Source organism: Colossoma macropomum, unplaced genomic scaffold, assembly GCF_904425465.1.
Source record: "Colossoma macropomum unplaced genomic scaffold, Colossoma_macropomum, whole genome shotgun sequence".
Lineage (NCBI taxonomy): Eukaryota > Metazoa > Chordata > Actinopteri > Characiformes > Serrasalmidae > Colossoma > Colossoma macropomum.
Genome location: NW_023495386.1, coordinates 1,134,046 through 1,268,264, shown reverse-complemented (window position 1 = coordinate 1,268,264; position 134,219 = coordinate 1,134,046). Strand labels below are relative to the sequence as shown.

Genomic DNA, 134,219 nt, shown 5'->3' with positions numbered 1-134,219 from the left:
CGCTACTCCCACAGTCCGCCGCTCGAGCAGTTCCGTTTATGCGCCGCGCAACGAGAGGCGAGCACGAGCAACAGTGTACAGCTTTAATACAGCTAAACTGCGCTCAGCGAGAGCGGCGATCTACAGCATGCGCTCTCTCTCTCTCTCTCTCTCTCTCTGTTTACCTGGATCTTCTCTCGCCTTTCCTGTTTGATTTCTCTTTCGTTGTTCTTCCCTCCCTTCTTTCCTCTTTCACTTCCTTCTCTCTCTTATTCCTTTTTTCCTTCACTTTCTTTATGTCTTTCTGTCTATTTCTGTTCCCTTCTCATTTCCCTCTCTCTCCCTGTATCTCCTTCTCTCTTACCCTCCCTTCTTTTCCTCTCTTCTTCTCCCTTTCTCCCTCCCATCTATTTCTGTTTACCTGCATCTTCTTTTGCTTTCCCTTTTTGATCTCTCTCTCTTCTTTCTCTGTACTTTCCTGTTTCTCACTCTTTCCTTCCCTCTTTTTTATCCCACGTTTTCTTCTCCCTCCTTTTCGTTCTGTTTCTGTTTCTCCCTTCTTTCTCTTTCTGTCTTTATCTCCTTCTCTCTTCTCATCCCTACTTTTCTCTGCTGTCTTTCCCTCTCTCCCTTCCATCTTTCTCTCTCCCTTCCTCTCCCTCCTGTCTTTCCCTCTTTCCTCATCTTTCTCACTCTCCTCTTCCACATCTTACCTTCACTTCTTTCTGTTTATCTGCTATGTCCTATCTCTATCTCTCTCTCCTTTTCTATCTATCACTTTTTTACTCCTCTCTATCTCTCTCTCCTTCTCTCTTTCTCTTTCTGCTTCCATTCTTTTTCTTTTTCTCCCATCCTTTCTTCTTTCTCATTCTTTTTCTTGCTCCATTCATATCTCTCTCTTCTTTCTCCCTTCCTTCGACCCCTGCTCTTTCTTCTCCCTCTCTTGCCCTTTTTATCTGCCTTTCCTTCCCATCTCTCTCCATCTTAGTCTCTCCCTTTCTCTCTCCATTCTCCCTCTCTTCTTTACCTCTCTGCCTTCCTATTTCTCCCTCTCTCTCCCCATCTCTCCTTCTTTATTGCCCTTAGTTTTCTTTTCTCCCCTTCTTCCTCTTCTTCTCCCTCCCTCTTTTCTCTGCTGTCTTCTCCTAAACCTTTTCTTCTTTTCTCTTTCTCCTTTCTGTATCCTTTCTTTCTTTCCCTCTCCTTCTTGTTCTTTTCTCTCACTGTCTGTCCCTTCATTTTTTCTCTTTGATGTGTATGCCAATCTTCTTTTTCTTTCTCTTTCCTCTCCCTCCCTTCCCTCTTCTCTCTCCCACCCTTCTTCTTTCTTCTTCACTCTCTCCCCCTCCCTTCCTACCTTTCTCTATCTCCATGTCTCTCTTCCCATTCTGCCTTCTTTCTTTCTTTATCACTCTCTCTTTCCCTTCCTATTTCTTTCTCCTTCTCTCTCTCTCTCTCTCTCTCTCTCTCTCTCTCTCTGTCATTATCTCCCTTTATGTCTACATATCTCTATGGCCCTCCCTTCTTTCTCTCTCTCTTTCCTTTCCTTTCTCTCTCCATTTGCCTCCTCCCAGCAGCTCAGGTAAAAGCTTTCAGGTCATTAAGTCATTAAGTCAGCCTCGTTTCTGGTCGTCATGCTGTGACGTGAGGATCTGCTGTTTAATTCAACTGATCTCCATCTGACTGACGTCACATAGCTGAACATCGTCTACCACACCATCTCGATAAACAGAAGTTCTTCAAAGAAAACGTCAAAAATGTCCTGAAGTGCTGGACCACCTCCTGTGCAGTGGGTTATGGTGGGCCCACTTTTGCTAGAAGTTAACAAGATATACATGCTGTTTACAAGGAACACTGAAAGGAAACAAAAGCCTTGAGTTTGCAGACTCACCCAGTAATAGCATATCGTTCACTTTCATTGTTGCATGTGGCCCAAATCTGGTGTTTCATCATGTAATCGCTGTATCTGCATGTTTCTCCTCCTGCAGTGTGTTATTACAGTGCCTACTTCCTTTACTCTCTCTCTCTCTCTCTCTCTCTCTCTCTCTCTCTCTCTCGCTCTCTCTCTCTCTCTCTCCCTGTCTTTCCATCCCTGTTCTGATCCTCCTCCACGCCAGCATGTGTGTATCTGTGTGTGTGCGTCTGTAGGGAATAGCAGAGAGCCTACAGGCGGACTGCCCTGCTACTCTCACAGACTGACTGGCTACAAAGAGAGAGAGAGAGAGAGAGAGAGAGAGAGAGAGAGAGATTTCATCAATATTTGATGGGATTTACACACTGCTGAAGTGTAACATGTCTTTTGTTGCATATCTCACACATCAAAGCAGGACTATCCTAGCAAATAAACTCATACCTGCACAAAAAAACCCTTCCCACAGGAACACTTCACTGCTCAAATGTTTCTATTTGATGGCTCAGGAGACAATTTCTTTAGGAGAAATAGCATTAGACAAAAAAAATTTAAATGAGAGTGATGAGAGTTCAGTTGTAGATAAAGATGAGTGTTATTATCTCTACAAATCTATCACAACATGAGACTTTATTGAGATCTCCATTAAAAAAGAAGACACACGCGATTGCTGAGGTCTTTTGCTCAGTAGAAACATCTGAGCAGCTGGAGACTTAAGCAAAAGCCCTTTTGCAGATCTCATTGTTGTCTAGGAGATATGAAAGACTCAACACTCAGCTAACAGACACCTGTGTTGGCTGACATCACACTGAGAGATGCGGAGAGGGAGGGTCAGGCAAACCCAGAGAGAGTGAGGCAAGAATTTCTCTCTTGGTCTCCCAGCTACAGCTGGCTGTGCAATCCCCAGGGATCGACCTCACAATTTCCCAATGATAGAGCAAATGATTAGATGCTCGAGAGCCATGAATTTGACTCTGATTTTTAGAGAATGATTCAGTGCATCATAACATCTTAAACCTCAAAATCATTTAACAAGAACTCACAGTGTCATTGTGAGGCACTGCTCTTATTAGGCAGCAAAAACTGTTGGATTGCTAATGGAACCCCCTTGTGGAGAATTTTTAGCCTGCTAAACATGAGTGAGTGAGTATAAGGTGCTTTGTATGTAAAAAAATACAGTGAATAAATAAATGTGCCTATACTTCTAAAGGATTTGAGGCAGAATAGACAATAAATTCAATACACCACTTTTTTTTTGCACTTTTGCATCTATTTCTGCATCTGCTGGTATGAACAGAGCATACAGCATCTCAGTTCACTTCTGATCTGCATCTTATGGTCAATATAGACATTAACCTCTTAAAAGCCTTATTATTCTGTAACTACAAGGACTTCGATGCAATCTAGATGAGCTACTCTTATGTTGTAGTGTGTAATAAAACTTGGTGGGCCCTGGCCATGTAAGGGCTTAAACCTTTGCTTTTTGGAGGGGTGTTATACATTTGAACAGTATTTTGGTCAAAAACGTCTTATTAAATATTATCATAATCTATTGTAACACTGATGCAGTTGAATCAATGCCTTCCAATCAATGCATTATGATGCATCAGTGCATTTTCACACCTCTAGTATGTATGTATGCGTGGGGGGGGGGTGGCAGTCTCTACAGTGTATCTCACTGTGCTCCAGATGGGTGTGGCTCTAAAACAAGGCTAGCTGAGGTCACAGACAAACTACAAGCACTGTGCACCTCTCTCTTGCTCTCAAAGAAGAAAAAGGAGATAAACTCTCTGCTACAACTGAGGGCACATTTAATGTCTATAGGACAGATCTTGGAGGCATTTTCATATATATATGTGGAAATGTGATTCCAATTATACAATGAGCTAGCACCGTAAAATGTTAAAAATATCAACTATATTACTCATCATGTTACCTAGTACAGCTAACACTGTGGACTTTTACATATCTCACCCCTCTTCAGGAAATCATCATGTTTTTTGGTAAAATGTGATGTAGTAAAACAAGTACAGCTTATATATTAATTATATATTGCTATTTCAACAAAACAACAAAACCTTGTATCTATGGAACAAGAGAATAGATACGAGAAATAGATATTTCCTTATCTCTTTACAAGAGAAGGAAATAATGTTTTTAACTTTAATGTAAGTTTATGTAGCAAGATTTATGTCAGTAAGGATAATTTCTAATGATCCATTTATCATATGGGGCAAAATAAATAAGTAAGTAAATAAATAAATAAATAAATAAATAAATAAATAAAACTGGAATTCAAGAATTTGTTAAAGGTACATTGAACATGGAACTCCTAACAACCAAGCAAGACCTGGTAGACCCCCAAAATCGACAACCATGAGATAAGCAGTATTTAATGCTTTCATCCAGATTGCATCTTAAGCCTAGACAAAACATTTTCAATGATGAGTCACCACTGGCACTGCAATTTAGTCCCAGACTAGGCATAATCCATGTCGAGAAAACTGGCCCCTTTAAAAGATACAGAGAAAATGGGACCCCTCAAAACTGTGCAAGACCTGGTAGACTACCAAAACTGTCACCCTCAGATAAACAGTACTTAAAGCTTTCATCTTGCTTCAGATCTGAAAACATCCACAGGTGTTTCTGTCCATCCTTCCACTGTGAGAAGACACCTGAAAACACTATGAGTCTAAAAGGAATGTGTAGCTGTCAAGACTGAGAAAAGGAAATAGACAAAAAAAGAAGAAGAACATTCGCAAATCAAACAAACTAGCTGCTGGTGTTCCTGGAACAATGGACAGACCACTGCAGAGTCCAGACCTTAACATCACTGAATGTGTTTGGGATCCCTTGGATCATGAGAAGTAGAAAATAGAAACCAACCTCTAAGACTGAACTTTGGAGGTGTGGAAAAATATCCTTGCTGATTTCTTTGAAAAACCGAAAGCGAGTCTCCTGAAAAGAACAAAAAACTGGAACAAAGCCAAAGGGTAGACACTCCAAATACCAAAAATAATGATTTCATATTTAGTTGATGATATTTAGTTGATTACTTCTATGTAATTTTATGTGAAATGTATGTGTATGTGTTTTTGCTTTTCCTGATGCTAAAAAAACTTGTACTTAATGGCTTTTTCAATGTGATATTAAACGAAGGGTGGTCTCTGACTTTTTAACAGAACTATATATTGATGAAAAAAGCATGAAAGATAGATTTGGAACATTTATAGACTGACTGAAATGCAGAAACTGGAGGTAGTTGTGTGTGTTTGTTGTGTCTTTGTGGGGGTAGCTGGTATTAATCCCGCCCTCTGGAGCAATAGGGCGTTGGCACAGTGCAGGGCAGGGATCCCCAGGCTGGATACACAGTGTACTGAAGCATGAGGCTTAAACACACACATACACACACACACACACACACACACACACACACACACTGATCCTCAGGATGGGCCAGGACACACTGCTGCATGAGGAAGAGGCAGGGCAGACTGAAGACATAATAGAACAAGAAAAGACAAATAGACACATAAAAATAGAGCAACATCAAAACTGTCCAGAGCCTTAAGGTTAGGTACGATTAATAGACCAAAACAAAAGATTTTTCATCTTGCAGTTATGAGACAGAAGGAGGGTTAAAGAGAGACAGACAGAGAGAGAGAGAGAGAAAGAGAGAGAGAGGAAGAAAGATTAGTGATGGAGAAAGAGAGAGAAGCTTTGTCAGGATGAGGGAGTGTAAATAATTCAGGCTGTCTGACTGCTCAGTGACATGGCCATGTTTTATTCATCCTTTCTTCATCTCAGACAAAGAAAAGTACTGAAATCCACTTCTCCCAGTGTGAAGAAGCACAAGAGGTCAATCCACTTGTGCATGTACCGATGTGAACAGACCCTACAGGATCTCAATCCACTTCTGATCTGCATCTCATGCTGAGAGGAGTTAAAAAGACTTCTAGAGTCTGTTTAGACATTGCATCCAGCGTGCATTTTCAGTGATCTGATTACGTTCGGATTTTACTTGACTGCATGAAAAGCCAAGCGTAAACACCTCCAAGACCCACTGGTCCTTATTTAGCAAAGTTGCGTATGGTCAAATCTAAACGTAAAATGGGTGCATGAAAATTTCACCAGCAGTTTTGTTATTCATCAATTTCATCTTTAGTGTATCTGTACAATCAAACTCTGGTAGAAGTACATAATATTTGACCAGCCTGAAAAGGGCCTGAATTGCAATTAAATAATAAAAATTATTATCAATATCTTCTGCAGTGACAGTAAAAATACAATAATAATATGAACAACTTTGCACACAATGATTCTTGTACTTAAGTGCATGCACTTCTTTTTTATGTGCACACTGATATAAACAAATGCTGCGACTGTATGTTCCTATATGTTGTTTTATACTACCGATACTGTAACTATCTACCTTCCTAGAACACAAAACGTAGCTAGTACAGTAGAAGCTCATGCTCATGTCCATGTAAGTTAAATGTAAATAAAGTACTCATGTGGTGGTGCTTATTTTCACGCACTGTAGCTGATTCATATCAGTTGCACCCGAATCACTTTGTTTTGTCTTTGTATGACAGTTTCCTGAATCAGACGCAAAGTAGTTCGAACATCATTCAGGACAGTCAAATCTGTGCTCTGGATCTACCCACATCCAGAGGCAGTCAGAGATGGATCTTGACCACATTTAGTACAAGTGTAAATGGAATGCATTTTCTGTGTCTGTATACAATTATGTGAATGGAAATGTGGTGAAAAAGATAAACAAGATGGGAGGCTGGAGTTCCTCAAACCAAGAGCTTTCTCTGGGCTGATGAAAGCGTCCAAGCCAAGCATGTCAACTTATATTGTAATGGGTAAAAAAAAAGAAACAAAGGTAAAACAGAAACAACACGTCTTGATGTGCTTTTTATGCAGGGAAAAGAAAATTGGAACTCATGCCGTCAAACTGGGGACACGTTTCAGTGAAAAGTGTAAATGGACTCTAGTCAAAATATATCCAGATACGATCCAGACACAAGACACGTTAATGCAAGGTGTAAACAGGCTCCTAGTCTACCAGTGTGGACAGGGGAGTATTTCACAAAGCAGGATTTCTCAGTTTAGCTAGATAACTTAAGCCCAAAGTCTGAGCTGAGGGATTGGACAGTCGTCATCGTTGGGCTTAAGTTATCTGACTAACTGAGAAATCCTGCTTGTGAAATACCCCTCAGGAATTTACTGGGATCAAAAACTGGTCCTGGACCATTGCCCAGACTGGTCCGGCCCTATCAGCCAGACACCAACCATCCTGGTACCCTCTTTAGTGTACATTCACTGGTCGCTTTATTAAGATTGGAATAAATCAGCCATCTCATCTCGTTAGTAGGCTGTTTAGCACATAAGGTTAGCTGTGTGTTCTTACTAATATTATTATTATTAAGTACCATCAAGGTGACTTTGACTCCAGGTGATCATATAAATAGTGTTTCTCTAGAATATCTTGTCTTCTTTTTGAGTTGACAGGCTGCTTAATGACTTGTTTATGATTCTTCTGTCTCTATCCATCTTGCTTCTGGTCCATCCTCTTCCTCTTTTACCTCCAACGGTTCCAAGCATAATTGTCTTTTCAATTAACTGGCTCTATTCATAATATGCACAAAATAAGAACCAAGCTTCAGTTTGGCTATCTGGGCTTTGAGTGAGAGGTGAGCCTTAATTTGGTCAAGAATCTATTTGCTTTCTTTGCCCTCCAAGCTTCTCTCTAAAGCCTTGGCCAAAAGAAATTTAATAGTATCAATATTTTTCCTGTTCAGCTTCTTTCTTGTCCTGCTAAAGAATCACAAAAAAGACCACAGCCTGGACAAGTCTGATCTTTGTAGAGACACATCCTTACATCTTTTAAAGGTCCTTCATCGTTGTTCTACCGAGTACCAATCTGGATAGTATTTCCTGAGGGCTGGATTCGTCATTGTTAATAATTTATTCAAATAGGCAAAAGCTGTCCACCACCTGCATCTTCACCATCAATGTTGCTTTGCTTTCTTCATATTGTGTTGAAGTCTTCCTAACCTGCTCCCCAGGGCCCCTCAGATGATCTACATTTTTCCCCTTTTACCTCTGTGTTGTGAGTTGGGCAGCAGAAAAAGTGCTGTCTAAGGGGGCCCTAAGGACCAGGTTTGCAACCAGTGCCCTAACTGGTTAAGTAAACAAAGATTTGTTAGCTCGTAAGTCATCTATATTCCTAAACCATCAACTCAGATTTTAATGTTATCAGTGTGGCTACTAAGAAATGCTAATACTTTCTTGGTTTGTGTGCCAAAAAGTGAATAAACATATAAAAAAATATAATATTAACTGCAGACATAGCGCAAATAAGACTTACAATAACAGCACTGTGCAGGCAATATTCTACATTCTGTACTACAGGGAGGAAAAGCAAAGGGAGGAAATGATCTGTAGTGCCTGGGCAACTTTACTGACACAACCAGCAAAGGTGTAGCTTATCCCTAGGGTCTTTAGAAGCTGTATTAACAAGACATGTACCACAATGCTCAAGACAGGTATACATTTATGCATCCACTCAAGAACAGAATAGAAGCCTAAATTTATTAGCAAGGAAGACAATGACATAGCAAACAGAGAGTTTGGACAGTATTTTTTAGTAATTTGTTTTATTTATTTGTTTTCTTTTGACAGAGGGAGCAGCAATTATACATTCCACATTCACCATTCAACAAGACCTCTGTTTGTTATTTCTTTCATAAGCAAAAGGAATGAAGCCATCATTTAGGCTAAATATACAGTTCGAAACTTTTCCCCTCATAAGTAAATACCTTGCTGAAAAAGAGGAAAGGAATGACCAAAACACTGAAGTGTAACACATCATAAGAAACAATAAAAATGATTTCTCACATTTGACAAACGGGCAACTGAAAGACAGTAAAGGAGAAAAAATATAGTATCTAACCCTTTTCACCCCATAATCTTACCATTAATCATTTTCCACCATATCTCTCACTTACCCCAAATTCCATTAATATCAGAGCAACACCATTTGTAGCCTCTAACCACTATACAGTGTTTGTCCTTTGTACTGTGCAAAAGTCACAGACCACCCCTTATTTATTTAATTTTCAGTCACTATGGCCATTAAGTACAAGATATTCATTTTTGCATGAGATATTTCTGATATTTCTGAGGAGATCAGATATTAAGATAATACACATGGCTAAAGGGGGAAGTCAAAGGGACTTAATGAGTGAAAAAAAAAAGTCTCAGAAAATGAATTTTTAAAAAAATATTTGGCCAGTTTCCCAGACCCTGATTAAACCTAAGCCTAGACCAAAAAAGAATTCGCAATGATGAGTCACCATTGGCACTGCAATTTAGTTCATGACTAGGCATAATCTGTGTTGAGGAAACTGACCCCTTTAAAAGATACAAAGAAAATGGGTCCCCTCACAGCTGTGCAAGACCTGATAGACCACCAAAACTGTGAGCATCAGATAAACAGTACTTTCATCTTTGAGAGAGAGGAGAAAATCAAGCTCCACTTTTGCTTCAGATCTGAGAAAATCCATTATTTCTGTCCATCCTTCCACTGTGAGAAGACGAAAAAAAAGAACAAAAAAGACAAAAAAGAAGAACATCTGCAAATCAAACAAAGAAGCTGCTGGTGTTCTCAGAACAATGAACTGACTACACCAGTGGTTGAGTCCAGAAGTCAACATCACTGAATGTGTTTGGGATTACTTTGACTGTGTGAAGCAGTAAATGCAACCAACTTCCAAAGAGTGAATTTCGGAGGTCTGGAAAAACATGACCTGCAGATTTATTTGAAAAACTGAAAGCAAATCTCCCAAAAAGGGAAGCTGTAATAAAGGCAAACAATGGACACAGTAAATACTGAAAAATGTCCCTGGGGGAGTCACTGGGGCCTCTTTCTGTTAAAATATTTGTTTTCTGCTTTTTTTCTCCAACACTGAAAAATGAATAACCTGCACTTAATATCTGTTTTGACTGAAAATTGTTTTTTGACTTTTGAACAGTACTGCAAAAAATGCTGAAAAAAACACTATTGTGGCTTGAATATGTGACAGGAAGCAGAAGGATGTGTGTGTATCCATGAGTGTGACATAAGACCTCGATGAATCAGCCTAGGTGTGTAAAGAAGATGGATGCAATGATGAAACTGCCTCATCAGAGTCAGGGGGACCAAGAGTCACTCGCATCCATTATCTATTACCTACATCCACACGCACACACACACACACACACACATAGAGTAGAAGAGAGAATTTGCTTTAATAACACTCAGCCTACATGCTAATTCACAAACAAATTTACAGTCCCAGTTTTCACTGCTCTAACACACCTGACTCACTTGGTTCAGGAGATAGATGAGGGGTGTTAGATTAAGGGAAAATGAATATGTGCAATGGGAACTGGGATTTAGAACCTCTGTCCTATTTTTGCAAAAGGACCAATATATTGTCAGCTGACCTTTCCAGGATCCACCCACACTTGCAGCAAGATTGGACAAGCATTACAGACCATTTACAAAAGTCCCATTCAACCTAATGAGAAACTGCAGCATTTAGAGTACATTTAGAATTGATATTTTAAATGATATTTAGTATGTATGTGTGTTGAAGGTGTTCATTGTCATGTAAATACACTTTTTAGGGCTAAATATCCAATTATGCTAAGCAGAAAGGCAGAGTTCAGCAAATGTAGCTTTGTAAGGTTTCTAGCTGATAGATAGATAGGTAGGTAGATAGATAGATGGATAGATAGATAGATAGATAGATAGATAGACAGACAGACAGACAGACCATGGTAACAGCCCCCAGTTTAATACATTGTTTATTTTTTTGTTTATCTCATGTAAACCATAGCAAGACACTAGTAGTCCCTCACATTAACACTACTGGACTTTGGAACATGGGTGATGTGATATCCTACATATTTATTTAAATGCTAGCACTTCAATCACAAGGATTGATTATTATCTTAGAGGATTTACTGTATTTCAAAAAATAACCTGATAATCTTCCTCGCTTAGGGTGCTGGAAAAGGCTGTCCAGGCTTATTCAACTCTCTTGAAGGTTAAATGTAAACACTATAATCCCAAAGATTAATATCTTAGAGGTTTTGCATATTACTTCAAAGTATAATCTTGTTACGGCTGCCATTAGTAGATCAATTAGTAAACTTTGTGGCCAAATTCAAGATGACAATATAATACAACCACAAATTTACTGAATTATATTATTTTATTTGACACAGATTAAGCTTCAACTTCAACTGTGTTTGCTTCTGTGTCCACTTTGGTATTAGAGGCTGTTGCCAAGAAAAAAAAAAGTGTATAAACACTTTGTGGAAATAAATACATAAATAAAAGGTCAAACACAGTAAATGCTTCACGGAGAAACTCTAATTTACCCAATCTAGAAGTCTATGCAATTTCTGCTATTTTTAGCTGTTTTAGCCTTATAGATCCATTGTAGATCTAAAAAGCTAAGACACTAAACATATCTAACAGACTATGTTTAGAGAAAAAAATTCTTAGCAGCTTAACTTTCTGCTTAGCCTACCAAAAATATCTATCCAAACAGGTGATGTTACATAAAATTTGAAACAGACATTTTTGCCAGCATTTGCTCAGCAGTAAAGAGTGAACACAAAAGAACACATTTGTGGGTGGATAGGTCAATACCTATTACAATACCCATCTTTGTGATACTGTTATTACAGAATCCTGCAATATACAAATGATCAATCACTAAGTTTTTTATTGCGTGATGTGAGAATATTGACTAACTTCAGACATTCCAGATGAGAGTTCTGTGGGTGTATTGATCAATCAAATCCATATGTCCATATCATGTATTCCAAAACATGCACAGCTGTACGTGGAAACTCTCACCTTTTATTTGTGTCAGATGAGTGGGGGCACTTCTGGGTCATCCACAAACTCCTTGGAAACGGGCTTCTCTTGGGCTCCACAAGCTTGTAGTCCCCAGGAGAACGGCAGGGGTCCCTGGGCAGTGTAGTTTTCTTTAGGGACAATGTTGGCCAGGTCTACAGTAGAGATTTTGCTGGGGTCGACCTCTAATCTCTCACAACCAGTCATCACCCTGCAGGGAGCAAGAGAGATAAAAGAGAGGGGGGTGTTGAGGAAGTCCGGTGAAGGGAAGACACTGAAGTGACCTTGACTTTTTGTTGTCTCTATCAGTTATTATTCATGGGTATTTCTGGGTAAATGTATTTCTTTATTTTAACGTCCCATATAAAGTGCTGGTCCTCAACCCAAATGTATCCAATCAGCCAAGACATGTTGGGCATCAAAATTTTGTTTTGCCCTGGAGCTGAGAGTAATGTAGCTAAAAACTACTTCACCAATCACCACTTGCCTTAAAGTTGCCAATGAGTAGTTAAGGAATTTCTTGCTTATTTGGTTTCTGAGACTGTATGACATAATGACATTATAAAAATGGACAAAAGTATGTTGTGTAGCTAACAACAGTAGAAGCAGCTATTTTAAAGCCTGAATTTTGTCCATACTTTTGACAGTTTTTATAAATAACAGAATGTGATACAGCATAACTGTGAATGTAATTGTACAAACCAGGTCCTCAAAAAGTTGGGACAAATGCCAATAAAACCAGAAAGCATTGATAAGTAAAATTCATTTGACCTGTATTAAATTTAAAAGAGTACAAAACCACAACATTTGTTTTGACCTTATGAACTTCATAGTTGTTGTAAAAATATGCTAATTTCAAACTCCTTTACAAAAAGATTGGGCAGGACTGAAGACACAAACTGATTGCATTTTGAAAGCAGAATGTCCTTGCCATTCTTCAGTTACACAAGTCTTCGGCTGTGCAACCGTACAGGGCCTTTAATGTCGTATTTTAATAATGCAACGTATTTTAATAATGTAACACACACTTCAATTACAGACAGTTTTCGACTGCAGGTAGGCCATCTAGCACCCACAATCTGACTACAAAGCCATGCTGTTGTAACACTTGGCTTGGCGTTGTCAGGTTTAAACATGCATGCACATCCCTGAAAAAGACATTCTCTAGAAGGCAGCATATGTTGCTCCAAAATCTCAAACAATTAGAAAAGTTTACATTTATTATTTTGTCACAAATTGTTGTATGAGCGTTCAGCTTGCTTTCATGTAACCCTTTCCTTAAAAAATGTGTTATTTAAATGGTTAATTCCTGTTGGATTACTTATTATGACCACAGCACATTTCTCCATTGAAAAAACAAAGGCCTTCTCACCATATCCAAAAAATGCAATTTGCAGGGTATATATATCAGCTTCATTTTTCAGTTTCAGTATGTCACAAATAAGCTTGCACCTGTTCCAAACAAATCCTACAGAACATTTCTGTGCTAACTTCGTAGCTAACTTAATTTTGAGACTTTCAGACTGCAGCTAACAGTTAGCAAAAACAGATAAAAGATAGTATTTAAAATTGTGATTGTGTCAGATCTAATAAAAATGATGGTGTAGAACTGTCCTTAGCATGCTACAGCCACAAACACCAAAGCACAGGTTTGCTCCCCTGACACTGAAGTTTAGAGAAAAAAAAATCAAAACTGAGTGACGTTGAATGGTTGGGTACTGAAGTGACACAAAGACAGAATCTAACCCGTTCTGTGGTGTGATGAGGAGTTATTAGCCTGCTAAGCAAGCGCGAGTATAATCAGCTTAACTGTGCTCTCCATAACACTGTTCAACATTTAGCAATTGTTATTCAGTTTATGGTTTAACATTTATTGGATGATAAATTAAAAGTCCCGCTAGCTAATTTTCTGACTATTAATCACAATGGGATTAATTATAATTACTTATCTTTGTTTTTGTTCTGCACCATCTCATGTATTCAGCCTGGTCAGACATAGACGGCTGTATTCGCCTGCAGGGTGTTGGCGGAAAAGAAGGAAGGGGTGGGGTTTGGAAACTGAAAGGGGAGTTAATAAGTTGCATGATGGTACATTTTCATAGTTCTTTGCATTCTGAGTGCATTTAGTTTTAGGGATGATCCTAGGACATTTTAGTACTTCCTGGGCATAACAATAAATCTAACAATTTATTATTCAGCATGTCTGCCCTGCGATGGACTGGTGACCTGTCCGGGGTGTATCCTGCCTTCCACCCAATGACTGCTGGGATAGGCTCCAGCTCCCCCCGCCACCCAGAAGGATAAGTGGCCTAGAAGATGTGTGTGTATTATTCAGCATTGATTTTTTATGGTTTAAATTGACTTTAGGAGTATTTTAAAGCTTATTGTAATGTCAAACACCTATTAATCCCATGATGCAGTGATTTTTACAGCATGTCTACTTACTTTACAAAAAGTGCATTGTTCCTCGATTTGATTTCACAATTCATTAAAATAATGCTGCATTTGAAATACTTTTCTACTGCATACGTGTGCTGTGTATATTCTGCTTGATTGTGGTTAGCATCCTTTTAGTAGCCTTTTTAAAAGTCAACGTACAAAATCAGTACTCAGTAATCAGTTCTTTAATTTGAAGAGGTTGTGTTGGTTAGTAATGCTGGCCAGTGCAATCCAAATACACAAATGAGTCTGGTATTGGTAGTCACTTTGATGACACTGCACAGTGCTCAGGGGATGTGAAAACCTCTGAGATTTATATCTCGCAGCAAAGGCAGTCTTAAGCTATGCATACAGTGTCAGAAACAAAGAGTGCAATTAGATGCATGCCAATAATAAAGTCACTATCGGATTTTGGCAGTTATCTGATCATTAAAGTGATCATGTAAATAGCATGCTCTGATTTGTCAGATCAGATTAAGCCTTTATAGGATTTCAAGAAATGTGATAAAGAGACTTGGGGCTTAGCTCAGTAATCAGGTTTTTCAAATCATGTCTATCCTAACTCTGACTTCTTTTGTTTTTCTACAGCAGTGCACAAACAGAACCAGAAAGTGAGCTGCCCCTGAAACAGTAAACGCTTATTTTGACGTTACAACAGCAAAATGGCGAAAATGATTGCAATTTGAAGCCACATAAACTCCAAAATAAATATTTACCAGTAAAAGGACTTTGCGATAAATACAAAACTACAGCAAGATGTTTGAAATTAGCGTCATGTGCTGCACTTCTTGGGGGAGTTTATTGGCAAGATGCTATGCAACAGAATTCTTTTACAATGGGCATTGTCAAAAAGCTGCTTTACAGAAATCCCAAATGAGCAAGACAAGGGCTACAGTGGCAAGGAAAAAGTCTCTAAAAGCAAGAGGAAGAAACCTTGCAAGGACCTAAGACTCCAAAGGGAAACTAATTCCCCTTTGGTCGACACCCTATTAGCAAAAGAATAGCACAACAAGAACAATATAAATAAAGAATCAAGATCTGACAATAAATGTACAATACTGAATGTGGAATAAAGAAATGAGCCTGTCATTATAAAGAACTATGCTAAGCATAGCGGGAGAGGTGCAGGTTGTACTTCAAAAAAAACCTCACTATTGAGCGACTAGCAGAAGATGTTAAAACTGTTCTATCTGGCCTTTCTGTATTTTCCTGTTTCTATCTGGAAGGCTTTCTCTCCCTCCCTCCCTCTCTCTCTCTCTCTCTCTCCCTCTCTCTCTCTCTCTCTCTCTCTCTCTCTCTCTCTCTCCCCCTCTCTCTCTCTCTCTCTCTCTCTCTCTCTCTAAAAAAGTGTCTCTGTTGCAGGGTCACTGTCTCTCTCTGGCTGCAGGCTTTTAAAATAAATCAACAGGAATCGAATTAGACCTGCTGCTGGACCCTGATTGGCTGCCACATCACTGATTACAGCCAGTGACATTCTACTTCCTGAGCCAGTATAGCACTCACAAACACATGCACTTAATTAACTTCACTAAGAAAGCAGCACTTGCTCCTTATTACTGTCAGATCACACAGAAAGCTACACAGATACAGTTTGTGTGTTTGTAAAATCCCCCACACCTAGCAGAGGTCAGGTCGTAGGTGCATGTAGTTGCAAGAAAATTCCCTTCACATTTTATTAACACTGTATTAGCATTTTTATTGCATTGCCTTTATTGCATGTGTGCTGTGCGTGAGGATTACGGCCCTCCCTCTCTGAGATAATAAAGCCTGCTGAAGGACTCACGGACATACGCACACATGCTCACACACGCAAACGCAGAGGGTCTGATCTGTTAAAGGAGAATTCCACTGATTTTTTAAAATATCTGCATAATTCATTTACTGAGATGTAAGCAAAGTCATTCAATGTGGTTTGAAGCTTAGTGACTTTCTTTACAGTGGTGGTGATGGGAACCAGGGGTGGCGATGTCTACAACACAAATACAGTCATTTTATTCACTATCCAAAACAACACGTCTTCTCAGTTTTCATATGTAATGTTGGTCATGACAAACTATTGATAAATCTGAATAAAATCATTTTTCTTTGTGTACTGGCCTGCATGTATCTCTTCTCCATGAAAGTATTTCACAAATATGTTTTAGGCCAATTTGTTTCTCAAAACTACTATAAAACAATGTCTCAGGCATCAGGCAGTATATTCATAGCCATGTCATATAATAACCTTCTGTGAGAGAGCATTTAGAGGAATTAAACGTCTGGTTCCCATCACCACCATTGTGAACCAGTAAGTTTCTCCAGACCTCAGCATTTGACATCAAACCACTTTGATTGACTTTGTTTACATCTTAAAATTTTAATTATACAGACATTTCCCCTTTAAGACTTTTGCATTAGTTTCAGCCACAAATCAGACACATTCTGCCTGCATGTTATGTACGAAACTGGAGCTTTAAACATGCAGTTTCTGGGCTGTGTGCATGGAAAAACACACAACGTGCTTATCTCCCTCATGCATATGCGGGGGTAGGGGGGGGTGCAAACATGGTAGGATCACACAAAAAGAGGGTGGAGATATTATACATGCAGCTGATTACATATACCGCTTGATTTACAAAAGTTGGTAAAAAGTTACATTAAGGTCTCCAAAGACGATTAGATGAAGGCATGAGCTACAAACACGTGGTGAAAGAATGTTACCATTAGAACAACTGTGATTAAATTCACAGGATCAGATGTACATATGTGAGAAGATGCAGCACAAAATGTGCCATAATGTGTGTTGACAAAGTATATTTCACAAAGTATATTATACACACCCCTGTAAAATGTTTTGAGGGAAAAAACTCCATTTATTAAAACTAGGGTTGCACCGATACCGCTTTTTCCCTTCTGATTCCGATACTGATACCTGGTCCTTAAGTATCGACAGATACCAATGCTAACTGTAACCTAAGAAAACCTATTTTTGTTTATTTATTTTTTTTATATAATTACTATGCACTGTTATATAATTAGTAATAGCAACATTAACAACTGAAGAAAATGCAAAATATTTTTATTGAGCAAAATTAAAAACTAGACAATTAAGAACTAAACAATAATATAAACAAACCTGTGGTCTGTATGTGTAAGCATGCAGCAGCTTCTCTGGCTCAGCAAAAACACTGCTGAATGTTGTTTCACACCTGAATTTCCCAAGCGATTTGCCTCATACGTGCGTCCCATACACTCACACTTATCTACAGGTACCAGACTCTGCTGAAGTTTAATAAACAACACAGTCACTCACACTGTCAGTAGCAGCTGTTTTCAGTGTATTTTTCAAACTGCCATTATGAGTTAGCACGGTCATATTTGGGGAAACAAATTGAGCCTTGATGTTGAGGGGGGGAAGTAGGTAATGTATCATTTTATTCCTACAGTTAAGATGGGCCGCTAGCTATTGCGCTCTCATAAACAAAGTTAGTCGTTGATGGCATGACCCTGCAACAGGTGGCTAAAGCAGGTAGAAAGCAGCAACGGTGTAATAAACCTTCATGACAAGCACCGTTAACAAAAATTTAGAAAAGCTCACCTACTTGCTGGCAGTGGCTGGGGACTGATAACTCTGGCACTATGGCATATCCGCTATTACCTGCACCAAATTTAGACCCAGCCAACTCAAATCGAACAGAAGAAAATGGCAGAAAACTAATTTTAAAAAATCTCTCAACAGAGAAGACAGAAAGCGTTCCTTCTCTGCCAGTCTATAAGCTGTAGAGAATAACTAGAAAAAAATGATGAACATGAGTAGACAGGGGCTTTAAAGCTGCTACGTTTTGTCCCGGGTTTGTTCACTGCTCCATAATTCCACTGCTTCTTTTAAACCCTGCGGATCACTAACAGTTAGTGGGCGTGGCATATATTGCATAGTTTGCATAATAAGCTACAGTCTTAGTAAATCAAACGTTTTGCCATTTTAGATAGACATGAGAAATAAATGTGCAAGACCTAAGGTGAGTTTGGGTAGTTGTTTTTGTGAATGTTATTGTCTCTTTGAAAAGGAACATAATGTCAGCGAGAGCTTTGGGAACAGCTTTTTCTGAGAGGACACAGCTGTAACTGGTTGGCTTAAAGATTAGAACGACTCGAGTTAAAATTGGCAGTATGTGCGCAAAATCAAAGACTGGATAAATTAAATACTGATAGACTAATATTATATTTGACTGTTAGGGCTTTTATGTTTTCTGCTTTGTCCCCAGACACTGCAAAATGATAAACTTGTACTTAATTGCCATTTTGCCTGGAAATGAAATAAACGAAAGGGAGATCTCTGAGTTTTGTGCAGTATTGTACATCTGGCACAGAATGGAACGAAACCACAACAAAATCGAAAGGAAAGCAGAGCATTGCTGAGTCATTCCAGCCCTAATTAGATGAAGAGGCGTAAATAAATTAAGTTAGAACAGCTCAAATTACCCAAGGCAATTAGTTTCTTTTAAACGTTTGCATAAACTCACATTTACCATGTTTTATAGTGTACACACACAAATGGCCTTTCTCTGCCTCTCTCTCTCTCTCACTCATGCACACACAGCCTAGTATATTCCAGTGCTGGAGTGAAGGTGACCGGTCTAGACCTCCCACAGTGAACCACTGAGCAGAGAGGCTGAGGGAGAATGAGAGAAGCAAGCGGATGTGCAAGACAGAAAGAGAGCAGAGACAGCAAAAGTAGAGAGAAAGGCACAGCAAAGAGGAAAAAGACTGTGAAAGCAAAAGAAAAAAAGAAAAGGAGTGTGAAAGAGGGTTTGTGTTATATAAAGAGAGGATCAGATGTGTAGCTGTGACTCAGTAGCACTCTTCATATTTCCTATGTGTGGTGGGGGTGGTGGATGAGGCAGAGCATGTACAGCACAAACACAACAGTGCATTTTAATCTCACTGACATAAAACACTGTTTATGACTGAGCTTCAGTTCACTTATACATTCCGGTAATATCACTGAAAGGCCAGGGAGGCTTTATTAGGATCAAAGGGCTTATGAACAATATAAAACTCCTACACCTCAGTGTCACTGCTGGACTGGGAACAGTCCACCATCCAAAAATATTCAGCCAACAGCATTCTGTGGGCACCGTCCTGTGACCACTGATGAAGGACTAGAGGATAACCAACACAAACTGACAAATGAACTATTGTCTCTGACTTTACATTTTACAAGCTGGACCAAAAAGGTGAGTGTGCCTCATAGAGAGGACTGTGAACTGACACGGTGTTTAAAAACTCCAGCTGCATTGCTGTGTCTAATCCACTCGCACCAGTGCGACACGCACTAACACTCTACCACCATGTCAGTGTCACTGCAGTGCTGAGAATGTTAGTGACCCTTAGTGACCCTAGTCAAACCCTTTCTGCCTCTCACACACTACACCACCAACTTCCGCAGATCTACCAAAACCCCAAGAAGCGGAGTGGGATCAGCAGGAGTTTTTGTACTTGGAGCTTTGTCTGCGTGTGTATGTGGAAGGAAGTTGCAGAGGCCGTAGTGGTTTTTATTTATTTATTTATTTATTTATTATATTTTGTTATTCACTGTTCATTTTCAGTGCAGACTGTCTCACACATGCACATATGCCCTCAAATAGACCACTGTGCACCTGTGAATAACATTATTTATTCAATATTAGTTAGTATATTTGGTGTCATCGCACCATGAACATTTTGATAATTTAAGGGACACTGATTTTATAAGGCGAAATGTCTTACATTTGCATCATGGCAACATGTGCATGTGCATATATAAGAAGTGAGAAAGGGTATACAGCAGGTGGTAAAATGTCTGTGGGGGTATGGAGCTGTAAACAGTTTAAGAACCACTGGTGTAAGCTATAAACTGGATCCTCTGACTAAATTTTTTCTCTCACAAAGGGTCAGGTTTTTGTGGACAGACAGATCGATTCAGCCACAAAGATTAGCACACAAGCATTCAAACATCTCAACAATAAAGATTATTGATATTTTTGTTTATTCCCACATTTCTATCATTTCAGGATAAGCATTCAACGTATTGTCTGTCTATAAAGTCATAATGGGGCACAGGAATAAGGTGGATAATGAAGTGTACAGAGCCTGTGTATGGGGAGCCAAGCCACTTCCTACTTCCCCATTATATCAAAAACATGCCTGCAAAACACCAGAGGGCACCTGCAAGGGAGTCCTCAATGAATAGGGGTGAAAGGAGCTTAACAGCTAAAAATGAAAAGTAAAATACTTTCTAATCACTGGCCCAGGACACTCCTTTAATTTAAAAAAGCAGACAGATGTATTTCACTGAAAAAGCAAATAAAACTTGGCGCTAGGATGCTAGCATTACTGCTACTGACTGCTGACTGGATGGCGAGCGGAGTAGCTCACTGGCTAAGTGAAGTGGTTTGCGCTCGCTGACGACGCATGTACATGGATGTACTTTATGCTGTTCTGTGTTCAGGAAAATAATGCATTTTTAAAAATTAAATATTAATTATATATATTAATATTAATATATATATAATAATATTAATATTAAATATTAAGCAAATAAGAAATGGTTGCTTACTTGGGCTTTTCCTCTGCATTCTTGTTGCTCTTCTTAACATGGGATGGTTTCAGGACTGCCTTCTTTACTTTTATCTCTCCATGTGCCTAAGCAAACACAAATCAATATGCACAGTTATACATGATTGCACCCCATGGTCATGCTCCCACAAGCCTGTCCAAATGCTGCTTTCAAGTGGTCTTGATTATACCAGAAAAACACCTATACACCCTTCGAAATGGGATGAGTGCTTCTTGTACATAGGCTACATTTGGGCAGCTCCCAAAGTATATAGATAGCCGTATAAAAAAAAAGTATATTTTGTCCCATTTTTTTCAATTTCCAAAATAACTGCTATGAATAAACAAGGGTACACTTCGTGTCACGAGGTGCGATATCTGCAGCTTGTGTTTCAACATCACTGTGGTTCAATGCTGCACATTCACTTTATTTATCTATTTATTATCTATTTATTTATTTATTTATTTATTTATTATTTTTTAGAAGAATGTAATATAAGACAAAGAGAACAGGAGGCCATACAGAGAATGCACAAAATACAGGATTTTTTTTTTGTAGAGAGCAGAATTCATGGTTCCATCAATTATGGCAAGTCACCCAAGCCCTGAAGCACCAAAGCATTCCCGCACCATCACACTACCACCACCACGTTCAACTGCTGGTATGATGGTCTTGTTGTGTAATGCTGTGCCCCTTCCCTAGAGAGGTCCACTTTCAATTCATCAGTCCATCGAACATTATTCCAAAAGGCTTGGGGTCATCATGGGCAAATGTGAGACAAGCTTTTACGTTCCTTGTGGTTAGTAATGTTTTCCGGTTTGCAACTATCCCACTGATATCATTTTCGCCCAGTCTCTTTTTAATGGTGGAATTTATGAATGCTGATCTTATCTGAGGCGAGCAAGGCCTCCAGTACCTTCGATGTTCATCTGGTTCTTTTGTGATTTCCTGGATAAGCCATCATTGGCCACATCCGGGAGATTCACCACTGTTCTATGTTTTCCCCATTCGTAAATAATGGCTTTTATTGTGGTGTCAGAGCCTTAGATATGTCTTTATAATCCTTTCCCGTGAGACCTTTTAGTCTACTTTACATTGCTGAAAAGGTTCTGTTTAAGTGAGTTTAGATTCAACAGTGCTGACAGTAAGCAAGCCAGGGTGTGTCTAGTGTAATTGATCCCATTATCAACTAAACGTAGTTAACTTGTTGATCAGGAGGGGAAAATACTTTTTCACTGTACATGTTTTATTTTAATACCCAATTAGTTAAAGGAACACTGAGATGAGTTTGGATGTCCATTCTATATTAGTATACCCCTCCCCCTCTGATATCCCCCGGGTTTATTTCAAAAACACTCGGGAAGATAAGGTTGGTACTAAATCTAAATTTTGGCACCGTGGAGCTTTAAAGATGAACCTATCATCCACTTCTTATGACGGGCCCCTGATAATATGACAGGGTCCTTCTGCTGGAGCAGCAAGATACAAGCTTGACTCTGCATGTCTGCAGCCAGACGCTATCAACCAGTTAAACTAGGATAACAGAGGCCAGCTGAATTAATAACTGACAACTACCATTTCCCAAACTTCATAGTATTTGTTTACATTCCAAATGAATGCGACAAAGTTCTTCCTTGGAGAAAACAAAACAAACAGTAAAGGCAAAAGTTTTACATGCTCACTAAAGTAAGGATGGTCTGATGATGCTTGCTTCATAAACCTTCACTGTGCTCACATCTGATCTTCTACTCTTTACTCATCAGCAACTAATCAATAGGTATACCAAGTTGTATATAACAGAGGTAACTGAGGCCTACTGTAATTGTGCTGCAAAAATCAGGCTTACTATAGCTGTCAATAATAAGAGTACTGATATCACAGTGTACTTTGCATAATTTAGCAGGCTCTAATCACAGAGTAGTTGTGTGCATACTGTACATGTAATTATGGTGCAGTAGGTATTTCTTTGGGATGGGTGGCAAGTGGTTTTGTGTCATAATGCTTCATATGTGGTTTGGTTAAGGTATATTTTAATATATTTTATGTTTGAATGGCGTATTTTTCTTAGCTCGACAATGGTACAATGTACAGTAGTGTAGTTTATTTACTGAAGGTTCAGTTTAATGGCAGCTGCGTACAGTGTGTTCAAGTTACGGGGTATTCACATGTAGTTCTTACTGTGAACACTGAAATAGTATCTAGTGAAGTGTATTAATATGCAGTTTTACAGCAGTACCTACTTAGGTCAGGTCATTAAATTTATTTATAAAGCACATTTAAATCACCACAAGTTTGCCAAATTGCACAATAATTCAAATACAATCTAATAATATAAAGATAGGTAAATAGGTAGATATATAGATTGTTGCAGTTTTACAGTTAAAGTGTATTCAGTTGTAGATTTATAGTACAATGTTAAAATGTATTAAATTGTAGGTTTATAGTTCCTTGTTAAGGTGTATTTGGGTGTAAGTCTACAGATAAGATGTATTCAGTTGTAGATTTACAGTGCCGTGTTAAGGTGTATTTAGGTGTACCTTTACAGCAGTACCTTGGGCATAGTGAGAAGCAGATGGCCGGTGGTTTGAGATCTCTGTGCTGTACTGCTGTCAGGCTTCACCTCAGCAGGCAAAACCAACTGGAACACCTGAAAACACACCCACACATTTTTGCACATAGTTTGCAAAGACAAGAGCATCACAGCCACATAAATACTGAAAGTACAGATAAACGCAAAAAATTCAACAGAACTCTTTTACAAGAACTGCATAAGCCATTTTAATAGACCTATCTTCTCCTGCATCGCCTGACAACCTGAGAGTAAGCACCCACAATTCAGCTCCACACTGCACACTGAACTCTCCGCTGGGACTGTGCAATTTATAATACTATGACTATTTTGTTTCTTTGTCTATTTTTAAATATATAAAATGTTGGGAGTTGACACTGTGTGTTAAATCTGATGGATCTCATTACGCTACAGTCGGGCTGGGCGATAAAACAATAACGATAATTGTCACAATATAACATCCAAGATAGAACTATAAGAAAGGTTTGATTAATTTTTGATATAAAACACCATTCTCACACTTCCATGTTCTAGCAACAGCCCTGGTGGCGTTTTCTACTGCAAGGAAAGTAACATTACTCAGTTTTTCGACATGACTGGAGGGGTCAAGGAGTGAAATGAGTCGGCAAATACACTTTAGCAACGTCTGAAACGGAGTTATGTATTCCCGTCTCCTGTGACCAACTGTGAGTGACGAGATAAGTGGCGTAACTATACTGTCCCAGAGAGAACTCACCTCTTTCCTAACATCCTAAAAATCACGCCCGCTCCTCACAACTACAGCGCTGTTTCAGCGCTTAGTCATATTTTAGTATTAGTGCATTCCCAAGCAACGAAAGAAAACAAAAAGAACAAAAAGAAGTGAGTTTATGCATGATTTAAACGAAAGTAAACTGAGGATGCCTTATTTGTGTCATTGGAGAGTGGGAGAACGCTAGCTTCCCAGGCTAGCTGTTTTTTGCAGCTGTGTAACTTAAAGCAGCACTCTGTCACTCACATAGCATCGCAAATTCATGTCACTGTAGATCAAACAAGACAAAAAAGTGCTGATTTCAGTTTAAGCGTACCTAAAAGGAGGACTCTGGTGCGAGAGAATCACACTGCAGTTTACGCTTTTACATAGCGAGTGTCAGATATATTGCGGTCCACCCCTGTAACTACTATGATAGAATAGAGACATCTAGATGTCTGCTAGCTGGTGTTTGAATACTGTGATATGCTCTGACATGGATGTGGTAGAAGCGATGGCAGTAAGGCGGCGTGCTCCATCACTGACCTACCGAGCCAGCGAATTTTTGCTGTTCATATTAAGCTGACGTTGTTGAGAAATTAAACAGTTTAGCACTTGTAACCAGATAGCCTAGCACTTGTCACCAGACAGCTAAAATAATCTGTTTTCTTTCTTAAATTATAACTATTACAAAAATTGTTGCTAGTTGGGTTGGAGCAAGAATGTGGACCCTCTGCAAGTCCCTCACGACCAGTCTGAGAATCACCGGGTTAAGGTGTATTTTATGTTTAAATGGTGAATTATTTTTTCAGTTGAAAGTGGTACAGTGAATGTGTGTGGTCTATTACTGAAAGTATAGTTTTACTTGTAAATAAAATGCATATTTACAGGGGAATTCCACTGATTTTTCAAAATTTCTGCAAATCATTAAAGGGGATCAGTCACACTGTGAAATAGTCTTGGTCGATTCTCCGGCCCTCTAAATAAACATTCAGAGCAAAAAACTGACATTTTGCAATGTAGAGTTATTGAACGGTTTTATTCCAGATGCTAAAAAGTTCGTGAGTTTTGCAATGCTACTTTTGGAGCTCTATTTTCTGTGAATTTTTAGAGCTGTATTTTCTGTGAAATTAGTAAACTTAATTTTAAAAAAAATTAATTTAGAAAATCAGTCAATATGCCAAAATGAGTTGTTGAACATACAGGAATAAAAGTCGGTGTTTATCACACAACACAGAAGGACTGTGGAAGAGGTGAAGTGAGTGGCTGCTATAAATAACCCAAACTCCGACAAGAACACATCACTACACGCAATGAGAATGAGCGTGTTCAACAGTTCAAGATTTCAGAAGATTTTAAGAAGGATTTGATGTTTGGACTTTTTGAACATCAAATCCAGACTGGAGCTCAATCCTTTTGTGAACCTCACCAAAAGGGAAAAACAGAGCTGAGGGAGGCTGCCTGTTAGTAACTAATGACTGAGTAAGCAATGCTGACAAATAAGCTCTAGCTATTAGAAAAAGGCTCATTTGATAACATTACAACGTTTGTCTCACATTACAATGTTTGTCTCATTTCATTCACAAGCTAATCTCATAGACCCATGTGTGTTTTCCTCTTGTGCTTTAGCCAGGCTCATCGTTTGCTGTTTGTGATGTCGTCTCTCTGCTGTTACGTCTATTATATGGTTTCATGGTTGTTTCAGAATTAAATTTTTCATACTACCAACTCTGAAAATGCAAACATGTCACTAGACTCTGTCATGTAGAAAATATATAGTCTGCTCCATCAAACTATAGTGGCTAGTTCTGTATTCCTTGTTGGTATGCTGTTTCTGTTGTGGACAGGAGTAAGGCAAGTCACTGTTTCTGTTTTTGGTGTATGTGTGAGAGAGTGAGGGGAGAGGAAGTTAGTGGATGGTTGTTGAGATTTAGAAGGGGTTGCACTAGTGAATGGGACAGACCATGCATATCATGCTTTGCGGTGTTCTCTCTCTGTTTGAAACATGCCCAAAGGTGTCACAAGTAGTTTTTCCCTCGCTTTGCTCTCTGAAATGGCTTTTGACTTCAAAAGTTTTTTTCAAACGTTTGGCATGATGCAGCACCTTCTGGTACCAGAAAATATCCATAAGTAACTCTTCCTCTTTTAACACATAAACAAAGTAATCCAGAGTGGTTTGATGTGAAAATGCACCGTTTTAAAGAAACTTACCAAGTCAGCACTGATCGCAATGGTGGTGATAGGAACTAGAAGTCCAAAGCATTTAATGTCTAAAAGCTCCCTCACAGAAAGTTATTAAATAAACTATGTTTTATGATAGTGTCAAGAGGTTTTGCCTAAAAACATATTTTTTAAAGACATTCATGGCAAAGAGGCACATGCTTTGTAAGGCAAAATAGTGCCCAAACAAAATGTATTTTTTTTTAGATTTACCACTAGTTTACCATTAACAACATTACACATAAAATTTAAAAGAGGTTCATTGGTTGTTTTGGATGGTAAATAAAATAGTCATTATTTGCTTTGATTACATTGTGATCTCTGGTTCCTATCAAAACCACTATAAAAATCTGACACAGTAAATCTCTCCACTTTGTTTACATCTCATGGTTGAATTATGCAAAAATGTTGAGTCAGTGGAACATGTACAACCCCATTTCCAAAAAAGTTGGGACACTGCAAAAAGTAAATGATGTGCAAATCATTTAAACCCTATATTTAATTGAAACTAGTACAAAGACAACATATCAAATGTTGAAAATGTACTGTTTTTTGAAAAATATATGTCCATTTTGAATTGGATGCCAACAACACGTTCCAAAAAAGTAGGGACGGGGCAGTATAAGGCTGGTAAAGTTGTGTAATGCTAAAACCACCTAGTGGTTGATTGACAACAGGTCGGTAACAAGATTGGGTATAAAAAGAGCCTCCCAGAGAGGCTGAGTCTTTCAGACGTAAAGATGAGTAGAGGTTCACAACTCACAACAATTCAAGAATAACGTTTCTCAATGTAAAATAGCAGAGAACTTATGCTTTTCATCATCTACAGTACATAATAACATTAAAAGATTCAGAGAATCTGGAGAATTATCTGTATGCGAATGACAAGGCCAAAAACCAGGGTTTGCTGGCCATGATCTTTGGGCCCCTGCAGACGGCACTGCATTAAAAACAGATATGATTCTGTAGTGGAACTCACTACACGGGCTCAGTAACACTTCTGAAAACCACTGTCTGTGAAAACAGTTTGTCGCTGCAACCACAAATGCAAGTTAAAAACCAAAAACGCAAAGAAGGAACTGTAGATAAACAGGATCCAGAAATACTGCCACCTTCACTCGGCCTGAGCTCATTTAAAATGGACTGAAGTGAAGTGGAAAAGTGTCCCGTGGTCCAACAAATCAACATTTGAAATTCTTTTTGGAAATTATGGACACTGTATCCTCCGGGCTAAAGACTCAGCTTGTTATCAGTGCACAGTTTAAAAGCCAGTATTCTGGATGGTCCAGGGGAGCATTAGTGCACATGGCATGGGTGACGTGCACATCTGTGAAGGCACTATTAATGCTGAACGATATATACATGTTTTGGCCACATATGCTGCCATCCAGGCGACGTCTTTTTCAGGGAAGGCTTTGCTTATTTCAGTAAGACAATGTCAAACCACATTCTGCATGTATTACAACAGGACTGCCTGCAGTCCAGGCCTGTCACCACTGAAAATATTTGGTGCATTATGAAATGAAAAATAGGATAAAGACGACCCCGAACTGATGAGCAGCTAAAATCCTATATCAAGCAAGAACGGGAAAACATTTCACTTTCAAAACTACAGCAGTTGGTCTCCTCAGTTCTCAAACGCTTACAGAGTTTGTTAAAAGAAGAGGTGATGAAACACAGTGGTAAACATGCCCCTGTCCCAACTTGAAATGTGTTGCTGGCATCAAATTCAAAATGCGCATATATTTTTCAAAAAACAATAAAATTTCCCAGTTTCATTTGATATTGTCTTTGTAGTATTTTCCTTTAAAAATATGGTTTCCATGATTTGATTATCATTGCATCCTATTTTTATTTACATTCTGCACAGCATCCCAAATTTTTTGGAAATGGGTTTGTAAATAAATTAATATGCGAATAAAGTGTGTATCTAGATCTGAATTCTAACAGACTGAAAGACTGGGGGAAGGCATGCAGATGCAAAATGTAAATGGTTGGGGGATGGGGCAAGACCTCTATACTGCAAACACAAATTGTCACAAATGAGCAGAACATAAATCGTCTGCCCTTAGTTCAGGAAAATATAGATTTTTGGATTTTTTCCCATTTGTATGAGTTCACACACAGGTCAGAGACTTGGTGCTACCTAATCTGCACAGGCCTAGCTCATACCTTTCTGCAATCTTGCTGAAATTACAACACCCATGTGGATTGTTCAGGTGTGTGTGTAGCATTTTAATAGACCTTGAACTCTGAACTGTCGCTGTAAAGGTGATCTATACACACGTTTGCTCAGACACACTCTCGCACACACACACACACACACACACAGGTTTAAAGTGGAATTCAAACTCATGTCACTTGAGCAGTGATATACAACACAATCAATCACACTGTCCAATCAGAGTTAACCAAATACAGCCCACATCCATAAATACTGAGACCTCCACACAGCTCTGGCTGTTACTCACAGTAGCGTAGGTCTGATTTGGTTATTTGCGAGGGAAGGAAAAATGCAAAGGTCGAGCATGTGTGGATTTACAGCAGAGTAATCAGCTTTAAAGACCAAACCACCTGCAGCAGCAGCACTCATTAAACTAATCAGAGAAAGAAAGAGAGGGAGAGGAAAGCGAGGGAGAGTATCAGAGATTGAGGGAAGGAGAGAAAAATAAATGGAGAAATGGGGGAGGAAACATGATAGAGCTGTGCAGAAACACTGAGCTTGTGTATGTGAGTATGAAAGTGCATCAATGAATGAATATATATGTATCTGTATGTAGGAGAAATAATTATGGAGGGATTTAGCACCTTTCTTTTCACAGTCACTCTAACGTATGTAGGTTGAACATCCACATCTAGAAGGGATGTGTCCAAATGCCTACAGTCACAAAAAACAAAACACTACATGTTACAACATACATAAACACAAAGACATGGCCAATATGACAATGTAATTGGATATTGACAATAATTAACAAGTAACCCAATTCCAAACCTTTGCAGGTATTAACACCCAAGTTGAAAAAGAATAGCATTAGACACCTTAACAAATAATATAAAATAATATTTACAATATTGGGCAAAAGTCAGAGACCCATGATTTACTAAATTACCCTAATTTACTAATTTACTAAATGACCCTTGATGTACTAAATTCTCCTAATTTTCTCTGTATCTTTTAATAAGCACACAAGACCTCAGATCTGAAAAAATACACAGGTGTTTCTGACTATCCTTGTACTGTGAGAAGACAACTATGCTATGGGCGTGAAAGGATGTGTAGCTGTTAAGAAGCTGTTACTGACAAAAAGAAACTGAGCAAAGAAGCTGCTTGTGTTCAGAATAATGGACTAACTACTCCAGAGTCTATTCACAGACAACATCAGTGAATGTGTTTGGGGTTACTTGGATCGTGAGAAGCAGAAAATGCACCAACAACTGAGACTGAACTTTGGAGATGTGGAAAAAATATTCATGCAAACAGGGGTGGGCTATATGGCAAAAATCACAATACTTGAAGACATTTTCACAGCATATGACATGTATCACAATATTTAGTTTTTCTGAGGTTTGATAAACTGGAATAGAAAAAAAACAGAACCAGTACTGCCACATTTAAAAATACAGAGAAAAACTATGAATACAGTGATTTTTTTTCAATGTTTCACATGCTCCAATGAACTAAACAAAATTAAACAGGACTTATTATACTCTCTTTGTGATAAAACATGCAGTCAGTGTTGCTTAACTACTGATGATATGCATGATGCATTGTGGCATAATGTACGACGATAGCGATAAAATATCATCATATTGCCCACCCCTACTTTTGCAGAGCAAAGTCTGCAAAAAAGAATTAATGACCTTTTTAACTGCAAAGTAAATAAATGAAGGGTGGTCTCTGACATTTGTACAATAACGAACACTAGAGGGATTAATAAGCCATTAGGCTATGCTACAGCAAATCTTTGTCCCTGCTACAGTATTCTTAGGGAAAGTGTCCCAGTTTTTTGGCAGGGTTGTAAGTTTAAGAAAATATAATGATTTCCCACTGCTGCGTACAGGTACCTCATTGTTGCTGTCAAAAATACTGATTTTTTGATACATATTGTTTCTGGAAATTTGAATCAATACCAATACGCTGCCATAAAATATTCATGAGCATCACTGCTAGCTTGACACTAACATAACACATAAATTACATGGGATGCAAGCAGAAATTAGCATTATCATAGTGAAAATGTTTCATCATTAAATATTGCTATGTAATGCTATATTGTGGTTGGCATGTGCTTTTATTTTCAAGACTGAATTTGATTCTCATTGTAGTAAAATTGTAAAGTTCATGTTGCTCGGCAACCAGCCATTGAATACTACACAGTGCTGAATATTAATACTTTTCAAAGCAGTGTATCAAATTTCAATATAGTTCACAACACTACACCTCATGTACCTTTTAAAACCATTGAAAGAGAGAAAACCCCACACCAGCAGAATCTCATGACGGTGTGTGTGTTTACAGTTACAAATACTAACAAAAAATACTACAGTAGTACTTTTTGTATACTACAAATACAACAAATAAATAATTTAATGTGTGACTTTCATTTACTCAGTAAAAAAGGCATGAAGGCTAAAGATAGCAAAGATGGTAGGCCTAATGATTCTGGGGCTCTAGGCCTGGATGCACATTTTTATATTATTATTTGAGGTGATGGCCTCCTGAGTGGCACAACATTCTACACTGCAAATAATGATATATATATATATATATATATATATATATATATATATATATATATGTGTGTGTGTGTGTGTGTGTGTGTGTGAAATAATCTTCTATGTGTGTGTACCTGTACACATGCAAGTCCAGAAGCACACAGTTGTTGTCTTCATCATCAGTGAGGTTAAAGTCCAGTCTGAAATGACAATATTTTAATGTAGTAATAATAATAACAACTCCATTTATAGAGCATTGTTTCATACTGAGTGCTTAACAGACGTGATAAAGTTTAACTGTAGCAGAAAACATTAAAGTTGAGTTTGATTTTCTTCTGTTATTGTTATTATTGTACAGCAAGAGATGTGATTTCTGAGTGTTTCTGTACAGTAGAGTACAGTGTGTGTGTGTGTGTGTGTATGCGTGTGTGTGTGTGTGTATACATACTTGGCCTCATTAACGTTCAAAACTTTTCCCTCAGCAGTGATCAGAGTTCTGGGGGCCTTAGCTTTGCCCTTCGGCTCTCTACAAAACACCACAGGTTAGAACTGAGTGAGAGTGTATATGTGGGTGCAGCCATCTGCTAACGTGTGTAACAAGGGTTTAAAGCAGGGGTCACCAATCTTATCCATAAAAGGTTAACGTTCCTGTAGATTTTCATTCCGATTAAGTAGAAGCACACCTGATTTTACTTGTTTAATCAGCTGGTCACATTCTTCAAACAATATGAATATCAACAGTAATATGAGTATGACTGCTCCTGTTTGGTTGGAAAGGCACATCAGCCCCTTGCGGATAAGAGTGGTGTTCCATGCTTTCAACAGACAATCTGCTGTATCAGAAAAAAAGTGCTTCACCATGTGACCTGAAGCATCATTGCTAAATTACAGTATGTAGCAGCAGGTTCTAAACAGCCGGACAATTTTATCATCACAATGTCAACAATTTTTACCAATGATATCACTTTTGCCTTTAGATAAGGAGTGTCCAGTCTCAAAGGGCCAGTATGGCTGCAGGTTTTCAACTGTCTGCATTGTAGGAAACTATTCAATGCCACCATGTGGCCAAATAAAAAAAATGCAATCTTTCATTTTTATTCTTTATTTCATTTTAGGCTTACAGGTAATAAACCATTTTAATATCTCCCATCTATTTAAAGAAGATTTATCAGCAATTTTGAAAGTGAAAATTACCCAACCCCAGCAGCATTCTCAGTCTTCCACAGAATACTCATTTACACAAATATACACGAATACCATGACATTTGTGTGTCTGAGTTACTGTTGGGTTTGTTGGGTCATTTATTCTTGTCCCACACATTTATGTGTGTGTGTGTGTATGTGTGTGTGTAATGCAGTGTCAGAGCAATAGTACACAAGTGTAATTACCCCTCCCCGCTGAAGAATTTGAGGTCATGAGGACGCTGCAAAGGTTGCTCTTAATTAACCATTCCCCTTAATTAAAGCTGGCTCTGTGTTAGCCTTGTTAGAGGCCCTGCTAGTACAGAGGGAATGATCACCCTGAGATTAATAAGGTGAATGTGGAGCAGCAGTGGCTATGGGGTTAAAATGTGAACACTGCAGAAGACAGCCTCTTCTTCTACTGCTGTGCAAAAGTCAGAGACCACCCTTAATTTATTAAATGTCCAGTCAACACAGCAATTAAGTACAAGTTATTCATTTTTCAGGAGATTACATACAAGATAATTCACTTCTATAGGGAAAGGGAAAGTAAGTAAAAGAGAAGAAAATAAGTAAAAACTGGAGTTCAAAAAAATATGACAAGATACAGAGAAAATGGGACTCCTCACAACCATGCAAGACCTGGTAGACCAAAACTGTCCCCATCAGGTAAACAGTACTTAATGCTTTCATCTTTGAGAGATGAATCTTACAACTGTGAGAAGACAGCTTAGCACTACAGGTTTGAAAAAATGTCAAGAAGCTAAGAAAAAGGAATAGACAAAAATATCTCCACTAAAAAACTGAAACTGGACATCTGCGGTGTGGAGGAAGGTTTTATGGACTGAAGATAAAGCAGCTGGTGTTCCCAGAAAAAATAACTGGCCACTGGATTGTAGAAAAGGCAAAGAGCGGAGTCAAGGCTTCTGTGTAATTTTCTGTGAAATATATGTTTTCTGCTTTTTTCCTGACATCGAAAAATGAATAACTTGTATTTTATGGGCGTTTAACCCCTTAAATAGCCAGGGCCTGTCAGTGGGCCCGAAGTTTTATTACACACATAACCTAAGAATACCTTGCATTGAAGTCCCTGTAGTTACTGAATAATAAGCCTTAGTATGTAATAAGCCTAGGATTTTTTTACTGTTCCTGTACACAAGAAACACCTTTTAATTAAATTTATTGTCTGAGATACATTTACTGGTGATATCTCCTTTAATGATTAAAATCTGCCACCAGGGTGCTTGTCATGTGCTCATAATAATAATAATAATAATAATAATAGCCTTACTTATAAAGTTAATATTATTGTTACACATATAAATGCAGGCAAAATTCCTTATACCGCTTCACAATATTTACTTCTTTACTTACTTCAGAACTACACCACTCTTTCTCTCCAAAAGTGTGCCCACCCTCACCACCACCCCATTCCAAAGATTGGTGTACCTCTGTCTCTCTTTTGCTCTCTTCTTTTCCTCTAGATAGTGATGTGCCTCCAGTCTTGACTCTGGAGTAAAGGCACAAGGTTTTTCCCAGAATTCCCTCTCCTGTTCTTCTGAATGTGAGTTTAAGGCTAGGTTTTGGTCTTGTTCTGGCGAGTACTCAGACTCAGCAGTAGAATCTTGGTACCTGTTCTCCATGGCTTCGTCTGAGCTGAAACACAAATATTTGAGAATTCAACTCACAAACATGGCTGTTAAAGGCAAAGACTTGAAATAAATATTTCTGCTATCTGAAAGTTTCTGTCCACCAGGAGGTGCAATTGTCCTGCATGCCTGTTTTTCTAAACTATGGGGCAGACTGACTAAAGAGATGCTACTTACTGACAGCCTACTGCCAGTTTAGTACAATATCTACTAATAAATTCCATGTAAATGAACAAAGATGCAACTTTGTAATTCACATACGACCATTTAACAATATAAACCCATGTTTGGCTCACAAGCTTTTTTCAGGAAAGCCAGGTTTCCACCAGGGAGGAACTTTTTTTAATCTTCCTTTGTTTCAGGTCCAAACTGTGACTAAGCTGAAATACTGATTTATCTTCTCATTACTTTGACTTAAGCACTATTGAGATGGGATTACTTTTTGCATGGTGAGGTGTGATAACGTAATTTTACCACAGGACATCATGCCAAATTTAGCTGTCATTTTGTTAATCCAAACCATCTGAATGCACTGTGTAACTAGCATTTTCATGTGCTTGGGAATTCACAGCCAACAGTCAACATCACCAAACAAAATCAAATGTTTTCTCTGTAATTTTTCTGTGTTTTAATATCCTGAGTTGTACACTTGAGGTAGAACAGTACATATTGACTTTAACTTTAGCCACAGAGAACACAAGTAAATGCTTCTTTGAGAGCATTTATACTTAAGCAACACCTTTTGCACATGCTATAATTGCATTTTTACTGACATGCTAAGAATGTCACAGCACACATAAAGTAACACAAAGTAACAAAGTAACCAGTAGCTTTAGTAATGCAGAGACTGCACAGCCAAAAGAATTTTAATGTGCACTTTTAATAATTATTTTGAAAAGAAAACTATCAAAGCATTATTTAAGAAAAAACTACTCTTAAGAAAATCCGATGAGCGTGAAAGAAACCTAAAGTATTCAAACATAGCAGTTTAAAACATCTATATTTTTTTTATAAAAAATAATATGTCATAGCAGACAATGTTTTTTCTATCAGAAATAAATAAATATATTTCAAAACTCTCCCTTTTCTCTGTCTCTAAGACAAACACAAAAAATGAGATAAGTTTTTTACAGGCAGTAAACAGCACACAGTCAGTATTAATGTAAGTCTTGCTAAATTGGAGTAGATAATGGGAGAAAGTCCTATAAATGCATATCCAATGAGGCAAAAGAGCAGTGACTTACCCTTTTATCTTATTATGGGTGCTAAATAGTTGTTGCCCTTGTTCAGAAAATCACAATAGTTACTTTTTACTGCTGAAATAGGATTAGTGCAAAACGCTGGTAAATCTGCCCCTATATTTGTGACAAAAGTAGTTTTCTCATCTGTTGAGTTATGCATTGCATCATACTCACAAGTTGCTACTGAGCTCTTTATGATCTAGATCCTGGGGGTTGCTGTGTGTGGTCTTTTTTTGCTCTTTCTTCTTCTGCTTTTCTCTCTTTTCCAAATACTCAGTCTCCTGTTGCAAGACACGCCTCCTCAGGCCATCCAGGTCCTGCAGTGCCCGTATCCGTTCCGCTCGCCCTATTGCTGTGCCGTCCAACCACTGGAAAGCACAACAGAACACAATGCAGCCAAAAAACACCACAGTGAGACCTTCAATATCTAATGGTGTGCTCATCAACTCTTAAAAGTCAGAAAATTGTCATGGGTCCAAATTGTACCTACTAGTTGTCGTGTTCGGGTAGTCTTCAGCAAATGGTAAATTTATCATGTGAACAATGTATATATTCTCTGAGAGTGACCAGTATTACCTTGGTCTGCTCAGTTGGAATGTACTGGCTGGTGACACGTCAAAACTCAGGTAACATGAAACTTAACAAAGTTTACCAGAGTAATTTCAGCATTTTCTTGTAAACTTGGACATTATGGACCATTTGAAGTTCCAACCAGAAGATTCAGTCATAAATTGCCAAAAACACAGCCCCTTTAGATACATACTGTATGTACTTTTCTACATTTATGGCCAGAAGCAAGGTCTGTATGTCTAACAGCCATACACAGAGCTGGTTTACACCTTGCATTAACATGTGTTGCATCTGTATAAGCTTCCATTCAATTTACTCTTTTTACTAAAATGTGTTACTAGTGTGACTAGATGAGATCTGATTTTACACACCTTCCAAATTAACCCTCTGGGGTCCACGCAGTCACCGGTGTGTCAAATTAAATTTTTCCATATATGTTTCTGTATCTTTGTGATAATACTGCACAAAAATACAGTTCAAACATGTCCTGACTCTGTAGAATCTGCCCTTAAGTCGATTTTATAGCGAGATCATACTCACATCCGGAGTTATAAGGCTATGAAGAGGGTTTGAGATAAACATCATCTGCCTTTCACTGTGTCTAATTAGTGGATTTGTGTGTCCATCTACACTCTGTGTGAAACTGACCAATGCAACATTCAGGAAATCAAGGCTGTCAGTCGGAAACCTTTCATTCTTCATTAAGTCGACATTGGAGACACTGACATCTGTGAAATGGCGTGCAAAGAGTTTACAGCTGCTGCAACGATTTTGGAAAGTAGCAACAAACACAACAGAGCAATTCGATACGAAACATATGGGTATTATGTTACATGCAAGTGCCATTATAGGAGAATTTAAGAAGATATGCCAAAATCGAGAAAATGCCCTTAGACCCCAGAGGGTTAACTGATCAGCTGAATCAGTTGTAGTAGAGCAGAGAATCCCTGCTGGAATATAAAGAAACCTCCCCCTTCTCTACCTAGCTGTGTGTGTCCCTGCAATACCTGTAGCTGAGGCAGACAGGCCAGCACATACTGCCTGTAACCTTGGAACTCAGTGCAGGGGTTCCCCACCAGGTAGAGCTCCCGCAGATGCACGTTATGTTTCAGGGACTCCACGCTACTCAGCAGACCCACAAAGTTCACTGTAAGGTCCAGCTTCTTCAGACTTTCACAGCCTATATATGCATATATAGACGCAAAAACAAATATGACGAATACAGTTCTGTGAACATGACATGAACCTTGCTACAGAAAATTTACATAACCAAGCCATAAACATGTCACAGAAGATATCATACGCTGTCATTTTATCATTGTGACTAATCATCATGACTGATGTCATGACAGCTTATGTCATGCTAATTTTGTTATGAAACATCACATATTACAATAAAACTGTCATTACAATTGTTAATATTGGTAGCATGACACTGCTATATTATTGGACATAAGCTGACATGACAACATGTTACAGCATATGACATCTGCCATGGCACATTTACGCCATGGTTATGTCAATGTGATGTTGCATGGTGCAAGAAAAGTGTTACATTAAAGTCACCTGAGAAAATCATATTTGAAAACCTATTTATCTGATCAGTGAGAGTTTATTTGTTCAGAAATACCAATAAAAAAATCGTTTGCATTTATTAAACTTTATATGGTGTTTTTACAAACCAAAACACACTTATTGCCTAGATAAGCTGTTTTAAATAAGGTGCCTAAGACTTTTGCACAGTACTGTATGTCAGTCTGAAATGTTTATGGGTCAAGTGCACTGGTGATGAAAGTTAATAAATCCATGCAACTTTGTTCTTCAAACTAACTTTCAAGATATCAACTAGCTTTTTTTCAGAATAGGACATTCTTTCTACTTTTTACTATACTTTATTTGTTTATTTGCATCTGTTCTAATGATGTATGGTGTTTTGACAAGCAAAAGCGGCCAAGATTAATTGCTTTAAACAATGTGCTTAGGTGCCTAAGACTGTACATGGTGCACAGTACTCCATATATGCCATACATACTGACTTTTTGTGCACATGTTCAACCAGAACCTGAATCTAAGCCATTCCGCAGACATTAGTCATAGCCTATGGTAAGTCACATAAAAAAGAGTGTAAAATGGACTAGAGGATTTTACCTTCCAAATTCTCAATCACTTCAATGTTATTCAGGGCCAGATTCAGATACTCCAGCTTCTTCAGTCTTCCAACATTCTCTAGAGAAACATAAAATGCCATCAGATTAAACAGTTACCACATGTTCACCACACTATATCATGGCAATATGAAGTGCTTCAATTAACTGTGTAAACCCATGAAATGTGTTCGTGTGTTACATTATGGTCATGATAGCTTTATGCTTGATTAATGAGCAGACTTTGATTCCATACCTATTTTAGGGATGAGGTTGTTTTGTAAGTAGAGGATTTTCAGATCTCTGCACCACTTGTCAAGGAGCTCTATTCGCTCAATATCCTGCTGATGCAGTGACACCTCCTCCAGAGAGAAGATCTCACAGTTGTTGTGCTCAGCGCGACGCCGGATAAGATCCTCAGTGACTGAAAAAGAATTTTGGTTTTGCAGACAAGGTTGGAAAATACAACCCCATTTCCAAAAAAAAAACTGGAACACTGTGCAGAATGTAAATAAAAACAGAATGTAATGAAATGCAAAATGAATAGAATGCAAATCATGTAAATCATATTTTTAATGTATATGCCCATGTTGAATTTGACAACAACATGTTCCAAAAAAGTTGGAACGGGGGCATGTTTACTACTGTGTTTCATCACCTCTTCTTTTAACAACACACTGTAAGCGTTTGGGAACTGAGGAGATCGACTGCTGTAGTTTTGAAAGTGAAATGTTTTCCCATTCTTGTTTGACATAGGATTTCAACTGTTCAACAGTTAAGAGTTCCCTTTGTCATATTTTTCATTTCATAATAGGCCAAATGTTTTCAGTGGTGACAGGTCTGGACTGCAGGCAGGCCAGTTTAGCACCCAGACTCTTTTAATACAGAGCCATGCTGTCGTAATACATGCATGTGGTTTGGCATTGTCTTGCTGAAATAAGCAAGGCCTTCCCTGAAAAAGACGTCGTCTGGATGGCAGCATATGTGGCCAAAACATGTATTTATCATTCAGCATTAATGGTGCCTTCACAGATGTGCCAGTCACCCATGCCATGTGCACTAATGCACACCATAAGCCATTATGAATATAGGCTTTTGAACTGTGCGCTAATAACAAACTGAGTGGTCTTTAGCCCAGAGGACACAGTGTCCATGATTTCCAAAAAGAATTTAAAATGTTGATTTGTTGGACAACAGAACACTTTTCCACTTCCCCTCTGTCCGTTTTAAATGAGCTCTGCCCAGACGAGGTGGCAGCATTTCTGGATCCTGTTTATATATGGTTTCTTACTTGCATTTTAGAGTTTTAACTTGCATTTGTGGTTGCAGTGATGAGCTGTGTTCACAGACAGTGGTTTTCAGAAGTGTTTCTGAGCTCATGCAGTGATTTCCACTACAGAATCATGTCTGTTTTTAATGCAGGGCCTGAGGGCCACATGCTGTTTTTCAGCCTTGTCCCTTGCATACAGAGATTTCTCCAGATTCTCTGAGTTTTTATGTACTGTAGATTATGAAAAGCAAAAGTTCTTTGCAGTTTTATGTTGAGAAATGTTATTCTTGAATTGTTGCACAATTTGATCGTGCAGTCTTTCAAAGAGTGGTAAAACCCTCCTCATCTTTACTTCTGAATACCCAGTACCCAATCACGTTACTGACCAGGGCAACTGTAACCACAGTTCAAGTGGTTCTAAATTGGACATCAGCTGGATGTTCAAGTTCTTTGTTTTTTTATTAACAAAACATTCAAAAATGACCAAAGCAACATTTTCTCAATCAGACAATACAGTATATTTCAATATGTATTTTGAAAACGTTCTTTCATCAACAACATCTGAGAACAGTCTGCAAACGCAGATCAGCAGAACTCCACTCGTTAAAGCAGTAGTGTTGCAATAGATTTTCATTCCAACAAAGCTCTCAATCAACTGTTTTAATTTAAGTGAAAGAACAAGTAGAATCAGATGTACTCCTGTTGGATTGAAATGAAAACCTGCAGCCGCACCAGCCTCTGTGGATGAAACCCTCCTGCTCTAAAGGATGGTCAGAGAAATGTGCTAAATTTGTTAACCTATCATTCTTCATTATTAGATATACAAACATAAAATCACTTGTAGTAAAGTATGCCTCCTCCTAAGCAGCTACAACTTTTGTTATATTTCCCAAATGTATATTAGTTGAATTTCATTTTTCATTAATAAGTTGTGATTAAGTTGCATTTTTATGATAAATATATAACTACCGTAAAAAAACATAAAATATGCACGAAAAACATATATAAAAAAGTAAAGAGAGGGGGGGTTCTTTATGCTTACTATAACTTTTCTTCTCCAATATTTCATGCAATTTTAGCTATCCTGTCATTAACTTTTCGCGAATTTATCTAGGACCTAAGCAATACTGTGGACTGTATTGCACCTACATAATAGCTAGCTATGTGGCTACGTTTGATCAGTACACAGTCATAGGTGACGACATCGACCTGAGCAAAACTCTTTACGAACTTAGAACCATGTTTCCTCCGCACTTTTTGCCTCGAATGCTTTATTTCTGCAAACACAAACAAATGTCAATTTTGAACTTGGCTGACTGAATAAACCTCTAATAGCTAAATTTCCCTGTGAGCTAACTAACAATGCGCTGTCAACAACTCCGCTACTGTTAGCTAGGTTAACAAGTTAACAGTTAAGCTACCTAACCTAGCCTACTTAGCCACTTCTGCTTGCCAACCAACCAGTTAGCTAACGTTACCAGCAAAGTAGACTTGTCAATAATTTAGCAAACAACGGAAGTCTGAAGGTGTCTGTTATTACAGGCAATATATAGCTAGTAATTCAGACATGCTGAAATGTTTGATAACTTTCGTTACATTATCAGTGTAATAGACACGAAAACACACTTACTGCGGACCATGCTTGAGTTTGAGTTTGTTAGGGTCACTATGGCAACCGCCAGAGCGGAAGACTGCATTTAACCTGTTGGAGACTACAGGGAACCATACAGTCGGTTACAGATACAGATAAACACTGCTAACCTCCGAAAGGACAAAGCACTGACAGAAGAGCTCGCAGAAAGAAAGGACAGATTAAATTGTCTTGTATTTTTTTTTATTAAGCACAAAACACAATGGTTAAATGTTCTGGACGGCAACAGCAGTTGTAATAGCTGCGGATGGCCACATGAGGGCAACATATTTACATATTTTCAAATTGCTCCAGTTTCAAAGGTAGTTTTTACTGTTTTGTTGTGTGTGTGTTAGTACCGTGTGTAGGTCCTCCTATACTCTTTTATTCAACCCCCACTACAATTTGAGTGGTTTTCATGAATAATACTCCCTTCTAGAGAAATTTCAGACTTGTTAGATTTGTTATCACAGTGGTGGTGACAGAGACCAGATATCAGCATTTAATGCCTCTGGTTACCTATCACTGAACTACTAGAAAGAATGGTTGTAGATATACTGCTTGATACCTGAAACATTGTTTTATGATAGTCCTGAACAAGCCTAGAATCAAGACTAGATGCTCAAAGCTCTCTTATTCCTGCTCTAATGAAGCAATTAAACACACCTGAGTGATTACAAACATCTGTGAAGCCCTATGTCCCAGACATTATGTTGCCTTGAAATGTAAACCTATATATGTAGGTATATATGAATGCATGTATGTATAAAAGGTGCTGTAACATGGTAAAGCTAAAATGTATTTAAAAAATTATAATATTAAATATTATAAAATCATAATATTATGAGAATGTGCACTTTAACCACATGTGAATGGTTTAAGTACACATTTTAAACCATGAAGTATAGATGCAAATGAAAAAATTATGGCTTTGACCCAAACATTATAACCTTTAAAAAACCAATGGCTGTAATGTTAACATTTAACACTTTCAAAAAACACCCAAAATATGCAACAGTATGATGCTATTATTAAAAGTCAAAGAAATGAAAATACATAAATAAATGAATGCTTGAGATAGGGGACTGAGGCCTGAGACTCTGCAGGAATAAACAGGCAATAACATGAAAAAATACCCAAACATTTTTATTTTGCGTACTGGCCTATCCACACCTATCAACCCTTTAGAATAAGGCTGATACTGAGCTCAGGAGCAGCAAGCAGCAGCAGCCTGAGAAGTAACACAATCCCAATATAAACCAGCCCTCCCTCCCCTTTTCTCTCCCCAGACACAGGGTGAGGATTTGGCTGTAAACAGTGCAGACAGCAGGAGTGCACCCTGCACTTTTCATCTGCCTGACACACAACACAATGGACAATGACACTTACAGTAAGGGTGTGTCTGTGTACAACTGCTCATATTTATTAAGCTTTATTCTTCTTTCCTTACTTGTGTCTCGCCTTTTCTCGTTCTCTTACTATTACTACTACTATTGCTACTAGATAGTCTCCTTTTCCCACTAACAGGGATAAAGCAGAATAAATAGAGCCAGATGAGGATAGGGACACACACACACACACACCCAGGAGGAAGGTCATTTGTCAAACAGAATCAAGCTGTACATTTGAGAAAAAAATAGCATATACAGGCAGTGTTATATACTGTATGTCATGGCTATATATAGATCATACATATATAAGCTATACGTTTGTGGGTAATATGTCCTTATTTTTAACATTCACGTACAAATTAACTAGTTGCATTGACGTCATGTTGACCTTGACAAGTTCTTTATTTAATTTCAATTTCTGATGAAAAAATACACCCATATGGTGTGTATCACCTAGCTCTTTACGATAATATATGCATAGATCGCCTGTAACGTGTTACTAACTAATAAACAAATAGCCTGCAGCACGTCCCCGTTGATCCTAGCATTATGACTTCAATTGGTCCAATTTTGTCTACAGAAGACGTGATCTGTAAGCCTATTGGCCATTGGAGCTGTCAGTCAGTCTAACGTCATTTTTCCCACCCGTTTTCCGACCCACCGCAGATCCTTCGACCTGATTAGCTGGAAGATTCAGGCTCTGAGGCTCACAAGCAGTCCGTCCAATCCCAGTTACAAACTACTAACCAATCAAGGGGGGCAGAAGGCGGGGTTTGTCGGAATACGGGTGAGGGAGAGAAACAACTGTAATAAAAAGCGGTCCGAATTCTTGTCCTTTTCGAACAGCCAGCAATAATCGCTGTCGTGTTGAGCAGTCCGTATCAGGAACAACACCTCGTGTGGGAGAAAGCTTCGCCTGAACGATGCCGGACTCGAAAAAATTCTTCGAGAATCTTTCCGGAGCAGGAAAGTCTATCGGCGTGCTGACGAGCGGCGGAGATGCTCAAGGTGAGCGGCTATAACCGGATTAGCCTGCACACACCGGCCGCTCGTTTCCAGTAGAGGAATGCGAGGAGTCCAAGATTGACCTAAATATAATTTTCTCTCCAATGCTGTGCTGAACTCTCATGAAAAGCTAAGGTGCAACAGATGTCCCTTCATTTGTCCAGATGTGCTGCCAGCCAACACTTCACTTAAACTAATTAGGCACAGCTTCAGTGACGCTACGTTATGTACTAATGGCTATTACTCTCCATTCTGTTTGATAAATTACTATATATCTCCATTCTACCTACTTCTACGCACTGGTTTTCAGTGGTTCTTTAATAAAGGCAATGGTTCTATTTAGAACCATAAGTTGAATGATGCAGAATGTGTTGTATATGGTTCTATATAACCTTTTTAAAAATGGTCCTGTATAGCACCAAAAAGAGTTCTTGCTACAAGCTTGACATCGTAACACTAGCAGAACACCATCAGTCTGAAGAACCATTTCACCATGTAAAGAACCATTTAAGCTTAAAATGGCTCTCTATAGAATGGGTCTAAATAGAACCATTGCCCTTTTTAAAGAATCCTTGAAGAACCATCTTTTGTAAGTGTGTACCTGAGAAATTGGTCTTATTCTTAATTCTGATTAATTCTGATTTTTTTACTTAATAAATAGTTTTTTCTTTCCATTCCAGTTGTAGAAATGAGTTTATATTCTGTGTAAAGAGTTTTTTTTGTCTGCAGTCCTGCTAATAGTAAATGTGAAGTATAGTCTAATGTTTGCTGTTTCCAGAATCAGTTTGCTGAACTGAGTATAAAGAATGAAAATTAGATTAGTAAAATGCATGTGATGTATTTATGAAATACGAAGGGATGATTGAAATGAATGTCACAGTCATTCTGTCAGAACGGCAGTCCAGTCTGTTTTTCAGAGAGTTTGTGATGCAGCTGTTAGTGCGGAAGCCCCCAGAGAATTTGTGCCGCCGGGTAAAGCGCGCGTGCGCGTTGAGCAGGCAGTGCGAGTACGTGAGGAGAGTCAAGTAGCAGTGCTGTATCCTGCCACGCCACATTGCGTCACTACAGCGCTCAGCTCAGCATCACTACATTGGTCAGCTCAGCATCACCATAGAGGTTAGCTCAGCATCACCACAGAGGTTAGCTCAGCATCACCATGGCAGTTAGCTCTGCATCATTACATCTGTCCATTCAATTTCACTACAGTGTTCAGCTCTGTATCACTACATCAGTCAGTTCAGCATCATAATAGCAATCAGCTCCACATCACTACAGCAGTCAGCTCAGAATCACTATAGCAGATAGCTCTGCATCATTACATTGGTCTGCTTCATATCAGATTAAAAGTCAGTTTGGTATCACTAGCTGTCAGTTCAGCGTCACTGCAATAGTCAACTCAGCTTCACTACAGCAGTCGGTTCAGCATCACTACAGCAGTCAGCCCTGCATCACTACAGCAGTCGGTTCAGCATCACTACAGCAGTCAGCTCTGTTTCACTACAGCAGTCGGTTCAGCATCACTACAGCAGTCAGTTCAGCATCACTACAGCAGTCGGTTCAGCATCACTACGGCAGTCAGTTCTGCTTCACTACGGCAGTCAGTTCTGCTTCACTTCAGCAGTCGGTTCAGCATCACTACAGCAGTCGGTTCAGCATCATTACGGCAGTCAGCTCTGTTTCACTACAGCAGTCGGTTCAGCATCACTACGGCAGTCAGCTCTGCTTCACTACAGCAGTCGGCCCCGCATCTCTACAGCAGTCAGCCCTGCTTCACTACAGTAGTCAGCCCTGCATCACTACAGCAGTCGATTCAGCATCAGTACGGCAGTCAGCTCTGCTTCATTACAGCAATCAGCCCCGCATCACTACAGCTGGCGGTTCAGCATCAGTACGGCAGTCAGCTCTGCTTCACTACAGCAGTCAGTTCAGCATCACTACGGCAGTCAGCTCTGCTTCATTACAGCAATCAGCCCCGCATCACTACAGCTGGCGGTTCAGCATCACTACAGCAGTCAGCTCTGCTTCACTACAGCAGTCAGCCCGCATCACTGCAGCAGTCGGTCCTGCATCACTATAGCAGTTGGTTCAGCATCACTGCAGCAGTCAGTTCTGCTTCACTACAGCAGTCGGTTCAGCATCATTACGGCAGTCAGCTCTGCTTCACTACAGTAGTCGGTTCAGCATCATTACGGCAGTCAGCTCTGCTTCACTACAGTAGTCGGTTCAGCATCACTACAGCAGCCGGTTCAGCATCAGTACGGCAGTCAGCTCTGTTTCACTACAGCAGTCGGTTTAGCCTCACTACAGCAGCCGGTTCAGCATCAGTACGGCAGTCAGCTCTGTTTCACTACAGCAGTCGGTTCAGCATCACTACAGCAGCCAGTTCAGCATCAGTATGGCAGTCAGTTCTGCTTCACTACAGCAGTCAGATCCGCTTCACTACAGCCGTCAGTTCTGCTTCACTACAGCAGTCATTTCAGCATCAGTATGGCAGTCAGCTCTGCTTCACTGCAGCAGTCGCTTCAGCATCACTATGGCAGTCAGCTCTGCTTCACTACAGCAGTCAGCCCACATCACTGCAGCAGTCAGTCCCGCATCACTATAGCAGTCATCCCCGCATCACTACAACTGTCAGTCCCACATCACTACAGCTGCTTATCACTACAGCGGTCATTCCTGCATCACTACAGCATCGGTTCAGCATCATTACGGCAGTCAGCTCTGCTTCACTACAGTAGTCGGTTCAGCATCATTACGGCAGTCAGCTCTGCTTCACTACAGTAGTCGGTTCAGCATCACTACAGCAGCCGGTTCAGCATCAGTACGGCAGTCAGCTCTGTTTCACTACAGCAGTCAGTTCAGCATCACTACAGCAGCCGGTTCAGCATCAGTATGGCAGTCAGTTCTGCTTCACTACAGCAGTCAGTTCAGCATCACTACAGCAGTCGCTTCAGCATCACTACGGCAGTCAGCTCTGCTTCACTACAGCAGTCAGCCCACATCACTGCAGCAGTCAGTCCCGCATCACTATAGCAGTCAGCCCCGCATCACTACAACTGTCAGTCCCACATCACTACAGCTGCTTATCACGACAGTGGTCATTCCTGCATCACTACGGCAGTCAGCCCCGCTTCACTAAAGCAGTCAGCACTGCTTCACTAGAGCAGTCAGCCCTGCTTCACTATAGCAGTCAGCCCCGCTTCACTACAGCAGTCAGCCCCACTTCACTACAGCAGCCAGCCCCACTTCACTACAGCTGTCATCCATGCATCACTACAGCTGTCAGCACCACTTCACTTCAGCAGTCAGCCCTGCATCACCATAGCTGTCATCCCTGCATCACTACAGCAGTCAGTCCCGCATCACTACAGAAATCAGCCCCACATCACTACAGCAGTCAGCCCTGCATCACTACAGCTGTCATCCCTGCATCACTACAACATTCAGCCACGCATTTCTACAGCAGTCGGTTCAGCATCACTACGGCAGTCGGTTCAGCATCACTACAGCAGTCGGTCCAGCATCACTGCAGCAGTCAGCTCTGCTTCACTGCAGCAGTCGGTTCCACATCACTACAGCAGTCAGTTCTGCTTCACTACAGCAGTTGGTTCAGCATCACTACGGCAGTCATTTCTGCTTCACTACAGCAGTCGGTTCAGCATCACTACAGCAGTCAGTTCTGCTTCACTACAGCAGTTGGTTCAGCATCACTACGGCAGTCAGTTCTGCTTCACTACAGCAGTCGGTTCAGCATCATTACGGCAGTCACCTGTGCTTCACTACAGCAGTCAGCCCCGCATCACTACAGCAGTCAGTTCAGCATCACTACAGCAGTCAGCTCTGCTTCACTACAGCTGTCAGCCCTGCTTCACTACAGCAGTCAGATCCGCTTCACTACAGCCGTCAGTTCTGCTTCACTACGGCAGTCAGTTCAGCATCAGTATGGCAGTCAGCTCTGCTTCACTGCAGCAGTCGCTTCAGCATCACTATGGCAGTCAGCTCTGCTTCACTACAGCAGTCAGCCCACATCACTGCAGCAGTCAGTCCCGCATCACTATAGCAGTCAGCCCCGCATCACTACAACTGTCAGTCCCACATCACTACAGCTGCTTATCACTACAGCGGTCATTCCTGCATCACTACAGCAGTCAGCCCCGCTTCACCAAAGCAGTCAGGCCCACTTCACTACAGCAGTCAGCCCGCATCACTACAGCAGTCAGTTCTGCTTCACTAGAGCCGTCAGCCCTGCTTCACTACAGCAGTCAGCCCCACTTCACTACAGCAGCCAGCCCCACTTCACTACAGCTGTCATCCATGCATCACTACAGCAGTCAACACCACTTCACTACAGCAGTCAGTCCCGCATCACTACAGAAATCAGCCCCGCATCACTACAGCAGCCAGCCCTGCATCACTACAGCAGTCAGCCCTGCATCACTACAGCTGTCATCCCTGCATCACTACAACTTTCAGCCATGCATCACTACAGCAGTCATCCATGCATCACTACAGCTGTCAGCCCCGCATCACTACAGCAATCAGCCCCGCATCACTACAGCAGTCATCACTGCATCACTACAGCAGTCATCACTGCATCACTACAACAGTCAGGCCCACATCACTAGAGCGGTCTGCCCTGCATTACTAAAAAAACATCTTAAGACTTGACTCAATCTCAATTGTTTCAACCAGAATTAAATCAATAAACCTGTATTTTATGTGATAATAACATTGACTAATATGTCTGTTTACAGTGAGAGATTGTTAAAAAATAAAAGTGTTTATATATTATATAATATATTATTTCCAATGAAAACATATTTCAACAGCCAACATAACTTGGCTTTGTCTCTTTTTCTCAAGTGTTGAAAACCATATTTATCTGACTGAAACGCAATTTTTTTAGATCACTTCATTGAAAGTAGTTGACTTCCATTCGTATACTACAAAAAAATCACTGTTTTTAAATAATCACTAAAAAAAACAACAGTAAGTAAAAAAGTAATGTGGACATAGCAGTCCATATTACTGTAATGTAAAATATGAATACTTCATGAATGTTGTTTTCTTCTTTAGTTTTACACTAGAGCTATGAGGCTATCGTAGCTAAAAAGTAAATTCTTACTGAAAGTGATTTTACACATACAAGACATGTCAATGCTATATTATCCTTAATACCACCTTTACTAGAGAAATAAAAATGTTTTCCATTGTATATCAGTTCCTATTCTTTTAAAAGCATTTTGTCACATTTTAAAGAGTCCATGACCTACATTTTTTCTTTTTTGCATTTTATTTTTCTCTCTTTTTTGTGGTTTTATATAGGGCTGGGTAATATTTATGTATATATAATTATCGCAATGATGTCATAATACAATACAATATACTTTTCTGAACACACCTTGTATATTGTACTTGTAGAACACTGACCAACTACGTGTTTCATTATAAAGAGAGCAAATTTAGTCCTGTTTAACTGGATTTAGTGCAACACAGTATCCCAAATATTGAACAAAAATCATTATATTCACAGTTTTTGATATTATTTTTTAAAATGTAGCACTACATTTTAGGTTCTTTTTTTCTCTGTTCCAACTGATCAGATGTCTGAAAAAATAAATATTATGACATATCATGTATCATGAAAACTTCTTAAAGTATTGCAATATTGTATTTTTACCATATCGCCCGCCTCTAGTTTTATGTACTAAAAACAGTCAAAATTAATTTTTACATGACCATTTTCCAAATTCTCTCTTTGTCCCTGTTTTTATTCCTGTGCCTATACATCTGTTACATGTAAATGAGCCCTATTCTGCTTGGCTGCCCTGTATTGTGCCTCATTCAAGAAGCAGTCTGGGATGAAACACACCTTATCACTTCATTGTGAATGGGTGGAGCTAAACTTTTGTAGATTGAGCAGGCAGATACATGTAAAAGTATTGGCCACAGAAACAATAAATTCAACTTAGGCTGTTTATGCAATTCAGCTTCTACATATTAACCATATAGACTGGGGAGTAAACGGTATGTTTCGAAACTTTAGCAGTGTTTACGGTGCTGTGAAAAGTATTTGCCCCTTATCCAATTTCTTCTATTTTTGCTAATTTGTCACATTTAAATGTTTCAGATCATCCAAATAATTTTAATGTAAGATAAAGACAACACCAGTAAACAAAAAGTGTAGCTTATAAATGATCATTACTTTTATTGAACATAAACATTCATTCAAATATTCTTTTGAGCCATTCAGAGGCATGCTTCGGATCATTGTCCTGCTGCATAACCCAACTGCGCTTGAGCTTTAGGTGATGGGCAGACATTTTCCTTCAGAATTTTCTAATAGAGAGCAGATTTCATGGTTCCATCAATTATGACAAGTCATCCAGGTCCTGCAGAAGCAAAGCAGCCCCAGATCATCACACTACCACCACCATGTTTACTGTTGGTATGATGTTCTTAGGTGGAAAGCTGTGTTAGCTTTATGCCACACGTAACGGCACCCATGTCGTTCAAAAAGTTCCACCTTTGACTCCACAGAATATTATCCCAAAAGTCTTGGGGGTCATCTAGATGTTTTTTGACAAATGTGAGGTGAGCCTTCATGTTCTTTTTGGTCAAAAGTGGTTTGCGCCCTGCAACTCTCCCGTGGATGCCATTTTTACCTAGTGTCTTTATTATTGCAGAATCGTTTACATTGACGTTAACTGAGGCAAGTGAGGCCTGCAGTTCTTTAGAGTTATGTTTGAGTTCTTTTGACATGCTGGATGAGTCGTCAAAGCACTCTTCATGATTTTGGTAGATCGGCCACTCCTGGGAAGGTTCACCTCTGTTCCAAGTTTTCTCCATTTGTGAATAATGGCTCTCAGTCCCATATCCTTAGCAATGGCTTTGTAACCATTTTCAAACTGGTAGATGTCAGTGACTTTGTTTCGCATCTGTATTTGAATCTCTCTTGTCTAACGTTAAAAGTAGTTTGAAGATCTGAAACACACTGACAAAAAGGTACTTTTTCATAGCACTGTATATACTACATCAATCTCTTTTATTGAAAAAGTGAAGGAAAATCAGTTTTCTACGATATAGGCCCTTTAAAATAATTTTTCTTTTCATTTGTTGCGGCTGCTACCAGAAATTAGTCAAAACACCCACCTCTCTCTCTCTCTCTCTCCAGGAATGAATGCAGCAGTAAGGGCTGTTGTCAGGATGGGGATTTATGTTGGAGCCAAAGTCTATTTTATCCATGAGGTATGATAACAAAGCTCAGTGCTGCTGTTAAAACAATCACCAAAAAGCAGAGTGTATGTGATGCTGGCTACTATTGTAATATATGGAACATTGAGACTTGGTGTTTCAGTCACCACAACAGGCAGTAGTACTGTCCACGAATATACCAAATTCAATTATGTAATCAAATTATAAAACAGACATTTGATTGTGAAAATTAACATTTGATTATGGAAAATAAACAGCACTACTGTGGCTGTCTGCCTCACAAGCACTCAGTGCATTATGTGATGAACAGGAGTCACACAATGTCACTTTCATTGATTGAAAATGAAATGTGGGTCAAGCTGATACAAGCGAATAATTCAACAACAACCGTGTGATAACAATGTCAAAGAGTTCACAACCCAACTTGGTCATGGAGAGTGATTTGCACTCTCAAAAATCTAAAAAGCTCCATTTAGAAATGCTTACAGATTTTGGTCAGTAGATGGCAAGTTCACTAGCAGCCTTAGGCACATCTCAAAAGTATACACCCAAATGAGCATGGCCTGCCATCCAGAACTCAACTCAAACAGCCACAGCTCAATTCATATTGTACACCGCCTGTCACAAGCCTGCTATCTGGAGCACAACAATAGTGCAGGTGCCCAGTGGTGTGGTTTTATTTCCCATTTCATGTCAAGGAAAAAATAATTGTTGTTCCATGTTTATCACAGCACAGCTCACTCGGAGCTTTGAATGTCTGTTCTATATACTGTAACCTGATTATTTTATTTGTTTATTTTGTGATTTGTAGGTATGTAGGTCGTTTAAAAAGCATGTTTATGTTGAAATAAATATACAGGTAGTTATGTCTCTCATTGTATTGGTTTGCCCTCACATGGACATGCTCACAAATAGATATTTTCACCAGTTCGAACCTGTGTGTGTTTTTTTTTGAAGGAATTATAAACTGTAATTTTTGGTATGTTTTGACAGCACTATCAGGCAGGGGTCAAAACATTTTGTCACTGTCTATAAAAATGATATCTCTAAAATAGCATCTTTACTGGAGAAGGCAAAAATGTTCTTAACTTTTAAGGAAGTTAATGTAAAAATGGTTTTATTCCAAACGATTTTGGAGCATTTTGGTTGGTCCTGCTGTGTTCAAATGGTTTAGGAAATTAAAAATCAGCAAAAATGAGATACATGTTTTTCTTTGGACAGCAACGATGTGTTGGAAGGAACAATGCAGGCAAATCCATATTCAAAATTTGAAAACTAGGCAAGTCCAGAAAACATGAAAACTCAAAACAGGAATGGAGAACATAGCTCAGAACTGCATTGGGAAACTGCACTGAAAGCACAGAAACAGAGCCCAAACAGTTGGGAATATATGGATCATTTTGCCAAATTGATTCAAAGTCAGAGTTGAAAACACATTTTGGAATCCTTCAAAATCCTTTTAAAATCCTTTTGCTTTGAATTACCCTGTGCATTAATTCTGTTCATTTTACTTTACCACATGTTTCAGTTTAGCTAATTTTGCACATAAAAATGCTAGCCAGCACATGACTAGCAAACACAGCAGTTGTACACACATAAAATCATAATATTTTTCATTAAAACTCAAAAAAGTTTACTTAAATGCAGAAAATATGTGTTTCAGTACTGAGAGTTCTTAAAGTTACACACTGATTTTCAGACTTTGGGACACATTTACTTCAAATCAATGGGATCTAACTGCTCACCATGGCTGCGTCTGGAAAATGTTACTCCTGCTTATGCTCCTGTCCTTCCCCTGCCTTCTTACTGCTCCTCTCCTAACCTGGAAAAATGCAGAGGAATCAAGGAGCGGAAAGGATCAGGAAGAGTGGAGAGAACAAGCTGAAACTAGGGAAATAGGACAGCTGATTCATTTCAGCGTCATAATTTGGTGTCAGCTATTGATGAAGTGAACAAATAACAATGTTCACTTGAAAGCACAGCCTAAGCTGCTACACAGAGTGTGCCTGTTCCACCCACACTATCTCAGCCAGTTATCCTTCTGGGTCAGTCGGTTTCTGGGTCACATAGGAGAGGAGGAGCATCAGTAGGAAAAAGCAGTCACTTTCAGGATTTCTGGACGCAGCCCATCTGACCATGAAGGGCAGGGATTCAGTCTTACTTCCTGCTATAAAATGCAAGCGTTTGATAAAATAAAATAATGGACTAAAACTCTTTGGGATATAAAGTTTTTAATGATACATTTAGATTTCTTCACTTTAAAAAAATCAAAAAGATCTTCAAAAAACATTAAAAAAAAAACTATTTTAAGTATTATTTTCACAAGCTGAAATTTACAGCTCTCAAACCTGTCCTCAGTCCCCTAGCCGGTCCATATTTGTACTCCAACCTGACTTGCAATGCCAAGTGATAGAGCAAAAATGTGGGATTCTGAGCACCGGTTTGAGAACTACTGGGTTAGAGTTTGGGACAGCCCTCTCTCGATAGGAAGTATCCTATAAATGATGATTTTGGATATATTTAGCACATTACTATCTCAATTAATGACATGTGTTTAAATAAATCATAAAATAATCGAATGTCTGATTATTTATTTATTTATTTATTTTGCTGTGGGACCACAGTTTAAACTAATTCAGTAGAATGTTCCATATACTGAACTAAGTAAGTTCAGAATTAGCTGCAGGTGTGTGTAATTACGAATGGAAAGAGACAGGGTGGAGCTGGAGCTGAAGTGAGCCAGTCTAAAATGTGAGAGTCCATGTGCAGTCTCCCCAGAGGGGAGACACCCTGACCACTGTGCTAAAATGTCTGCATTCTCTTAATTCTACTCAATTTGTAACCATCTACAAATAAACGTTACATTTCTCCATAATGTTTATCCCAGTTTCAACATTTTATAAATGTGTGTATATCAGCAATAGCATTGACTTTCATGAGGAACACCCCATCTTTTTGAGCCCCCCCCAAAAAAATTTATGCTGTTTATCTTTACAGAAGAACTAAACTTGTGCAATTGAAATCATTTAAATATGCAATTGCTGCTTCTTGATTAAGATCAGCTAATAGTTCAATAAGATTAAGTGTGCTCTCTCATGCAGGGTTACCAGGGCATGGTGGATGGAGGTGACAACATCAGGGAGGCCACATGGGAGAGTGTCTCCAGCATGCTTCAACTGGTCAGTACTATATAGATGATACTAAAATGTGATATGACACTTATCAATGTAGCATTATCATGTACATCAGCGTTATTTATTATGAAACTAATGGGGAGTTAGCAGTTTTGGTGATGTTATCGGTAGCTGGTGAAGTTTAGTAGGCATTGACAATCTGACAATATGTTTCTGTATGCTTTTCTTAGTGTTTCATGGATATTGTTACTACTGTCAGAAGACTGAACAACTTATGTATCATAAAAAGTAAAGTAACCACAAAAATGCAAATGAACAAGTTGGGTCTTGGATCACATCGCCATCGTTTTGTAATTTATTTTTCATAATTGTGTAATATTTTTTCTCTTGTTCACTTTAAAATACTACTGTTACTATTTTTGGAAATATTTTATAATAGTTGTGGACATTGCAGGAAAAGCTCTGTGATCTCTAAATATTTACCAAACAATAACAACATGTTGCATCATAGTTCTAGAGATATTGAATTGTTTTATTAAGAGTTCCTTTGCGAATAAATTCCTTTGTTTTATTGGTAAGCATGGCTCTGTATCATGCTCCCATGTTTACCAAAAAGCACAGAGCATTATTGGATTGACATCTCTTGCGGGTTACTTGAATACATCCAATAGGGATGTGCACAGGTATGTTACTCAAGTATGTGGTTAACAGTCCCAGGGGCCAGCATTCAAAAACTGAAATCACTGTTTGAATATTTGTTATGTTGCATTATGAGAAGACTCTTTACAGAGTAAAATCAGTCCAGAAGAAGGGTGCCAACACACCAGTTTGACAATAGTTTAGTTTTTAACTAAATGAATGTGAAGAACCATTCAGTATTAACAGCATGATACGTAATACTATCAGGGAAGATGCTTGCTGTAGGGTAAGGCTCTGTAATGCCCACATGTGGTACTTTGTAATTGAATTTGGATCACAAAAACATTGTTTGTGACAAATCTGCAGGTGATAATTGTTTGTCTTACTAACTAGGCTAACTACTCTAGGTGATGTTAGCTGGATCTAGAATCAATGAAAAGCTATTTCTTGGACAAACTAACTTGTTGGCATATGTCCACCTGAAAGAAAGTACCTTGACGTGACCTCATCAGCATCCAACACCATACTAGTTAGCTTTAGTGTTAGCTCATTAGCTTATCTGAAGAGGCAAGCTCCACTACTACTAATAAAAAATCATCTTTTCATATGTCTGCTGCCACATTTGTGTGCTTTTAACACCAGTGCTATGACCTAAAAAGTAATCCTAAAAGGTTTTTTCCCAATGGTTGACCAAATATACTGTCTGTAATTCTTACAAATACTCGAATATCAAAATGAATCAGAATGCACATCTTTAATATCCACATTCAGAAATGGAGATTTGAGTCAAGTTGTACTTGAATCCAGTGTTGACTGACTTGTGACTCAACTTAAACTTGCCTTTATCTAGCCCAAGAAAAAATACAAATATAAAATAATACAAACAAAACTGATTAAATTAGGGCCACCAGCCCTTAATGTGGTCAATTATGTGTGTTTACTTGTTAGATTTGCTACAAACATGCACAGTCATTACTGCATTGTTGTTCTCCTGCAGCTCACAGCACCAGCAGGTTTGATATGGCTTTAAATAATGAACCTTTATTTATATGAAAACATTCAGTCTGATGGACAGAAATGAAGTACTACATGCAGTAAATGCAGTTTTGAAAGGAAAGACGCAAAATGATTGACTAGCATGTAGTTTGGACCTAACTGAAATTATCAGCTAATCTAACTGTTCTAGATGTTTTAGAAACGGATCACATCGCTTTAGTTGGATTAGCTGGTTTGCTGGGTAGCTTACTATAGAAACTGTGGAATAACCAGTTGTTTTAAGTTGTTTTGTGTCTTTCCTAACACCTAACACCAAATTTACTGCATGTAGTGATTAAACTCTTTCCATCAGACTGGAGGTTTTTCTGTAATGAAAGGCTCAATATTTAAAGCCATATTAAATTTGGCTTTAATTTTTTTTTAAGGTTTTTATTTGGTGTTTACTTTAGCCTACAGCTAATAATAAAATTACTAAAATTCTTGACTAAAGATTAAAGACTCGACTCAGATTTGCACTATCGTTGCCAGATGTCCGATTTAGGACTGGGCAGTCTGGTTTTGAGGTCTGTTGTCCAGTGTCTGGTTGGTATATTTTTAATCAGTTTGTTGAGTCTCACTCTAAATCCATTACATTAATTGAAGTAGATAGTCCTGGCATTAGTGATGCAATGTACAGCTGCATCCCAAACCAAATATAGTGTACTAAATATCATGTCAGTTAAGTAGTACACTATTACCGGTGCATTTGCTATTTTAAACATCCTATTTAATATTCAAGTTGAGACACATCACATGGGTAGGTAAAGGTAGGCTATGTTATGCTGGGCCATTATTTCTCAATTACAGTCAGTATCAGCAAGCAGTTTAATGCATAACTTAATCTTATACATCAGTGAATAAGCAATAGGTTGCTTTTTCATTGTTCTGTTGTTACACAGTTGAAGATCAAATAGATAGAAAAGTAGACACTAGTAGAAAGTTCATTGTATAGCTCTTAACTGTATGATCACATGCAAAAATAAAAATGATAAAACACATATTTTTACATGCCCTGCAACAAGGGCTGTCCAGTTTTGACACTGTAATCTGGTGACCTGAAACTGTTAAGATTTGAGACTCGACTTGGACTGTTGGATGTCTGTGTCCACATTAGTGAATCAAGTTAATATTAGCGTGAATTTTTGATTCTTAGGAGTGGAATCCAGGCATATTGGTTGGACAACATTGTTAAGATTTTTTCCATTTTTAGACTAACTGTAAAGACCACACTTTTTCAGTTCTGGCAGGACACAGCATATTTGACAGTTTCCCTCGAAACACAGGCAGAGAAATGAAACTCTGTACTAAGTTCAGTGACCCACAGATGTCAAATATCTCCTTATGTATGTGTATAAGTCTGTATGTGTATGTGTAATTGTGTACAGGGTGGTACAGTAATTGGCAGTGCCCGCTGTAAAGAGTTTCGTACACATGAGGGCCGTCTGCGTGCGGCTCTGAACCTGGTACGACTCGGAGTTACAAACCTGTGTGTGATTGGTGGAGACGGCAGCCTGACCGGGGCTAATCTGTTCAGGGAGGAGTGGAGCGGCCTGTTGGAGGAGCTTGTGCAAACAGGTAACAGAGAAGGAGCTTAGATTAGTAAGAGTTTAATAGATCAGTAGTGTGTTCAATACATCACAATTATGAATCAGTTAATGGATAAATTATTGTCATTGTGCAAGTAAAACAAAATTTGATCAGCAATTCCTTGAATTTGATATTTTGTTTTGTTTAGTTACCATCCAGTACCTGCTTTAGTTAATCAGTTATTTAATTAAATCAGGTATGCTGCTGATATGAACAAATCCATGCAGTGGCTGGATTGTGGGAGTGCACTGAGAAGTCAGGAACCAAGGAGAAGGGATTAAGAGGGAGAGAAGTGCTGCATGGGAAATGTCAGTTATGGAGAGCTGTTGATTACCAAATTATTTGTGTAATGGCCCTGGGGAAGAGGCTGTTCTGTAATCTAGAGGTGCAGGGATAAACAGCCCTGTATCACATGCTGGAGGAGGGCAGACAAGTGCTGGCAGGAGTGAGTAGTGGTAGTACACAGATAATTAGCGGCAACAGGCCTATGTTGTTGTAAATGTCCTCCAGCCGTGGTTTAACAAAATTAATCCAATCAATGAACTGTTGGTGTTGAGTAGGTTGTTTAAAGGGGTGATTAATCAGAGAATATTAGAGACTGCGGATGTATTATGCATATGTAAATTCTTTATTTTTTTTAATTAATTATTTTTTAAACATTCTGCGTTCCTTTTTTATTGTGTAACAAGGTTACTGAATACTCATTCAGTAACCTTCAAATGTAGTATAAGTCACAAAGCCTTCCAGATGTCTACACCAGAAACATCAAATGCGCACTGCATCGCACTGTGCCCCTCGCAGCTAATGTAGACAGCTTCACTGATTATAAGGAGCATTTTGGTTTTGTTGTTTACATCACTGTTTATATCACTTGCTCCTAGGACAAGGTGTAAGGGATAAAGGGAGGTTGGAAAATGGTCATGTTAAAGATTTATCACTGTTGGTACATAAATCCAGATAAACAGACCTGATTCAGCTTTGATGTCGTTCTACACGTTCCTGGGTTGGGTGTTCTTACTGAAATAGGTTTCTTTCCATATTGGGTATCTTTCTTTCTGTGTTTGATGTCCTGCTCCGTGTTTCTATCTCAGGTCAGATAGATGAGCAGGCAGCTGAAACGCATTCTGCGCTGCATATCGTGGGCATGGTGGGCTCCATAGATAATGACTTCTGTGGAACAGACATGACCATCGGCACCGACTCCGCTCTGCACAGGATCATAGAGGTGGTGGACGCCATAATGACCACAGCACAGAGGTACATACTCACCCACAGACACATTAAAACTTGAGCTATTGCTCCCATCAGTTTCAGTCAGGGTCAGACATATGTTGCGTCAGGTCAAATTTATGTGCAGGTTCTCACAATCCACCTCCCACTTTTAAAAGCTTTTACCAACTTTTCCCCCTGCTTTAGTTTTTCTCCTTACTCTATTCTTCCTCCCTTTCCTCCTCCGTGAGACAATGCACAGAAAATAAAACGGCCAGTGGATTCAGGAAAGTGCAGTTTAGTGCACGTGGCAACACTCAACCAGTCTTCCTATTTCTTTGCAGCCGACGGGAGTGTGTGAGGGACTCAGACTTCAGACCAGACTTGCGTTTCAGACCAGCAGAATATCAAACAAATTATATTCTTTTCAACCCAACTCCGAGCATAATCTAATTGTGTGTACTAGTCTGTGACTCAATCTGAATGGACTCCTAACAGCCAATGAAAAGTCAGAGCATGAAAGAAGTAAATTTGAAAAGTAAATACAAATTAGAAAGTAAATACAACAAAGAAAAAAGTGGTGGAAAGTCACGTATGTGTAGCAAAGTTTTTAATGAACTGAGTTACAGCACGGGCACAATTGAATTTATGTGCATTCAAAACTCTAAAATCTACCAGACCAATTACAACTTTACATCCATTACCCTCATTTGAATATGTTTACCTGGTGCTTCTTTACTGTGTCAGCGCAAATGGCAGAGAAAACAGCCACAGCAGCAAGCTGCTTCAAGATTGTGCATTTTCGTTTCCTAGTAACAGGAGAACATGTGAGTTTGCGCCAGTTCGGTGAGTTCAGCTCGTTTCAGCAACGACTTCAAGGTTGAGTAGAGTGTGTTCCCACGTAGTTTAGTGTGTGATCCCCAATATTTCAATTGCTCAGAAAAATCTGCTGAAACCAGTCAGATAATGTGAGATGCTCAGTCTTTTTAGAAACTGTTAGGGCTTTAAAGGTCATGTAGTATTATTATTGTTATTATCATTAATATTATTATATTGTGAAATAATGGTCCAACTAACCTTAACTTTAGTGAACTCAGTTAATCATAATACCAGTAATGTTACTTCAATAAATGCCAATAAAATACATTTTGAAATTTTAATTGTAGTACTTCTTGATAGGCATCCCCGGAGGGGGAGGTGGGGGTTTGTACTTGGGTCATTTTTAAAACTTTTTGATGTGGTTCTTGTCAGGTCAGGTTCGGACAGACAGGACTCTAAATGAGATGTTCTGCTTCGGGTTTGGTTTGGCTTGGACAGAAATTTCTCAAGTAATATTCAGATTCGGACCACAACTTAGGCCCAATTAAAACTCTAACACACATACATAACCACAGGCAGACACAATCAGAAGTAGAGAGATTTAATCTTCATAGTCATGCACACATGCCTAAAGGCACACACAAATACATGCTCATCCACACCAGAGGGCAACTATGCCCATATGTGTTCATGCACATACAATTTCAAACTGACACACATGCAAGTACAAACATGGACACCACACATACAGTAAAACACACTGCAGACATGTGTAACTCCCTGGAAGCACAAAGCAAACTCTAGTCAGGCCAGGCAGATGAACCAGTTGTTTTGTTGTGCTGTATTATATCTGGCAGACTGTGTAAATCTGTTGTGTTGTAGTCCTTGGATGAAGCACATAAAGCGACGGGTGGTCTATCATGTGTTCTCCTGAGTTGTGTTGTTATTTCAGTCCCCAGAGCCAGCAGCTAAAGGATCTAATGATTTTGCATGTTGTGTTTGTGCTGTAGCCATCAGAGAACCTTCGTCCTGGAGGTGATGGGGAGACACTGCGGGTGAGGCTGCATATATGAAAAAGTATTTTAGGGCTGTCACAGTTACTGGATTTTAAAACATTGTATGCATTGCATAAATCAGCAGTAAATAGTTGGTAATTTGCATGATGATTATGCATATTTTAAATTCTCTACTTGTCTCTGTTACTGTAAGAAACAGTGTATCATCGCTGTTGCACTAAAATTTTGTAATCTCTATTCAGTAACCTTGTTTTTTACTTTTTTGCATAATTTGAAAACTTGATTAACTTGATTAACAGACCAATAAAAAATGTCCAAAATTACTTGGAAGAAAATATTTTTACATAAACTTTCATTATAAGTTAATAATGTTTTTTCCTTTTCCTGTAAAGTTACCGTTTTGGAGATACAAGGTTTTGTTCCAACAGAGAAAATATGTATATTACATATATCTTCCTATATTTACATACTTTCTTCATTTTATCAGCTTTTCTTACTATAAAGGTGCATTTTGTAGTTCTACAGTTACAGACTGTAGTCCATCTGTTTCTATGCATGCTTACTTATGCCCCTTTTACCCTGTTCTTCAGTGGTCAGAAGCCTTTTTAAATGTTTTCTTGTTTTTTTTTCTTGTTGTTGTTGTTGTCTTATTTATATTGCACATTTTCATATGCGAGGTAGTTCACTGTTCTTAACGCGAAGTCCAAAAATAAAAACCTAATTACAAAAGGTCCAAATAAAAATAAAATTTAAATAAAATAAAGTAAATGTAATGCATATAAAGTAATGAACATGGATAAAAAAAGGAAGAGAATAAAAGAAACCTGCTAAGAAGTGTAAGTTACTAATTACTAATATAACAGCTATGAAGTTAAAAATTAATATTATAAAAATTATAATATTATAAGTATTAGTATTAAAGATCAGGGATATATGTACTAAAACTCATGCTGTGGTGTGTGCATGTATGTAGGTATCTAGCATTAGTCAGTGCTTTAGCGTGCGGTGCTGACTGGGTGCTGATTCCTGAAATGCCTCCAGAGGATGGCTGGGAGGAACAGATGTGTCAGAAACTATCAGAGGTAACACACACACACACACACACACACACACACGTAGGCTGTACATATACAAAATTATGCAAGAACACAGCCACATACATGGATACATGGAACCTAGTGGTTTGCAATATGACAATATTTATTGTTATCATGAATGATAAATTACATCACATTTTGTCCCAGTACTGTTTTGAGCATGTTGTAGATATCATCAGTACTTAAAGAGCCTTTATTTTTACATGTTTTTTTTGTCAAATTATGATGTTTGTGTGGGCTTATGTACCAAAAACTGTCAATATAATTCATTTTTACGTGACCATTTTCCAACTTCTCTTTATCCCTTTGAATTAAACAGGCTATTTTTGTTACTGTGCATTTAAGATATGTGTAAATGATCTCTGTTTTGATTGGCTGCCAGTATTGTATTTCATGCAGAAAGCAGTCCAGGCTGAAACATTCCCTATAACTTTGGTATGAATGGGTAGGGCTAAACTGCAGCTGGCTGTGTGGGTGGATACACGTAAATGAGTTGGTTTTATGACATAAAAAAACAATGAATTCAGTATCGACCCTTTCTGCAGCATGGTTTTGATATATCAATTGCATGGACTAAGGAGTGAGCAATGCAGTAACATAAACTTCTTTCATTTGAATGAGGAAAATTCAGTTTTCTATGATATAGGCCTTTTAAAAACAGTGAACAAATGCTAACCAACTGCATGATTTATTACAATGAGAGCATAAGTCAGTGTAAAATATAGTAAAGTCAGTGTGAAACAAAAATCATTGTATTCATAGTTTTTATACATTATTTCTAAATGTGGCGCTGCTGGTTGTTTCTTGTCTGTTCTATCTTATCAAAACACTAAATATCATGATACATATTGGGTATCATGAAAATGTCTGCATCTATCATAACATTGGACCTCATTCACCAATATCTTCATAAATTTTTTTCTAAAATGTTTTCTTGAGAAAGGTCCTAAGAAAAAGTCTACATCAGTGTCATGTGTGCAGATTCCGTTCTTACCTAAGAACAAATCCCAGATAAGAAACATTAGTGAATCTCAAAATTTTCCTGAAAACTGCGTAAGTGCGTTTTAAGAAGAAATTTCTTGTTATGAATAGTCGGTGAATGAGGCCCATTGTATTTTTGTCATATCTCCCACCCCTAACCAAGCCTTCTCGCGCTTACAATGACAGTAAAATGCATTAAGTCTGGCCGCAACATAAATAAAAGAGATCTGTGCCCTCCTGGTGAGGCTCAAAGGGTAAACAAGAATTAATCATTTAATATCAGTTGCAATTTGGACAAGTGCAATTTTCAAATTGCAAGAAATGCTATTTTAATTATATCTTACATTATTGAATGTAGTCTGTCACATTACTTTCAGGCCTCAAGACTGAAAAAATGGATGTGCTGGTCCTCTTGGTGAAAAAACTCATAATCATATTGCATACTTCTTGTACAACCAGCAGTGCAATGATAAACAGTTTTATTTACTTCAAGTACGTCCCAAACGTCAAAATAACTGGATAAAAGAGGAAAAAGGAATGGAGCTGTAGGGTAGGTAAAGAGAAAATAACAAATAAAAGAAAGCTAAACTTAGGTTTGGGGAAAACTAATTTACCTAGAAAGGAAAAGAAAAGAAAATACAAAAACTAAACTAACTCCCTAACTAAACTAAAACCAAACTAACCAAAAAAGATCCTTTCTGCCCAACAAGCAGATTTCTATGCAAGACTCATGTGTCTGTTCAGCATCACTAGCTCAGAGTTTACCGTACACTTCAAAGCTTTATCACCACCATGTATTCATGAAAATCTCAACAAAGAGATGAGCCCTTTTAAACAGACATTTTACATTTTCAGGCTGTGAGGATTTCAGAGGGAGCCGGCCTCTAGAAAAATCAAAGAAGAGGTCTTATTATTGTCTGTGTAGTTTCTCCTAGACAACAATGAGATCAGATGGAAAGACAAAGGGGATTTTTCCTGAAGTCTCCTGCTGCTCAGATTTTTCTCCTGAGCAAAAAACTCCAGTTATCTAATATGTGTCTCTTACACTACAAACACTACATAGCAAAATTAAAAGAAAATCACACATTATGGCCCATAGAGTTGTAACAAATGACAAGTATAAACAGACTCACACACACACACGTCCTTTTGTTGCTCCTTCGCTGTTGTGTATATGCTGTTGTACAGAGTCGTTTGCGTGGTTCTCGTCTCAACATAATCATAGTGGCAGAGGGAGCCATAGACCGGCACGGCAAACCCATCTCATCTGATGCTGTCAAAGACGTGAGTACTGCATCTTACCTTTGCTCTGCATGTGTGATATTTGTGTGCTTTTAAACCCCCTGTAGAACCGAGCAGATAAGAAAAGGCTTAATATCATCATAGTAGCAGAGGGAGCCTTAGACTCGCACAACAGGTCCATAACTACGGACTATGTGAAAGACGTGAGTACTGCACAGCTGGCTTAGATCATCATCATCTCACTCTTACCCTGCCTCGACCTGCATGTTCTCCCACCTACCTGTTGCTGTTCTTCTGTCCACCTGGACTGTGTCTGAACTTCTGCAGTTGCATGCTCTAACCCCAGAGCTTCACATCTGTCTCAACTCAATAGCTAATTCTAAAGCCAGGTGTCAGGTGTAAGCTGACCAAGGACAGCACAAAAATATGCAGAGCACTGGGTTCCTGTGATTTGTATTAAGTGCCATTGCTTTAAACTAAATATGTTTACATGCACACAGTAGCCAACTAAGCTCTTAGTTAGTATAGCAGAAACTTCCTATCTTTTGCCCTAAATAAAGATCTGACAAGGTCAATATTTTTCACAAATTTATATTATAGAAGAAAACCTTTTTTTAATTTAGGAATTATATTTTGTCTACAGCATCTTGTCTTAACTTAAGAAATCTTAAAGTCTTTGACTGAGGTTGATAATCAGTTGTTAAAGAACTTATGCTACATGTCACAGTTTTCTAAAATAGATAACATTGTCGTTTTTCAACAGAAAGGCTAACAGCAAAAACAGAAGTTAGGGATCCCCAGAAAGCATAGCTGGCCCCATTAAGTGGGTAGGTTGGCCCTCTCTCTTCTTCCATCACTTAGTGATGCTAGCCACTGCAGGAATCTTTTAAGAGAATTAGCCATCAGCGCTCAGAAACGTTTTTTCTTATACAAGTGGAATATACTGTATTCTTATCTCCTCAGAAGAAAACCTCCTGAAAATGGCTCAACTTGTATGTAAAGGCTGTTTTTTACCAGATATTAAATTAATTTTCCAGTCTCTGAATTTTGAAGAGTACTGTACTTTGTAAACTGAAGTTCAAAAGTTATTAAAAGAGAGAAAATGTAACTCTTGACAGCCTTGGAATAACCTGGTAGACTACCAAATGTGTCACCATCATATAAACTATACTTAGAGCTTTTATCTTTGAGAGATAAGAGAAATTCATAGTCTATTTCCCAAAGCTTTAGCTGGCCTGCAAGCAATGCTAATGTTATTCCTCCTAATAAACAGTCACAGTCTTCTCATTATTCTTTAGCATCACTGCAGTATTTTATTTGGCAAGTTTTAATCAACATTAACACACAAAGGTAATGAGAGGGAATGGGGAGAACGTAACTGCAGTGTCTGACATTTTTGAACCACAGAGTTTAAAAAATCACTCTCACAAGTGAAACCAATATTTTGCAGTATGAATAAATGTAATGTCATTATGCTAGTTATAGTTATGCTGGCTCACATTTGCTTTAAAAACAATAACAGTCTCTTTTTTACAACAGAATTGCTAACAGTAGAAACAGAAGCTTAGAACAGAAGACACCGCTGGGTTTGTACTAAAGTTAGGGCAGTATTTACAAGGTTTTGTCTTGTGATGATGTTTCTGTAAGACAGTTTTTTTGTCCGGAATTCAGATAAAATTATGAATTTAGGAGCTGTTGTTCTGTAATAGCTACTGTACTAAATTCAGCCCTAACTGAAGTTGTCATGGTGGCTAAACATAAGGTTTCAGAGTTAAGAGGTGTGAAGAGTTGTATGAAAGACCAGTCTATTTATAATTGTGTTTACGCACATACCATATTAGTATGACTTAATAACATGAAACACCCCCTTCATGACGCAACTAAATTTGTCCATGTGTGAGTGTTCCAGAACTTAAAAATATGTGTCACAGCTGTCTAAGCATTCCCCCTATCATTAGGAGATCACGAGTTTGGTCCCTGGCTACAAGGAGTTCTAGAGAGCATAATTGGCCCCATTGGGTGGGCAGGTTGGCCCTCCCTCTCTCCTCATCACTCAGTGATTCTAGCCAGTGCAGGTGTCTGTTAACAGAATTGGCTTTTAGTGCTCAGAAACTTGCCCGTTTCTTAAGCAAGTAGACTATCCTATATGTAATCTACTCAGAAATATCTCCTGAAAATTTAATAATTTATAAAGGCTGTTTTGACTGGAAATAAAATAAATTAAGGGTATAATATGGTATACAATGCTGTATACTGTGAACAGGAGTTCCTAAAATTGGGGGGGTAGGCTATTAAAACTGTCACCATCACATAAACAGTACTTAAAGCTCAGAAAACATCCATAAGCGTTTCTGTCCACCCTTCCACTGTGAGAAGACACCTCAGCACTATGGGTCTAAACAGATGTGTAGCTGTCAAGAAGCCGTTACTTAGAAAAGGAAATAGGAGGTGTTTACAAGAAGCAAGGGAAAGCATCCCTGCAGATTTTTTTGAAATACTTAAAGCAGTTCTTTCAAAATGTAAATATACCATAGATATATATGACATAAACATTATCTTGCATGTGGCACAGCACAAAAGCTTATATGACAAGCAATATGTTGACAATAAACATGTGGATATTTCTGCGTTCTAGTGTTAAAAAAACACATTGGACTTGATGTTAATTTTCCATTATGTAAAAAATCACATTTGCTTTTTTTTTCCACACAAATCATACTTTGTGGAAATAGGCCTTAAAACCTAAGCCAGACCTTAACAACCATGCTGCTTACATGTCCATGCCTTAGTTTTGCATTTAAATATACTAACTGTTTGTTAGAATGACCAGGAATTTTAGAAAACCCTAACAAAACTTGCCTACCATTGCAACCCTAAAACAACTCACCCGCAATTCTTCAGATGACCTTGATTACTTGGACCTGAATCAGGTGTTACGACTGATTTACAACTGAGCAAATTGCACATGAGTGTATTTGAGACAGAGAAACAGGACATGGATTATTTTAGCTCACAGAGGAACCAATGAGCACACCCCAAAAAATCTCAGCTAGTTGACACGTGAATTTGCAGTGCCGTCTGTCAATCAAACATTGATTGGTTGTGCAGGGATGTACTGCATATCTGGTAGCAGGATGACACCCAGAATGATATGAAATATTTTTTTTTTTATCACATTAAAAAATGTTGTTTTTTCTTCATTATCTGTACATTCTGATTTGGAAATATGCAGCACTGGCCACTAGTACAGACGTAAATGTTACGTTAACTCATGTCTTACGTTAATGTATGTAAACATCTGTGCACAATGCAACCACATGATCACAAAACTACAGAAATCACAAATTTGCAGATGTGTAATTCTGTCCTTAGACGTGGGTGAGAGCTGAATTCTGCAGGAGGGCAGATGTCAGGTTGACGGTTGGTGATGTCCTACTAAAGAGATTCCCACTAATGAGTGATGGGCCAACTCATGTTTTTGTTATCTTCCATCTGAGCTCACAACATATATCCAAAAGTATCCAGACACCACCTTCATAAGTGAATGCAGCCACTGCTGACACAGACATTCAACATTGCACACATGCAGTTTAAATTATCTTTATAGAAATGCATTGCCAATAGAATGGAGCAGCCAGAGTCTAAGGTCACTATGTCTAATACCAAGCATCAGCTAGAGGGGTATTAAACTCCCAGCACTGGGCTGTAGAGCAATGGAACTGCATTCAGTGGAGTGATGGAGCACCACTGAATACCTTTGGGATGTGTTGGAATAGCAAAGGATGAATGCAGACAAATGTTCTAACATCTAGTGTAAAGTCTGTCCAGAAGAGTATAGCTTGTTACTGCAGCACATGGAGCAAAGGGGGACAAACTTGCTGATTTTATAAGGAGAATTAGATGAGCCAATGACTACAAACTTTTGGACATGAGGCAGGTAAACAAAGGTGGTAGATTATTGCTGGTTATCTGGCTCAGGTGAACTGAGAGCTGGAAGAGATGTGAATCTACTGGAGGTCCTTACGCTGGATTGGGAATCTCTGTAGTGACATCTGGTCTTTTTGTATTTGAGTTCATTTGCCTCTATTAAATTTAACACTCCCTGCATGTCTATCTCTTTTTATTTTCAGAATCATCAGTCATATTTCAGTACAAATATTTTCTTTAGCGCATTGGCTGAAAGCTACAGCAGTGGCTTCATGCAGCAATGTGGGGAAACTCTCTGTTCTCTCTTTCTCTCCCTTTCCATCTGAGTGTGTGTGTGTTGTGGAGTTATGTGAATGTGTGTGAAGGTAGCTGGTGGTGAGCTGTGTGGGCTTTGATACAATGTGTCATCCAATCTGAAGCTGATGTTGTCTTTGTTTTGTAGCTGGTGGTAAGATGTTTGGGCTTTGATACCCGCGTCACCATCCTGGGCCATGTGCAGAGAGGAGGGACGCCCTCCGCCTTCGATAGAATCCTGGTATGATCTGTATTCTTGCAGACTTGTGATCAAAATTAGTAATTTTGAGTGATGAATATGCCATGCACATGAATTGTGCAGATCTGATGAGTTTTTAATTTTGGGAAGGGGGGGTCTGCTGCCAACAGAATTCTGAGAGCGGATCCCTCCTCCCCTTAAACACAGCACAGCAGCGGTTCTGGTCATTATTCAGCCAATCCAGAGATACAGTATTTCATTTTTATTGGCCAATCAGAACTAACAAAGATAACGTTACTGAAAAGTGAAAAGAGAGCCATGTTTTGTGAGTGACAAAGTTGGTTTTATTATTTAGCTTTCGAGCGGTGGGTGAAAAGGTAAATTTGTAAACATTTTAATTGTTAGCAAACCAAGGCAGTCAGCTACATCTTCATTTTTGTCTGAAACTGATTTAGTTGATTTCTGTGGACTGTCGTAACTGCTGTAAGAGCTTAACAACTGTCTACAGGTTACATTGCAAATAGCGATCATCAGGATCCAAGCACAGTTTTAGGATTAGGGTTTAGGGTTAAGCTAGCCATCCATTCTATCCATTTTGCAGCTAGTAAAACATAAATGATGGGCAAATTGGCCTATATGTATAATACATGTTGGGTCTCAAAAGATGTCTACCAAATTTCTACACGTTGGCACTTATTTATCAAAGTTCAAAGGAAACAAGTGGAGACTGGAGCACAGGTGATAAATTAGCTTCAGTGTGTGAAATCAAATACTACTACTCACAGACTACTAGTGCCTCATTTACATATCATTTACATGAATCACGCCCTAATTCATGCAGAGGTTCCAGTACGGAGCCAATAAAACGACAGCATTCAGCAGCTCATGAACCAGCTCGTATGAGGAGTTTGAGGTCAGACAATGAGTGCACTTCTCCCACTACTGACCACATTTTTTAGTGTCAAAATTATGACTGGAAAGACTAAAATGTGACATAAACAAAATGTCTTTGATTTTTAAGTCTTTAGAATGATGTAATTGTGTAGTGTGATTATTTTCCTGAAATAAGAAGCAGAATGCTTCTGCATGAGCTGTGTTTAGTATTTTTTTTAGTTTTTGTTTGTAGTATAAAACAAAAGCACAGCGTAATTTGTCTTTAAATGTAGCATGGAATAGCTGCAGTTTTTGTTTACACCATAGTACGTGTAAAATAGGTACATCCTTTTTGTACTTGATTGTGCATGGGCACAAAATATTAGCATTTTTATTTTCTGTTTTATTCTTATTATTGGTGTTGTAGATAATTTTGGTGATATTTTGGTTTAGTTAGCCGCAAATCATAATTTTTTTCTGAGTTGTTAAACTGTTACACTCAAATTTACATGCATTCCTATTAGACGAGGCAAGAGTATGATGATACAGATACACCAAAGCTGATACTGATGAACAGCAGAACTGTCTGTGAAATTTTTTGTGCGCTCATTTTATGATCATGCAACTTTGATGAAGAGGGGCCAAAATCTCCAAAATTGTACTTTTTCAGGAGAAGAAGGAAACAAACTGTTGATGTATGTTCATGTAAATAGATATTCCAAGTAATTTTGGACCATCGATCAATTTATCATGACATGTTCACAAAATGTAAGGACCAGCTAGTGTGAAAAAACAGCAAAGGCTTTGAGCTCTATCTCTGTCTGTCTGTCTGTCTCTCTCTCTCTAGGCCAGTAGAATGGGGGTGGAGGCAGTGTTAGCTTTGTTGGAAGCATCTCCAGACACTCCTGCCTGTGTGGTGTCTCTGCGTGGAAATCAGGCCATTAGGCTGCCTCTCATGGAATGTGTGCAGATGGTTAGTGTGTGTGTGTGTGTGTGTATGTCTGTATGTGCCACTATGCAAACATGCATGCATTTGTGTGTCTGCGTGTTTGGAGTCCATGCTGAATGCAGCAGGTCATGTCCTTCCTAAGAAAAGAAAGCCCGAGTATATTATCCTGCTCTTATTAAGTTTACTCAGGTTTCCTGTAAAGTTCTGCATTGACTACAAGGTCTTGTTTATGACATTTAAAGCCATTTAAGCCTTCTAATGGCCTAGATCCAGCAAATCTGACCCATCTCTTCATTATAGCCCATCCAGACCACTTCACTCAGCTGAGGCAAGCTTATTGCAGACTTTTAGGACAGGGATGTCCGGTTTTATTCACAAAGGGCTAGGCCAGGGCTACAGATTTATATTCCAAGAAAAACTGAGACTAATTGAATAAATAAGTGCTCTTTCTTGTCCTTTGTGGATGAGACTGCACACCCCTGTTCTAGGATCATGTACAGTTTAGCTGGTGGAAGATCCTTTTTTATATAGTGCCTAAATTCTGGAATAGCATTCTAGAGAATACAGTTTGTAAACATTTTGTCAAATTGCACAAGATTTTCTAAGTGAAAATAAGTTAACACATCATCTACACAGAAGAAAACTGTGCACATTTTAATTACTGTTTATTTGTTAAAATATGTTAAAATTAACATATTGGAAATATAATAAATAATAACAGTAATAAAACATAAAATGTGGCCTGTGCAAAAATATTTGCACATCTTATATTTTTGGTTGTATTTTTATTTGCAAATAAATAGAAACTGTGCGCTAAATTTGCATAAAAATACAAATTGTTTTATACATTAATTAGAAATGTTGTATAAGTAAGTATGAGGTATAAGTCATTTAAACCCTATATGTAACTGAAAACGGTACAACATATCAAATGTTGAAACTGAGAAATTTCATTGTTTTTTGAAAATTACATGCCCATTTTGAATTTGATGCCAGCAACATGTTTCAAAAAAGTTGGGACAGGGGTGTGTTTACCACTATGTTGCATCACCTCTTCTTTTAACAACAGCATTTGGGAACTGAGGAGACCAGTTGCTGTAGTTTTCAAAAAAATGTTCTGGCTCAATAAAGGATTGATATAGAATTTCAGCTGCTCAACAGTTCGGGGTCTCCTTTGTCATATTTTTCATTGTGCGATGATTTTAATTGTGCCAAATGTTTTCAATGGCTGACTGGTCTGGACTGCAGGCAGGCCAGTTTAGCACCAGGACTTTTTTACTGCAGAGACATGTTATTGAAATATGCGCAGAATGTGGTTTGTTATTGTCTTGCTGAGATAAGCAAAGCCTTTACTGAAAAAGATGTTGTCTAGATGGCAGCATATGTTGCTCTAAAACCTGTATATATCGTTCAGCATTAATGGTGCCTTCATAGATGTGCAAGTCTCCTGTGCCATGTGCACTAATGCACCACCATACCATCAAAGATGGTGGTTTATGAACTGTGCGCTGATAGCAAGCCGGATGGTCATGGTAAATTTTCAAATTTTGATTCACTTTCAACTTCTCCTTGGTCCATCTTAAGCCTGGGCTCACATAAGGCAGCAGTGTTTATATGTAGTTTATTCTTTGCATAGTAGTTTTAACTTGCAATTGTGGATGCAGGGATGAACTGTGCTCACAGACAAAAGTGTTCCTGAGCTCATGCAGGGATTTCCACTACAGAATCATGTTTGTTTTAATGCAGTGCCGTCTGAGGGCCCAAAGATCACGGCCAGCCAATATTGGTTTTCAGCCTTGTCCTTGTATACAGAGATTACTCTGTATTCTCTGAATCTTTTAATGATATCATGTACCGTAAATGATGAAATCACAAAGTGCTTTGCTATTTTGTTATTCTTGAATTGTTGCACTATTTGGCTGCACAGTGGCAATATATTTTATATTATATATTTTTCAAAAAAACAATATAATTTCTTAACATTTGATATGTTGTCTTTGTATTTGTTTCAACTGAATACAAGATTTAAATGATTTGCATATCATTTAATTCTGTTTTTATTTTCATTTTGCACAGTGCTTTTTTGGAAATGGGGTTGTAATAATAATAATAATAATAATAATAATAATAATCATAATAATAATGAGTTTTGATGTTAAATGTATTTGTGTGCGTGCAGACTCAGGAAGTGCAGAGAGCCATGGACAAGAAGAACTTTGAGGAGGCAGTTAAACTTCGAGGGAGGTAAGACAGCCTCTATTCACTTATTTCTCCATCCATTCCTCAGTCTATCCATCTCTCAGTCTATTCATCCATCTAGCCAGCCATTATCCATCCATTCATCCAAATGATTGAACCACAACAGTTTAAGAGCTATCTGTCTATCTATCTATTTCTTCATCCATTTATCTGCCCAACCATCCATTCTTTAAATTGATCCATAAAGCATGTGCACTATTCTAGTTCAGTTTTCTTATAGCGTAGTATGCTTTATTCGGTTTAGTCGTAGCCTTTGAAAAATGCTGATAATCTTTAATGCAGTAACAATTAGAGGAAGTTGCTGAATAACTGAGGTGTTTTATTTGTGTTAAAATCTTCAGGAGTTTTGAAAACAACCTAAACACCTACAAGCTGCTCTCATATCGCAAACCAGACTCAGAAGTCCCAAAAGTGAGTTTTACTGATACCTGAACTTTTATATGTAGCATATTTATATACTGTAGTTATGTGATTCTTATAGGAAACATTACTTTGACCTTGTTATTGTATGTTTTATCTACTGTGTCTAAGGCAGTGTGTATATATTTGCTTGTAAAATATATATTGTCTCAATTTATTGTACTGACTTGTATTTTCCAGCTACTAATTATAACCGGTATAGTTCAGCATGTCAGATGAAGGGTTGTTGCTGTCTCTTTTTGTGACACTACTTGCTGACAGCATTTGTTTATTGATTATTCTGCTCTTATACGGATGAGGATGGAAAGAGTTTGGAGGATGGTCCATGCTGCGTATGTACACCATGCATAGATGTAGCTGAGTGCTAAAGAGCTAATGGGGTTTATCTCTTCCTTTCTTTCGCAGTAGAATAGAGTTGAATATAATAGAAGCAAGAATAACGCTGCAGTAGAAACCAACAGATCTATCAAGTACAATAGAGCAGAATAAAACCATTGTCTTATAGGGAAACATGATTATTAAAAAAAAATCAGTTCTAAAATCTGGTTGCATGTTGTCCCTTACATTACCCCTTAACCATGGTAAAATCACTGTAACACAGCCTCTTTTGTATTACTGCTTATTTATTTAAACAGTTTTTGTTTAAATAATTCAGTTTAGCGGAATTTAAATATACTGTCAGAAAAAAATAACATTTTGTTAAATTCTCCCAAGGTAAAAACAATCCAAATATATCATCAAAGGTACAAAAAGATTCTTAAGGTCTAATTGTATGCCTCAGGGTTATCTCATGGTTTAGAATGTAAATGTACTATGAGTAAAATGTGCTCTTTAAGGATGTGTACTTAGTGAAAATTTGTTCCTTTTGACAGTGACACAAAAAGATAGTAGCTCACCTATGAAACTGTCATGGCCTCCCTGATTTTTGCAGATCCGGCCCTGCTTCTTACAGTATTTCACAAGCGTTCTGCATGTATGTGTACTGTGTGTAACATGACTAGCCATTGCGGAATAATGCAGCCTGATCAATATGCTGCTTCACACTGGCTGCAGCTCTCTAGTTCGCCTTTTTATTATGCACTGTGAGTTTATATAATCTGCATGTGTTGATAGAGAGGAAAAAATGGAGATAATATCAGAGAGAGAGTGAGAGAGAGAGAAGTGACATCAGCTGCACTGATACAGAATGTTCTCTAGGCTTTGCATATAATACAAGATCTGAGCACTATCTCTAATTACTGCATGCATGCAACCTTCAACCAGTGTGAGGACAGGTGCAGATGTTTTTCTTTTATGCAGCTACTAACTGTGTCTGGGTGTGAGTACTTTTTGAGCCTGTTTACACCTTGCATTAACATTGTGTTTGGATTGTTTCTGGATAAACTTTGGCTGGATTCTAGTTACACTTTTCACAGAAATGTAATTAGGGTGGAGATCAGATCCAAATGCACTTTTCCTGTATATATCAACACATACATCATTTCCATTTTACTTTTCTTTACTCTATTCCCCGTTACTATGTGCATTTGTATGCACTTTGTTACAGATAACGAAAATTACCTCTGAATGTGGTTTGAGTGATCCAATCGTAATCGTTTACATCTGGTTTTTCATGTGGTCAAGAGAAATCCAAATGTGATCTGATGACCAAAAGCGCATGTTAATGAAAGGTGTAAACAGGCCTTTTGTATCAGTAAGTGTATGTGCATGTGCTAACTCTTCTGTCCATGCTGTAGAGTCCATTCAATGTGGCTGTGTTAAATGTGGGAGCTCCAGCAGCGGGCATGAACGCCGCAGTCCGTTCTGCCGTCAGGGTGGGCATCACTGAAGGCCACACCATGTTTGCAGTTCATGATGGCTTTGAGGGCTTCAGCAAGGGCCAGGTAATACTTCATATTTTCTACAGGTAACACCATGCTGTACACCTAAAACCCAAAATAGAGGTAATACTGCACATCTGTACACATCTGCAAACCTAATTCCAAAAACAATTGGCACAGTAGGAAAAATTGAAATAAAAATAGACAGCAATGATTCACAGAGGATGAAACACCTAAAATCCTTATAATCACTCGTTGAGGAATGTTGTTGAACTAGTGACACTGATGGCTGGTGTTCTCAGAACAAACATAACTGAAGGTGTTCTTTGATTACTTTCCTGAGAAAGATCCTGAGAAGCAGATGAAAAGAGAGATGAGAACTGAAAAAATAGCATAATGTTAGTAGTCAAACTATGTGGTAACAACATACATTGCCTGGATATATGTGAGTGCTGTAATGCCTCTCCAAATAAGATGATGAATACTTATTCTAAGCCCCTTATTCTCACTCACGCTCCCCTGCTGTGCTTCACAGTTACAGAAGCTTGACCTGCTCTGAACCCTACCGTATAGATTTGTCAGAATTGCAGTGAAATGTAGTTTGCTGTATGTGGGTGTTTTGGTTTTTACCTGATGTGACTGCTCTGCTGTCATAACTGAGGGGCTTTAAATTGTTCTGCAAAACAAATCATCAAGGAATATTCTAAAACTCGATAAATACTGTAAAAAAAAGTCTCTGTCTCATTTACTCATTTACTCATTTACTCATACCAGCGAAACACATACTAACACGCCACAACCATGTCAGTGTCAATGAAGTGCTGAGAATTATCTACCACCTGTGGGGTCCGGACCACTGAAGAAAAGTTTAGGGTACAAGAGTTTAAATTATACAAGTTACAAATTACCTAGAGAAACTTTTATGGAAGGTTAAGCTGATAAACAAGGTGGCTGGTATTAATAAAGTGGCCAGTTGGTGACCGTGTCATGGTCAGATACCAGACGTGGTCATTCAATAACACCGGAAACAGACTTAACATGAGCAAACTGATTCTTCTCAATCTTGCATGAAAATAAAGTGCAAATTTCATGAAGACCAATAAAAATGCTCCAAAATTGCTTGGAATAAAATCTCTTTACATCTCTTTAAAGTTGCCATTTTGTGACAGTGAGGATATGTTTTGCGATCTGTCTCTCTTAGATAAAGGAGATCAAATGGGGGGATGTCGGAGGCTGGACCGGTCAGGGTGGGTCCCTACTAGGGACAAAACGGTGAAGTATTAATGCTCATACACAATAGGCAACAGCCACCCACACATGCATGCAAATAATAAAACCATTTATTCATTAATGAAAATGTTCAAAAATAAAAATCAGTTAAAAAATAAGCTTGACTTAATGTTTACATGTTTTTTTTATCTGTTTTCAGAACTCTTCCAGCTAAGCATTTGAATAAAATTGCTGAACAGATGAGAATTCATAACATCAGTGCTTTACTCGTCATTGGAGGATTTGAGGTAAGTCGATCCAACAGAAAAAGGATTAATCATACAGTAGTATTATAGTATTGTTAAGGACTTTTCTTGTGCGAGTGTAATTTCAGCATAAGTATATATGAAACTAATGCTGTAGAACAAATACAGTGCAGCTTTTTGCAACTTTTTCTTAGTCTTTCATGCCATTGAACAGGTTCTTTTAACCCCTTAAGCCCTAAGGGTCTGAACATGGGCTCCAATAATTATGTGCCTCACTTTTGTAGCTGCATTATTTACATGTCAGTTTTATAGTAGCTACTAAATAATCCATAGTGGTTTCTGAATAATAGCAGAATTAACTAATTAACCTAGAGTTGAAGGGGAAGTCTTATTGTATCACTATTTTGACATTCATTGACATTTTTTAGTTTTAAAAATTTATACATTTGACCAATAAGTACATAATTACAATTAATATTAATTAAAAAAACACAAACCAAAAATATACTAGCACTAGCAGTTGGACTGAGAAGGGTCTGTCTGTAGATCTGCACCACACTCTCACTTCTCAGACCTGCATTCTCAGCTTCAAATATGATGTCACATAGGAGTCAAGAGGCTACATAGCTACAAGGGATTTTACCTGACTTATTATTGTTTGGTTGATTTTCAATGTGTCATAGAACACAGAGGCTAACACTCAACAATAAACTAAGCAAAAGATTATAGCTGCTTAAATCTTTTTATTTCATGGCAGACATGTTTCAACTCTTGCCACCCTAAATGGATCTAAATAAACTCCACAGTGCCATTCTAAAGTGTCTAAAATTGTACTTTTGTAATGTTCAATGCTGTAACTAAAAGTGGACATGTTCACAAGTGATAAGCTTAGCATCACTTGAGGGACTGTGAGAGCCACACTGGACTGAAGCAGGCGAAAAGAAAAAGATTGAGAATTTTGGAACATTTAATTGATTGCAAATTTTCTATGAAATATATTAAAAGAATAATTACATAAGGAAAACTTCCAACCAGTTTTCTGCTAGGAACAGTGTGCATTAAGTAAAAATGACTGCTTTACAAAGTATTCTGCCCAACTCGTAAGGGAGCTGAAAATGCAAGTCGGAAATTGCGGCACTGTGGCTCACCAGTTACTACTCCTTGGATGTATTTAATTACACTCATATTCAATGCACTCACAGTGAGTGGTGTGTTTTATTCCCAGCCATTATCCTGTGAATGACCTAGAAGTCATCATCAACCAATCAACAGGCCCAATACCAATAGACCACACCTCCTGCTTGTTTTTCCTCTCCCATTCCTTCCCCCTATTTCTGGTCTCCTTTATCCTCATTGTCAAAACAGGTGTAACTCCCTGCTCCCATTTTATTACCTGTAATGCTAAGCCCTCACCCATAAGCCCTTGCTCTGACTGCAGGCGTATCTGGGTCTGCTGGAGCTGCTAGCTGCTCGTTCCAAACACCCTGAGCTTTGCGTTCCCATGGTAATGGTTCCCTCCACCGTCTCCAACAACATCCCTGGCTCGGACCTGAGCATCGGGGCAGACACTGCCCTCAATGCCATCACCAACGTAAGATAGCACACACTCGTGCCAGAATGTGAATGCGCATGCTTGTGAGAAGAGAGTCTGTTCGCATGTTCGTTATGTGTACACTGACAATGTTCACCAACCTCATCACCAGCCAAACAGCACATCTGAATTATATACAGAGGACTGACCACTAGGGGTGGGTGATATATATATATATATATATATATATATATATATATATATATATATATATATATGCATGTATTTCAGTTTTTGACTTAATTACCACCTCCTTGTTTCTACACTCATTGTCCATTTTATCAGCTCCACTTACTATATAGGTGCACTTTGTAGTTCTACAATTACAGACTGTAGTCCATCTGTTTCTAAGCATACTTTGTTAGCCCCCTTTTACCCTGTTCTTCAGTGGTCAGGACCCCCATGGACCCTCACAGAGCAGATACTATTTGGGTGGTGGATCATTCTCAGCACTGCAGTAACACTGACGTGGTGGTGATGTGTTAGTGTGTGTTGCGCTGGTCTGAGTGGATCAGACACAGCAGTGCTACTGGAGTTTTTAAACACCTCAGTGTCACTGCTGGACTTAGAATAGTCCACCAACCAAAAATATCCAGCCAACAGCGTCCTGTGGGCAGCGCCCTGTGACCACTGATGAAGGACTAGAGGATGACCAACACAAACTGTGCAGCACCAGATGAGCTATCGTCTCTGACTTTACATACCTGCTCTGTGAACGTCCATGGAGGTCCTGACCCCTGAAGAACAGGGTAAAAGGGGGCTAACAAAGTATGCAGAGAAACAGATGGACTACAGTCTGTAAAGTTTTGAGTATTCCTGCTTTGAATGTGTGGACCCATTCTAAAGCTGTTTGGCAAAATGTGGTTGTTGATCAGTGTGTTTTGTTGTTCAGGTAACTACAGTCTTAGAATCTCAGTGTGTGTGTGTGCGATACGATAAACAGTATCAGTTTTGTGCTAAGATCCTTTCTGAAACAGTAAGATTAGTATTTATTTTAACTTAGGCTCATGAGATTGTGTGAAGTTTTGGCTGATCAAGCCCTTTAGCTTTCGCCAATTGTCGATAGTACAACGGGCCAGCGAGAGCCACTTTTCAAAAAAAATCTAAATGCATCAATCAACAAAAAAAGCCGCTGTGCCACTCCACTTTCCTGTGCCACCACGTTTGAGTGCATTTTTAGTGTTCAGCGAGTACAAACTACAGGCTTTCTTACAGATTGCAGATCCTCTTAATCAATATTTATGACTCCTTTCTCAGGTAATACGTTTTAGGGCGGCAAGGTTATGTGGTAGCATCACCTCAGAGAACACTGCAGTGAAAACAAACACACTTAAATGTCAGCTCAGACACATAAGTTAACTTTGTTCTTACTTTTGGTTTGACAGTCATTGGTGTGGTTTGGTAGTTTTTGCTATAGGTTTAATAAATTGCATGTTTACAGCCTTCTCGTTCAAGTGATAAAACAGCTAAAGCTTTCTGTATAGGCTACTGCTATAGTACCTTTCCTTTACTGTTATTGTAACCTATCATTATTAGCATATTTCTTTACATTTTGTGTCAAAATCATACCCTCTCTTTTATGTTTGGCAAGAGAAGGCTTTCTGTTTGTGGATGGCTACAGTATGACTTTACCTGTTCAAAAAGCAGTTTAAAAATAAGAAGTGCTGCTTTGCTCTGTTACAGACTGTGTTAAAGCCTGTCAACATATTTACACTGATCAACATGGACAATACATAGAAAAAAACAAAGACTGTCAGCGATTCATGATACTATCTTACATTACAGAAATTTCACAATTTTGTGAAGTTTGACATTTCATGTGTTACATTTCTACATTTCCTCAGTAGTAGAATTCTTACTGAAAGTTTGCAATGCATATTGGCTTTCATTAATTGACCAACCTAATTCATTACACATTTATAGAATTCATTTTAATACTATTTAACAGTAAACTATAACTATAGATATACTTTTTTATGTGGATATAATTTCAGCAGTAATTAATATAATTTAATTTCATGCATAGTTAGTTGCAATGTAGCTAGCATTATATTATCAAGCTTTATCAGAGATGACAACAATTAAATGAACCATAGAGCTTGGGACATATTTCTTAAACTTTCACTTCTAGATGCAAAGCACCTCATAGACCTCGCTTAGAACTCACTCACTCACTCACTCACTCACTTTTAACAAGATTGTCCACAAAGGGGAGCTACTGGCACTCCAGTAAATGGAGCGAAAACAACCTTGTGTTAGCTGAAATGGCTGAGTCTATTGAACATTCTGGACTCTTAAGAAGGGTGCTTTCTTCTATTTTTGAGGTACTACAGGCTGGTGCTTCATATCAATTATACCTTGACACAATATATGATCATATAATCATAAATGTCCATCATATCATGATTTAAAAATGCTTAATATGGAAGTCTGTAGCTTATAAGTAGTCTCTGTGCCATGATAACACTAATTTCAAGGGCTTTAACAAGGGCTTTTCCCTTGTTAAAGTAGCATCAAGTTAATGTTTACACACCTCCAGTCTTACATAGACATTCAAGTAACATATGTTTACTTTTTATGTTTCAGTGTTAAAGTGAGTATTTAAGTAAACATTTAATGCAACGCCTAACTGAATATTACTGGATTAGCCTCTTTTTTGAAATTTGCAACTACAAACATACATTTGTGAGATCTTACATTTTTTCCTACTCCAAGGTGAGGCATGAGTTTTGACCTTTTCTGATAGGAAACAGTTCTGGGATCTCTCCTCCCTCTGGCATGCGTCTCTGATCCTCTCATAAGAGGGACTGTGATGTGATAAGAGCATGCCAGTGCAATGGGAGCTGCTGAAATCAAAGCTGATTTTATCTAAAAACCTGTAATAAAGCTGTAATTTATTTGATTAAAAACAAGTGACAGTGATAGTGGTGGCAGTTTAAACTGTCCATAATAATGTTACTGTGTGTTTAATAAATACCAAATTACAGAATACTGGCTCATGTCTAGTGGGTACAGTAAATCAGTCTCCCCAGAGGTGCGTATACACTGTATACCTGCTTATATACACCAGTACACTCGTGCATTGCTGCATGACCAATAGTTTACAGTTTTGAGCTAGATCAAAAGAGTGAGTCTTTTTGCATGTGATTGTGTGTGTGCTCAGACATAATTAGTGGCCTTTTGTGCAGTGTATTGTTGCGCGGGTGTGTGTTAAGATGGCCAGTCTCTCCCCAGCCCTCCCACTTTCGCTTCAGCCCACCAAATACCCACCTCCTCCAACCTGTTAGGCCAGTGTTTCTCAATCATGGCCCTGGAGGCCCACTTTTTAGTGTTTTCTTCTCCCAACACACCTGGTCCAACTAATCAGTTCATTAACAGCCCATTATTGAGTTAAAGTGGATGTGGTACAGCAGGAAAAGCACTAAAATGTACATGGACAAGGGTTGAGAAACACTGTCTTTGGCCACGTTAATGCTAATTGTCTCTGTGGTACACACAGCAGCACCCTCTAGTGTTAGAAGAAAGATGCTCATCTATCATGGATCTTGCCCCAGAAGCTATGAGTAACAATACAGTACGAATGACAAACAAACACCACTATCACTAAACTCTTCCCTGTTTTCCTTGTATAATGCTATATTATGTTGGCCAACATATGTGTAGGTGTCAGACTAAGTACTAGGTCTAACTCAGACTCAAGTACAATAAATCCTGTATCTGTGAGTGGTTGTCCCAAGTGGTTCTCTGTCCTTACTCATTTACACAACCACTGCTGTAGGCTTTTGAGTGTTTGCTGCAGTTGGTGGAGGCTCGCTCCACACATAGGGAGTTCTGTGTGCCCATGTGCGTCCTGCCTGCCACAATTAGTAACAACATCCCTGGCACAGACATCAGCGTTGGAACAGACACTTCCCTCAATGCCATAGTGGAGGTAAGATGCACTGCCATCTAGAGTTGGTGGAGACTATAGAAGTAGGAGATGTAGGTCAAGAGTAGAGGATACTTCACCTTTTTTTTTTACTCTGTCTCAAAAACTTATAAGCAAGTATGTGACAATGACAAATAAGCTGGTATGTGATAAAACAAAATGTAATAATACAAATATGTATATATAAATATTTTATGTAAATAATTCACAAGCATTTTACAAAATGCACAAATATTTGTATACGAGTGCACGAATATACAAAATGATTACATTAAGTCAATTAAGCACAATCACTGTGTGTTTTCCTTGTTCAAACAAAGAACAGTAATGATGCAACGTCATTTTAGGTTTTTTCTAGTCCACGAAGTATCAGGACCATTGGCACCAGAAAACTGGAATTGTGCTTTTTTTTCCATTAGCCAGCAGTCCAGTCTTGAATGTTCCAGCTTGGTTTTTGGTACCTGCTCAACATTGGTACCAGCAACACCTAATGGTACTTCAGGGTGTTTTCCTCTGTTCTCTGCAGTTTGGCAAATTCTTTACTCTTCCAGAATGGGATTAAGTCACCAAGCATGTATGTATGTCAGTTGATATTATAGAATAATTACTAAAGAGTTCACTGACATCACGTAAGCTAAGTATGAGGCTAAAAATCCCATTCAAAATGGTGAGAAACTGTAGCAAAGTTTGTATAGAGTCTCCATGCAAGCTACTTATTGGGCTTCCAGCATTGTGATGTTGTTGTAGCTAACTGGAACTAGGTAGGTTGGAAATGACAGCGATTTGCCAACATTAGCTTGATTAGAAAAATGTTATTTTGTATTATTCTGTATTTCTTCACTCTCTCTTCTCACTGAGGTATATTCAGCTACTGCCAAAGGACCAGCAGGAGGGATAACACTGAGTGCGTTTACATGCACGGTCATAATCTGATTTCTGCAGTTATCTGATCATTCAAATGGTCATGTAAACAGAATACTCTGATTTTTTAGATCAGAGTAAGGTCTAGAAATCCGATTAAGAAATCGGATAAAGAGAGCTGGATTTTAGCTCAGTAATCGGATTTCTCAGTGCATGTAAACTCGTACTCAGATTTCTTTCAGATTTCTCTGTCTGCGCATGTGTGAAAATAGGCCGTGGTACTGGAAATAAGGAAGCAGCGTTTAGCACAGTACCTGTAAGGTGGCAGCAAAACACTTTTGAAGGACACTGAAATCAACTAGGCTTGACAAAATCTAGGATTTAAATATTCTTCATCTTATAGATGGTATGTGTTTATATTTTCAGGTAAAGTGGCACAATGTTTAAAAATAAAAGCCACTCCATGAAGTTTGAATTTTACTTTACATTTTCATCACATCTTCTTCTGTGAGTTTATTGACATTGCAAATCAGAAATCTGATTACTGTTTGACTCATGTAAACCCAGAGTTTCCCCATTATCTAATTACTTAAGTGCATGTAAACTCGTTTATCGGATTACTGACAAAGTCTGATTTTCTGCAGTTATCAGATTATTAAGTGCATGTAAACGCACTCATGCCGTAAATGGCAATTAGTTAAAGGAAAGAGTTCTACTTTGTAAAAATAAGGTTGTCCAAAAACACACCTATATTGTGTGTGCAAGGTAATTTGATGGTTACGTTGGCAGCTAGCTACTTCAGTTTGTCAGCCACGTTGGAGTGGTACATCAGGTGATGCAAAACATCCCTTGTTCTTTGTCATCGCTCACTCAGTCAGACTCATCTTTCTAATTGGGAATACATTTTCGTTCCCTCTTTGTCAGATGAAGTCCAGAAACAAGTAAATCCAAGGACTAAACTTAGATTGACGTGTTTCGGAGCTTGACCTGGCCATTGGTCAGGTTGTAAAGGTTTCAAAAACATTCTAACTGATTAGCTTAGCTGCTGCCGGTGAAGCAAATGATGTCTGATGAAGATGTTGTAAAGTGAAAAAAGTTCGGTATAAACTTATTCTGTGTTTGCAACCACAATGCTCCTGAGAGGGCTACAGTGCTGAGAAAACTACACATTTAAGATATGTGGTAAAAGTATTTTTTTAAAGTGTTTTTAAAGTGTTCACCACTCGCAGAACACTTATGTTAGGCTCCATAAATGTATGTGTTTAGTAAATATACTAACTCTTCTTTACAAAATGTGCATGTTGAACAATAATAAGTAAGAAACATGATCTCAATACTAAATAAAAAAATCTTGATTTCCATTTAAGAATTGTGCAGCCCTATTGTAATTGCATGAGAATAGTCATGTTTTCCTATCATTTTTGATCCCCAAATGAGATTAAAGTGTAAAGCAGAGTAAACACACACACACATGCTGCTTGCCTGTCCTCCATTGTTTTGGGTTATTTAAGTTGTTTGCAGTGGTTTCTGCTCTGTGTGTGTTTGTATGGGTTTTGTACTGTAATATCTTTCTGACAGTGATCGTTGTGTTTAGCATGCGCTGGTTTAGCATGTGCTCAGTGTGTCTTGTACTGAATGTTGTTCTGTTTTCCTTATAAATGTCAGCACTATTTGTAAGTATGTGTGGATGAGAGAAAGATAATGTATTTGTATTTGCACCATTAAGACACTTAAGTTTGTGTATGATAATGTGTGTTTGTGAACCTTTCAAAACATTTCTGTGTGTGTGTCTGTGTGTGTGTGTGTGTGTGTGAGGCAGACATGTGATCGTATAAAGCAGTCTGCGAGTGGTACCAAGAGGCGTGTTTTCATCATTGAAACCATGGGTGGCTACTGTGGTTACCTGGCAACGGTAGGTGCGTTGGCTGCTGGAGCCGATGCTGCCTACATCTACGAAGAATCCTTCAGCATCAGAGACCTGCAGGTGACGTCAACGACATACACATATATTTAATATGTATGTATGTATTCTTAATTACTTATTCTTTTTTAATCTTTCTTTCAAAATAGTAGCAAAAGTCTAACCTTTGTTTAAAGTAAACTGGTTGAAAGCAAAAAATTGTCATGAAATAAATATAATAATTATAAATATAATAATTATTGGCACCCCTACAAATTCTTAAGAGTGAAATGTAACTGAATATTTTGATATCTAATCACATTTATGTTTTTAAGTTCATCTGAGTGATTAGGAACACTGAAATGGTCAGCCATGACTTCTTGATTCGCTGGGGAATATGTATGAGACAAGACATATGCCAAATTCCTTCAGTCATCTATCACTGTGAGAAAAAGTGACCCCCGTGTTCTATGGTCACCAGAGGTGAGTTTGGTGTAGACACAAAGATAGCCATGCAGAAAAGTACCCCATCCCCACATTGAAGCATGGTGGTGGATCTGCGATGTTGTGGAGCTCTTTGCTTTTCAAAGGCCCTGGACTATTTATTCAGATACATGGCATCACAGACCATGTAGTCAAGTACAAGCAGAAATAAAATCAAAACCTGACTGCCTCAGCCAGGAAAAAAGGTTAGATTTTTGAAAATATTTTGAATGAAAGATCAAAAGGTTAAGCAATAAAGAATGTTTTCTCACATGTTTACCAGGGGTGCCAATGTTTTTGGAGGGCCCAGTGCATGACTACTTGTTGATAACTTTTTTTTAGCTATTTAGTTAATTAATGGTTACATAACTAGCAACAACAATAAATAAGGGCATTGAATCACAGTTCTTATTCTAAACCTGAAGCTGCTATCGTTTATCCTTCATACACTGAGTTATGAGTATTTCAAACTCCCAAATTGTATTTAGAACCATTGGACATTTTATCAGAAACACCTACCATGTGGGTTTATGATTATGACTGTAGCTCATTTGTTGCTGCATAATTTCTCAGACACCCTCTACCCTGTCTATCAATGAAAAGGGACCTCCAAAGGGCCACAGGTGGTTAGATATTATTTGGGTGAGGTACGATTCTGAGCATAGCTGTTATACCAGCGTATTAGTAACATGTAGTATTGCATTGCATTAGTATGAGTGAATCAGGCATAGTGTCACGGCTGGGTGTCAACAAAAATATTGTGTGTTTGCATCTACAAGGTGGACCAACAACCTAGGTGTTTTAATAAAGTGGTAAGTAGTTGTACACAGGGTTTAAAAACTCCAGCAACACTGCTGTGCCTGAACCTCACTGTAGCACTCATCTTGGAATTCCAGGAAAGCTGCTTTAGGATAATATCTGTTGTTAAAACAAGCATACGGATAAAATTAAATTGAATTGCAACTAGGTGTGGCCGATATGACAAAAATAGTATATTACGATACTTAAAGAAATTTTCACGATACGTATCACAATATTTTGACACATTATTATTTAATATTTTACATACTGTGCTGCATTAAATACAATTAAACAGCAATAATGATGCTTTCTTTGTAATCAAGCATTCAAGTGATTAGTGATCTTTAAGATCTCCACAATAACAAAAGTGATCTTTAAGAGCATCGCAATAACAAAAATTGTCAGGTTAAAATGTTATGTTTCCCACCCCTGTTTGAAACTAGAGCTTTAATCGGGCCTGAAATTTTTCAGTCCAATCCTGACCCGAGCCTGACAAAATTCTGCCTGAATGGAACCACAGTATCATGCTTTGAGTCTGAAACTGACCAGGACCAGCTAATCATCATCCAAAGTGCTGAAAAAAAGCTGACAGGACAGCACCAGTTACTGTGTAGTAACAACAGTATCATTAAAACACAGAAAATAAAATACAAAACAATATAAAATAATATGCTGTCCAAAAAATATGTTTAAATTCTGCTTTAACAAATTTATTCATCAAATAATACTTTTTAACGGCATCACAAACACTATTTACATCTTCCCTTACTGCACTGTTCTCACGCTGTGCTGTGCTGATATAGTGAGATGTCAGCATTTACCTGTTTAGTAAAATTCTACTTCTGCAAATAGAACATGTGCAGAACTAGAACATGAAAATGAACAGAATATTTTTGGCCAAACAGACAGATTAACCCCTTAACAAGTTTTATTACACACTTCTATAACCTAAGAAAAGCTCTATTAGTTTGCATTGAAGTCCCTGTTGTTACTGAATAATCATGTCCTGTTTTCACATGAGTGTGGGCCCCCATGTACCTCGGTCCTGATGGTGTGACTCTAGCGTGCCAGATTAAAAAAATGATTTAAGGTAGTTAAAGTAGTACAGAATAAAATGAGAAAAATGCTGGGGAAAATTAAGCCTAAAATTTGTTAAAAGTGGGAGGTGGGCTGTGAGAACCCCACTGAACCCGACATGAGCACCTGTATGGATCTAACAAATACTTCAAGTTCTAGTTGGAATGCAGAGATAAATACTGTTCCACCAGGTCAGTTGAAAACTCTGCATGATCATGCAGGGTCTCTCTCATCTCTGTCTTGCTTCCTGTGTTTGGACAGGTGACTCGTCCATCACCTGGTCTCAAAACACAGTGTGTCTATATTAGGATGAGGGGATGACCTAGATACACTCAGAAACATAGGCACACACACAGCAGTATGATTATTCCAAGCAGTTAATCTGTGATTAGTGATGTTATTGTTGTGACGGGAGTGTTGAAAATAGAGGAACTACTACACACACACACACAAATATGATCTATCAACTCACACAAATCTCTCACCTACATGAGTCCTACAGCAAATACATATTAAGTCTGTGTTCCAGTTTAGATAGGATAAACACTTAAAAAATTAATTTTGTTATGGTGATGGCATGAGAGTCGCTTAGGAGTAATAGCGCCCCCTGCTTTTGGATTAAATAATAGCATTGTCCTGGACCCTATTTTTTTTCTTTCTCCTTCTCCTGCTCCAAACTTAGTGTGTTATATTTAGCCCTGTGGACTATTTCAGGAGTTTACAGCAGAGATAGAGAGAGAGAGAGGAGAAAGTGAGTGAGAGAGAGCGAGAGAGAGAGAGAGAGAGAAAAGGAGAGAGGGAGAAAAAGAGAGAGGGGAAAGAGAGAGAGATGGATGGAGAGTGTGTGGTTGTGGGGGGCAGTGACGTTAATGTGAGTTTTTAATAACTGCATTTTCCAGACCAATGTAGAGCATTTAACAGAGAAGATGAAGACCAGCATCCAGAGAGGACTAGTACTCAGGTACCTCACACATACACACGCACGCACACAGTTCACCCTGCGGAATGTTTCTTTATTAGATCTTGTGATAAAGCGGTAGCTTTTGTGTTTTTATGTTGGTCAGTAGTGATATTATTAACTTGGTGACTATTATGTTGGTTTATGGTTAGTTTAAGTGTGAAGCAGTTCAAAGTCAGAGTTCAAAAGTCTTTTCAGACTTTTAACTGACTTGGACTTTAGACTAAAATTCTTTTGCTTTGAATGACCCCATACCTTAATTATGTTTATATTATAAAAATAAATGATTGAACATTCCATTTTGTAACTACCAATACAATAATGCCTCTGAAACTTTACCAAATGTTTTGGTAATATGTTTAGCTAATTTTTAGCATAACTCAAAAAAGCTATTAAGTACATGACTAGTGAACACAGCTTTGAACAGTTGTACTCATTTCATCATAATGTTTTTCATTAAATCAAAAATGTTTACTTAATTGCAGAAAATATGTGTTTCAGTAGTGACAATTTCTAATGTTATACACTGATTTTCAGATTTTGGGACCTATTTACTTAAAAATAGTGGGATCTAACTGCTTAACATGTGGCCATGAGTGAGAGAGATGCAGTCTCACTTCCTGCTCTAAAATGCAGCGGTGTAGCTTAAATGAGGCTCCACCTATAGACTAAAACTCTTTGTGTTTTGGTAGTGATATGAAAACGTGGGGCAGCATTTTTTTCATAATGTTTTTATTTAAAAATTAAACTGATGAATGATAAATCTAAATCTTTCGATTTCACTTTAAAAGAAATCAAAAATCAAAAACTGAATGTGTGTGTATGGATATGTATCAGCTACTGAATAAACTATTAAATGTATGTGGGCATGTATTAATGTGAGTGTATGTGTGTGTGTGTGTGTGTGTGTGTGTTCTCTTTGCAGGAACGAGAACAGCAATGAGAACTTCACTACAGACTTTATCTACCAGCTGTACTCAGAAGAGGGCAAAGGAGTGTTTGACTGCAGGAAGAATGTCCTGGGACATATGCAGCAGGTACACTCTCTCTCTCTCACACACACACACTTAGGCAGGCACTTATGCAAGCACTCACCTTCACACATACATCATTTACTCTTTCATAGAACCTCATGAGCACACACACACACACACACACACCTAATTCATTCAAATGAATAGCACATATAGACACTTTTTAGGGATGCTTTATAGTTGTTGGATGCATAAAAATCCAGAGCAGTATGAAAGCATATTTTACTGTAAAATTCTTTACATACACCTACCAGGCCCGAGTGGTCATATTATGGCTAGTCATAGGATAGGTTAGTGAAGGTTAGTAACTATTCCTGGTAGTATTTATGTAATGTAGTCTTGCTAAATATGATGGTAAATATTAGGTGTGCCACAATGATAAAGTTATAAGAAAAAAGTGTATATACTAAAAATGTGTGCCATACACCATATATACACAGTGATGGGCTAAAACATTATGACCACCTGCCTATATGCTCTTGGTTCTCCACGTGCCACTAAAACAGCTCTGACCTGCCAAAGTATGGACTCAACAAGACCTTTGAAGGTGCTCTGTGGTATCTGGAACCAAGACGTTAGTAGCAGATCCTGTAAATTCTGTAAGGTGGAGTTGCCACAGATCGGACTTCTTGTTCCAGCACATCATATTGAGATGTGGGGAATTTGGAGGCCAGGACAACACCTTAAACTCTCCAACATGTTTGTCAAACCATTCCTGGACAGTGTATGCTGTGTGGCAGGTCACATTATCCTGCTGAAAGAGACCACTGACATTAAGGGATAGCATTACCATGAAGGTGGTTTGCCTGATCCACAACAATGTTTAGGTAGGTGGCATGTGTCAAATTGACATCAGCATGAGTGCCGGGACCCACAGTTTTCTCACAGAACATTGTCCAGAGCATCACACTCCCTCCACCGCTTTTACATTCACATTTACATTTACAGCATTTAGCAGACAATCTTATCCAGAGCAACTTACAAAAAGTGCTTTGTTGTCTGCCTGGAGAAAGTATCTTTGCTAGCTACAAATAGGTTAGAGAGAAAGCTAGTGCTGAGCTCAGATATTGCTAGAAACAAAAGCCCGTATTGATACCTAGAGAAAAAGGAACTGAATTAAACACAGCGCAGTGCAATAAATTTCAATAAATGCAGTACAATACATTACAATAAAAACTTAACTCAGTGCTCACTTAAGTGCTGTAAAAAGAGATGTGTTTTCAGTCTGTGTTTGATGACCGCAAGAGAGTCTGCTGTTCGGACAGCCAGTGGGTTCCACCACCTGGGTGCCAGGACAGAAAAAAGTCTTGATGCTTGTCTTCCACGCATCTTGAAGGATGGCGGGTCAAGCCGAGCTGTACTTGAAGCTCGCAGGGCTCAAGGTACAGTTAGAGTTTTGACCATTGCCATTATGGTAGGGAGGGGCTGGTCTGTTTTTGGCTTTGTAGGCAAGCATCATGGTTTTAAATCTGAAGCGTGCAGCTACAGGAAACCAGTGAAGGGAGCGCAGCAGTGGAGTGACTGAACTTAGGAAGATTTAAGACGAGCTGTGCTGCTGCATTCTGGTTGAGTTGCAGAGACTTGATTGCCTGCATAGGAAGACCAGCCAAGAGCGAGTTGCAGTAGTCAAGCCTTGAGATGACAAGAGACTGAACTAGAACGGGTGGTCTCTCGAATGAGAAAGGGTCGAATCCTCCGGATGTTGTACAGGAGAAACCTGCATGACCGAGTTAGGTTCGCGATGTGAGCTGAGAACGGTAACTGGCCATCCAGAATCACACCAAGACTTCTTGCATCTTCAGACGGAACAATCAAAGAGTTCTCGAAGAGTTGTCTTCTTCCCACAGTGCATCCTAGTGCCATCAAATTTATCCCCAAATAAACTGTGCACATGTACCAGCTGTCCACTTGATGTAAAAGAAAATGGGACTCATTAGACCAGGCAACCTTCTTCCATTGCTCCAAGATCCAGTTTCAGTGCTCATGTGTCCATTGTAGACATTTTCATGGACAGGTTTAGGTGGACAGGAGTTAGCATGGGCACTCTGATCGCAGCCCCATACAGCGGGGTGCAATGCACTGTGTGCTGTGACACATTCCTCCCAGAACCATCATTAAAATTGAATGCGATTAACAGCACAGTAGCCCTTCTCTCAGTTTGAGACAGACGGGATAGCCTTTATTGCCTTTGCACATCAATGAGCCTTGTGCATGCAACACCCCATCACTGGTTCATGGTTTGTCCCTCCTCAGACCACTGAAGGTAGGTACTCACCACAAGATAACGTTATTCGCTTCATATATAAGTGGTCATAATGGTTTGGCTCATCAGTGTGTATACATATACATATGTGGGTGTGTTAATAGTTTAGTCATGCTTCATTTACAAACCTGGTAAATACGGTTTCAGGGAGGAGCTCCATCTCCGTTTGACAGGAATTTTGGCACGAAGATTGCAGCTAAGGCTATGCAGTGGATCTCCAAAAAGCTGAAGGAATTCTACATTGAGGGTACACACACACACACACTGACCATCACTAATATTATATTTAAGAAATTATTATGATGTGTTTTATTTCAACTGTGTTTGAAGGTTGCGTTACCCAGGTAGTGTTATCAGCTTAATGATTCTTAATTTTGCTTTTGCAATACTTCTTGACAACTGCAACCTACTTGAATTGTCTTGGCTGGCTTTGACTGGAGTTTGTCAAGTTAATGTAAGTTGTAGGCTTAACATTTAAGCAAAAGAACATGAGAGAGAGAGAGTGTTCTTTGTGATATATTGCTTTTATACAGCAGTTTAATCAAACAGTAAAGCCACAAGCATTGTATCAAAGGTGCTTTAATATTGGCAATTGGTTCTTCAAAAAGTAGTCAGCTTTTGCATTACAGATGTCACAATATCAAGTTCAGCTTTTCAATAATTGCCAGATTAACCTGAATGTTCCAGCTAGTCTGTAAATCTCACAGCCCGTCTTATTTGCTGTATTGTATACTGTTCATTTCTGGCTAATTCCGGTCTTCTCAGGTGTTCCACCGTCACATCTCCTGACTGAAAAGCTTGTTTAGGGGCAACGGCAGGTTCCGAATTTAGTGTAGTCCTTCAGGTCAAATATTATCATGTAGAAGTTATCTAATGTAACCATTTTCTGTTTTTGTATATGCCATGGGAGACACTTAGTAATGGTTAGCTGCACCGTAAAGCCATCATTATTTAGCAGCCGGTGCTTAGTTTAATGATGCAGTCATTGTGATAAAAGGTGCTGTCATCAGAAATAACAGCTTGGGTTAAACACATCCCAAATCCCTTTGTTTGGAAACTACATGAAACTAAATTACAATTGAGTTGCATAATATAAAGTGTCCTTCAGCTCATTTGAAGCTCAGTCACAACAGTTGAGAACTTGTTGAATCAAGTTTCTTAAAACAGCGAATGAAAGTGCCAGTAATGCATGATCACATTGACTCACATAATTTTAAAGGATTGATTTCACCAAAACAGTGCTTAAGAAAATAAACAAAACTTTCTCCTGAACAGCTATTGTATAACTTAATGTCCTTTTTGCTTTTCTTTTTCTGACATGTTCTGTCGTGGATTTTAGAAGAAGGTAAATCCCTTTGTCTTAGAATACAGGAGTATTGCTGTTTGTTGAAATAAGCATAGTTACATTTATACTGGGTGGGTATTTGTGTAGATTTTTGAGTTGTATTAGTTCCATGTGTGTTTTTGTGTAGACTTTTTATCTTGTGTATTAATCTTATCTTGAGCAGAGTTCTATAGGATAAATGTGTGTAATCATACATGTGTATGTAGGTCGTGTGTTTGCCAACACTGAGGACTCTGCGTGTTTATTGGGGATGCGCCGTAGAGCTTTGGTCTTCCAGCCTGTGACACAGCTGAAAGAAGAGACAGACTTTGAGTAAGAAACCACAAACACACACAAGTTGCCTGACTGCCTTAGGGATTGGTAGAAAATTGCAATCATAACATATTTAACTTACATACAATTCCTTTGTATCTATCCTCAGTGGCCATTTTATCATAAAGACCTACTGTATACAGGCAGGTCCACAAATATTTAGACATCATCAAAGTTATTGTCATTTTAGCTCTGTGCCGTAGTATATTGGAGTTTACATTAAATAATGAATGCGTGTTCAAAGTGCAGGCTTTTAGCTTTATTTGAATTACAACTATTTTCATACAGAGCCGCACATTTTTAGAGCCTCAAAAGTAATTGGACAGCCACTTGTACCTTGGGCAGGTGTGTGTTATTCCCTTAAGGTCTGTTGTTGATTTTAAGTGTGGCATCTGCATTTAGAACTTGTTGCTTTTAACTGTAAATTTCAAGTCCAAAGAGCGGTCAGTGAAGCAAACCATCATTTGGCTGCAAAACTCATCAGAGAGGCAAAAATGTCAGATGTGGCCAAATCAAGTATTTGGTTCATTTTTAAAAAATAAATAATGCACTGGAGAGCTCAAAAACACCCAAAGGCCCAGAAGACCATGGAAAACAACTGTGGTGGATGACTGAAGAACTCTTTACCTGGTGCAGAAAAACTCCTTCACAGCAGTTGACCAGATCAAGAACACCCTCCAGGAGGTAGGCATATCTGTGTCAAAGTCAACAATCAAGAGAAGCCTTCACCAAAGTAAATACAGAGGGTTTACCACAAGATGTAAACAATTGCTAAGCCTCAAAACAGGAAAATGAGATGTTTGTGAAACACATCTGTGTATGGTACAGAAGAGAAGGAACCGCTCATGATCCAAAGCATACCACCTTATCTGTCAAGTATGGTGGAGGTAGTGTTAGTGCATGGGCATGTATGGCTGCCAATAGAATTTGTTTTCTTGTATTTACTGGTAATGTGACTGGTGACAAAAGCAACATGTTGAATTCTGAAGAGGATAGGGTTATATCAACTGCTCAGATTCAGCCAAATGCTTCAAAACCCATTAGATGGTGCTTTACAGTGCAGATGCTCAATGACCCAAAATTTACTGAGAAACGACCCAAGGCATTTTTAACAAACAGAAGTGTAATGTTCATGGGTTCCAGACTTCAGACAGTCAGTGACTGCCTAGTATTAGAAATGAGAATTTTATTAATAATTATGTAGGTTGTCCAGTTATTTTTGAAATTAAAAATGGGGTTGTGTATTAAATTGGTTGTAATTCCTACATCATTCACCCCATTTGGGTGTTAATACCTTCAAATTTTTAAATACTCACAGCTGAAAGTTGACACTTTGAGCTCATATGAAATGTTTAAATTATATATTTAAAAATGATTCAGATATGGTGTAGTAGATGTGTAACTTATAAGTTAGTTTAAGACTTACTGAAGTAAGTTTATTAACTGGATTTAGAGATGAACAAATTGATAGTGAAGTACTGATTCTTGAAGTATTTTATGTAGTCAGTAATTAATATTTTTGTTTTAATAAATTAAATGTGTATTTGATGGTGAAAAAAGATTGCAGCAAATGAACACTTTCAGTCATTATTAGGATATATAGAAGAAGGCCTAACATTAGGCTATTTTAGTCACTTAACACTCAAATTTTTGAAACACCCTGCATTTCTTGACAAGCTCAGTTCTCCAAGTCAGTGAAAAGACACATACGGACTTAGATTGAACAGTTTACTTAAGACCAACACTTACATATATTTTTATCACTATAGAAATCCAAATATTTCCCTTTTTTATGTGCTTACCTTCTATAAGTATTAGTACTGGTATCAGTACTGGTATATTGGTATCAGAATACTAGCCTTCATATTACTCAGTATCAAAAAGAAAATCAGTGGTATCGCCCATCTCTAACTGGAATAGGTGCTGTTTGCTCCTATAGTTTCATACTTGGTTGTTGGTTCTACAGGCATAGGATTCCTAAGGAACAATGGTGGCTGAAGCTCCGCCCTTTAATGAAGATACTGGCCAAGTACAAGACCAGCTATGACGTGTCTGACTCCGGCCAGCTGGAACATGTGGCTGGTTTGAGGACCCCAGATGAGAATGAGATAGAGAAAGAGTGTGAGGAAGAGTGAGAAAGAGCATATAATAGTGGGTGAAAGGAGTGAGAGAAAAGAAAGAATGTGAAGAGAATTTATTTTGTGAACATTAAAATTCATAGCAAATTCACAGCAGTGTATTGAGTGCATAGGTGTAGAATCTCAAATACCTCTAATCAGACCCTGCTGCCACTGATGTACTGCCATGGTTATCCTCTTAACCGATACAAGTAAGCTTAGTGTGCTAGCACCTTATGTAAGTCAGATAGTTAAGCTAAACTTCAACCTAAAACACGCCTGCAGGTGTAGCATATATGCTTTTTTCCCTCATTGGAAAGACAAGTGAAAATCATCAATGTGAAGAAGTTTAGGACGAGTAAACAGACTACATGTTTTTCCTCCGTGCAGTCCTTTGGAAGTGTGAGGTCAGATTTGTCTTTTGCACAAGACTGCGGTCTCCCCCCATGCTGTTCTCTGTAGCACCTTGATATTTGTTGAGTGATTAGTCTGAATCTGTGTGTGAGTGCTTCGTACCAAAGCTGGAGTTTATATGTGTGTCAATAGCTGTTGACTGTGATGTCTGTTATTGTGAAATGAAGTTTTGCTGCTGTCATAAAATAACTACAAACTATATGATAGAACGCTGATCAGTCATACTATTGCCAGTGCTTAGTTCAGCTATTTAGAGAAATGCAGGTAGCTACACTGCTAGCTACATGGCAAAACTAGCTTGCTACATTAAAGATACTTCATGATTGATGTCTCTGAGCCAAATTTGAAATTGTAATGTGAAACATTTTAAAAGGGATGCACGATTGTATCGAAATCATATCAGTATAGGCAGACAACCATTAACAGCATCGGAACGGTTTTTAGATATGAATGATAATTCAAATGATATGTTATGTGTTTACAGTGTTCCAGAAAAGCCTGTGTTTTATTCATTTTACTTTGTGTGTAATCCTCTCCAAATAAATGTTACATTTTTCCATAATGTTAATCCTGGAGGATCTAGAGGCAGTTTTAACATTTTAAAAATGTGTTGGCATCAGTCTTAAACACCTAAGCACATTATTTACAACCATTTATCTTGGCAGTATGTGTTTTGCCAGAAAAACACCATCTATCCTTAAAATAAATGCAAATGTAAGTACAATTTCCTTCATTCAATAAATTTGAGGGACAATGTTTGCCTCCAGATTTGTCTTAGATGCCCCCAGCTATCGCATAGATTTATGAAATTTAATTACCAGCCAGGTATTAAATTATAACTACAAATAATACTGGGCTACCACAAGGAGAGGTTTGGAAGTGGTTAAACAACCACACTGACATACGTAAAACCGCTACTTACTGTATTGATATTATTTTTATTATATTTGTGTTTTTCTGAACAAATACATGCTTACTGACCAGAACACAGTTTCCCAAAAGTATCTTGGTGTTAAGATCATCTTAACTGGTAGACCGAGTGTTCAGTGTGATGCTCACTCTGCCATTAAAGAATCATCTTTGTGCTAAGATGCCTTCGGGAAACCTAACCCAGACAAATAGCTTTTTAATTCTAATTTACTCAGATGCTAAAACTGCACAGTCCTGCTGTATGTGTATAAAAGATTTCAGATATCAGTGTCAGCCCTGGATTTCCAAATCAGTGCATCCCTATGATTTGTTTTACCCTTAATAGTTGATCATTAAAAAGACCTACAGGCTAGTTTTGCCAGTTAGTCTTAAGAACTGGTTGTGGATCACCTCTGTATAGCTAACTCCATAAGCAAACATTCCATTGTGCTAAAATAAGTGTCAAAAACACTTCGTACTTGAAGGTGATCTGGTGTTTAACTTGCTGAGAGACTTCCCAAATGAAGGAAAACAAATGAAGTAGCCCTTTAAGGGCTGCGATGCTTCTTGCTCTATAAAATAGCATCACTACTGAAAAGATGCTTGAATTGGAAAAGAGCAACACTACTACCACACTGGTAAATGCAGTTAAACTTGTGACAATCTTACATCCTTAACCATAGGCCTTAGGCCTCGACAGTAAGGCCACCTTTTTTCTGTTTCAGTTTCCAACACACCAGAACCAGCAATGTATGGAATGTAAACCTAAATAGGGGTTGTAACGTTATAAGGTAAGCTTATTTTAAGGTAGTTGTGATCTAATGTTCAACTCCACTACCATAAATTGAGCACAAAGTTATCTGTTTTTCAATCTGGACCTTGTAGACCCTCAGACAGTTCAATCCTGGTTGGAATACATATGTATAGATAATACTTCACATGCTGCCACTGCTTTATAAGCTGCTCTAAATGTGTAGTTCATAATTTATGTTGACTTATAAAAGTTTTATAAAAGTCAGTGATGACCACAAAGCAAGTAAAACAGATGGTGTATAACAATGACTATAATTGCACAATATATTAAAGAATTAAAACAACAAGGCTGTTCTCAATTGTATCATTTATTAGAGTACAATTTATTAGTACAATTCCACTTTCACTTTTTTCACTTTTACACATTTCTCACAGCAGCCTCAGCAATTAATAACAAACTTTTTGCTCCAGCCCAAAAATTCAGTCAAAATAGATTAAGTATTTGCCAGCCCAGTGAGGAGAAACTTTATTTTCATCAAGAGAGGACAACAGACTGTTGATGTTTTCATTATTCAGTTATGCTTACAGATTTCTCGTTTTTCTGCAATATTTTTGCATAATTCAGCTGTTAAGGAGTAAACAAAGTCATTCACAGTGGTTTAATGTGAAACAGATCATTGTAGAGAAACTTAACGACGGTTTCTTTACAGGAGCCAGGGGTCACGATGTCTATAACACAAATATAGCCATTTTATATACTATATCAAACTACCTGTGAACCTACATGTGTCTTCTGAGTTTTGTGATGGTGATGGTAAAACAGTGGTAAAACAGTGGTAAATCTGAAAAAAAATTCTTTGGGGGCTATGTTGCCTTACAACCTTTCAGCCATGAGGAGATTAAAAACAAATGTTTTAGACCACAACGTTACCTCAAAACTGCAAACAAAATGTATGGGAGCAATCATGACTTGGCAAGTTTCTCTAGAATGGAGCATTTTACACCAAACCACTCTGAATGACAACCATTTTATTATGCAGAGATGTTGAATAATCATTGTTGAATAATTAATCAATGTTGAATAATTAAGGTAATAAGGGGCACTGATTAGTCATAATATAGCAGCAATGAGTTTTTATGGTCTCTTATTCCATTTTCACACCTTCTTACACCAGTAAAGTGCAAGACTGAATCCAGGTAGGTAAAAGAAAGCAAAATAATGAGATATTCATTTTACCAGAGAATTAACACTTATTTGTAATAATTATCAATGCTTAAACTATTCCTTTAAAAACACATTCACTTTGAATGGAAAATGGAAGAAGGAATATGCAATGTGCAACATAAACACAATATTTATTTTATAAAAAAATGACTACAAGTCCCACCACTGGACACTCTTTTACCTCCTCTCAAAGCTCTCATAAAGGGCTTGCAAATTAGCTGATGAATTAATTCTGTAAGCATGGAAAACACAGAAAAATCATGGGCTGTATTCACAAACCAACTTGGGAGCAGGACTGCTCATCTAAAATTATTTTCACCATGACAGTCATGCCATATATAAAGGAAACTTTGAGAATCAGCCCAGAAGTGCATTTCTTATCCTGGATTGGGACCTAAACCACTGGCTTCGATGCACACCCATTACAGACTACATTGTGCGTTTAAAGTTGTTTACAATATAAAAACTTGCAAACACTAAATCAGTTTTGTTCTGAAACAGTAATATGACACTGATTTCGAGAGAGTTGTAGTTCGTAGCTCGCACTGGAAAAAGATATTCAGGCACAGGTTAAAAAAAAGTACCAGTATTGAGTGTAATGGATCAAATAAGGAATGTTTTTTTTTTTCTGCTGCATCAGTCAGAAGAACCTACTGGCAATACAAACTTGGCATTCAGAATTACATTTAGATCTCCAGTACTGACAGTTGTAAAGACGTGCTTGTGAAGTTGAAATAGATGGAAGTCTGCTTACTGAAAAAAATTGTTACACATTTTTTATCAAATAAAACTGATAAATCTGCTGTATCTCAGTGTGTCCAGGGTTTTAAGTCCATTTCTTCCACCCACATGTATCCATGTGATGTGCATTGCAAAAAATGTTTGTGAAATCTTCAAAGCAATAGGAAAGATTCTGATGACACCATTTTAAATAATCCAGGAGTGATTTGATGATCCAGTAACTAAAAGCCTGTATCAAAGCAGAAAAAATGGCTATTTCACAATCCAAGATGGGTCCTTCTTGATATTTTCATTTTTGGGACCTAGAACTGCCAGTCCACACGTCCTCTGTCCGATACCAAGATAGCTACAGACAAAAGCATTAATGAATGTGAAGAAAATATGTACTGTAATGCCTCAAAACATCAGTTCATGCATTTACCAGTATTTCCCCACATAGCTAATGTTAGTGTAAACATTCAATTTGGAAAGATTTTCGATATGCATATTGATAAGGAAAACATTTAAATCACTGTCATAACATAACCACTTAGGTCTAGAAGATGTTGACCTTTTAATATAATATAAGAAGATTCTGGACAAGTTCCTATCATGAAATGTTCACAAGTTGGTGCCATCAAGTCGATTCTGACTCCTGGCAACCATGTGGATAGTGCTTGTCCAGAATTTGAAAATAAAGGTTTTGAAATGACAGCGACGATATTTACTATTGTTACTAATAGCTTAACATTTATTTTAGCTGGAGAGGGAAGCTGTATGGAGAACACAGTGACTTGTATGGAAATAGGGGAGTTAAACAGTGACGTTATGAGGTTATGTTTAATATGTTTTCATTTTTTTTAAAAATGTTCTTACCGGCCAGCCACATCTATAAGGTTTTTGTGCGTTACAGCAAAGAGTCTCTCTCTGTGAGCCTGTTTCAGTTCATCACTGATCCCATTTAAAAACAGCCCCAGACCTGCAGAACAGTAAAGATGCAGACGTTTAGACATTTTTAGAAAGTCCAAGCAACAAGCCTAAGAAAAACTATTTTTGTACACAATTATTAATTACCCTAAATGCACATACAGAAAAGCTCCCCCGAATGTCATGAAACTTGACATAAACAGTACATCTTTATAAGGTTAACATCTTGGGAGTGTTATTTGCAATAGTAAAGGCAGGGACACAAGGCTGTATGCTTAAAAGGAGGGTCAAAAAGAAAGAAATGAATGTTTGGTTCATTGGTCTTTTGTCTAACCCTTGTCTGAGGGGGCGATCGGGGTATCCACAGCGGAGAAGACAGACAATTTCGCCTCATCCACATCTTGCTGTGTGAACTTCCCATCTCTAGCCCATTCCACACCACTTCGAAATGCTGCCAGCGTCTGAGAGCAGTTTGGATCTCTGTGGGATCACAGTAGAGAAGAGTTACTATGGAACTAAATGTACAGGGCGCACGGCACAGTTAGATCTCGAGACTAGGAGCAATTGTGCTTTTTTGCAGGTTCTAAACTGCATTTACACATACATAAATATTTTTTTTAGGAGTGTATTTCTTAGCTCCTGCCTTCTGCCCATTGACCGCTGGGACAGACTCCAGCTCCCCCCCACGACCCAGAAGGATAAGCACCTTAGAAAAAGTGTGGTGTGTGTGTGTGCCATTTCTTGGCTTATTTTATTCTGGGTTCATAATTAGATGTTCTAGCAATAGTTTGAACAAAATTTTAAGGGAGTATGATTATCCTCGTCAGTGTAAAACCTACTGATACAAACAGGAGGTGGGAGGCATAGAGCTGGAAGTGTGATGTATGTAGGCCTGTCACCATCAAGTTTTAGCTGATGATTATGTGCCATAGAAATAAGTACTGTTAAATTTTCATTGTCTTTTTTATTCATTGACTGCAACCATTAAAGCGGCACTATGTAATTATTGTTAAAATTGAAAGAAATAGAGAGAAAAAAGAAGCTAAAATTATGGGGTGTGTGTGCTGCTGCGAGTCTCCGGTAAAGCCTGAAATTATAAAATAAAAGTCAGAGGTGTTGGGTCAGATTTGGCGAGGGTTTTTCTGTCCAGCTCAAATTTTAGATCACAATGATAAATCAACTTTGTACTAATGAAAATATGATGATAGTAGAATAGCAGATGAATCACTTTCATCCTTCATCTAGTTTTAACTGAGTCCTCCTTGAATTCTCTTTCCACACGCTCACAAACATCAGATTCATCCGCTCAGGAAAGGGGTCAGAAACACAACCAACACTACAGAATTTCATTTCTGCCAGAGAGGTCTCCAAATCCCCAAAATGTACAAAGTGCAGCTTTAATGTATAAGCCTGAAGTGACAAAATTGGCTGATTAACAGTCTTGCTTCCTAACTGTTGACATATAGGCCCAATCTCATTTCTTATTTTTACCCCTACCCCTTGTTTTTTGAGTGTCACCCTGGGTAGTTACAAGGGATAGTGGTGGAAAATCTTCCCTTACCAAATGGGACAACCCTCAAATAAAAAAGAACATTACTTCATTAACAAGCTACTAGCAGTGCTCTGTAGGCAACCCTGCTGATTGGGCCATAGTAGCTCCCAACTCAAGACAGACACATTTCAGAAGGAAATAAACAAAGATTACTTACTGCTGCCCTTTAAGTCCATTTTAAGAAACTGAAGCATTACTAGTTCAACAAAAGGTTTAGTAAACTCAGATATAACTGGTTTTAGTACAGTCCCATGTTATTATATACCTGTATGAGTAAAAGGAAAACAGGCCATTTCCTCCCATTCTTGCTCCACCTCCATAGGCACCACCCTTCTCTCGGATTTCTCCATGTAGGAATTTAGCAGTCATCATCCTACCTAAAATACACAGACTAAAAGAAAGGAAAAGATATGTAAGCTAACACAGAAGACATTTAATTCTGATATAACTCTGCGCTGTGTTTATTGTTACCTGGCGTAATCCTCATGTTTGAAGGGGACAGTACGCACACATTCACTAACAAAGTTGACAGGGTATGGAAGCTCAAAATATGTCTTCATCTGACAGGGCTTAAAACGAGCCTCCTAAAACCCCGAAAGGAAGACTGTGTTAGAGCAGAAAAGCTGCATAAAGTTTTGTGGGCAATAAAGGTTGAACACATTGCATAAATGTACATACAGACACAAGTTTACGACTAGCAGCTGATCCCGAAGGAGCATGAGGGTCCAATGGTCTCTAGACAGAAAAAAAACACATACACACACAAAATAAATACATAATCTAACTATTTTCTCTATACAAACTGTTGCAAAGAAATAACGGACGAGTAAATAAAGTGCACTAGTAAATCAGATAATGTGAGCATCTTTGGTTCATTACCTCAACAATAACTGGTCTGACAGGCTTTCGCTCTTTCCTGAGGGAGGCTATACTACCCATAAACCTCTCCACCTCTACTGCAGCATCTGTCATTTTCTGAGGAGTAGCGTTCACTGCACACCTGATAAAGTAAATTGAAGAACAACACTGCAGTATAGTTCATCTTACGCTGTATGTGAGCAGAATTTTTTTTTATTTTGAGTGGGTTTAGTGGAATTTGAAGCTGTGGTAACTCCTGCTATCAGAGTCTGGCAGATTACATAGTCTCCTGTATAGTGTTGGTGTACTCGGGTTTACTCCATTGACATTTGCCTTTTAGGTGGTCAGCTTGTAAGGTATAAATCTTTCAGGGCACTGGAACCTTGGCTAGGTTTAGGTTTGTTTAGGAGTTTGTACTGAGGTTTAGAACATCGGGCAGTGTAAAGCAGTTTAGGACTATGGGCATGTGACTGAGTTTAGAGCATTAGTACTGCACATTGAAGGGTTCTATTGGTGTTTACTGCATTGTGGGCCGTGAGAACAGTGTATGGAACATTGCAAATCTTTAACACAGACAGTTATAGAAATGTTTAGGAAATTGATAGCTATAAATTGGTTTCAATGCGTTAAGCTGGGTACACTGTACACTACACAACTTTTTAAAATCCCAACAGAAAATGGAGAGCATAACACACTATAGGGCTATCTAACAGAATTTTCTGTTATTTTGTTGTGAGAACACACATGCTAGACAATAAGTCAGAAAGAGGGTACAACACACATGATGAATTTCAAATACGAAAAGCACTCAAATTCCAGATCTCCCCTGTTATCACATGATAAAAACAAAGCTAAATTGGACCAGACCCATTTGTGCTTTAAAGCATCCACAAGAAGTATAGTAAAATGCAAACTGGTGATGAATATGGAGTTGAAACACAGATATCACAGTCACAGTTGGAGAAATATTTTACTACAAACTGGCTGCAAAGAAAGTGATTATTTGCCTGAACCTAACAAGCAACTGCTCTGTCTCCACAGTCCACTGCTCTAATTACATCGCTAACCACCTCACACTACAGGACTCATGAACATTTGGAGTCATAAAAATCGAACATATTTGAAAATATTAGAGGACCTCTGATCACGTCAGTGCTCGATTGGAAGGCTAAAGATCGACTGGTTTCTCCTTGCACACTACCAGATCATCCACGCTGTCAATCACTTCCTAGAAAATCACAAGCTTTAGGAAGCATACTGTTAGTATATTTTGGATATTGTGTCCTACGAGATTAAGAGTGTTTATTTGCAAGCCTTGAGAAATAGAGTGATGTTTTGAGGGAGGTGTAATGATGTCTTGGGCATAGAGAGGTATAATGCTGTTTAGAGCACTGGGAGATTGGGCATTGGGAACAAATTTAGAGAGAGGAGAAATGGCATCAGCATGACAGCTTCCAATGCTATAAATGCTGATGCCAATATACCTCTCTCTAAATTTTTATAGCGTTGTAGCATTTATAGCATTGGAAGCTGTCATGCTTTAGAGCACTGACAGTCATACGCGACTTTGAGGGAACTTGGTGTATAGGTGTTAAGAAAATAAATGGGACATAATGCTATCTTCCAGCTTTGGTACCTCATATTATCCGGGTTGAAGAGGTGTCTCTTTATTCTAGGCAACTTCCTTAAAATGGATGTCAGATCAGTCATCTCTGCCATTCTCTTCATGAACTTCACCTGAGAATAAATCACAAACAAAAACCTATGAGGCTAACAATCTAACATGCATGTATTCACACACACATTTGTTTGCCAACCCACAAAACATTTTTAAGGATAATCTCCCTTGAAAATTTAGGCCAAAACTAGTAACACGTTCCAGACACAAATTAAAAGATTCACTGGGAAAAATATTCGGAAAAACGTTTCACTTATTTGACTCATAAATACGTTATGATTCGTTCAATTCAAAATTGTGAAAAGCTTCTCAGGCATGAATAAAGGCAGAACTGATCATGCAGAGTAATAGAAATGTGTGTTGTAGAGGAGGGTACAGTATTTCTTTTTATGTCACACTACATGTTCTATCAAATCTCAGAAAAACTAAGTATTGTGATATCATACTTTTGCCATATCACCCACACCTGTGTGATCATGTGACTAACCTGGTCCATTCCACTGAAGGTCTCTTGCAGATCAGCAGCTGGTGTAAGTGACCGAGCTGCCCGTGTCATTGCATACATGTGACCCGAATAAGAGATGCCATTGGACAGTTCCTGAGCTGACATCATCACCAACACTCTCAGCCTCTCCTCATCATCAAAATGAGGACTGGAATAACAACAAAAAAATAAAATACAGCTGTGAGTTAAAAATTTCAGTTGTTGAGTTGACCAAATTTGAAAGTAAAAGAATTTTTAACTCTGTAAAGGTGCAAAAACCAAAGTGAATGAAATCAGAATCACATCTTTTCTCATCACATAGAGATGTTTCATTGTGTACTACAGAAACTGTTATGTTCGTTGGCAGGAATTTTACATATTGTAGGTATATGTATAGTATGTAAAATTCCTGCCAACGAACATAATTAACAAGAATTATATTCAGTGTTGAAGATATGCCTATATTCACCTGTTGAACAGGTCACTCCACAGATAGAACATGTCAGGTAAGTTCCTCTCCAGACATGCAGAGGTGAGGAGGATGCCCTACAGGACACAGCCACTCACATTAACTTCTAACAAACAGTTTTAAAAATGCTAATAACACTAACAATAAATGACAGCTAGTAGCCTTCAGTTTCCATGATTTCTTTTGAATATTATTCAAAGGAGGATACTAATTTACATTCTTTCATATTTCGAAAACTGGCAATGCAAGCATTTCTGGAATACTGCATTAAGCATTTACCTGTTCATACAGGTCTAGGTCAGCAGTGTCTGAGATTATCTGTGGGGTCACGGACATGCCGCCGGTCTTCAACTCCATCTGCTGGGCTTGCTGACGATAATCCATCTCCCCGCAGCCTAACCTGGGATTAAATAATCTCAGATTCTTAAAAAAATATTAAATGACCAGATCGGAACAGGGTCTACTTCTCTCTTAATATCAGGTTAAAAAATGATGCCATTTAGTTTCTGTTATTTTAACCTTCCATAAGCATAACTAGGCCTGCGGTGACTTATTTTAAGCCTTACTTGGTGATGACACTGCAGAACAGTGGCACATAGATCTTCAAGTCCTCTGGGAGTGTGTTAAGGTTACACATGGCTCTGAAATACACCATGCCATTAGTGGGCTGCTCACAGTATTGAACAGGCACTCCTCCTAAAGAGAGTGAGGGAGAAGAGGGGGAGTGGGAGAACAAGAGAGAAAGAAAGAGACAGGAGGGAAAGGGGGGTAGTTCTATTACAAATGCTACCTTACAATTTGCCATTGGTCGTAGGGGTTGCATATACTAGTCGACTAAGAAAAAATCCACGGCAGTCGACTAGCTGAAGACTGCCTAAAAGAGGCCTGAAGGCCTAGAGGAGAGAACAGACATCAGTTTTTCTGTCAAACACAGCTCAAAGTAAGCAGAAATAAACTGTGGGTTAACTGTACATCTTTAAAATTCACTTTAACATTACAAGTTATTACATGTGTACAGTTTACTTGGTTGCTTTATGTTGTTTGACTTCTATCCCCCACTATGATGACAACAACTCTGACTGTCCCAACTCGGCCAATTCATACAGCATCAAAAATTTCAATGTTCCTGACTTCATTACGCAATTTTGAAGGATGTTCATGTAATGCCTTCTGGCGAGAAACTTGTTTTCCCAATAAAACAGAGACCACTTTAAAGCAGCAACAGACCATTTTGCCTGATGTGCACAATGAAAAACTTGGAGAACAATTCAAGAATAAAGTTTTAAAATGGGATATATCATGAATGTTTCCTGGTTCAGCAACTAGGCCCATACCTCACTCTGAAAGGGTCATGATGAACAGAGATGCAACAGCTTGCTACTTGTATTTAGTTTGATAAACAGTCTGTTTCTGAGCGCATGGACAACAGCCAGGTTTAATTCTCCATAAGAGGTGAGATTCTGAGAGCTGTGGTGATTTTATTGTGCAGTTTAGTCTGTGTATTTCTGTGGACAGTGTGTCTGAGGCTGAAACTTCCCGAAATACAACAAAAAAACTGTAGCGCACATCTCACACTTCAGATCACAGCATTTGCTGCTAGAACCATACCATATTAGCAAGCCAATAACAATACATTTTTCACAGATGTCCAGAACACGGTTTTTTAATGTGGCAAAGAAAACTAGTCCAGTACTTTTTTGAATGACTAGTAGACTTGTAAAAATGAACAGTCTAAATAAACTCCTAATTGCTAGTATTAGGGATAATATAATTATTAGTTTTGGCCTTCCTGTTATTACCTTGCAATCAAGTGTTCAGACAGCATTGTTTAAAAGCATCATCCCAATATAGCAAACATTGAACTAAACCGTATTCAACTGAGATGAAAAACAATGGAGGGGGAAATACATTTTTTTATACAATCTGATTTGTATTTATCCATGTGTTGCAGTATGTTATGAGTGTTCATGTGTTGTGTGTTATGTTTACCTGCAGAACCCATCTGCACAGGTGTTCGTGGTATGGTGGGTTCGATGTCAGACACCTTAAGGGCAGGTAAGCAGGAAGCATCCTGAGTTTTGCACTGCTCAGAGAGCAACTGCAAACCTGAGACATTGAAATAACATTACAGCATCTTCAAACAAACATTAAACTATCTTCACAATCACTATAAACAAATGCTCGGCTAATGTTATGGCAATGAAAGAATAAATTCTCAATTTCTTCCCCTCACAACTAACACTGGGCCTAATAGACAAATTCACTAGGAAGACTCTTCAGTTTGTGTCTGTGTATTTATGTGGTTGGTTATGCTGGACCTGGTCTTGTGGTTCATACCTTTCTCATAGATGTCTATGCGGGCAGCATCGCTGAGGGCCTGTATTTTCTCCTGAAGCTTGTCCTGCTCTGCATTACTCTGTTTCTCCACATACTGCTCATCCGGACTCATGGACAGAGTCAGCCGGTGGGTGTTCTCCTGGAACAACACCACCAAACAGCCTTTCAGCCTTTCTGTGAGATCATGAGAACTACTCCTTATCACCCACTATAAAATCAACGCTGATCCTTTCTCTCAACTTGCAGGGTCTCTCACTGTATGGGTTTGAAATGGTCAATATGCCATAGGAACAGTAAGGTCTCCAAGTACTAAACAATACAGTTAACCAAAGTGCCACTCTCATTTCTCACTGCTGGTCATATGACCAGTATGAAAAAAGATACTTTAGTTGAAACTGTTCACAGTAAAATAACTTTTCCTGCCTACAGAGCAGCCTAATTTAATATTAAAATATGATTTGCTAATTGCTTGATTGGCTGATTGATTACCTTAAAGTAGTGCTGGACTTTGTCCTGTAGGTAGCGAGGGTTCTCCAGCAGGCACTGTCTGAATCTGGCCACATTCTCACTGATTTTCAGCAACTGTACCGGATCTCCATCATGATTCCAGCAGGATGCAATGTACTAAACACAAAGACAGAAAGACAGAGTGTGAGAAAGTAAACAAATACACTTCTACCTTTAATCTCAGTGGCAGCTGCATTGTATCTACACTCATAAATCATGCAGTCTTAGATCATGAAGCCTGTATTCATAAAGCTTCTCTGATCTAGGGACAGATCCCTTTGATGATGTTACTAACAGGAATAGACATAGACATCAGGGAGATATAAATATGTATTACTCACAGATGCAAGGGCCAAGCCAAAGCTGGTAGACTGATGTTTCATCTGAATCTCAATCTTATGCAATAAAGCCTCAATTCGCCCCTCCTCAAAACCAGTCCTGCAACCCATCATATTCACACAATTAAGATTCCAAATCAGTTCGCATTCACTGCAACTGTTTTTAAAACCAGTTTACTTTCAATTCCCATTCACATGCTAATTATAGTATAGCTTTCTTACCAAGTTAACCTTGTTCTATCTACATGTTTAGCACACAATTGAATGAATAAATTCTAGTATGTAAATACATTTCATTTCATCACCTCGTTAAAAGCCCAACAAGATTCAAATAAGCGCTTACGCGATAATGTCATCAATGGTTTGGCTAATGATGCATTTGACCTTCTCAATGTCCTCCTCTGCCATGCCCTGCAGGCCAACACTGAATGAGGCCTGCCTTGTGCTGCCATCATATCTAGATTAAAAACACAGAGTAATTATAATAACAGAGAAATTATTACATTTTTATTGTAATTGTAATCATTCTGATGAATAAAAATGGCTCTGTAGAATGGAGAGTTCTGGGTGGATGTGTATATGAGTATGAGTTAATCTGTACCCCACTACAGAAGAGAAGTCGGTGCCTATCTTGGGTTCAATTAGCACTTTGTAGAATGGAGAGTTTGGCCCAGAGATCATCAGAGAGGAGAGCAGACTTAGAGTGAATGCCTCAAACGTGTCTGTGATGCTGTAGAGAATAAAAACACAACACACATATACAGACCAACAGTGATAAGTAAAAAGGGCAAATGAGAGTATTTCAGTGTATTAACACTACTAGAAGACCTCAATACTACACTTGTACTTTAAGAATATGCCATAACCTGGAGGACAACCACTGAGGCTGCTCAGTGCTTTCCTCAAATTGTCTCACTGTCACAAAACCTGTGTGAATTTCTGTTTTATTTAGAATAGATGCAGAAAAGGGAAAATCAGGGCAGCAATTGCAAATGACACACCCATCAACCACTCTATTAGGAACACCCATACACCTGCTCAGTGATGCAATTATCCATGAATGGCGAGATTTGGTCTAGCTGACAAGAAGACTAGTTACTCAAACAACAACTATTTACAACAGTGGTGACCAGAAACACAACACATCAAATCTTGAGGTGCATGGGCTACAAAAACCAAGTCATTTTAAAATCACCTCCACATACGTCCATAAATTTTGATGGTCATAAGCATTACATAACAAACAGTATTCACATAATTCAGATGATCAACTGAAGTTTTATATGCTACAGCAAAAAGTTTATGGAGTTCATTTTTCTGTTTTTTCCATTGTTTTTGGCTTTTTTTCTATTACTTTTGTTTTTTTGTAAATTCAGTTTAATAATGATTAAATGATTCAGGTTTATGTTCAGTTATTTAAACAAGCATCATTATTTGTATATCAAAAAGAAAACATTAAAAAAATAAAATGACTAAAACATAAAGCTGGGTCCAAGTATTTGTCATGTTTGTGAAAATAACCCAATACAAGCCCACAGCGGTTACAGTGGGCGCAGACTAACCAAAACCAGAGAGGTTGTTTAAAGACTGGAAAAATGTGACCTGGTAAGATGAATCTCAATCTCTGCTGTAACATACAGATGGTATGGTCAAAATCTGGCATAAACCACATGAATCCATGGACCAGCAATTCAAGGTGGTGGTGGTGCTGTAATGGTGTGGGAATGTTTTCTTGGCACATACTGAGCCCCCCCTAATACCAACTAAGCATCGCTCTAATGCCACAGCCTAAGACTGAGCACTGTTGCTCACAATGTGAATCCCTTCATGGCCACAATTTACCCATCTTCTAATGGCGACTCAACACAATACTGCACCTTATCACAAAGCACAAGTCATCTTAGTCACTTAAATCTAACATAGAACCTTTGGGGTGTGGCAGAACAGGAAGTTTGCAGTATGAATGTGCAGCTAATAAATCTGCAGCAATTCCGTGATGTAATCATGTCAATATGGACCAGAATCTCTAAGGAATGTTTCCAGCACCTTGTTGAATCCATGCTACAAAGAAGGCTGTTCTGAGAGCAAAGAGGGGTCCTACTCAGTATTCGAATGGTGCTTCTAATAAAGTGGTCAGTGAGTATATGTAAATAGCAGACTCACATGCAGGTACTTGTTTCAACATAGCTGAAACTGATTCATCAGCTCATTTCAATGCCGTAACGCAGTTTAATGAATCACATGGGAAGTAATTCATATGTTTTTTCAGTGCTTCAATCTGCACTCAATTCTGAGCAAACTTGATGAAAAAGGGCCAATGTGTTCTGTTTAGCACATGTGTGTATATATACTCACTCTCCCAGCAGATAGCTCACACACAGTGTGTTCTGTTTAGTTGGGTCTGGAGCCAGTGGATCAAGACTGCAGGTCACATGATCTTCTCTCTAAACAATTGAAAACACAGTGATCAAAATGAACAAGCAATTAACAACAAACTTTCATGTGATATGTTTTCACTAGATGCATGTGTTTGTCTAACCGGTTTGTCCCAGAGTGTCTGAGCTGGCACTGCAGTGTCTGGGTCTGTTCTCTGAAACTTGCACAGCGCCTCCTCCTCTATCTGTTTTAGATGCTGCTCCAGCGGCAGATGCCCATATGTAAAAAACCTGTTAACAACAAAGAAGTTACTATTATAAAAAGAAATTGATGTTTTTAGGGATGGTGCATGTATCTTGTTGGGATGTGTGTTTGCATATACCTGCTTTGTGGGTGTGTTAGTAAATCTGTGTTTACATCACTGTAATGTTACAGTAACTGAGTGTGCATATTAACCACTTAAAATCCCAGGCTTATTACATAGTAAGGCTTATTATTCAGTAATTACATTACAATTTAAATTGCTATTCTTAGGTTATAGAAGTGTGTAATAAAACTTTGGGCCCTGGCCATTTAAGGGGTCAAACATGATGTTTCCACCACCAGGCTTCACATTTTAGAATTCAGGCCAAACGGTCTCATCAGATGGTTTTAAGTGATTTAATGCATTGCAAATGCTGGATGGGCTGGTATGATCTTTTTGTCAAAAAGGTTCTTTTTTCTGCTTTACCCCATAGGCCTATACAAATGTAGAATATGGGGAATTGTTTTCACATGCAAAGAGTGGCCAGTACCAGCCAGAAATTGCTCCAGCTTTTTAAATGTTGCTCTAAGCCTCTTGGTAGCCTCTCTAAGTTTTGTCCTGTCATCAACATTTTAGGATTTCTCGGACCATGGCAATGTCGCTGTGCTGCCACATTTTTCCAACTATTGATACGTCTTCAGAGAGCTCTATGGTACATCCAATACTTTTAATGTTCTTTTATATTCTCCTGATCTGTACCTTTTAACATAAAATGTTGTTGATGTTTTGTCAGTTCTTCCATAGCCATCATGCAATCATAGACACATTGGAAACAGCTAGAGATGATTTTGAAGGTAGGTGTGTGCTGCTTATCTTTAGACATCATTCTGAATGTGATTTGTTAACTCTGAACACAGCTACATCCCGTCCTATAAAAGGGTGTGCACACTTGAGCAACTCTTGAATCTCTTGAATGATTCTTCAATAATTTTCTTGAATTTTGTTGGATGCAAGGTTATGTTAACGATGGAAAAACATTCAAGATTTGTCTTGATTTCTGGCTTCACATAACAAAAATCTGCAATTTAATAATGGTGTAGACTTTTTATATCCAGTATAAGTACTATACAATGCTTGGGTGTTTAAGCGTGTGTATGTGTACCTTGCATTGCTGGGATGATAGTGTGTAGCATGGAAGTGTTTGAGCTGTTCCCAGGTGAGGTCAGTTATGGCGAGTGGTTCTCCTCCTGACACCACAGAGTAAGTGTGATCAGGTAGGAGCTTATTCTGCAGGTGCTGTGCATACACTCTCTCATTATCCGACTACCCACACCCACACACACACACACACACACACACACACACAAATACACAAACACGCATTAAATATTTCAACTACAGATAGACAATCATTCTTATATTAAAGAGAGGATTAAAAGTGGAATTACACAAAGTTGAGAGTAACAGAACTCAGAGTATTCAGTTTACTAATCATTTAGAAGGAGTTTGCATATAAGGTAGTAGGATCAGGGCTGTTTCAAAAGTAAGTGGGGCAGTTTACTGATAATGTAACAGAAGTGGAGCAACAGACTCACAAAAACTCCTTTCATCTCATTGAACACCACCCCTTTAAACATCAGTGGAGACGAGGGGTCTGTAGGATTCTCATTTTCCAAACGCCAGCCTTCCTGCCTGCAACACACGCCAACAGTATTGTACCGTCAGGTATGCTAGCACCACATATGCATAAGACAAATTAATCCTTTTGACATTTGTCAAAAACTATAGTTTACTGAGAGACAACTGCTCCATCATGGCAACACTACAATCATGAAAATTTGGCTGATGATTAATGGTCCCATAAACAATTGCAGCTAATGATGTAATTGTCTATTGAAACACAAGCCTAAAGTGGCCAAACTGGCTAATTAGCCACCCTATTTACCAGCTATGTTCATTTAGTATCTAGCACTGGTTGTTAGGCCTGTCACAATTGCTACATAATCGCCAAATCGCAATTATTGAGACAATCGCAATTATATAAGCTGACTGCAATCATTTTCCACAGTCATTAGATTTCACAGTCATATTATGCTGCAACAAGCAAAATGAGTGTGCTGGATTGAAGTATATCAATGTAAATAAAAGAATTTACTAAATGCTTTAATTGAGACAACACATCTCATGAAAAAAATCTCACTTGGTGTTTTAACATGTTTAGATGGCAGTGCTGAGTAATGTTTCTTTATTGTTTAGCTATGTAACTAATTCTAATGTTATTAGCATGTATGCTGGTAGAATGAGTTTTTTTGCTTATATTTATACTCAAGAACATGTACTTTCGCTTAACATAATTCAGTGTAACCGCAGACCAAGGGTGTCCAATCTTATCTGCAAAGGTCCGGTGTGGCCGCAGGTTTTCGCTTCAACGAAGCAGTTGTTTAATGAAATGTTTAAAGATCAACTGATTAAACAAGAGGAGTCAGGTGTGCTCCAGCTTGCTTAGAGTGAAAACCCGCAGCCACACGGGCACTTTGTGCATAAGACTGGACATTGTGCAAGCACAGTGTTAATTCAACAGCACACCAAGTATTAGTACTAAAAAAAATACAGCTACAGCTGGAAGAAAGGTTAGCTTCATACATTGAACAAGAAAAAGCAACTAAATTGTTAATTGCAATTATTTATGACAGTTAATATTTTATATGGCAGTTAATCAGCTAAAATTTCATGATCATGACAGCCCTACTGGTTCTACTACAGTTACACAGAGTGTGTAGAGCAAAGATACATGTTCTTTGTGAAAGTGAAGACATAAGGAAAAAAAACACTATTTCCATTAGCATACATGCTAAAAACATTAGAATTAGCTACACAGCTAACATAAAAACAAACATTACCGGCACTATAATTTAGAACTTTTCATTTTCATAAGCCCTATGATGTTTCGTGGCACACAAGATATTATCATTTATACATGTGCTTGAACAAATGAACGGATGGATAAATCGCACCACTAAACGTGTTAGTTACGTACAAGCTTTTCCTGAGGAATCTCACACAGATTCCAATGACTGTGTTTGTATGTGTACCAGAAACAATTCTGTACCAGAAATCCAGTTCTCGAAGGCAAGGAAAGAAGACAGCATCCAGATAGACAGACAGAAGGTTCTGGAAGTCTTTGGCATTCTGAGTGGAGAATGGGTACATTGTGTAGTCACTAGCTGTTGAGAAAGGAAATACTCCATTATCATACTGGAAAGACCAAAATTCTGTTCTGCAAGGTGTCTTCTAGTTGTACGTACCACTGTTCCATTAAAGAAAATACTGTGGTTTTATAAGTCTATTTCCTAACAGTCATACCTGTGAAGGCATTCATAAAAGTGGAGAGAGAGCGATTCAGCATTTTAAAGAAAGGATCTCTGCAGGGGAAGCGCTGAGAGCCACATAGAACCGTGTGTTCTAGAATGTGGGGAACACCTGTGCTGTCCATGGGCGTTGTACGGAACTGTACACTGAACACACGTACACAAAAAGAGAAGAAAATGCAGAAATAAACATGTCATATCTGACAGTGAAACTGTGTTGCTGCTACTGCTGGCTGACAGAGACTGCTTTGCTTCATGCTTTTCTGGCGCCAAACCACACAGTTCGAATTGGATAACACCATCTCTGACTAGCAAAGCTCTCTTTGGGATGTATGTGTAGTAAATTTCTTTGTGATGAATGAGAGAATAAAATGTGTATTTTTTTTTAAAGCAAAGTTGAAATCAGTATTGCTTTTGGCTTTAACTGGAGTGTATTCCATCATCTCACAATCTCGTAGTTCATTGTAATTCTACTGTGGCTGGTTAAAATATTATGGTTCAAAATATAATTGACTATGATTATGAATTAGATTTTTATTCTGGAACTACACTGTTCATGAGTGATTTTAATCACTGCTGCCCCAACTTGGCATATCACTTGCCCTAGGCAATCAGGAAATTGTTACTGTTAAACATGCAAACATACCTGAAGAGGTTGTTGGAGTCATCTCTGGCTGCATGAAGATATTGAGCTCCTGTGACATCATGATCAAGTTTAACTGCTGTCAGGAACAGGTCTGGCACTGGCGTTACCTAAACAACCACACAGTTCATTTAGCAAATGCTGCCAAAGCAACCACACAGTTCACTAATGAACTGCTACCTAGAAAACAACATAGATCAATGAATCAATCTAAACTACAACCATACAGTAAATGAAACTATAGATGAGTCTGAACTTTCCACCTGACACCACAGCATGTCACCATGTTAATGTGTCAATGTATAGAAAATGTACCAGTATATACTGGGGACTGACAAAAATAAAAATGTTATACATGCCTAAACCTAACCTAAGGTGCAGTGTGAAAGATTTATTGGGATCTTTTAGCAGAAATGGAACCATGTTTTTATGAGGGTTAACTTTACTACCATCACCTGTAACAACGAGTCGTTGTGTTTTCATTATCTTAAAATGAGCATATCTACACAGGGAGCAGGTCCTCTTCCAACAGGGGCATGGTTCTACAGTAGCCCAGAATGGACAAACTAAATACTAGCTCTAGAAAGTGCCTTGCGTGTTTTCATGTTGAAGAGGCAGCTTGACTGGCGATATGGTACCAGTTGGGAGACGGAGAAAGAAAAAGAATGAGTGGTTGCTGTCGGTACTGGCTAACCATTTTGTGTCGTGAGAAGTTTGAGAAGCCAAATTCTGAAGAATCATACTTATTATTTAGCCCAAGAAAAAGCAACTCGGGGTGAATCCTCATCAAAGAAGCAAAAACATAAAGAAGCAAAATCAACATCTGATGGCCAACATAGGTTCTACTACATGCTAGGAAAGGAGGGGTGAGGAAGGGGTATTCAGTTGGTTGCAAACTGCAATCTCACTGCTAGATGCCACTATATCTTGCACAATGCTCCGTTAACCAGCTAAGAATATTGAATGATGCATCAGCAAGTTATCCATTATCCATATAAAACTTTTTATTCAGGTTTTCAGTGGAACTGCTCTGCATATGATGTAATACTGTAACATGTCTGATCTACACAACAGTGTATTATACAATACATGCCATTCTACATTCTGACAAGGAATGAACTAATTTACATATAATTTGCATAAAGGTATAACTGCTTTGTCCAAGTCTGTGCTAGGGGACCCAGAGACCCTCTCACCACCCACCTCTACTTCTGCATCTTTCTTTCTTTCTTTTCTAATGTTAAAAACATTAAAGCACCTGTTTTTCAAAACTTCCTCCCACCTTCAGGATACATCATCTGAAGGAGGTTTTTGAGCAAGCATGTTTACTACAGACAGAGACAGCAATGGTTACATTTTTCATTTTGGCTGGGGGGCTCCTTCAAAGAGAAAGGTCTGCTGAACACAATTTTTTCCCTTAGCCCAAACCTTACTGATCAGCCAAGACAATTTTGGACACCAAACACAAACAAATCAGCTTTACAGAAAAAACGCATCACCTTAACCCCATTTGTCCAGTTTCTCAAATTTATCAAAGTATTATAATCAGTATGTGATGGTCTAATTTCTTTTAAAAAAATCCTCTCTACAAAGTTCTACTTTGATATAAATGCTTAAAAAATGGCTCTTTAAGGGTTCTTTAGTACAGAAAACAGTTCTATATAGAACCATGAACACTCAAATACGTCTTTGCACGATTAAAGAGTTCTTTGCATTATGAAAGGGCTCTTCAGATTGATAGAGAATGTGCTCTAGATGGTTCTATATAGAACCTTTTTGAAAAGGGTTCTACATAGCACCAAAAAGGGTCCATCTATTGTTACAAGCTTGACATCATAACAGAACCCAATAGAACAACAGAACCCAAAAGAACCCTTTTCAGTACTACATAGAACCAAATTCAAAAAAAGTCTATATAGAACCATCTACAGCACATTCTCCATCAATCTGTAGAAGAACCATTTAATGAAGCAAAGAACCCTTTAATCATGCAAGAGATTCTTTGAATGTTCATGGTTCTATATAGAACTATTTTCCTTACTAAAGAACCCTTGAAGAACCATCATTTTTGTGTAAGATATGAGTAGTATAACTGTGTGTCATTTCAAGTGTGTGCTATGTGTGTACATAAATAGTGTGTGATGTTGAGTACCTCCCGGACAGTGAAGCCATGGATCTTCTGACCAACCACATACTGTAGAGCTCGTTCAGCGGCAGAGATACTTTTTGGCCTCTGCAAAACACTGCAGCGAAACAAATGCAATTTAATTAATAAGGACTTAAAGATTAAGGAGTTAGGTGGTTAAGTAGGAGTTAGGGAGGCCCTGGTTCTCACAGGCAGAGTAACTGCCAGTCAGCTGCACTGGATTTACTGAATTTATCCTCAGTTTCCTCAGCAAAATGTTTGATGTCATCAGTGTTCACAATAATTCCACATAATGCACTACACATAACATTCAAAATGTCTGGTCTGGAAAGCAATACCACAGAAAGCAGAAACCACCTCCTGTTAAACTGACAGGTGTTCTAACAATTTGCCCTAACTATCCAACAGTCCTTCAGAATATATGCATATCATTACTATAACTTACAATAAATTCTGTTTTTAATGCTGATTCAGTCTTACCTCAAGTCAATTGTACAGACTCTGGTTAATATTATTCCTTACCCACTAATAAGGTTATTTGGGCTATCACAATATCCAACTTTTAATGCTGGAGACGCTTTTTTATAAGATGATTTAGGAAGTCAAAATATCCTATCACTACATTTTAATGCAGGTACTCTTTTTTGATAAAGGTGAATTGGGCTACAAAATATCCTACCTGTAGTTTTACTGCTGGTAGCATTTCAACTTGATAAGTTGATTTAGGCTATCAGAATATTCTACCTACAGCTTTAGGCAGTGAGCTATCTATAAATATGCGCTACGGCAGGACTCTTGGACAAGTCATCAGAACACCCAGTGTCTCTTTTACCACCACTTTTTCCTACCAGACATTCTGAAGATTACAAATCTATAATTTGTGGTCGATATGCTAACGGTTCATACAAAAGTCTGTAGTCCCAACTCAGCGTTAGCAGTTACTCTCAAACTCTCACTGCATCATACGGAAGAAAATCTTCATTATACACTGATATTCAATCATTAAGAAAAGGGACATAAATTAAACAACCTGCACATTAACCTGTACAATCTGGACAAGAACTCGACCGCGACATCACTTAAAATAAGCCTATTTACTCAAGAAGCATTTAGTTAACTTGTAAAAATCCATTCAGCCATCCCTTCATCCAACAGCGAAAATGGGAACTCACCTCAGGTACCTAAGTTTAGATAGGAACGTTTTACTTTGCCGAAACATTGTGAAGCACCTCTAAAATTACTCTATCTGCTTTAATAGTTTAGTTGTAAACATACATTTCTAAAACATGCTAAACGGTCTAACGTTAAGGGTTTAAACTCCGACAGCAGCGCTCTTATAATAACATTCCACTCCTTCCATGCTCAGTACTGTCACGCTGGCGCATGCTCACTGAGCGAGCGAGGACCCTCGCTACAACGCTGCTCGCGATTGGCTAGTTTGCCAAGAAGGCTCGCTCATGATTGGTCTTCACACTACTCGACCTTCAGTGAGTTATGAAAGCGTGACAAGTGAACAGGCGAGGACTTTAATTTCAGCTAGGATGCTCATACAAGACAAGAAATCTGAACCGGTTATGAATGATATTTTGATGATGGCAAAATGTTTCATACATAAAGTAAATTACTTTTAAAAAATTGCAGGAAAATGATCAACCTTATTTTATGAATTTGCTCCCTGGTATATTTTTTTCCTCACCATTTCCTTTTTCACCAGTGATTTATTTATTTATTTTTATTTTTCTCTTGTTTTTAATTTTATTTTAATATATTTTATTCGTTTTATTTGTTATTGGTCTTTTGCTGACAGTCTTCGGTTTGTGCTATACAAATATGTGTACATGCCTTTAATGTTTGTACACTTTGCAACATTTAAAATAATAATAATAATAATAATAATAATAATAGTATAAAATCAGGAAGGTAGCAATCACGAAAAAGTCCAACATGATTAGTACTTAATTAATTGAGCTAATATACACGGCTAATATCAATAATTAATATGTTTATACTCAGTAATGCAGCGACTTAACCTTAATTTATTTCTCACTAATACGGATGATACATCAAAGTATTAATTAAAACATTTTAACATCTTTCCTCTTTCTACAGCAACTGCTTTTCTGTGAGAGTAAAACAATATCACTGTAGCTACTGATCGAAAAGATTTTACATAATGTATTTCTATACATTTCCAGAATTATATATGCAAATTAATGTTGTTATCCATATTAACCTTCTCGTCTTTCTACCTTTACTATTTACCACCAGATGGCACCAAAGGTGTGTAATGGACATTTCGTTTTCACATTTACGCCTATTCGTACAATAGACGCTAATAACATAAATAAAATTTTAAATGGGAAATATATATATATATATATATATATATATATATATGATGATTTAACTGTAGATATCAATAATCAATAAATTGGACTTTGCATAGGTTGCGTAGAATGTAATTTAGCCATGTGTTTAGAAATATGGGTTCTGTTCCAGGATTACATGCAAATCAGCGCTCTGGAAAATCTCATTATCCCTTTCCCGTCACACCAGGCAAGGATGGAGCGAGAAAGACCATGAAGGTTATAGCTGTATTTACAAATGCTGTCACTGGAGTGGAACCCCTTAAGATTAAGTCTTCAGTACCTTTAGTAAGGGAACACACAATTGTACCATATTCCATTGCTATAATTTTTTTCTTCTGGAAAATGGTAAAGTGTCATTAAAACTCATTTATGTTACACACAATTGGACCTTAAGTACCATGATGTACCTTTGAGGGTATATTTACATGGTTTGTAACCTGGGGGACTAAACTTTACTTGAACAGTACCCTTTTTTCTGACAGTGTACATGGAACCTTCCCCACCCTCAGGTGCACTCTGGAAAAGGCAAAAGGCCCAGTGTAGAACTCAGGCCTCACGGGTAGCCAGGCCCGAACGACTGCAACTTAAATTGTGATTATTTTCTTTAAATTGAGGTTGAGGCCTTTTTTAGCTATGAAGATCAGCATGTCCACTTTTTCCGTCTTGAGGCAGGTACACAGCGCACAGGCATTTGATTGCTTTTGATTGGTCGAACTCATCTACAGGCAGTTCACAAGTTCCATGTTATTAGATTAAATTTCCCCACCTAAAACTTAAGAAAACATTGTTGGTAAGAAGCTCTTGCCATTTAAAAATTGCACTCTTTTAAATTGTGATTTCAATATAAAACAATTAATCTTTCAGCTCTTCAGGTAGCTATAGAGTTTGGCACCACCCTACAGACCTCTACTCAGAGAATGCTACATGCAACAGCATAACTGCTACTCTGACTACTATGTGGAAACAGCTTTGCTGGAGGACCACTCACCAGAAACTGTGGCCTAGTGTTTCAGCTGCTGCAGATAGAGTATGCCTTTAGCAGCCTAGAGCAGATATACTAAGAGAGCTGTTATGTTTTATGATACTGGGTGCACCTACATTAGCCATTTGAAATATTTTACAGGTGCACTTTGTAGGTATAGCCTACAATTGCTTACTATGTGCCAGACAAGCAACATTGAGTAAAACATTTTAGTGCCATTAATGATTTGAGAATGGTCTATGAACCACAAATAATTGACCACCAGTGGTCCTGTGGTTGACGATGACGATGAGGTCAGGAAGTGTATATATTTATAATAGCTGAGGATACCTGAGAAGATAAACTATAACATTTTGAAATGCACATAGAAAAAATTCCCAACAAGTAGTCTGGTTTGCCAATAGCAGAAATTCTACAAGTAATTGGTCAACATGGCACTGATGACCAAATGATGAATAATTTTACGCCGCATAAGTAAACTGACAAACACTGAGATAATCAAACATTTTATTTGCAGAAATAAAGTCCAGTGCCAGAAAGAAGACCACGAAATGCTGCACTGCATCTGGCAAAAAGAAGAGTCTTTTATCAGCCTTGGCGGCTGGTCAATATGGGGCGCTGGAGCGCCGCCCCCTTCAAGCATCCAGAGAAGAAATTCTACTGAAACACGTTAAACATAAATGAATTATATATTGCAAAATAATTCTGAAATTATTTACTCATACTATGCGCCTGGTAGTCGTGTTAGCATTTATTAAAAAATTTTCAAAACCTGTATTTGGTTCATTTCTGTGTAATTCCTGTGTGCGGGACGCCGGCCGAATGAGTGTGTATGAACGCTAACCTAGGTCCTTCAGTACACCGCTGACTCTATTAAAGTTGAACCGCCAAACTTCAGGTTGGCACAGCATTTCTTCCAAATGAAAGCAAGTCTCTTGTAACAACAAACGGAGTTGGCTAGCTGGATGCGATGTAAGTAATGCCTTTTATTGCTTTCCCTGTTTGCTATTTCAAAGTCCTGGCACCGTAGCGTTGTGGACAACGACGGGGGTAAGAGACAAAATGCAAACGGCATCGAAGTAGCCGCAGCCGTCTAGACAATGCTATGATTTTTGGGTAGCTTAGCGTTGCTCAACAGCCAGATCAGGGGTGTCAAACTCAACCAGTAAAAGGGTCATATTAAGAAATCTCTCCAAATCTGTGGGGCAGAGAACAATGTTTTTATTTAATTTTTAATTAACTAATGTGGTGCTGTAACCCAAACTGACCATTGTTTATTAAAAATAAGCAGAAAACTTCAACAGTAAAACAGACACTTGTAGTAGACCTTGAAATAATACATGGAAACTTGAAAAACTAAAATTTAAACTTATCTATCTGCTTTAACTAGCTAAACCTTCACAGCTGTGCCATCAATACCGCGTTCAAACAGAGTAGACTGTGTCTTTGACCCTTTACCGTAAGAGAGGCTGGAGCATTATTTTACATTTTCTCTTCTCCTTCGCAGAAATTCTCTCCATAGTTGACAAAGCAGTGTAGATTGCTCTCAGCTAGTGCAGAGGCATCAGTCACTAAGTCTAGAAGACCATGAAAGGTCTTGAAGAAATTACTGCAGTGTAAGAAGAAATTACTGCAGTGTTTTTACACTGGTGTATTTTTATTTTAATTTAGCTTACTTTCACTTAGAAGATCAACAAGAAGTCATTTGACTGTTGCTTTGTGTTGTAGACACACATCCTGTCGTCCACCCTCTGACCTTACATCTTGATACACTGATGGAGCCTCTCCAGATTAGCCCTACCTGTAAGAATGTGGAGAATGGAGCTGGACCGTGTGGAGAAGATGAAGGTGAGGAGGCTGAAGCATCTCCGGGAGAGAGATGAAGAAATGAAGCAGAGTGGACAGATCATCATTCTAACGTCTGTCTACAACCCTGAGAAAAGTGGTGAGAAATAATGTTTATATTCACTATATGTGTAAATTGTTTGTAGATGCTTATCTTTTGAATGAATTCAGCTATGTTAAAGGGGAATTCCACCAATATTTCAATTTCTGAATAATTCAGTCATTTGATGTGAAATATCAGTGGATTTCCCCTTTAATGTGCAACCATTGCTAACACAGGTGCTCAATTTGCCATTATTCAGCTTGTATAATATCCATTAAAAAGCACTGACCAATAGAATGGGACACTCTAGAGCAGCCACACGTGAGCCTAAAGTCACCATGCCCAATGCCAAGCATGGGCTACAGGGGCATAAACTGAATGGTAATGTTATTGAACTTTTCTGAGTTCTAGAGATGTAAACAGAGTTATTCAGAGTGGTTTGGTGTGAAACAGTTCAGATTTCTTTACAGTGGTGGTGATAGGAACCAGGGGTTGCCACAACTACAACACAAATATAGATATTTTATTTACTATCCAAAACCACCGGTGAACCTACATGTGTTGAAAATAGTGATAAATGTAAACAAACAGGTTTTCTTCAGGGACTATTTTGCCTCACAACCCTCTGCATATAGTCTTCACACTAACGTAAAACAATGTCTCAGACATCAGGCAGTTTGTTCATAACCATGCACTAACTTTCTGTGAGGGGGCTTTTAGAGGTGGATGATATCTGGTTCCTATCACCACCACTGTGAACATTTCTGATTGGGTAAAATTGACTAGAACGGAGCATTTCACACCAAACCACTCTGAATGTTTACATCGTAGCCATTAAATTACGCAAGTTTTTTCAAAAAATAGTGAAATTCCCCTTTATTATACACAATCGCATACTAGTACACTATATAGTGTGTAAAATAGCGCATATACCTTTAGAAGTGCACAAGTGCTTGTTAGCTGATGTTAATGTTAAATTCCATCCTACTTCATGTTATGAGCCGAGCTGTAACATTTTCTGTTTCGAAATGCACGTTCTGTGGTATCGTTAATGGAGTTGGAACAGAGAAGCAAGTAACTATTATTCACAGCAACCCTGTACACTTTCCAGATAATGTTTACACTTTTAAACGCTGCATTGTCTTCTTAATGTCGAGGCCACCGGTGCATTCAAATTCGGCGAACACAGGAGAGCGTTTCCAAACAGTTTTCTGTTCTCTGCGAACTTTTATTAGAGAATTGGTAGAGATGAGAATTACCATTCTGCAATGTCTTCCGGTTTTCTCAAACGCTAGAGGGCGCTCCCAAGTGAGTCCAAAATGAATGGGTTTATATGGAGCATTTGAGCAAAATCATAGTTTATAAATGCTTAAACATTGTTAATGTAAAAGAATGCAACCATTTCCTGAACACTGAACATCATAAAACATTTTAACATCACTGTTATGTTTAGCTGGACAAAGGGTTACCGTTGAAATGAAGCGTTTACACAAAATCGTTCAAATTTAACTGTTAATTGAGAAGTTTGCTACAAACGTTCGCCACTTCCACTCCATCAGAGCACGTCTCCTCTGCAGCAGGGAATATCTGCTCTCAGAGGAGATCAGGCCTCTCACAGGAGCACGGAGAGATGCTGACTTTCCTCCATTTCACTAAAGACCTGTGATTGTACAATTTAGTTGCAGCAAAGTGTAGAAAGACAGCAGAATGTACAGAGCACAGATTGCACTGTTTAAATTTAACATTTACATTTAGATTGATTTTTTTTATTTATTTACTTGATTAAAGAAAAAAATTATTTAGTTTTGTTATATTTTATTGCTGCTACTTTGCACATTCTTGGTTATACATTTTGACAGGAAAAATACATCAGACTTTTATTTTTTTATCTTTTGTAATAGCAGTTTATTAAAACAGTGAATTCTTGAATGTTATTCATCTTTGTCTTCATTGTTAGCAAGTGCATAAAACAACCTCCAGCTAAATTTAAAAGCTAATAGCTACATAAAAGTATTTTGGTAATGTAGTGGTTTATAATCCGAATAATCTATTATTTGTTTCATTAGTTAATAGATTATTCGACTATCAAATTAGTCATTTGTTGAAGCCCTAATGTCATGGCACATGATTTAATTATTAGTGCTATTAGAGATGTAGACTACTCATTATACACTAGGTGAATAGAACTCTCCTTACCTTAGGATTTGGCCTATGGGATGGCAGTGTAAGATCTGCAAGTCCTTTTCTACTACAAAGGGGAATCTACTAAAGCATTACAGACTACAACATGCAACATTTGGTCACGGACAAAACTGTATTTTGTGTATTTGAAGGATGTGACTTTCAGACAAACATATATACATTTCTGAAACACAAAAGCAGAAAACATAAAACCTATTTATTAAGTGATTTTAAGCAAGACTTATTTGAGAGTCACGATAAGCAGACTGTTGACCTTTATGTGCCAGCGATGGTGAGAGTGCTTGTTTAGATTGTGATCCGAAAAGGGCGTCATACATAGTTCTTGAAAGAATTGGCTTACTTCTGCTGAAGCTAGAAAGCTGTAATGCCTCAGTGAAGTGCATTCATGCCTTGATTGAAGACCCTCAGTTCATTTCATCCTCAACATCTGTTGCAGTTCTTAAAAATGTACTTTTTTCAACAAAAGCATTGTTGACCAGGCCATCATAACTGACTTGGCAGAAAAGTTGTGCAGCTTCCATCCCATTAGCACAGCACTTGGAGCAGGTGGTCCACTTGGTTCGGCTTTTAAGAGAAGAAGGTATTATAAGGAGCATTTCCAATGTGTTTATGCTGTTGAATATATTCTCATTGCTGGACATATTAAGTCAATTTTTGATGGTACATTTTTCAAGAAATTGGGTTTCAGTGAATGTGTCATCCCAGTTACAATCTGCATTAACGTCCATATACCTAGCTTTTCTTTGTAAAGCTGTTGATGTAAAACAGCTTGAATACAAAGCAGTTTTGGAACCACTCTTGAACAGGAAGGGGTTTTCATTTCCAGTGTGGGGAAAAAACATTAAAGGGACTATACACTGTGTTGGAGCAGACAATCTTGGACAGCTGAATAGTTTCACTGGGCCATACTTTTGTAGATTTTGTCTTGGACATTCTTCAGAGTACCAGACACACAAAGTGCGGACAGGAGTGTTTCCACCTCAGACAAAGGAGGAACATATTTTGCATATGAATACTGTCAGGGAAGATCCAAATTTGGCACAATAGTTTGGCGTAAAGCAGTCATGTCCATTAGCTGACAGATTGAATCACTTTAACTTTGTCTCTGGGTACCCACCAAATGTACTACATCTGCTAAACACAAATTTTTTAAGCAAGTTGTGAGGCACACGAACAATTTCAGAGACATCAGATGATGATAGCATCCCACATGCATACAGATGTGGGAAAACCAGCCTTGTGTGTCTCAAAAATATCTGTAATGCCTTTAGATGTGCTGCATTTAGACATACAGGAAGCTTTAAGAAAAACGTCACCACTTCTATCTAGTGTACAGTTAGCCTATGCTACTATGGAACTACTTACTGTGGAACGAGGTATACTGTTGGGATGATCTTGCCTTGTGGCCTGAATGGCGGACTGCCTGACTTCGCTGAGATTATTCAGATAGCCATTTTGTATTTTATATACTGTGTATATTTCATTGTAAAATTACTTAGTGCCTGGTATGAAGAGCATCTAAGATCTTTTCAAGTTGAGAACACTGGCAAAATGACGCACACCAGAAACTCAGTGATATGTACCCCTTATCTACATATAGTACGTGAGTAAAATGCTTGGTTACACTGAAATGTCATGTTTGTTGTGCATTTGTTCAGGTAATTGAAATAAATTGTATTAACATTTGTATTTCACTATGTTTATATTGCAGCCAATTCCTCTGGTAATATAATGGTACAGTGTGCTTTCATTTCATGAAAGTCATCATCAACTGACTGTGACTCTACATCTTTTGAAGTCGTCTGCATCAAATGCAGAGTCGTCTACAGGATCGTTTTCCTCCCATGAGAACGTTATTCTGTCCAGGCGAAGTACCACAGAGCGATGTCAACCATGGCCAAAGCAGTTCCCCATTCCACAATTTGTATACAAAACTGAGATGTACCTTGAAAGAGCAAATGAAGACTATGAGAAGAACGTAACACTTCTAACTACCTCTACGGTCAAGGCAGAAATACTTAAGAAGTTGGCTAAAACTATATATACATATACAGCCTATCCATCAAGGGCACAGATAAGTGATGTTGCTGAGGCACTTGTCAAGAAACATCCTTGTCTCAAGGAACCCGGCTCCTTCTTAGCTCACTATGGCTAGCAACAAAGCATCAAATACAAGATGCCCAATTAGCGCACCAAACTCAGAGGCTTTGGCATTCCTGAGGTGATATGCAATGCAGTGAAACACAAGAGCCCTGCTGACCAGGAGTCTGCTAAGAACATAAAAAAGCCCCGAAAAGCAGAGGTAAATTACCTCCCCCCTTATCCAGGAGAGGATTCAGTTGCTCACTGAAGCAAGGAAAAGTGACAATGACAAATTAATAAAAGAAAAAATGGCCAAAAGATTTGCACACAAAAGCAATGAAATCATCAACCTATCGGCCAGCATAGAGGACATAAAAATGAGGTTCTAAAGATGATGATCAGAATTGAGGAGCATCTTCCTTTTAAAGTGTAAGAACAAGATGTATATTTGTACCATTTGAGGCTTAAATGCTGTTTTCATTGTTGATCTTTCAGCTCCAGGGTGAATCAGAATCAAGCTTTATTGGCCAGTTATGCTTACACATACAAGGAATTTGGTTTTGGTTACAGGAGCTCACAGTGCACATAGTAGCAAAGAAAGGGATCAGTGAGGTAACAGTCAGATAAGTGGGGTAATATAGCAGAAGTAAGATGCTAGAATAAACACTGGTCTAAAATGGTAGTTCCAAAGGATGAAGTTGAGTTTGATACTATATACCAGTATTTTAGAAGTGCAGTTTATAAGCTGTAATATTTTAATGTGTAATATTTTAACTGTTCAAGAGAGTGATGGCTTGTGGGAAGAAGCTCCTTTGTAGCCTGGATGTCCTGATCCTCATCTGGCTGAAGCGCTGGCCTGAGGGAAGGAGCTGGAACAGGTGGTGTCCGGGGTGGGATGAGTCAGCAGAGATCTTTTCTGCACGCTTCCTGGTTCTGGAGGCATGCAGTTCCAGCAATGTGGGCAACTTAACCCCAGTTGTCCTCTCTGCAGACCTGATGATGCGCTGCAGTCTGTGGAGGTCATGCTTGGTGGCTGAGCTGCCCCACACTGTGATGGACGTGGTGACGACAGACTCTATGATGGCTGTGTAGAACCGCACCATCAGCTCCTGGGGCAGGTTGAACTTCCTCAGCTGGCGCAGAAAGTACATCCTATGCTGGGCTCTCTTGGTGATGGAGCTGATGTTGCTGTCCCACTTCAGGTCGCTGGTAATTCTTGTGCCCAGGAACTTGCAGGACTCTACTGCCACCACAGTTCTGTCCAGGATGGTGAGTGCTGGCAGGGTTGGAGGGCTCCTCCTAAAGTCCACTGTCATTTCCACTGTGAGTACACAACCCTGTGGAGTGCCCGTACTGATGGTCTGGATGTTTGAGGTGAACTTTCCCAAACTCACCCGCTGCTCTCTGCCAGTGAGGAAGTTGGTGATCCACTGGCAGGTGGCGGTTGGCATGCTGAGTTGGAGTAGTTTGTTGTGTAGCTGTCCTGGGATGATCGTATTAAAGGCTGAGCTGAAGTCCAAGAACAGAATTCTTGCATAAGTTCCTGGGTGTTCAGGCTAATGGAGAACGAGATGGAGTCCCATGTTCACTGCGTCATCCACTAACCTGTTTGCCTGGTATGCAAACTGCAGGGGGTCTAGCAGAGGATGTGTGATGTTCTTCAGATGGGAAAGCACCAGTCTCTCAAAGGATTTCATAACTACAGAGGTCAAAGCAACGGGTCTGTAGTCATTCAATCCTCTGATGGTTGCTTTCTTGGGAACTGGTATTACAGTGGAGCGTTTGAAGCAGGAAGGTACAACACACAGCTCCAGTGATTTATTAAAGAGTGCTGTAAAGACTGGTGTGAGCTGGTCGGCGCAGGCCCTCAGACAGGAGGGTCATACACCATCTGGTCCTGGTGCTTTCCTCACTTTTTGTCTCCTGAAGAATCGATGCACGTCCTTCTCACAGATCTTCAGGGCAGGCTGAATAGGTGGCTGAATGACAGGAGGGTGTGAATCTGTGTTGAATGGGTGTGTAACTGGGCTTTTCAAACCTGCAGTAAAAGGTGCTAAGCTCATCAGCCAGTTGACGATCACCCATTGTCTGGGGGGGTGTTCTTTTGTAGCTGGTGATGTTCTGCAGGCACTTCCAGATGGTAGATGGCTCATTTGTGGACATCATACTACTCAGCTTGTTTGAGTAGCTCTTTTTTGCAGCTCTGATTTCTTTGTTGAGTGTGTTCCTTGCCTGATTGTACAGAGCCCGATCTCCACTACTATACGCTGCTCCTTTAGACTGGCGCAACTGTTTCAGTCTGGCATTAAACCAGGGCTTGTCGTTGTTCTATTTAATGCGAGTCCTGGTGGGAACACAGGTATCTGCACTAAGACGTATGATGTAGGATGTCACAGTATCCGTGAGTTTCTCAGAATCAAAATGATGCATGAACTTTGAATCAAAGCACTTTTTCCTGGTATCTACACTCATTGTCCATGTTATCAGCTCCACTGACCATATAGGAGCACTTTGTAGTTCTACAGTTACAATCTGTTTCTCTACATACTTTGTTACCCTGTTCTTCAATTGTCAGGACCCCTCCAGACCCGGTATTGTTTGGGTGGTGGGTCATTCTCGGCACTGCAGTGACACTGACGTGGTGGTGGCTTGTTAGTGTGTGTGGCGCTGGTACAGGTGGATCAGACACAGCAGAGCTGCTGGAGTTTTTAAACACTGTGTCCATTCTTTTAGGCACTCCTACTGTGTTGGTCCACCTTATGGATGTAAAGTCAGAGACTGCAGTGCTGAGAATGATCCACCTCCCAAGTAATACCTTCTCTGTGGGGGTCCTGATCATTGAAGAACAGGGTAAAAGGGGGCTAAAGAAGTATGCAAAAAAACAAATTATTCACGGAAAGAAATGCCTCTTCCATGGCCTTTGCCTCATATCAACCAAAGGCATGTCAATCTGGGGATCTTCCTTCTTTCTGACACAGTATTGGAAACAATCAGAAAAAAATGTGTTTACTGAGATGGACTCTTATTTGACCAACTTACATAAGAACTTTTAAATTTGAATTAATAAATTTAAAAGTTTCAACTGAACTTGCAGTTAAACATAAATCCTATGAAGATGATGGATCTAAGTTGCTGTCAGGTGTTGGTATTGCCTTTCACATTTACTGTAGGACAAAAATACAGTAGCATGTGATACTTGCGAATAATAATTATTTTTGTCATTTCAGGCTCCAAGCAATCCTAGCATCAACATGACCTGAGATGTTGTCATTTAGTGCTTGATGGTTTACCTTGGGGAATCTACAAATCAACGCTTAAGAGTATGATGCAAGTTGAAGCACTCATTAAAAGAGAAAATCTCTCTCTGTCATCTTTCCTTTTCCCAGCTGATATCCTTTTCCATCTAAATACTCACCATCTCACTAGTTCACAAACTGGTAGATTTCTCTTTCTCCAAAGAAATGCATTATTGACAGAAGCAGCTATGACTGAGGCTCTTAGAACAAAAAGAACAACAAGTTTACAGTACAAAAGTTGGGATTGATCAGCCCAACATTTTTAGAAATTTCTCCCAACTCTGCCCAAAGGAGCAACTTTAAGCCTTCTTCTTTGGCTGTACATTCTGAAGTATACAATATTCTTGCTGTTTCAGGATGCTGACGGAGACAGTGTGTCACAGGACCTTGCTGTACAAAGGATGATAATTACAGAATCAAGAGAGAAACATCGGAGGGTCCTGAAGACAGTTATTACATTGTTACCTTCAAGGCTTTGTTAAATGTGTGAGTTACAGTGCTCAAGTTGGGTAGTTAGTTAATCACAGATTTTTCTTGAAGTCCAAATAACCATACTCATTTGAGGGGAGGAGCTTCATGTTTTTCTATTTGATATTGGCACAGACAACTGTTCGTATACTTTATGATTGCACTGTGTAAAACGGGGAAGCAAATTTGTCATTTCATTGAGGATTTTGAACAAATAATTAATGTGATTGTTCAGGTGAGTAAGTATTAAGGGAAATGAAAGAACATGACCTCAACAGGTGAGATTTTAGTTTCTCCTTTGATCAGTTTGAAAAAGACATTGGCCCTGAGTATTTATTTATTTATTTTTTGGAATTAAGGTTTTTATTTCCACACTTCGATTACACAGTAAAACAGTCCCGAACAACAGATACGAAAAAAAAAAATAATAATAGTAATTAAAATATAAGATCATGTGAAAAGAAATGCAGGTGTGAAAAGTGCCTTCCAGCTAAACATCAAATGCCATATTACACCATAAATTTTCCCATACCTTACTATCTTTTCCATATTGATCAGATGTCCTAGTTAACATACGTTCATAAGAGGCAGTTTCTATCAACAGATCCACCCATTCTTTCACGTCAGGTATTTCAGATGATTTCCACTATCTCAAAATTATCCTTGCGGCTGATACCAGGCCTGTAGTAACAATCCTGAATTCACATTTGGTTAAGTTCGTCACAGTCTCTCTGTTGCCCAGTAGACACAACTGTGGACAAACCGGTATGACTTTCCCAATCCATTTTCCCAGCATATTCAATATTCCTTCCCAGAAAGGTCGTAAAAATGCACATTCCCATATAGAATGTACAAATGTACCCCGTTCCTTTTGGCATTTCCAACAGAGGTCATTATCTATAAGCCCCATTCTATACAATCGTGAAGGTGTCCAATAATATCCATGCAATATTTTGTACTGAATTAATTTACTCTTGACTTCTCTAATATGTCTCCCAGAGCTCACCACAATATTTAACCATGTTTCATCTTCTGTTTCACATTCTAGGTCTCTCTGCCACAATATTTTTTAGTTATTATATAGTTTTTCTCATTATTATTGCCAGTGTCATTAGATATTCTGTAAAACACAGATGCCTTACGGCTTTCGTTAGGTAGTTCTGTGTAGTCCAGAAAGAAACGTGTCCATGGTGCCCTGAAACCTAGAAGCCATACAGCTCCATAACTGTAAATATTTCCAGAAATTCCCTTTACCTTCAAGATTACATTTTTCTATTATTTTCCTATAGGACATAAACACCCCTTCCCTATATACATCCCCTATGCTTTGAATACCTTTAACCAACCATTGTTTCCAGAACACCAGTGCCTTTCCTATACGTATTCTTCCATAGTGATGCAAATGGTTGAATATACTGTGACACTTTGAACCTTTTATGCAATGCATTCCAGACTTCTCTAGAATAATATATAATAGGGTTTGAGATATCTGCCTTTCCTGATCGCTGTGATAGAACTTGTTTGGGTTGAAATGGAGCAGCTAACTCTCGTTCTATCGCAAGCCAGTCTAACTGTTTGTCTTCTCTAATCCAGTGTTTTGCTAATTTAGATCATTCAAAAGAGGCATTATATAATTTTATATCTGGTAAACCAAGGCCACCCTTCCTTCTTGAAGTATATAACCTACTCATTTTGATCATGGGTTTTTTCTTGTCCCACAGAAACTCCTTCACCATATTGTTGTACTGTTTGAATATATGAGGGGGTATTATAAAGGGAACCATCATCGAAATATAATTAATTTGAGGTGTTACTACCATTTTTATGGTATTAACTTTCCCATATAAAGACAGATTTATTCTTGCCCATTTTTCTAGGTTTGATTTTATTTTCTGTAATAATGGTTCAAAATTTAAGTCTATTATTTCCTCCACATTGCCACTTAGTTTGATTCCCAGATATGTCATCCCCTTTTGTAGCCACCTAAAGCTAAAATTTTTAACTACTGCAGGGTGACAAACCTTAGATATTGGCATTGCTTCTGATTCCAGTTAACCTTATATCCAGATAACTTTTGAGTACTGCTGAATAATATCCATTATAACTGGTATAGAGTTCAGTGGGTCCCCCAAGAGTAATAATATATCATCCGCATATAACAGCAATGTAACAGTCTTCTCATATTATCAGTAGAGGTGTGGTTACGGATAAAGCCCACTTGGTCAGGGTGTATAACTGTTGGTAGTACTTTCTCCAAGCGCATGGCCAAGAGCTTAGTTAGAATCTTAGGATCCACATTTATTAAGCTAACTGGTCTAAAACTAGCTGGATCAGTAGCGTCTATCTTTTTTGGGTATCAATGAAATCAAGGCTTCATTAAAAGTCATAGGGAGGGATCCATTTTTAAAGGTCTCTAAGAACACGTCCGTTAGAACTGGTGCAATAATATCTATATATATTTTATAGTATTCCACTGGAAACCCATCTAACCCTGGGGACTTTACTGTTTTCATTGCTATAATAGCCTTCCTAACCTCCTCCAGGGTTATTGGGGCATCCACTGCTTCCACCTGCTCCAAGGACAGCTTTGGGAGGTCTATATTACATAGAAATGTTTGAATTTCTTCAGGAGTGAAAAGCTGAGCTGTACAATTTCTGATAATAGATAATGTAGAAAAACTTCATTCATTTCTTTACATGAATATACCATTTCCTGATTTTTCTTAATTGCTGGGATTATATTGGAGGTCTCTTGTTTTTTTAATTGCCATGCAAGAAGGTTAAAATCCCTTGCAAGAATGATTTGCCCATTAACACCCCCTAAAATCTTATTCACGTTGTGGAAAAAATTAGGTTCAGCCTTGTTTGGCGCATACACATTACACATAACTAATTTAACACCGTTAATGAGAGCCTCAATACATATAATTCTACCCAGATTATCATTGATTTCGTTAAGCAATATGAAATTAACCTGCTTATTTATGTGGATTATCACTCCATTCTGTTTAGATGAAAACGAACTATGAAAAACATGTCCCACCCAGTCTTTTTTAAGCTTAATTGCTTCTCCCGCTGTTAAGTGCGTCTCATGTAGAAACACAACATCGGTCTGTTTTTGCCTCAGAAATGTAAAAATTTTTCGCCATTTCACTGGACTTCCACACCCATTGCAATTCCAAGTCACAAACCTAACAAAATTATTAGCCATGTCATATCAAACTTGACATTCACACTGACAAGTGGGACTTGATTACTCCATTTTCTGTTTGCACACGTCCTCAGTTTCACTGCCTTCCATGACTGTCCAATCTACAAAGTGCGGCGTTTTCAACATAACCAAAAACAACAAAACAAAAACAAAAATTCCACTCAGCGGTTAACTAAAACGGAACCGCTAACAAACACTCAACCACTATGGTCCATGAAGCGCTTAAGCTTAGCCTTTTTCCGACAGCTCCCACACGTCTCTCTGCGCCACCTTCATGTTCTATTCAACCACTTGTGACACAGTCCAGTCGCCCTCACCAACATGGTTTGCAATGAAATCCTCTGCTTCAGAGCTGACATTAAAGCTCTTGGTTTGTCCTTTCCAGCTGAACCTCAAGGTCGCCGGGTATGCCAGTGTGAATCTGATATTCCGTTTCCGCAGCAGCCTCCTCGCATTGGTAAACGTTTTTCTTTTTTGCGCCAGTTCTTGGGACATATCAGGGAAAAACGACAACGTGCATCCTTCCCAATCAAGCGCTCCCTTTTCTTTCGTGGCCCTGAGCACTTTTTCTCTGGCTGAGGATTGCAGAAACCTGACCAGGATCATCCGGAGTGGTTTATCCTCACTCGGTCTAGGGACTGGGGAGCGATGTGCCCTCTCAATCTCGAACTCGCTGTTTAACTCAACGCCCAGGCCCTCAGACAGAATACTCTGAATGCACTTCATTAAGTCTCCAGCCTCTCTCCCTTCTTTTAAACCAATCAACCTAATGTTGTTGCGTCTGCTTCTGTTTTCCAAGTCCTCCACACGTTTCCAAAGCATGCCGATCCACTTCTCGTGTCTTTCTCCGTCACTTGTCAGTCTCGTCGTATCTTCTCCCGCGGATATTCAGCTCTCGTTCTCTTCAAGCCGTTGTTGAATAGCATTGACTGCGCTTTTAAGTTCGTTTGTAGTTTCCTTGATTTTGGAAACATCCGAGGCTACCCCTCGTAAGGTGGAATTAATTTTGCTGGTTTCGACATCAAATCCCTCATTTCTGAAGAGGTTTGACCTGCCTTGCACTGCTGTGGAGAGGTATCGTTGGGAGGCGGACTTTGTCTCGTTGCCATGCGGGTAGCCGTAGCTCCCTGGAAATACTTTGATGTCAACATATTGCGAGAGTTCTTACCAGAACCTGTACAATTTTTACCCAGGTCTGACAAGCACTACATATGGCAAAGAAAGAGTCGATATTCGTACCACAACTATGTGGAAATAGCACCGAATAACCTGTTTTATTGGTGGCTACATGGAGCCTACTCAGAGAGCTGCCATCTTGCGCGCCTGTCCCACATGACTTGGCCCTGAGGATTTCAATTGGTGCTTGTAGTAAATAAAAAAAAATATGAAAATAATTTAAAAAAAAAACTTTGCAGTCTCAACACATTGTTGTAAATTAAATTCCCAACAGGACTAGACCTTGTGTCACACAAAAATCATCTGTGACTGTAATGCCCATGATGTGCAAAGGTCCTAGGTCATCATGCAGTTTCATTATTCCAAGTGAACAAAACTGTCAGATAAAAAATTTTTGACAGTTCAAGCGATATGATTAAACCTATAAATGACAAGTAGATTGCCAATGTACAGTGTATTCCTATTGTATCCATATGCTTGACAAATGTTGGACTGAGTTGCATAAATAAATGCTTACCTGGTATTCTTTTTCTGCATGCTAATCTGTTGACCACAGTGTAAATGGTAAATGCATCGTTTTACCTTTAG

General features: G+C 38.5%; 3 protein-coding genes across 3 annotated transcripts; 1 reads left to right on the top strand and 2 right to left on the bottom strand.

Moving 5' to 3' along the window:
* Positions 1 to 9,648: 9,648 nt before the first annotated feature.
* lrrc6 (leucine rich repeat containing 6) lies at positions 9,649 to 40,770 on the bottom strand. The gene is made up of 13 exons (XM_036562415.1): positions 40,754 to 40,770; positions 38,110 to 38,277; positions 37,858 to 37,935; positions 36,717 to 36,889; positions 35,314 to 35,507; positions 33,699 to 33,905; positions 31,516 to 31,593; positions 31,202 to 31,267; positions 29,157 to 29,226; positions 23,381 to 23,476; positions 20,830 to 20,915; positions 11,814 to 12,024; positions 9,649 to 10,130 (listed from the first exon to the last, which is right to left on the bottom strand). The coding sequence occupies exons 1-12, from the start codon at positions 40,761 to 40,763 to the stop codon at positions 11,826 to 11,828; spliced, it is 1,425 nt and encodes a 474-aa protein (XP_036418308.1). The 5' UTR covers positions 40,764 to 40,770; the 3' UTR covers positions 9,649 to 10,130; positions 11,814 to 11,825.
* Positions 40,771 to 42,925: 2,155 nt separating this feature from the next.
* Positions 42,926 to 95,414, top strand: pfkpb (phosphofructokinase, platelet b). Its single transcript, XM_036562419.1, has 23 exons — positions 42,926 to 43,152; positions 50,324 to 50,397; positions 53,466 to 53,543; positions 56,558 to 56,747; positions 57,851 to 58,016; positions 59,798 to 59,842; positions 60,777 to 60,885; positions 63,231 to 63,326; positions 67,493 to 67,585; positions 69,264 to 69,389; positions 71,545 to 71,609; positions 71,966 to 72,035; positions 73,781 to 73,927; positions 75,066 to 75,136; positions 75,294 to 75,381; positions 76,778 to 76,930; positions 83,539 to 83,703; positions 86,880 to 86,941; positions 87,864 to 87,975; positions 90,383 to 90,482; positions 91,575 to 91,580; positions 91,787 to 91,892; positions 93,859 to 95,414. The coding sequence occupies exons 1-23, from the start codon at positions 43,068 to 43,070 to the stop codon at positions 94,025 to 94,027; spliced, it is 2,376 nt and encodes a 791-aa protein (XP_036418312.1). The 5' UTR covers positions 42,926 to 43,067; the 3' UTR covers positions 94,028 to 95,414.
* Positions 95,415 to 97,097: 1,683 nt separating this feature from the next.
* Positions 97,098 to 117,349, bottom strand: pitrm1 (pitrilysin metallopeptidase 1). Its single transcript, XM_036562400.1, has 27 exons — positions 117,130 to 117,349; positions 115,964 to 116,054; positions 113,815 to 113,921; positions 113,164 to 113,315; positions 112,910 to 113,024; positions 111,396 to 111,492; positions 110,963 to 111,123; positions 109,720 to 109,846; positions 109,536 to 109,624; positions 107,782 to 107,910; positions 107,524 to 107,637; positions 107,184 to 107,280; positions 106,825 to 106,959; positions 106,336 to 106,474; positions 105,988 to 106,104; positions 104,565 to 104,694; positions 104,278 to 104,398; positions 103,999 to 104,075; positions 103,533 to 103,698; positions 103,004 to 103,104; positions 101,389 to 101,509; positions 101,188 to 101,244; positions 100,981 to 101,093; positions 100,775 to 100,900; positions 99,292 to 99,437; positions 98,907 to 99,009; positions 97,098 to 98,397 (listed from the first exon to the last, which is right to left on the bottom strand). The coding sequence occupies exons 1-27, from the start codon at positions 117,174 to 117,176 to the stop codon at positions 98,304 to 98,306; spliced, it is 3,072 nt and encodes a 1,023-aa protein (XP_036418293.1). The 5' UTR covers positions 117,177 to 117,349; the 3' UTR covers positions 97,098 to 98,303.
* Between the last annotated feature and the right edge of the window lie 16,870 nt (positions 117,350 to 134,219).

Excerpts from the sequence above, each read along its gene's own strand:
- pfkpb (XM_036562419.1), top strand. The coding sequence starts at position 43,068 with ATGCCGGACTCGAAAAAATTCTTCGAGAATCTTTCCGGAGCAGGAAAG. Across the intron at positions 58,017-59,797 it reads ATAATGACCACAGCACAGAG|CCATCAGAGAACCTTCGTCC; the intron begins GTACATACTCAC and ends TTTGTGCTGTAG. Across the intron at positions 75,382-76,777 it reads TCGTCATTGGAGGATTTGAG|GCGTATCTGGGTCTGCTGGA; the intron begins GTAAGTCGATCC and ends CTCTGACTGCAG.
- lrrc6 (XM_036562415.1), bottom strand. Across the intron at positions 31,268-31,515 it reads TTGAACGTTAATGAGGCCAA|ACTGGACTTTAACCTCACTG; the intron begins GTATGTATACAC and ends TTGTCATTTCAG. Across the intron at positions 29,227-31,201 it reads CTGGACTTGCATGTGTACAG|GCATTTGGACACATCCCTTC; the intron begins GTACACACACAT and ends TTGTGACTGTAG.
- pitrm1 (XM_036562400.1), bottom strand. The coding sequence starts at position 117,176 with ATGTTTCGGCAAAGTAAAACGTTCCTATCTAAACTTAGGTACCTGAG. Across the intron at positions 104,695-105,987 it reads TGTGCAGATGGGTTCTGCAG|GAGGAGTGCCTGTTCAATAC; the intron begins GTAAACATAACA and ends CACTCTCTTTAG. Across the intron at positions 103,699-103,998 it reads TGGAGTGACCTGTTCAACAG|TCCTCATTTTGATGATGAGG; the intron begins GTGAATATAGGC and ends TTGTTATTCCAG.